Source organism: Rhipicephalus sanguineus, chromosome 7 (assembly GCF_013339695.2).
Source record: "Rhipicephalus sanguineus isolate Rsan-2018 chromosome 7, BIME_Rsan_1.4, whole genome shotgun sequence".
NCBI classification, from domain to species: Eukaryota; Metazoa; Arthropoda; class Arachnida; order Ixodida; family Ixodidae; genus Rhipicephalus; species Rhipicephalus sanguineus.
In genome coordinates this window covers 46,368,570-46,512,748 of record NC_051182.1, presented here as the reverse complement: position 1 = coordinate 46,512,748, position 144,179 = coordinate 46,368,570, and positions in this window count along the sequence as shown.

The window sequence follows — 144,179 nt, the reverse complement described above, 5'->3', positions numbered from 1 at the left end:
CAGGGGCCAGTGTTTAGGTCATGGCAGAAAAACAGATCAAGTGGACCTTCCACGGCGTGCCCGCGGAGGCGTCGGGCGTGCTCTGCGAAGCTACTCCGAACACATCTCCCAGGTCCATGGTCAGGCCCAGTTCAGCGTTCACTTTTGCAAGAGGGAGGAGACCCTTCCCTTTTAATTAACCAAGAGGTCGTGAACGACGCTGCTGGGGCGAAACTGGAATCGCACACTGGGAGTTCAGCTGCGAGAACAGAAGGACGCTACCCTGCCAGTGGTGACAAACGTCCCTAGCCTCCTCACCAATTTCCAGGCCCTGTTTCAGCCGGCGGCGGCCACATTCTCTCCGCAAGAGGACCGGCATCTATGAACCCGAGGAAGGCCAGCCTTGCTTTTCAAGCTTCACCCGCTGCCGTTCGCCCTGAAGGGCGGTGTCAGCCAGGATTGGCAACATTTATAATGTGAGGGCATCATGGTGCCTGTAAAGGCGTTTCAGTGGGCAGCTCCCGTCGTTCCAGCTCTCAAACTAGACGAAAACATATGGATCTGCGGAGATTTCAAGGTTACCATCAAACTGGTCACCAGCTTCGAGAACTACCCGCTGCCCGGGAGTAAAGATCTCTTGTCAGCGTTGCGCGGGGGACGGAAGTTCACCAAGGTCCACCTCCGAGACACTTATCAGCAGCTAGTGCTGCAGGATGCTTCCGGATGTCACGATATCCGCAACATTGGGCTCCTTCAGTGCATGCGCGTACCGTTTGGAGTGGTCTTCACCGCAGCCATCTTGCAGATGGAGATAGACAATCTCTTCAGGGGTGTTGGGCCCACTACTGGTTACTTTGATGTTATCCTGATTACTGGCGCTGACAGCGGACCAAATGCAAAAGCTGTACAACGTCCCAGGACAATTTCAGGACGTCATTCTTCACTCCAGCGCGAAAAGTGCGTTTTTCCTGGTCTGGAACGCGTCGTCTCTCAGGCCGGCTTGGCCTCGACCCCCTACAATGTTCACGCTCTGCTCCACGCACCAATGCCCCAAAAGAACAAAAGTGCTTCAGAACTCCCGCGGCTTCATCAACGTATACAGAAGTTCCCTGCCGGAGCAGTCGGCGCATCTACACCGCTTCGTCTTCTGCTTCCAAATGCTGAGCAGTGTGCCTGGAAGAGGGAGCGGTGCCAGACATTCAAGCGCATTAAGGAGCTAATCACCAAGGCTCCAGTGCTAGTACACTTCCATCCGGCCAAGTCTGTCATCCTTTCCGTAGATGCATCGCTGTACGACGTGTCCTGACACACCACGACAAAGAAGCCAAGCACTGCCAGTGTCGCTAGTTTCACGTCAGCTCTACGTTGTTGAGCAACGTTAGATCTAGCTGGACAAGGAGACCTGGCCCTCATGTTCTGGATTGAACGATTTCACCAGTACCTGTGGGGTCGGAAATTCAAAGCGGCTACGGGTCTCGAACTGCACCGCACGGCGGTGCCCGTGCAGACATCACCTAGAGTGGTACGTGGGGCCTTCGGGCTGGCAAATTACAGCTAGCAGTGGGTCTACGGTCCGCCAAACCGGGAAAGAACATGGGACCAGTTGATGCCGTGAGCCTCATGCCACTACCGGAGCTGCCTGCTGCTGTTTCAAAGCTAGCTGAACTTTTCATGCTGGAGCACGCGTACCCGGAGGCAATCTTCAGAACTGTGGTGTCACAGGTTACCAGCGGGGACCAATTCCTGTGCCATGTCGTCAAGACGGTGTCTCTAGGAGAGAATGTGGTGCAGTGGACCTACAGTCACAAGGCCATAGAGCCCTGCATCAGGACTGCCGTCCATGGTGTTACAGGTTGGTGATCCCACAGTGTCTGCAGTCCAGGATCCTGTAGTGGCTACAAGCGCGTCATCCTGGTATGGAAAAGACAAAAATTGTAGCCCAGTCTAACGTTTCGTAGCATGGCTTGAATGAGGGCACTGCTTGCTTTGTGCAAAGCTGTCAAATCTGCCAGGAGCATCAGAAGTCTCATGTTATGTGGAGATCGCGCCCTGGCCGTTGACTAGAGTTGTTGCTCCCGCCCGCATGAGTATTTTAGGGGCGGTCTCAAGGTTTACTAGTCTTTAGTGGTTGTGGATGCCTCTTCAAAGTGAATGGAGGTCCTCCCTGTCTCCACTCCATTAGGAGGCGCGGTCTTTGCTTCGCTGTGGCATGACCGCCGCCCAGGCATAGCTGGACGTCATCGTTCTCGACAATAATCCCGCTTTTGCCAACACAAAGTACCTGACCTCGCTAACGATGAGCGGGGTCAGCCAGATGGTGGTTCCGCCGTACCACACTGCTCCATGTAAGGCAGCTGAACGGCTGTGCACATTATAAGGAAAACGCTCAAAAGAGTCAGGCTGTGATTTTGCGGATCAAGGTCTCCCGGCAAGTGCTTAGTATGCTACCACGACTCAAGATGTGAGCTTCTGTGACACCTGTGGGCTCCAACTGGGCCCAATGGCCGAGTTACACCTGGGCTTCTTGCACCTTCACCTACACTCAGCAGTGTTCCTGAAACAGTTGAAGCAGAAGCTGGCTGCAGAGCGAGGGCATGGCGTAGACTTTGCCGGAGTCAGGAGCGCCAGTCTTTTCCTGCAAGTTCTGTCGCGGCGCACACTGGCCCGCCGCACAGGCGGTCCGGAGCACGTCGCTGCTGCTCCTCCGCGTGCCGGATGGAACCACACTGCACCAACACACATATTATGTTTAGGCTCGCTTCGGGACCCTGCTTGCACCTTCGGCCGCCACTGCAGCACTCCAGCTTGCGGGGGGGGGGGGCACGGCAACACTAGTCGCTTCAAAGAAAGCAACGTCCACCTCGATGGTGACAGTTGTCGCCGATGAGCCGGTGTCAATTACGGTGCCACTGTCGAGGCCAGACACTGCAAACCCCCCGGACGGAGAAAGACTGGCTCAGGCAGGACCCGGCGTTGCCATATTCGATATTTCGACACTTATGCCCAGACAGAATAGGCGACAGTGGAGGCCGCGGACCGTTACTCCCAAGGATAACCGCCGGTTGGCCAGCATTGCGGCAGAGCTTTAGACATGCCTGAGCTTTAGTGGCGACCGATTGAATACATTGGGCCTGGACGTATTTTTTGTGTTAAAAAACAAACGGTGTTAAGGGCATGAGGATCTATCGTGCGCCCTCGATCTTAATGTGCGCTTAATCACTAGGCTCGGTGCGCAACACTGATCATGAAGCGAAATAAACGCCAACCAGGACAGCTACTCTCGGTGTGTCATCACTCAGCATCACCACACTGCGGGCCATTTCTCTGAGAGAGCGTACCTTGAAGCCCCGTCGTCCGCGATTCCGGGCAGGTCCTGACATTTTGCATCATTTCCCTTATCATGCTTAGAGTAGCAAACTCAACGTAATATACTTAATATCCCTACCTTTGCTGTATTCCCTCTCACTCTTTTCCAAGAGGGCGAGGTAAATAAGCTCTTCGTGAAAACTGCCAGTTTCGCCAAAAGGTCAACGCAATGAAAGTGATAGCAGCAAATTGAAATGTTATAAGAAGTAAGACTAGTAGCTCACTCTCTCACGCAGCTCTACAAAACGCTGGTTAAAGTGAATGCGGCCGCTCCAGGGAGCGAAACGGTTTGCATGCTCACTGTCTTCTCAACGCAAAGAAAGTGGTGAGAGCACACCGGGTATACGAGCCGTCTAATGAGGTCCATCGAGATACCGCGCGCGCCAGCGCTCGTGACCACGTCATTTTGATGAAAGTTCGAAGTTGCAGCTCAAGCTACGGAGCCCGCCCCTCACCCCGTCTACCCCGGCTGTTTCATCTCTCCTTTACTAGCCATCGACACCAGGCCTCGCACGCGGTAGATGTTATGGCATTCGCCCTTCGTGCGACGAGACTGTGGGTTCTTTTCATGTCAACTTCATATACGCTTGTCCGCTGCGCTCGCGCTCTTTTCCCAACTCGTAGAACATACGGCGCACCGGGCGATGTTATAAATTTAAACGTTTTATGACGGTGATGGCAATGGTAACGGCAAAAACTCGCCGAGAGTGGCCATATTGCTGCACCTCCTAATGCCGCCTCATGTCCTCTCTCTGTACTGCCGACACGACGAACCATCACCTACGTTGACATTGACGGCTTAAGTGTTTCGGAACTCGTTGAAACTGGGGCACATATTTCCATGATAAGTGCTCAACTTCGTCGCCGCCTGAAAAGAGCACTTACTCACATTGCTTCTGCTATTATTCGTGTCGCTCACGGAAGAGGTCGTGCCGCCATAGGAATGCGCAGAGCAAGCATAACCATCACTGGTCAGCACACATCTGTTTTGTTTGATGTTCTTGAGCAGTGCCCAAATGACGTCATTCTCGGATTAGATTTCTTGTCTACCCATGCCGCCCTTATCTACTATGCAACCGCCATTCATCAACGTTAACTGCCTCGGCTTGCTGATGTGCCAGCTTCACCGTCACACCGCTTGTGCTCTGAAGACTATGTTCGGCTGTCACCGCAAGCCGCCACGTGCGTAGCGTAGACGACATCACCACCTCTTTTCTATGACGACTACATAGTGACTCGTTTAGTTGGCGCTCTGTTGTCACGAAATGTTGCTGTGCCGCATACCCTCAGGACTGTCGTCGACAACCACGCTTAGTTAGCGCTCTTAAACATCAGTAAATAGACCCAGGCTCATCAGCAATTCATGCATGTCACGTCGTGGCAGGAGACGCTGAAGATTGTTCGGTGTTTATTATTGCCAGCCCAGCAAGTCCCTTCCTCCTTTCTTTCTCTGTATATATTGCTTTCTGTGTTTCTATTTCTCTCTAGCTCTGTTCTTTTCTTTCTCTTCCCTCTCTATTGCTTTGTGTTTCTCTATTTCTCTCTCACATTCTTTTTTCTTTCTGCACTCGTTCTCTCGCCCATCCGAGTTACTGCATCCTACGCCGGACAAATTGGCCCAGCTGGAGAGCACGCATCGGGCGCACATATTCGGGCAGCGAAGGAAAAGGTGAAGGGAGGACGCGGAGAGCGCGCGCCGGCTGATTTATTGTGTTGCATGCGCTAGAAAGGTAGATGTCATTCACGATGATGATACTTTTTGCATACGCGTAACGTGCACCGCCACGGTGTCCTAGTGGTTATGGCGCTCGACTGCTGACCCGAAGGTCGCGGGAGGGAATCGCGGCCGCGGCGGTTGCATTTTCGACGGAGGTGAAAATGTTTGAGGCCTGTGTACTTAATTTAGGGCCACGTTAAAGAACCCCAGGTGGTCAAACTTTCCGCAGCCTTCCACTTTACGACGTCCCTTTTGATATCGTGGTTTTGGGACGTTAAACTTCCGATATTATTATTAATATTAAACGCGTAGCTGCAAGACGAAAAGCATAACAGCTCCGCTAAAAAGCATTTCTTGGTAACCGATCATAATCTGTCGTTATTATTAGTTGTGCTTCACGATTTCTCCCAGTAATACCAGGCGTCCCCATTGCGTTCAGTTTTTGGTACCCTCTTCTTCTCAATTATAAGCAACCTACCATAGCATGTCTTCTCCAAAGTTCGAATGTTTGCCGACGACTGCGTTCTTTATCGATCTATGAATAACAATGACGACCGCATTTCACTGAAGAATCACCTAAAGTACATTAAAGATTGTGTGACCGGTGAATCATGGTCTTAAATCCTAATAAACGTAAATCCATGTCAATTTCCTGCAGCCGCAATCGTCATCTCATTCCTTTCACATTTGACAACACTTCCATTTACACTGTCGACTCATTTCAGCAATTAGGTAATACAAATCACGCATGACCATACCTAGTGCTCTAATACGACTACCATCACATCATCTGCAAACAAAACTTCAAGATTTTTCAAACTTAGCCTTCGAAGTGTCCTAAACATGTCCAATTACTCGCATTTAAAGCATTGGTTAGGCCTAAACTCGAATATGCATCACCCATACTAGGGTGTACTAGAACAGGAGAGTGCTCGGAACGGCTGCAGCACCACTGTACAGAAAGTGAAGCCCAAACAGGTCAATCCACCTGAGGCGCTGCGATCGGTAGTCTGAAATGTGTCGTCAATTAAGAGTGGCACCCGGCTCCGGAAAAGTCGTGCAGGGGTAGCATGCCCGCTTCCCAATCAAAAAGGCCCGGGTTCGCACCGCAGCTGTATTTGGCGGATTTTTGTTCTGTCACCTTTTAGAGCTGTATTGGTTTGCCTTTGTTGCGTGAAAGTAGCTTCTGTTGCTACGTGTTGGTACGAAAATAAATGTAAAATGTGAAATATCGTTTCCAGTTTCGTATTCGCGAAAATCTCGGAGGCCATACTTTACGTTTTTGTTCAATTTCGGGCGGTGGCGCTGGAAATAACTGCGCTAAGAGGCGAGTGTAGTATAGAAAGGACGTGTTTTTTGAGACCTTCGGAATGACAGCGACAGATAAGTGTATTTGCATGATTTGAGCTTGCCTCTGTCTGTAGATATATGAGTGCGTCTGCTGGGACCCATATACTAAGCAACTTGTAGATAAACTAGAAAAAGTGCAGAATAGAGCAGTTCGACTTGTCCTTGGAAATTATGACCGGATGCTTACTATGACAGAGAGCAAAAAAAAAAACAAGAAATTGGCATCTTCTTGAACACCGTCGTCGAAGCCTCACATTAAAATTTCTTCATAGCATTTACCATTCGAGAACAGGGATCATCAGGCAATTGTACTTTCAACCACCCAACTATGTTTCTGAAAGACGAGATTACCACTTAAAAATACGTGATATTCCTTTGAGGGGTGACGCTTTTCGCTCCTCTTTCTTTGTTCGCACTAAAAGAGAGCGGAGCATTCTGCCACCGGAAATCGTCTGTATTTTTTTCAAATGACGATTTTCCCATGCTTCCTGACTATATTTTTGTGTGCTTCATTATATGTACTGTACGCTCCCTTCTGTAATGCCTTATGGCGAAGCAGGTACCTAATAAATAAATAAATAAATAAATAACGTGCTAGCGTCAAGCTTGATTGGGTCTATTACGTTGTACGGTTTTTTTGGGGTAGTACTTTGTTCTGTGGGTTTTTTTTCCTGCCACCACGTAACTGAGGTCTGCGCCTTGACCGACCACGTGCATGCACAGGTGCTTTCGAGTGCAGCGTATTTATTTATTATTGTGGTTCTCTTTGGCTTAGGGCAGTGTATTTTAGTACGCCGTGATTACTTCTTTCGACAGTTTTCTAACACGTCGGCATCGGCGAACTGATCTAGCCATGGTCAAAAAGATCGTAAAGTGTTCCGGGTGCGCGGTAGGTAGGAGGATGGAAGTTTGTGCGGATGAGAAAGCAGAAGAAGGTGACACCAAGCGTTGGCAATGCGAGTTCGCGGAGAAAATGAAAAACATGATGGCGGTCCAGAGTCGGCTCATGGCGGAAATCGCAGAGTTGAAGAATGCGTTGGCGACAGAGCGAGAGCAAACGAAGGCCATGGTAGAAAGGCTCAGGTCAGCTGAGGAGGGCCTATCGAAGGTCGTCAAAGTAAACAAAGAAGACGCAGGTGACGGCGGAAGCATTATGGCAACGACCCCCCGTGGGGGCGAGGCGAAGGGAACATCAGGCATGACAAAGGCAGATACAGTGGCCACAGGGCTCGGATACCGGGAAGTAGTTTTGGGGGAGGGGGGACAAAGCAGCAGCCGTGACTCACGCTGGTCACCTAGTCAGCAGCCAGGTGCAGGTTTCAGAAGTGTCGGATTAGTCCGATGCGCAGAAGCAATCAAGGAGAGGGTGAAATGCGATATTGGGACGTTCCCAGGACATTCGCTGGGGTCAGTCATGAGGCTAGCGAGTTAAAAACTGACACCATCTCCCGCTAAAGGGGACCATGAGGCGATGCGAAGCAGCGTTTTGGCATATCGAGCCCGCGTTTCAGAGGAGGAGGGGAGAGGGGGAGTGGAGAGGGAAAGGTGAAGTGGCTAGGGAAAGTAGAGAAAGGTGGGGGAGGGGAGAAAGAAATGGGAAAGGGGTATTGTAGAGGGGACATGGAGAAGGGAATTGGGGAAGAGGAGATGTGGGGAGAGGGTTTGCGCATGCGTAGTAAGGGTGGTCACGCCGCACACTACCACCACCGGATTGAACTCCGCCATAAGATGCTTCTCATCTAAAACTCGCAGCTAACAGGCGTAACCTCGTGGTAATTGCAGGAGGACTAAATGACGTTTTGAACAAAGAATCGTGAGCACTAGCGACGACCTTGCTGAAAGGGGTCCAGGACATGCGCACCGTGTCCCCCCAAGTGCAAATTGTAGTATTCACAGTACCGGAAGTACCAGTGCGCAATGGCAACTTGCAAAGAGCGGTTGTCGACGCAAACAAAGAGGTATGACGAATTAGTCAACAGATTGGTTTCGAGGTAGTGGATATAAACAGAGAGGTGCTCAGGTGGGGCGGTTTCCAAAGAGACAGAATTCAATTCGGTTAGAGGCTTGGTCATGAGGTGGGCTGACGATTGGCAAGACGTGCAGTAGCTTTCTTGGGGGGCACACGGGCCCTTCGGAGTCCGGGGTAGCTAGTAACAGGGAAAACAACGAGGACGACGTTTTCACAGGTAGTGTTGCGAAAAACCAGAAAAAAAAGGTAAAACAAAAAAGAGAAGGCGCGTGTTGCAAATAGTTACATCAACATGCAGGGTAACAGAAAAAAGGCAAAACGGTTAGAGATTGAGGAGCAGTTAAAGAAAGAGCTGATAGGCGTTTATGCGGCTACGGAAACACACCTTAGAGATTTGGAAGAGCCAGCACATATTGAAAATTATGTTTGGGAAGGGTGTAACACGATCATATCAGAAAGCAGAGGTGGAGGTGTAGGAATGGCAGTTCACTGCGGCGCCAAATGGGTTAGAGTGAAACAGACGTGTTCAGAGCACCTCTGGGTTTTAGGCACAGTAGGTGAAAAGGAAACGTGGCTAGAGGTGGCCTACTTGTGGACGGGGAATAACTGCAGACAAAAGAATCAGGAGATAGTGGAATACATGAGTGCGGATATTAAGGAGTTTGGTAATGGCGCCGAAATCATCATTCTAGCGGACATGAATGTCCACATACACGATCTTGGCTGATATTCAGACACAAATGGCAAGTTATTACTAGATTTCTGCGAGCAACATAGTCTAGAGATAGTTAATACGAGGCCTAAATGTGACGGCCAGATCACATGGAAAGTTGGAAACAAGCAATCAAGTATTGATTGTTGTCTCATGACTAAAGCAATTTATCACAAACTGAGAGAAATGATTAGACGTTGAAGGAATTAAAAGCTTGGGTAGCAATCTTAAACGAATAAGATTACAATTGGGATACGAAACTGAAAATAAGAGCATGAAATCAAAGTCTTGCAGCTCGAATATAAATGACAAACAAATAATAACTATAGCCGCAAGAGTGGAGGAAGAAGTAGACGAAATACCAGGCAAAGACTGGGAGTATAGAGAGCTGTTACATCTAATGACGAAAGAGATAGGGAAAGAGACGAAAACTATTCGCTGGAAAGGAAAGAGGAAGCCAAGAAGTGTGTGGAACAAGGAAATCCGGAAAGCGATCGAGAAGCGACGCGAAGCATCACGGGAGCATAGAAAGGCAGAAAAGGAGAAGCGGCCGCAGGACGAAGTCATGAAAACATGGCAAATTAATTTAGAGAAAAAATCCATTGTACAGAATTGGGTCGAGGCAAAAATTAAAGGTGAAAGTGCACGCTGGGTGACATATTAACGAAAAAAAGGAGGCCGCGCCTAGGATATCTTAGAGCCACATACACACGATATGTAGGAAGTCTGTCGCAATGCAACAATATATTGTAGATGAAGCAGGAAATCAATTGGAAGGGTACGAAGCGCTAGCTTACATCCGTAAGGTAACAGCCGACTCGTTTAAAAAAGAGTTCAGGTGATTTCCCCGGTGAGTAAAAGTGCGGCGGAGAGAGCAACAGAGGAAGAGCTAGTGCTTGAGAATTTCAACTGGAAAAAGGTCCAAGGAAAAATTCCAAAGCGCACTGCCGCGGGTTTAGATGGAATTCCCGTTAGCCTCATTAACGAACTTAGACATAACACTAAAGAAGCATTGTTGACAGCCGTAGAAAAATGCTTAAAGGACAGACAAAAACCGGGCAATATGCGAAAAAGTAGAGTGAACTTAATCTATAACGGCAAGGGAGAAAAGGTTAAGATTCGCTCGTGTAGACCACTAACAATTACATCGGTACTATACAGGTTGGCGATGCAAGCAGTAAAAGTGAAAATAGAAAAATGAGCAGAACATGACGATATTTTGGGAGAACTCTACAACTCATTTCTAGTCGTTAGGCGGTTAGACGGTAAACTGTTTGTTCTCATTAAGTGCATAGAAATATCTAAAATAGAAAATAGGCCCTTGTACACGGCTTTTCTAGACATCAGTGGGGCATAGCACAACGTTAAACAGGAAAGTTTGTGGGATATATTGAAAGGAATGGACATAGACGACGATGTATATAGCTTTTGAGGGAGGTATACCAAGAGAATAGTTTGCAAAGAATGGGAAGCAATGAGTAGCAAAGGGAACGTTGCGATTAGGAAGGGGCTGAGACAGGGATGTCATTTGTCCCCGCTGTTATTCATGCTGTACATGGTGAGTAGGGAAAAACCGCTAGAAGATAGCAACATTGCTTTTAATTTGTCACACAAACATGACTGCGTGATGATTGAGCAGAAGCTTCCACGTTTATTTTATGCAGACGATATCGTCTTATTTGCGGACAGACGACACGATATACAGCGTCTGGCGGGTATATCCGGAAGGGAATGTGAAGCTGTTGGACTAGGATTTAGTGTAACGAAGCGTGGATTGATGGTATTCAATGATCCTTGTGATCAGGCGGTGCCAATACAAGGCCAAGAACTACCGAGCGTAGGCGAATACAAGTACATTGGAGTATGGAAAAATAAGAGTGATAGATACATGGAGGTACAGAAAAAAGCTTCGGGAGCAAAAGGAAAGAAGAATGTTGCAATAATGAAGCACAGAGCGTTGTGGGGGTACAATAGGTACGAGGTGCTTCGAGGTCTGTGGAAAGGTGTAATGATTCCGGGGCTTACTTTTGGGAACTCAGTGGTGTGCATGAGGGCAGAGGTGGAATGGATGTAAATCAAAGGAGTGTGGGACGCCCCGCATTGGGTGCTCATGGGAAGACGACAAATGAGGATGTAAAGGGAGTTATGGGATGGGCAGGTTTTGAGGCGAGGGAAGCTCAGAGCAAAATAGGGCTCGAATAAAGGCTAAGAAATATGAAGGAGATGGGCAGAGAAGGTGTTCCGTTATTTGTATAGGAAGAGCGTGGACACACAGTGGAGAAAAAGAACTAGGAGGCTGAATAGTAAATATACTCCTGGTAGTGTAAGCAAAATGTCAAACAAAGAGCGTTAAGCGAAAAGTAAGAGGCGGAGAGGATTTACCGGACGGCAGCTATGGAGAAAAAACGGGATTTGAGCAACTACCGAAAGGGCAAAAATGAAATAAGGGGAAGGCATTTACGATAATTCACTGGGAAGCGCTTTACTGTTTGAAGCGAGATCGGATTGCCTTAGAACGCGTAGTTACAAACCGAGATTCAGTAAAAATTCAGTAAAGAAACGGTGCACATGCTGCGGGCAAGATAAGCAAACGCCGGATCATGTTCTGGTTGAATATGGAGATATCCACCCAAGTGTACGTTTGGACACGAGCCTACATGAAGCCTTGTGTTTTACGGACAACGATGGAAGGCTGAACACACCCGCGATTGAAATAAGTGAGGGACGGTTAGAGTCTTGCTGGCAGAAAAGTAGAGAGAAAGGGCAAAAACAAATATTGGGAAAAATTAAGGACATTCTGCCGTAAAGGGCAGAGAACTGGGCTGAGAATTTGTTTTTTTTCCTGTAGTAAGATAGATTTTATCGAAGTAGAGGCATTAGGCTAACATAAAAATAAAAGAAGAAGGAGAAAGATTATTTTTTGTCGAGCCTGGTGGCGCACTTGTTACCGCCCCGTTATAAAGGGAACGCTCATCGCATCTATCCATCCATCCATCCATCCTCACTGTGAAATTTCATCTATTTTACTTGACATTTTGCGTTACTTTTTAAAGAAAAACGTAGCAATTGAAGCTGGTGTTCAGAAACGAAGGAACATAAATACAGCTATGAAAGGTGACACTAAAAACCCACCATCTACTGATGCGATTCTAACCCGGGTCTTTTGAGTGGGAAGCGGGCATTCTGCCCCTGCACCACTTCGGCGGAGCCGCGCGCAACTCTTAAACGTCGACGCAATGCAGACTACCGATCGCAGCGCCGCAAGCGGATTGACCCTCTTTGGGCTTCATTTTTCGAAGATCGTTCAGAGCATTCTCCTGTTCTATTACACCCCACCCATACGGAATCCTCATCAGATCTACCTCAGCGACGCTTCAGAATTCGTACGAAGTCGTGCCGTAAGGTATATTCATTCATCATTATAATACGATATTGGCGTTTCGTCATAAAATGTACATTCTAGTTTGGACCCCCTAGCTAATCGTCTTCGGATCACAAGCTTAGCATTATAAATTACATTGTACATCAGTTTCCTTCGCAGCGCACTATTCTACCTGTCCCGCGCATTTCACTGTGCACAACCATCCATTTTACGTTGCTCGCCCTAGTGGGTGCACTGTCGCTTCCTCGTCATCATTTTTCCATCGTACAGCCAAAGATTGGAACAGACTTCGCAGGCACATTGCTTGCATCGCCAATTCACCTGCCTTGGAGGAAGAGGTAACAATATTTTTCTCGCTCGTTTTCTCGCCTATTAAACGTCTTCGCGCTGAAAGTGTGGTGTTTTTGGTATCGTGGAAGACTACTTTACTATTGCGAGAAAAATCGTTCTGCTCTTTAGTGTCCCTTTAAGTGCTACACTTCCGGGGTCTTGAAGTTAATATAGAAAATTTATTGAATGCCCAAAAAATGATGCTGGCTTTTTGGATCAAAGCCACCTGAAGGCCGCCGGCAACGGGAGCCAAACGCATTTCAGGCTTAATAACATTATATACACCGTTGCAGGCATGCATAAAGCGTTGCTTACTTTGAGGAGCCATCTTCCCCTGCCATGGCCCAGACATACGTGAATGTTTGCGCCTCATAATCAAACTCCGTTCTGTTGGCCGAGAGGCAGTCCAATATGGTGTCATTGTCCGAGTCCGATATCGACACCGCATATTTAAATTGAGAAACCACCTGCGTCATTGGGGCACACAAAACAGTTCTTTTCCACAAAACCAGCACACATTAAACACATTTCCGTTACCATCCTCGCATCACCGGTGTGCATGCACCACAAGACGTCGTTACATTAAGACCACCTCGTAAATAAAGAGCGATTGCAGTCATATGCAGTCACCACGCAGCCTAGGAAGTTTCGAGAATGTAAGTTATATTAGAGAAAAACATCCCCATAATAAACCTGAGATATCCTAATAAACTACTTCAGCCGTGGTTTGGTAATAATGTACGAAGGGAAGCTCATTTGCTCTTAGAATAACAGAGAGCTGAGCTAGTTGGTAAGTATTAATTCTTAAAAGACAGGGCGTGCAAACACGGACACAAGGAAGAAGTCAGGACACCACAAGCGTTTGTGGTGTCCTGACTTCTTTCTTGTGTCCGTGTTTGCACGCCCTGTCTTTTTAGAATGAATACTCATTTGTTCTCGTTTGTTTCAATGCCGATCGTGCTTTTCAATCACAGTTAAAATTCTAAATGTCCAAGAGCAATGTTGATATACAACGAAACAGGCTAGCCTTTACTGTCCCTATTCCTTAATGCATGCGGTGAGCGAACGATAAGAGATTAGCCTTTGACGCAGCAGAATGCCTTTTTTGGAACTTTGATTGGTAGTAGACCTTGTGGCAACACACTGCGCACAAAGCGGCGCAGCCTTCGCCTCGTCACTATCTGGCCCGGCGTGACACGGCTTCATGCTACACCACGCCTCCGATAAGGGACAGCGCCACCGCAGCGTCCCCGGAGGCTTACGTCACCGACGGTGGCTTTAAAACCAAGCTGCCAAGCTCGGAAGTAACATTCCTTCGCTACCCGACTGAGCGCAGCGTCGGTATGCTCGCCCCGCTGCTGCTACTCCGTTAATGAACAGTTGTTACGTTTTATGTTGCGATGCGTCCTTCCATCGACACGGCATCCCACATCTGGTGACCCGGAAACCGAACAAACCGCACCGCTATGGCCGACACGGAAGCCCTTGCCGCTCTTCGGCAGCAAGTGGAACAAATTCAACAGCGACTTCAGGAACAGCAGCAGCGCATGGAAAACGGACCGCATTCGCCCGGCGATTGGGCGCAGCCTCTTGTAGACTACGCACCCCAAAGCTCCGTTCTAACGGTCGCTCTCAACGCAGATGCTGCTACCACTGCGGCCGCTACCGACCCGGACGTCTGGCGTGTCTCTGTCAAGCTTCCGCCATTTTGGGTGGACTCGCCCGAGGTATGGTTCGCCCAAGTCGAGGCGCAGTTCTCCCTGGCGCGCATCACACAAGACCGGACCCGCTACGACTACGTCGTCGCCCACCTGGACGGCCGCTACGCCACGAGGTCCGGGATATCCTCGCCAACCCACCAACGGCCAACCTGTACGAATACCTCAAGACCGAACTCATCCGCCGGCTGTCACTCTCGGAAGACCAGAAAGAGCGACAACTTCAGTCCGCAGAACTTGCCGAGCGCAAACGTTCGCAGTTACTCCGCCACATGCGTGCTGTCGTGGGTAACATGGAAGTCCAGGAATCTTTCCTGCAATCACTCTGGCTCCAACGACTTCCACTGCACGTTCAGGCAATTCTGCGGGCTCAGCTGACGCTACCTCTCGACCAACTTGCCGAGGTCGCTGATTGCGTCATCAAGGTCTCCTTGCCGCAGCTGTCGCCCACCATCCAGGCTGTCGCCGCACCGCTGAACACCACCGAGCTTGCACGCCGTATAAACGACATCGACCGGCATCTCACCTTCATTTAAAAACGCCTGGGTGAAGGTCTTCTGATGCACCAGCGTCGCCACTCGCAAAGCCGCGACCGTAACACCACTTCCTCGCGGCAACCCGACAATAACGGCCGCCCGTGTTACTACCACCGACGCTTCAGGGACAGAGCCCGGCAATGTCGACCACCCTGTTCCGCAGGGCATGCGGAAAACGCCAACGGCAGCTCGTAGAGACGGCCGCAAGCTGCCAACCCAGAGGCCGTAGCATCTTCATCACTGACCAAATCACGAAGCAGCGTTTCCTTGTCGACAGCGGTTCCGACATTTGCTGCTACCCGCGATCCCATCTTCAAGGTCCTCGTCCGCCTACGTCTTTCGAGCTCAGTGCGTCAAACCGCTCCACCATCAAGATGTGCGGCTCGCTCCGCCTGCACATCCAGCTCAGAAACTTACGCCATGACCTTCACTGGAACTTTGTCATCGCCGACGTCGCCGAGCCAATCATCGGCTCAGACTTTCTGGCCCACTACAACCACCTTCCGGACTGCCGCAACGACCTCCTCATCGACGCGACAACGGGACATTCCACACCGGGACAGCGAACGACCGCCGAACAGCCAAGCATCGAGGTACTCAGTGTTGACAGCCATTCGCCATACCACGCCATCCTCGCAGAATTTCCCAGATTGAAGCGCCCCAGCGGACTGCCACGCAAAGTGCAGCACACCACCTTGCACTACTTCCGGACCACTTCAGGCCCCCCGGTTTTCTGCCGCGCCCGTCGCCTCGCCCCGGACCGCATGCGCATAGCCAAAGCAGAGTCCGAGACCATGCTCTGCGAAGGAATCGCCCGCCGCTCTGACGGTCCATGGGCCTCGCCACTTCACCTTGTTCCAAAGAAAACCGAAGGCTGGCGGCCCTGTGGGGACTACCGTGCCCTCAACGCACGGACCATCCCGGACAGGTACCCCGTCCACCACATACAGGACTTCGCCCATCGTATTCATGGCTGCCACGTGTTCTCTGTACTACACTTGGTGAAGGCCTACACACAGATACCCGTCAATCCGGATGACGTCCCGAAAACGCAATCATCACTCCCTTTGGCTTGTTCGAGTTTCCCTTCATGAGCTTCGGCCTGAGGAACGCTGGACAAACCTTTCAGCGCTTCATCGACGAAGTCGTCCGCGGCCTCGACTTCTGCTTCGTTTACCTTGACGACATACTGGTATTCTCCCGCGACGCCGAAGAGCACCACAGCCACCTTCGTCTGCTGTTCGAACGCCTCGATGCCCACGGTCTACTCGTCAATACTCAAAAGAGTACGCTAGGCGCTTCCGTCGTCCACTTCCTCGGCCACAAAGTTTCATCTGAGGGAACTCGGCCCTTGCCCAAACGCTTCTCGGACCTGCAAAGTTACCCTCAACCCACCACCGCTAAAGACCTTCGCCGTTTCCTTGGCATGCTGAACTTCTACAGGCGTTTCTTGCCACACGTAGCCGACTACCAGGCTGCACTCCATGACGCTTTGGCTGGGCTACGAGGAAATCAACCTGTTATGTGGACACCGACGTTAACGAAAACTTTCGAAGAATGCAAAGCCGCCCTCTGCACCACCACGCTCCTCACCCATCCCGAGCCAGACGCTCCCTTGGGACTCTTCACGGACGCATCTAGCTTCGCCATCGGCGCCGCCCTTATGCAACGCGTGGACAACACCTGGCATCCCTTGGCGTTCTTCTCCAAGAAACTCGCAGCTCAGAAAACGACCCCTTCAAGCGCAAGTTCCACTGACGAAACCACGACTACCGCCCCGACAAATTTACCAGCCTACTACAGAGAACTTCTGCCGATATACGAAGCAGTGCAACACTTTCGCCATATTCTCGAAGCACAGAACTGCACCATCTATACAGACCACAAGCCCCTTACCTACGCCTTCTTTCAACGTCGCGACAAACTCCCGCCTGTACAGCAGAACCAACTCTCGTTCATTGCACAGTTCACCCCCGACATCCAACATGTCAGCGGGAAAGACAATGTGGTCGCTGACGCGCTTTCATGTGTAGCAGCCATCAGCTCGGTGCAGATAACAGCGGCGTCCTCGCCGAGGCTCAGACTACAGACGCCGAACTGCAGGAACTTCTCAGGGGCAGGTCCTCACTACAGCAGCAACAAGTCCACATGCCAGGGTCGACAAACACAATCTGTTGCGACATGTCGACAGGACGAAGCAGGCCCTATATGCCCCTGTACCATCGTCGTGGTCTTTTCAACCAGCTCCACAACCTCAGCCATCCCGGCATACGCGCCTCTACACGCCTCGTGGCTGACCGCTACGTCTGGCCCTCCATGCAGCGGGATTGTCGCACCTGGGCGCGCTCCTGCATTCAGTGCCAACGCGCTAAAGTCACCAGGCACGTCACGTCACCACTCGGAACATTCCCTCAGTCCTCTGGTCGGTTTGAGCACGTCCACCTCGGCATCATAGGACCCTTTCCCCCGGCTGGCCCCTACCGCTACTGCCTCACCGCTATCGATCGGTACACTCGATGGCCCGAGGCATGGCCCCTCGAGGGAATCACCGCGGAAGACGTCGCCTCTGCCTTCTTCAGGGGCTGGATTGCTCGTTTCGGCGCCCCCCGCCGCGTAACCACCGACCAAGGATGACAGTTCGAGTCGCACATTTTCAGGCTCCTCGGGCTGACCGTCGGTTTCGAACGCTTGAGGACCACCAGTTACCACCCCTGCGCCAACGGAATGATCGAGCGTTTCCACCGACAATTCAAAGCAGCCATTATGTGCCACTCGGACTCAACCTGGCTCGAGGCCATCCCAGCCGTCATCCTCGGTCTTCGCTTCACCTTCAAGCCGGACATCCACGCTACACCAGCAGAGCTCGTCTACGGCGAACCACTCCGTCTCCCAGGTGAATTTCTCGCTGCACAGCCATCCAGCACTACGACGTCCGATCCCACCGACTTCGTCGCCCGGCGCCGACGCACCATCGCCGCCTTACGCCTGTCACCTTCAGCCCACCACTGCAAGCCTACACCTTTCGTCATCGTGCACGCACGCTTTCCTCCGCGACGACACCGTCCGCACGCCTTTCCAGCCACCCTACACCGGACCCTACGTGGTCGTCCATCGCGAAAACAAAAATTTCACTCTGCGCCTCAACGGGAACGACGTCCGCGTCTCGATTGACCGGCTCAAGCCCGCATACATCGCTGCGAACGAACCGGACAGCGCCACTCCATCCACAGGCATACATCCACAGCCGCCGACGTCGCAGCCCGCTCCGGTCACGACACGCTCTGGACGTCTGGTACGCCTCCCAGATTTCTACAGAGCCTGAGGGCTCTGTACTCCGCGGGGGGGGTGATGTGGCAACACACTGCGCACAAACCGGCGCAGCCTCCGCCTCGTCACTATCTAGCCCGGCGTGACACGGCTTCATCCTACACCACGCCTCCGATAAGGGACAGCGCCACCGCAGCGTCACCGGAGGCTTACGTCACCGACGGTGGCTTTAAAACCAAGCTGCCAAGCTCGGAAGTAACATTCCTTCGCTACCCGACTGAGCGCAGCGTCGGTATGCTCGCCCCGCTGCGGCTACTCCGTTAATAAACAGTTGTTACGTTTTATGCAGGGATGCGTCCTTCCATCGACACGGCATCCCACGACCTTCATCGGTGGACATTTGAGGTCATCATAATCATCATCATCAGCCTGTCTACGCCCACTGCAGGGCAAAGGCCTCTCCGATGTTCCGCCAATCAACCCGGTCCTATGCTTTCTGTTGCCACGATATACCTACAAACTTCTTAAACTCATCTACCCACCTACTTTTCTGTCTCCCCCTCACGCGTTTGCCATCTCTTGCAATCCAGTCAGTTACCCTTAATGACCACCGGTTATCCTGCCGACGTGCTACGTGCCCGGCCCATATCATTTCTTCGTCTTGATTTCAACTATGATATCCTTAACCCCCGTTTGTTCCCTGACCCACTCTGCTCTCTTCCTGTCTCTTAAGGTTACACCTATCATTTCCGTTTCCATCGCTCGCTGCGTCGTCCTCAATTTAAGCTGAACCCTCTTTGTAAGTCTCCAGGTTTCTGCTCCGTAGGTAAGTACCGGTAAGATGCAGCTGTTATATACCTTCTTCTTGAGGGATAGTGGTAGACTATCATTCATGATTTGATAATGCTTGCCGAATGAGCCCTATTCCATCCTTATTCTAGTTATTTCACTCTCATGGTTCGGCTCCGCGGTTTTGACCTGCCTAAGTAGACGTACACCTTTATACTTCCAGTGTCTCGCCACCTATCGCAAAGCGCTGTTCTCTGCCATGATTGTTCCGCATTATTTTAGTTTTGTCCCACATTACATTGCATTTGAAGTACGGTACTTCTAATACGTCCGGCGCGTCGTAGTGCAGCTTCAGTGGTCCGCCCGGGGCTCCAAGTTTGGCCAGGGCAGTGTTTCCGATGCAGAGAACAGACATTGCGAACGTGAAGGTGTATGCATGCATGATGAGGCCACACTGAAACGGCTTCCGTTGGTACAATCCCTTTTATGGAGTATCTTTTCTCGAGAGAGCAGTAGAGAAGTGGTAAGCAATTTCATGAAATTCATACAGCTGGATGGCAACATTATTTTTTCCTCTCATTCTCAGAAATAAATAAAGTTTTTCCAAATAAATAAAGTTTTTCCAATCCAATTCTCAGAAACGCACATGTATTTATGTGCTCCTATTTCAGACAAACGCTCCGACATCGCGTACACGTCGACCGAGATAAGACTACACGCCAATAGCCAGCGTGTGAGTGAACTGTTCATATCGCTGGGGAGTTTGCCAAGTTGTCAGATAAAAGATAGCTTATTAGAGTTGATGAATAAAAACGCTCATTTGGGACAAAGGTAGGAAGGTTTTTTTTTACTTGTGAGCGGTTCCGTTTGACAAGTAGCTTTCAGAGCTCATACACGTGTTTCATAGGCGTGGTTGCCAGAAAATTCTCTGAATTGACAAGCGAATAAGAGCATTTATTATATATCTTCTATGGAGGCGAAAATGTTTGAGGCCGTGTACTTAGATTTAGGTGCACGTTAAAGATCCCCAGGTGGTCGAAATTTCCGGAGCCCTCCACTACGGCGTCTCTCATAATCATATCGTGGTTTTGGGACGTTAAATTGCCAGTAAACAACACCGATGTCCGAAAATTGTAATTAAAACAAATATGCGCACTTTTGCTATATAAACATGCTGCCGCAAGAATTTTGCGAGTACGTGCTATAATAACGAAGTTACAGGGGTTAGAACATCCGTTTCAGCTAGTTTCAAATTTTCGCGCGGCCTCACCACCCTTCTCCGCCACATGGAGGAAAAGGCGTAGCCCGTCGTCTTGACTCCGCCCACTTCGGCAACGTGACACGACGTCAACAATTGACGTCATGGGCGAGCTCGATCAGTCGCAATGCATTTCCGCTTGCTGCGGCTCCTGGTTGTTTATTGTTTATATTGTCGCACGTGCTCCGTAACTTGACGGGCAGTTTTCGGCTCTTCACTATTTTTAAACCTTTTTGACAGTTCACAATGAAGCAGGAATGCGTGCTTGCTTTCCGAGACGTCGATGGGGCGCGAGAGAAAAGCCTGGAGAACCCCGCTTGCCGCGCGAGCAAGCGCGGCCCGTCCGAGCTACCGGAGATTCCCCTCTCCCCGCTCGATTTGCAGCCGGCAACTGAACAACGCTTCACCTCATGTCGAAGAAGCGCGTGCAGGTGCTATGCAGTGCTAGGAATATACGCGCTACAACTGCGTGGCCGAAACCGCATCACCGCAGTGCCAATAAACAAGGCGCAGTTTCGTAGCGGTCGGTGGGAACAGGAACTGACGTTAACTTGACAATTGTTTGTTGAGACCTGGTTTAGACCAATTGACGAGCTCAGTGCTACGTCAGCTCGGCGATCGCCGAGTTGACGTCACTGCGCGTACGAGGAGGATTGGTCAGGCGTAGGAAAGAAGCGCGGGAATTGTTTTTCGAAATGAAGGGTCTGCGCGGCGCGCAGCGCTGTAATATTCGGACAACGTGATCGCCGAGGTCTACTGTACGGATTAGCGAGCTTGTTTGGCGGGTGTAAAAAAAAAAGTCGCAGCCTGTTTACGGGCCCTTTAAACCCAAGATATTATTATTATTACGCATCTAGTGCCAAGCGATCGTAAAGAGTGACCAACTTTTTATGTTCCTGACAGGTAGGACGCACACGGTATGTTGGCAGTGCTCGCCTAATGAGATAAACATTCAGTTATGACTTGTAACTGAATAATTTTGTAAACGAGATTCGGACTATTGGTCACGACCAGTAGTCCAGGCCAAAAAGCAATAGCACGGAGTTCTTTACTGGGAGGATTTCCTACACTCGAAGGCGAAAAACCATCCATTGCAGTTATTTGACTGTACAATTTATATCACGCGGACGCCGTAATGATGAAGTAATCGCGCAGCTCTCGCGCCGCGATGCACGAGGTGCGCGGGTGGTCATGTGACTTTTTGTGCGACACGCATGATTTCGTGTCATGATCACGTTCGCATGATACGTATAAGAGTTTCGCCTTAGTAATGCTAAATGATAAGTACCAGTTGGCGGAAGTGCTTATGAAAAATAGGAGGAGAAAATAAGTACGATCGATCTTGAACATAGGGAATGAAAGAGTGTAACTTGAGACTTCGATGAAGTTCAATACCCAAGACAATATACGAAGATTGGCGAATGTAGGGGCAGAGCTTTTTCAATGACGTAACTTTCACGATCCTTGTTGAAAATATAAGTTCACTGCTTCCAAGAATGTTGTTCGTCTCGTAATGCATGTAGAAATTTGGTGTGTGGCAGGAAGACGTGTTGTCCTGTGTGTATTTGTAACAGTTCTTTAAGGTTCATTCATCTCCGCCAAAATATTCAGTCACCCGTGTACGCATGTCACATAGCTCCCTTGTCGCCGAGCGATGATCTTTATCTACACATTTGCAGGCTGACCCATTCTATCTATACTTGAAGCCCGAAGTTGTGGAGGAGGTGGTAGACTAACACTGGAAACCAACACAAGTACCGCAGATTACGGCGAGATAAAAGAGAAATAGGTTCGCTGCGGCATGAATGTAATACAACGTCTGTTTTCCGGCTCTACCTATAGTGTTTAATTATTCCTCGTGCTTGTTTAGAAGAAGGTTTTTCACATTTTGCGAAGCCACTGTTCGTCGTGAGCAGCTACTCTGTACGTTCCACAAGGCACGCAGGCTGACATGCGACTTTTTAGAGCGCCACTTTTACGCGACCGTTCCTGCGTTGAGCCGCTTCGCGGTCGGCGTAACCGATAGAGCGAACGCGGAGTCTCTCGATATCACGATCCACTGGCCTCTCAACTCGCTTTCTTCCTCCGTCACGCGGGCTGGCCCCTCGGTCGTAGCTCATGCGCATGCGGGGCTAACACGTGCACGGCGGCTGGCTTCGCTTGTCATAATGGCGCTGTCAGCGTTTCGCTTGTTTCTCGACGCCTGCAATGCCCAGGATGGAGTTGCGTAGCACTCGAGCGCTGGTAGGTTTGTGGCAATATATAACGACGCTTACATTGCTACAACTGCGGATAGCCAAAACGTCAAACACAGTTGGCGTTGCCCCAACTTGAAGCTGCGCTCAGAATTCGTATTAGGCAGTGTCATAATCTCGGTACATTTTTTTTACGAAACGCTCGCTTTTAGCTAAAGCTCTCGTTTGCATGAAACAAACAATATACTTGCCTTAAAAAGCTAGGCTGCTAGCATAATAATGAATACTATATCAGAAATAAAGCGCTCACTGGAACGGGTAGGCGCAGAAACAGCGCTGACCTCCAACTCAGTTTTCATTACTACGGGGGAAACGTTATATACGCAATGGCCTCCGAGATTCCGCGCCCGCGGGTTTCTCTCCGGCCTTCCCAATCGCACGGAGACAGTGTAATTTCATAGGTGGGCGTGCCCGCTCCTCCGCACCGCGGCGCTTGCCACTGAGGGTCGGAAAGGCTGCCGCGCTGTTGGCACGTCTTGCGTGAGGCAAGGAAGAAATGGTTTTGCGCTTTTATATAACCTACCACTGATTTGGAAATGTCGGGTCAATGAGTGCGAGAGGCAAAGTGTAACTGGGGCCTAATTTTTCTAAAGCGCGCTTTTTTGTGCTGTAGATTTGCGCCTCCTACTCGTATATTAGCGCGCTTAGAGGTGCGATGCCTCTGTAAAAGCTCCGCGTGTGCTGCAAACGCACTGCAAAGTTTGCGGGCTGCTTTGTAGAGGGGTACTGGCGAAGGAGATAAAAAAAGTGAACCATTATTGGGCTGGGCGCGATAACGCTCGGGCCTGGCGCTCGCTCTGCCGCTGAAGATAGATCAATCGCAGCGGGGCCTTCGTAAAATAAACCTGTTTTCTTGTCGCCTCCGTGTTCTTTCTGAGGGCTCCGGCCAACTACTGGCCCTGAGCCCAGAATAGATATGTTCATCATTTTTTAAGATAAATTTAAGGCCGGCGACGACAGTAGCCCGTTTCGAAGCAGTATCGCGAAAAACATGTATCGGTGCTTGCTTCATTTGTGCATTTTCCATTCGTGAGAACATCTGTACAGCTGCGCTCAAATTTCCCTGTGGCCATTCGAATGAATATGCTCTGGTATCGAGAGAATCCACATTCCTACGCGGCCGCTGGACGCAGCCGCCGCGTTGCGCAACAGTTGCGCAACGCACGTTGGAAGGAGCAACGCGCAACTGTTGCTATGGGTCTCAATGCCATCACGAGATTGCTGAGAGAATGCGAGGGTGGAAGCCATAGCTGGCAACGTGCCAGGGCACGGACGGACGGTAACCCCGAGTATAAATCAATTAAGGATTTCGCCTTAATACTACCAGAGACGAATTGATGCAAACTTATAGTGATCTACATCAGGAAAATCGAGCAGTTACAATGCTTTCCTCCGTAAATCCGTCCAAAATAAATGCAGTAACAGAAAAAAATTGGGGGGACGCTTAAGCTTCGCCTTTAAGAGTTGCACGCGATAGGGATATCCTGCCCCTAGTGCGCACTTCGAACACTACGAGTGTTTAACAGAATGCGCGCACTAGGCTTGGCGGTCCCTACGTGGGACTAGCCGGGTGGCGCGGGGTCTTCCCTGCGTTTTCTCTGGACCCCAGTAAAGTTTGCATCATCATCTTCATCATCACTAAGGTGCGTGCCTTACGTAATGGGTAGCATGCTTTAAACCAGGGGCAATTATGCGCGAGAAACTTTTTCGAAGTTGCGTTGCACCCACTACGTGGTCTTAAAGGAATACGCGCAGTAATGTGCCTTCTGTAATGGGTGGCTGTCTTTAAACCGCAAAGTCGTTATGACAATGACATGGTGTGACGCCCGATGGCAATGTACGCTTGTACCACGCAATATTACTGCGATATTGCATCTTGTACTGTGACACCTGTATACAGGACGAGTATTTTTGGGAAGCATGAATGTTACTTTCAGTGCAGCTCCAAGCAGAGGCGTGGCTGTGGGGTAGAACACCTGCTTGCCACGCAGACGGCCTGGGTTCGATTCTCACGCGGGCCCAACATTTTTATTTATTTTATTTGCAGCTTTTTCGATTTTTCGGTCACGGACAAGATGATGATTTTTCGCTCACAACCAACGGTGCCGACGCCGACGGCGGAATTTCTGCGATACGAGCTCTTTAACGCTATCGCGTTAAAATACTTGCCATTCAGAAGATCTGGCCGCTGATCCTTGCTTGCACGCGAAAAAGGACAACGTGCACGCTGGCATGCCATGTGCTCTGCTTTCTGCCGCGTTCTCCGCTGCCACCGGAATCCTAACTAAACGCGCCCTCTCGCAGTAGCCGGGCCCGCCGAATATTTTGTTTTTTTTGCGCGCAATGTCGGAGGCCATGCACACATCGTAGAAAACACGGAAAGTCTGAATCTATCCACCAGGGCCCTTGACAGTTCATTGCAGGCAGCGCACATTTTTTTGCAGCAGTGTCAACCAGACTACACGTGAAAGCATCGAAGCTGAGAATATCGTGCGGGGAGACATTGGCTACGTCAGCGTAGCATCTGTGTCGCTCACAAAAAAATGATAACTGCGTATCTCCTCAAATCACATGTGAGGGCCCTGCGACAACAACGGACATAGGAAGGCTGTTTGCGTTTTCTTCCATGTATATAAGGTCTGTCTCGCAGTAATGAAATGGCAATTGGAGATCGCAGCAGTGGCCGTGCGTGCTCGTTCTTACGCGTATTTCGTTTGTACTGTAGCCATTATTATGTTGAACCTTCGAGTGGGAGGTGTACACGGGACCGCAAATGGGCGTTAGTGCGGGCTGCGTAGGCTGCAAGTGGCAGTCATTGCTACGTGCAAATAATGTAGTGGTCAGGGTACGCTGTGAGGATAGTCATTGGAGAAATTTTACGTTAGAAAAAGAAAGTCACAAGCTGTATTACTGTTATTTGGCTGGTGTATGGGGTTTAACGCCCCAAAGCGCCTCAGGGTGTATTATCCGCGCCAGTGGAGTGCTCCGGATATTTTAGAGCATTTTGAAGTGTACAACGTGCACTGAATCTGCACAGTACACGGCCTCTAGCATTTCGCGTAGTACTTGGGAATACGGCCGCCGCAGCCGAGATCGACGCCGTTCTTTCTCTGGTTACAAACCACGCGTACCTGCTGATATGTCTGCTTATACTCTTGAAAAGCAGATCCAGCTGCTTGGTAACATAGTGCGATGCTTCAGACACTGCTGCTGCGCGCATGCGCCTTTGTTGTATTTTCATAACTCTGCAGGCATAAGAACTGGTTGAAGTGTTGTGCTGGAACGTTTTCTTCCTGCTCCTTTCACACGTCATAGTTTTGATGTTCACGGTACGCCATACACTGAGGAAGACTTCTCTGGAGCGGCCACGGACGTGGCTCTGGACGCTCGCGCCGTCCGCAACTTCTACCTCGCTAACAGTTGCTACTCGGGCTTGTTGGTACGGCATATTTTTGATTACTGTGGTATCTCTGTGTGTCCCTTTGTTGCCATCATGTAGCATTTCTTCGCGCTACCATTGTTATCAAAATATGCTACCTCACGTTAACTACAAACTTTTCTTCATGCTCAAATTATGCTAAAAGTGCCTAGGAGATGCTATGACTATGTTTGGTATCAATAATGCAATGATCTGTACATAACTTCGCGAAAAAAGAGCGGCTGAAACGGCCGGCTGGCCTCAGTAGAAACGAATGTTTGAGAGTATTCTACTTTGATGCAAACCATCCGCCAAGACATTTTAAATGCGAAGCATTTCTTTGCGAACATTTGGTGCTTTGAGCGTTTCTATCTATGTATCTATCTATCTAGCCGCCTACGTCTCGGTGCCCTCGTGATTGACCCCTTAACTTGGTGTACACCAAAATTGGCGTGGGAGGGTAAGAGGATTTGACGCATGTGACTGGTCATGACATAAATAACGTGAAAATCATGTCCCTTACGTCGTGAAACCCTTTCCTCCAGACACGTGTGTTACACACCCGTTTACCTCAGGCCGCGGTGTACGGGTATGTGCCACAGGTGACTGATAGTTTATATCTACGCAGGAATGGCAAGAACCGACATTGGTAAATTAAAAACCAATCTGTGCTCAATACCAATTGAAGAAAAACCGACATCGTCAGCGTTGACCCAACGAAAGGAAAGAATAAGAAATGGGATCCCAGCAGGGATTGAACGCAAGCATTCTGCGTCGCAATCAGGTATTCCACCACAGAGCCACGCCAGGTCTATGAACTGGTTTGCCCGCCACGGTGGTCTAGTGGTTATGGCGCTCGACTGCTGACCCGAAGGTCGCGGGATCGGATCCCGGCCGCGGCGGCTGCATTTTCGATGGAGGCGAAAATGTTTGAGGCCCGTGTACTTAGATTTAGGTGCACGTTAAAGAACCCCAGGTGGTCGAAATTTCCGGAGCCCTCCACTACGGCGTCTCTCATAATCATATGGTGGTTTTGGGACGTTAAACCCCAGATATTATTATTATATTATATGAACTGGTTTGGAAAAACAGCCTATGCAGACGTAATGACGGTGCAATGTCAGTTGTGGTTGTGCTGCTCGCTATCTAATTTTATAAGAAAGCAATGAACACTACATATGTGCTACTACGATGCAGACGTCATATCAGATTAACGTCTGTGGTTCCAGGATTGGCTCCGCTTTTATGACCGCCTAATAAACATTTCATTTGTTAGAGACGTGAGTTGGGCTAGTTGCTGCGTATTACCTACACACATGACTGAATAGAGCAAGAAAACTACAGTCAAGATAGAGACGACAGAGAGGACGGAGCGCAAACTTCAACTGAGCATTTATTCACAGAAAAACACGAAAAACACAAGCTGCGCAGGAGGATGCGCAACACGCAAAATATGACTCAAGCACGCCCCCCAAAGCGTCATTAACTTTAACACTTCCCATGCTTACGCAACCCACACGTGCCACACCTACCCAAACTGTTCCGTGCGCAGATTTCTTTCTAAGAATATGCATTCATCATTGGTGAGAGCCCGTGACGGTGCACTCACACACCGATAACCTGCTTTTCTTATGCAAAAAACCTCGAACATTTCTCTGTCCGCTTGCCCTCAACCACCTGAGCACACACGTGCAGTTAAACCGCGCTGTACACATACATCTTCGGCAATGGCCCGCGAAATGTCCGGCAGCCACGACAGCACTGCCAGCTGCACGGTGTTCCCTCAAACGATCGTTTAAGCAACGACCCGTCTGACCAATGTGGAGCATACCGCATGACAGTGGAAACATGTAAACCACTTCAACGGAGCATTCTACGAACTGCGTGGCATGCTCTTTTACAACCGCGAACACCCTCCGCGGCATTTACCATGCGGCACATCCTGGAGAGATTTTCGGCGCAGTAAAAACTACTGAAACGCCGGACTACAGTGCTGCATTTTTGAGACGGTGCGACGCTTTGTGCATGTACGGCACCGGTACATGACGCACCTGAGTGTACTGCTCACTGAGCCCCGTGCTTGGTCGAGCATGCTTCACCTCGGAAATGAGGTTTTCCGCTACAGTCTCTATCGCGCGGTCAGGGAATTCCGCGCTTCGCTGTCTACTAACCTGGTGCATAACCCTCCAGGCTACCTGGTACTCACAGGTTTTCTGCAGGGTGGCTCGAAGGCAATTCACTGCTATTCCCCTTTTGAGTGTCTTCGAGTGGGCCGAAATATAGTAGGCCATTGGTTTCTTACTTCGGGGGCAATATTCTCACCAGAGTTTACGTTATGTCGTAAATTTTTTATATGTCGATGATTTCCTGATTTTTAGCAAAGGCGTGGCTAATGATGCTAAGGATGGAGCCGTGAATAGTGTTGTGGAAGCTTTTAAAGCAAACTCATGCGGTCTAAGGTTCACACATGAGATGCCAGTAGACGGGTGCTTGCAATTCCTCAATCTCCGCGTTAGATTTATTGAATGTAAACTCTCAGCGGGTAAGAGCAACGTTTCGCACGACGCACAGCTCAGGCCCAATCACGGTGCACCCTGTGGACGTTACGGAAAGTGTTCTGTACAGTAATCTTCACGCATGTGCACTATTCAGCCGGTGCCATATTACCGACTTTCCGTGTGGTAAGCCGGCCCTGATCGCTAGAACACTCTAATTAAAATACGCGGAGTAATCGCTAGGTGCGAGGGTTTCGTGACTGTCAAAGTAATTGTACGGGGAATCGTGTGCAGCCAACAATGCAACACCACTTGCCACCCATCGCGCGCACACCCACAAGGAACTGAAATTGGCATGCTCAGCCAACGAAGCGCTGGACAAACGCACACAGTTGTTGCCTTGTGGATAGCAGACGCTGTTGTCGCACATCGGTTCCATCACTTCCGGTTTTCCAGAAATGACGTCGGTCTCGCAATATTACCAATAATTATTTAAAGCAAGGTGGAGACAGTCGGGGCATTCAATAAAATTCATTTGCAACGAATCCGCGTATAACTTCAGCCTGTAAATTTTCAGTAATGACGGAAAGAAGAAAAGGAACGTACCCAGCGAATTTGATTGAAGTATATTGACCTCGAAAATTCGCCGGAGTTGGTCTATCAACATTCAAGGATTATTTATTGTGGAAAACTGTGCATGCTCTCTCCGTCCGTGGCATAAAAATAAGTGGGCTAGTCCTCGTGAAAGGCATTCCTCATTTGACAATTACATGGTTATAGATGTCCGACAACAGATTTTAATAATGGATCGTATAGTTACCATAAGTTAGTAAGCATGTTAATTGTGCAAAACGACAGCAGGGCAATAAGGTTTTCACAGTGTGCGACAGTAAATCATATCGCAACTCTTTCCTCTAGGTTCTGAAAGAGCGGTAAACGTTGAAAGATCCCCGTTCTGGCCTACCGTATTTACACTCACGCTACCTGCACCTGGGATACTACATTTATTCGTGATCTATCAGCGGCGGTTGGTCGTGGTTAATGTTGTGCTTAATGATAGGTAATGCATGCTGGAGTTGGGTATCTGCTAACATCTGCTAGTGTTTCCACGCGTTGGTTCAATCATGCCATCGAAAATTACACACACTCATAGTTCTCCAGTAGGAACTTTATCAAAAATTTTTCTTCCACACTCATGGAAACTTGGCCGCTGCAGCCGGGAATCGAGCCCTTCGCTTTGTTTTAGGGAGCACAGCGCCACAGCCGGTGAGCTAGGATAATGAGATGAACAGCTTTAAGTCTACGAAACTACAATATTAAGGGGAATGACTTAAGCAACTGCTACAGCACCTATAACTATATTCATCGATCGCGGCATTACTCATGCCCCGCATGTCATAATATAACTGAGTGGTGCCTTCTCAAGTATGAGATCAACACGCCCCCCCCCCCCCAAAAAAAAACTATTCTCGAAGAGCATGCGATCTGGCTACGCCAAGGTAACCTCTCGCTGTTGGGAGATGTACTATACCAAGGTCGAGTTAATTAAATGTTAATCAGTATATAGTTGCTCAACAGTCTGTTCAGAGCGCTTTGGGACGCTAAATTAAGCGTAGTCGCTACCGCAGCCCCGCTTGCATGGTCGGTTCTGCAAAAAATATTCCTCGCAGCCATTTCGATCTATCCAATTGCAGACTTGCTGGGTGGTACTTTTCAGAACAGCTGCATTACCCACGCCCACCGATACTTTCAGGCTGATACTCTACGTGGCCTGATTACTTGCTACTTCTCTGCAAACGCCTACTGAAGCGGACAAAATGTACTTGAATGTTGTAGTGTGATTGTTCCTTTGTAGGTACGTGCTCGTAGCAAAAATCTGTGGAGTAAAGGTAATATGGCAGTAGTGCATTTTCCCGTCGGTCAGCTCCCCGCAAATCATTCAACGGTAATGGCACGTTCGGACTCTGGTGTGCTGGCACTCCTTCACCTTGGTGCAGAGTTTTGGTGGCCGCCATTTGGCGAAACCCCTTGCGTGTACCGGTGAACTCTGGGAACACAAGCTTTAGCGTTGTGTGTGGTGTACTTTTAGATCCGGTGGTGTACGCGACCCAAATAGGCAATTGTCGACGGCGTTTTGGCAAAAGTGTTAGCCAGGTGGTGAACTAGAGTGCCTTTATTGTGTTCTCCGCTGCTTGGCGGGCTTTGACTATTGAGGTGCTGAGATGCACTGGATGCAGCAGCACGTAGTATTACACATAATATGCTGAAACTTCACTTTTCCGTGCATTTAGCCTTCATTATAACACGCAATATAAGAGCAAATCATTACGGGTTTGCGTTGTGCTCGTCGATTCCTTTAAAATGCATTCGTTTTAGTAGAGTGCGACCTAACTGAAATAAAAAATATCGGCCACTTACTAGATTTTGCACATACGCGCATCTGAAAGCTATGTAACGCCACACTTTTCTATTTATCGCCAATATGCACACATCAGCTTAATGATACCAGTCACCTCTAGGATTAAATCAGGTATATTGACAGCTCTAAAACTTAATTACTTTCTCAGCGTGAACATATCTTGTGGCGGATTTAGGATTACCTACTTACGTATGCATGCGTGTTCACAAATTAAGAAACTGTGGGAAAGGATAGCGAGCTCACATTCAGCCAATAATAACATTGCTGGTGTGCCATTCCAACCAGCATGCAACATATGAATGTGTTCTGGTACTCCATGTTTGATACATGTAGAAATTTAAAATAGAAGTTTGGAATGTCGGCAAAGAAGCAGTCTGAATGTTTCCATCAAGAGTCACATCTCTCCCCCTACAACCGGCATCTCCCAAATGTTCCCACTGCATTCTAGTAGTCTCCCTCGCCGTCGTCACACAGGTCTCTTCTTCCCGGCTTAATGACCACGCCACAAATGTCGATGAAATTGTCGATGCACGCCTGCGGCACTGTGTCCTTCAGATAACGCTTCACCCAGAGTAGGCACTCTGGAACGAGAGAATACAAAGGGAGCAAGTAAGCTACGGGACTGCGAAGTATGCAACATAAGGCAACAGGACAGCCAACAAAAACAGTGATGTCAGAACAGCTGTAAAATTGTGGCTATAGTTTTCCTCGAATTATATCTAAGCTACAGCAATAAAAAGGAAAACAGGTAGATATGGAGTTTCAGAACGACTACAATAAGATTGCGACAGTCGTGCGCACGCTTTACACTGGCCTTATGAAGTCAATCTAGTTTAATAACACTTAATGCGACATTTGTTCATGTTTTTTACCTTTTTTTCTTGTGTGGCAGTTATCGCCACCTTTTTCACAAACTATAGATGCTTTATTCGGTTGAAAAGATTTAGATATCTTGCCATTATTTCTAAATAGAGAAGACCGGCGAAGTTTTGGGGGTCTGTACTTTTTGGCACTCAAATGGGACTGCGCTTGCCTGCATATTGAAAATAAGGAGACATAAAATTAAAGTTAAGGATTGCTTTCAACACGTCCTACAGAACTGTGAAAGCGACACCGAGGGGTTCTCGATAAACTGCCGCCGGAATCTCGAGTAAGCACCGGTAGTGTTCCGACGGCGAGGCGTCGCGCGTGTGTTTGACTTGAGCTGCGCGGTCGTTATCGGCGGTATTGGCTGGGCAGTGACGCGCACACTCGCACTTCTGGGCGCAGCGACGTTCCTCGTGCGTACGACAGGGGTCCGGCCCATGGCGAGTCCAAAGAGCAATTCAACACGTCACTGGCACGATCTCTTACGTCATGATAAAACGGACTAACGCGATTGCTGGACGCGACGCATTGGAGAAACACCATGACATCTTATGAAAATGGCTACGCCAATACCAGAGCGCATTCGGGTGCGGACGCACCCACGTGGCTGCCAGCGTGAGCAGTATGTAATGGAGAAGCAAAACCTAAAGTCCTGAGAAAAGTGAATTAGAACTTTGAAAACGCCGCCAACCTTGCGTTTCATGCTACGCTACATGACGGCGGGACGCGACTGTCTGAATGAGGGTGCCTCGAAGTCAGTGCCCTCCGGGAGCAGGCAGGTGATACCGTTTGTGCAGGTGAGCGCCATATGTAACTGTTGACGCGGAAATCGCCTTTTCTGAAAGTGGCGTGCAAGCATAATGATAGACACGTGCGTGAAACTGCAGAAGTGATAAGCTTTAATAGAAACAACGAACTCGGACATTATATTCAAGGCGTCTGCCACAGTGCGCGTCAGCGTGTTCCAACACGACATGACGCTGCTTTCGGACGTGTTGCCACCATGAATCTTGCCTGAATAAGTACTCTTCGATTGTAGCATTTGACAGGCTCGCTGTAAAATTTGTGAGTCCCGCAAATCGCATACAGGAAAGATTACGAGAGGAATTTTGTGGGCATCAAACTAGGTTCCACTGCATGGGTTGTGAGAAACCTTGTTACATAGCAGAATCTTTTGTCTACATGAAGCAATTGTCTAAATGAGGCACAGGCGTGTGTGGCAAGATATAACTAAGTACAAGAAAGTGATGGCGTCAGAGCAATAACCAATCAGCTACAGTGGCGAATGCAAGTTCTCAGTATATGGACCAATGTGTCCATGCGATGCCAGCATTCTATACGAGGCACATATGTGGATGAACGAAACGACTGAAGCTTCATAAACTCACGGTGTCCGTGAAATTCCACGTCCATTATGCAGCAGTTGTTGTTCGCATAATAGATTATGGCGTCTCTCATGGTAGGATCTGCAAGAAAAGGGCGTAAGCGTCACACACGGTGTGTGCGTATGCATTAGTACATCTTGTGGAACGTGTGCAATATGTGCAACCCGTGCCCATAATGTTTCATCATACGGGTATGAAGTAGACATTTACGCATGTTATGATACATGACATTGGGCGATTCTTTTCTCTCATATGGGTTCGCGCTTGTAAGGCTCTTTGCAGAAATTTAAAACCCGGAGATAAACTCAAGAAGCGGAATGCACGTTTCGCATTCTAGTGAGGCAGTCACGAAATATTCAGGGATTGATATCACATTTTATACGATTCCAGAGTGTTCTTCATAAACATTTTACACGGCTGGTCAATGTGCTTCGCTAACTAGTCCTACACGGTTGGATACATAAGCAGCGCCTGTATGTGAATGCATGTGAGCTGAATTTTTCCTAGCGTCCCTATTTACACTTTACACATATCTCACTGCGCCATAACTACTCAAGCCGCCCTATTTTATCGTGCGATAGCGCCAGCCATTGGGCGGCCTCAGATGAGCGTCCCTATATATCCTTAGATCGCCTATATCGAGCGCTACTGTTTATGAAGTAGCTAAGGCAATTATTTATCTATAGAGAATAATTTCGTGGCGCGAAGGCACTACAGAAATAAAAGAAGAAAACTAGAGTAACACGTGCAGTTAGATAAAAACATGGATGATCCCTCTGTCATAGGAACTGGTATAACACGAAAGTGAAACGTGTCTTCACAGACGTAGTTGAGCGTTTGTTGGGCATTCGTTCGCACCACCAGCGAAAGAATGAATGCTACAGAAACCAATTGTAATGTCACCCGAAGAACGGCAAGCAGCTCGAAACTTGCAACGTGCTGCTAATGCAGTTGTTAATGTAGTTGAATGGGCAGTTCCAGGTCATCTAACAGAAAAATGATGTTGACTACGTCATCAATATGTCTGGGAAGAACAAGATTTTTCATATACACGTGCTCAATAAATAGGAAGATGCTGAACCTGTCAAACGCAACAGGTGTCAGTTGTTTCAGAGGTCAGGGAAAGTTTCTCTGACGAAGGAGATGGAGCGAAACAAATGCCATTATTGGGCTCGTATCGCAGGCAGGTCTGCGCGGATACTAAAGGATAAGCGAACCTTACAGCTCAACAAGTTAAGAATGTGCAGGCACTATTTCAGGATTATATGCAGACATTTTTCCAGACATACCTGGAAAAACGGTGCGAATTATTTGGGTAATAGTGGCGACAGAGCGAAACCCGCTTGTACTATAATTGCCTAACTGAACTCTGCTCTGTGAAGAATTCTGTAATGTGTCCATGCGAACACTCAGGCCAACTTATGGTGCACAGATAATTCGTTTCGTCCCGCGCCCTTGTGCTCGAATACGTATGAACAACTTTCTCGAAAAAGGGGGTGATGTGATAACGTGGTGCGCGGATGGAAAACGAAACGAAATATTGAATATATAGTGTGCCGTGCGGTGCCGAAGAGGATGTGATGTGTGCGTGTATTTGGCGTACGTTGCCGACGAGGAAGGCAACGCCAGCTCGTGAGGCGCGGCCTCGAGGGTGCGTGACCCGTGTCTTCGGCAGTGGGCAAGGTTCCTCCTTCGAGGCAGGACTCCCTCGTTGGGCGTCTGGCCCATAGGTACGACCCCGGCCATGTCGCGACACTCCCACCAGATGAATGAAAAGCTCAACCTCCGCTAGACGACAGGTCTAGGAGAGCTGGCGCCAGGTTCCTGAACCCCTCGCCCGCTGGTCCAGGAGGGATGACGTGGGCTGCCGAGACGTACCGCTGGTGCTCAAGGGCACCACTCCCTGCCGCCGGAAACCACGTGTCCTCGGCTCCAGTTCGTCGACGGAGGAACAGAGCCACTGGAGTTCCTGGCGGCGGCTCTGCGGTTTTGACTTCGTCACTGCAGGTGGTAGCGCTACAACATCGTCGTCTTCGCCACTGAAAGGTGCCGACGGGCGTCCACGACGGCCCAGGCGATTACTCCGACGACCTGAACTGTAGGCCGGACGTTCTATTTAGTCATTTAGTTTAGTCCGCCTGTGTTTTGTTAGGAATTTTTCTAATGTTTGTTGTCCATGCGTGAAGGGTGTAATGGAAGTGGGACGTGTGTTTGTGCACTGGTGTGCTGTCTAAATCTTTCTGGAGCGGTCCTGCCCCAATGACATCACAGTAGCAACTGTGGCAGTTCCCGCTCGTCCTATGTATACTTGTGCGTTCTTTTCGTGCCTCCTTCGTGTTTGAGCATCGCGCTGCAAGTGTCGAGCTGTGACAGTGTTTAGTTGGAACTGGCCTTCTGTGTTTTCTTTTCTTGCGTCCTTTGCACTTTAGCAGCACACAGCATGTTCCCACGTGCTTGCCGTTCCTATGAGATTCCAATTTCTTGCTATCGCGTTCATTCCTTTGTCTTTTAGGCGAAACCATGACTTCTGTTCTTTTCCTGCGTCCTTTGTGCTTCAGCAGCGCGCAGCAAGTTTCTAGCTGCTTGCTGTTCTTCCTGTGGCATTCTAATTTCTTGCTGTCGCATTCATTTATTCGCCCTTGAGGCGAAGCTCTGACATTTTTATGTTCTTCTAGTCTTCCAGTTATAGGTGAAACTACGTTTGACGTGTTCCTCTTCTTTTATCATATTTCGCTGTCGCCTGTTTTATGTGACAAAGGCCCCCTTCTACAACAGATTTCTTCTGAAGTAAACCGCTCAAAACACCCGTTGCCTTCAGACGAGCAACGACCTTATGTTTCCCACGATCCTCCAACACCGCCAATGTCTCGAATGCACACAAAGCACACCACTGACACACCATCATCGCCATCGTCCACACGCAGCAATTAATCGCATTACTGTCATCGCTATTTATGTACTTACACATCATGCAAACTTGGACACGGCAACAGTAATTGCCTCGCAACACCCAACAAAATATATGCTAACGAGTCTTAAGATTCACCTATGTGAACCAGTTCATAAGGTCGGCTCCAATGTTTTCTTTGGAATCGCTTGCTCGCACACGTGACACGATCTTACATAACACTTTACCACTCTGGACACCCGACCAAAAGAATTTGTGCGATTCGCGACGCCGTCTGCTACAACAAGGTTACCTGCCATAATGCTATAATGTCCCAAGCTCAACACTGTCTCTCGAAGACATTTGTGTGTCACTAAATGCTCGATCTCTCTTCGAAATTTTAATATGTATTTACTGAAGAGAAGATCATCGACTTAGAATTTACACGACATGCGACTTCGTCTCCTTTTACAACGAAAGCTGTTATGAGATCACAACAAGGGCCGTTTTTGGCGCCGTAGTTATCCGCCGCCGCCGCCGGTGTCCTTAATCACTATCGCGCGAAATAAGAAAAAAATATCCAGTATAGAACGAGGTTCGAACCTGGGCCCTCTGCGTGGTAGCCCAGTATTCTACCTCACAGCCATCCCGGTGCTTGAAACTGTTTTTCAAAAAGACCTTATACAGGCTGCATATCGGGAAGAAACCACATCAACATATGTTGTGTAATGTGGTAGAAGAGTGAAATAACAACCAGGCGTCACAGAATGCGAATTGCGCAACGAGTGGGTTGTTGAATGCTTCCAACTCATTACAATCCAACCGAAAGGGCTCTGGCAAAATTCTTCATCGTCATCAGCGACATCATCAACCAAATGCACACAACGCCTTACAGGTGCTTAGCGGGTGCCACGGTTCTCCGCAGATTGACAAAAACTTGCATAGAGGCTGCTTCCCTACTTCACGAAAATTATCATGATTTATAGCGTAGCGGGTTCCTCTCAAGTGCACTTCTATTGGTTGCGAAAGAAGCCCATGCATAAGGCTCCCATGATCCATTTCGTGAGGGTCTCAATAAAGTTAATTCCCTGTCTCTCTTTCACACGTTAACGTTTGGTATAAGGAGTGATGGGGGAGTTAAGTAACGACTGGGTGTCACACAAAGCGAATTACGTAAGTACTGGGTCGTTTAAAGCTTTAAACCCATTACAAATGGCTCGACCATAATTCTTCATCGTCATCAACTGTCGCATCAACAAAGTGCACATAACGCCTCAGAGATGGTACGTCGCTTCTCCGCAGATGGACGAATAACGTTGTGGTGGGTGCTTTCCAAATTCACAAAAAATATGATTTGTGGTGTAGTGGGTACGTTTCTAGTGAGCTTTGTATTAGTAGCTACAAGAGAATTTATGACGGGCTCTAGAAATGCTGCTCATCCAGCTTTTGCTGTGACTGTGCTGCGCTTTCCGCGCAGGCCTGGCGTTTTAAAGACGATAGTCTTACTTGGGGAACTTAAACGCAAATATTTTGGTCTTTCTGTCTGTCCTTCTGTCTTTCTGTTTGTCGGCACGTCCCTCAATTCAGCCACTCGGCCAAAGTTGAACCACTTGCCCAAGAGCCAGCCATCGTGAACGGCTGACTAGGTTCATACTTGTGTACATTGTTGATCAAAAAACAAACATTACGCATATCTGAGGCGCAACATCACAATGTACGTATTAGGTGGTATGTTCCTTTAATAGAAAATACATAGATACATAATTCTAGACCCTAGTTTCTTAAGCTGCGCAGAAAATGCGACTGCGCCGAAACTTGGCTTCCTCCGTGCCCTCTGCACGAGCTCATTGTTGTGTTTCGGTTTCGGTTCAGTATTGCACTGTACGAATGCCATGGGGCGCCGCTCTGGCATTCCTGCTTTACCCAGGCGACGTGAATATAAAAGAGTGTGTGGAGAGTACTCGTTGAGTGCGGACGTTTCTTCTGCTTCGGCGCTTCGCGCCAAACCACGTGTTCGGGCTGGCTGGCGTCCCCGCCAGTCGCGTTGGTCACCGCCGATCTTCGCCTGCTGCTGCGCCGGGACTACCAGCCCGCAACACAGCATTCACGTTTCCGACGTATTGCCAGATGGCGTTCACATCTCACGCAGCGCCTCTTCTATCGTCTTTAGACGACATTTGCAGCGAAGCACGCAGATACGCGGCCAATTTTTTTTTCACCAGCTGTCCTACCTTCTCAAAGCATCTCAAGGCTGGGATCAGGCTTTTGGTCATTCGCTATCTCTGTCGGCACTATACCTAAAGCCAATGTAGCTGACGCGTGAAGCGGACGCTGCTCTACATTGGCCTTCTCTACGGTCCTAATCTGTACTGCCGCTGAAAAACTAACCGCGCATACCCTTCCTGCGCTGTCTCGCGTATGTACTCATTTGTGTGGCTTCTCAATGATATCTGTTTACAATCAACATCAAGATCATCGATATTTCATGCTCGTGGTATATTGCCCAAGAAAAGATTGTAAAGCAGTTGTGCCACACATTTCTTTCAAAGCTGCCCAGTGTAATGCGGTTGGGAGACAAAAATCGTGGCTTCGGGAAGGCGCCTGACCATGCCGTCCACAAGAGTGGCGGAGGACGCTGTTCCTGTCAGCTGCTCAGCTTTCACGTGGCTTCTCCTAAAAGAACAGTATTAACCCCACTATCTCCTAATACCAAGATATGCCGATCCCCCATTCGTCCAACAACATCCTCTATTACGGTTTTCAATTCAGGTGATCCATCTACTACATTATTCTTTTGTAGCATTCCTTCTCCCTTAGATTGTGAATGAGCAGCTGATGCGTGCAAGGTCAGCAACACACGCCACACTGTCCTGTGCTCGATATTGGTATTCTTTCACCGTATGCCATATGCTTTTGCGACCTTGACCTACGGTCTGCGTCTCCTGGGCTGCGCCACTTGTATGGCAGTCATGTGCACAATGTCCGACCTTGCCACAAAAAAAAAACAGATTATGGGAACTTTAGGCGCACCGCTTTACGTCATTATTAGTGATCGATGTAGCTTCTCGACCGTTTTTCTTCCTCTCTAAGTTTATTTTTAAGTCACTGAGCCATCCAGCTTCTTACAATTGATTTGTGGCATCGGCGACTTTATCTAAGCAATTCAACTTTTTTTTTCTTTTTCAAAAATTACTAGTTTTGGACCACCACAAGCCAGGAACTCCTCTGTGACCATCTGTTCACATACACATTCGGAAGCTTTTACCTGTGTTCGACATATCTAACCATCTGTCGAAATAGGTCACCAAGCGAAAAAAACGTCTTAGCTGTCTCGGAGTCCTCGGGCTCCGCGCTGCGACACTTCTCTGTAAAACCCCCTGCAGTTAACCAGAATTTTTGTAGAAGAGTCTTTTGATTTTGTCGTAGTTCATGGTGTCACTGGCGGGCTTCCTGCCAAACACATTTAGGGCCTCACCAACTAGGCACATGCTTGATGCTTCCGCCCACTCACTGCGCTCGCAGGCTTGACCGAGGGCTGTTCGCTCAAGCCGGTGCAAGTATGCATCCATCCAGGTCGTCTCCACTGTCGTCAAAAGGAGCCATCAACTTTCTGGGACAGACTCGCGTCGATCTCGGAGGTTCTGTCATACTACGCAGTCTCTATCATCTGTGCTCATCTCACTACCTCCCTCCAAAAGCGGCTGTTTCCACAAAAAAAAAACTCCTTCTCGCGTTCAATCCTCCTTACGTCGCGTTCCTCCTTTTCACGTCTCATCGTGCCTGCGCTCGCTAACCTCTTAGCCTCTTTTCTTCACGATCATAAAGAGCCATCGCTTCATCACTCGATAAAGCAAGCTTTAGTGCCAACTCCAAAATATTGGTCAAGTCGATACTCTCTTCCGAACCGAAATCCGTGATTTCCGAAACAAAAAAGACGAAAAAGAATCCTGGCAGGCTCGCCACTTATTTTGTCACGGAACTTCAGAGTACAGTCCGCCAGAAGGTAGGGGCGAGAAGGAATAGCTACACAACCACACTTTATTTACGCACTAAAAGAAAAGACCATTACTTTTTCTTGGAGCAGGCTTCATTAGTGAAACACAGTACTCACATAAAACTTAAAGTTCAAATATATTACGTAGCATCGCTTTTGCATTATGGATAGCAAGTAAATCTGGTGCTGCAAAGTTCTCTTTGTAGTGTGTCCTGACATACCCAGCTTGTGCAGCCACATTATATGTCGCTGCCGTTTTGCATGTCGTCATAATAATCAGGAATCCTCAGCATATTTGAAAGACTGTGAAGCGGTAATTTCATTTCGAAACCTACTTACCATTATCTACGACAAATTTTATTGTTCCAGGTGTAGGAGCAGCCATTGCAGAGAAGGAGACTTCATTCCTGCATTTACGTGGTATAGGCGTGTTACTTGCGGGTTTTCTTCGCTTCGATAAACTCCTCTGACGATAATTTGTTGTAGTAATTTGTAATTTGTACAAGCAGAAATTATTCTTAGAAGGAGGACCTACGATAATCAACACGTGACAAGGCATTAAAAACAGGCTACTGAGCTATAAAAACACGCAGGTAAGAGGTAACAATGTTTCACCCATCCGCTGTGCGGAATCAAGGAGTATCACTGCTCGTAATGTTCACGTACATTGCAAAGTTAATGTTATTGAAATGTTGACGTATACATTGCAAGGAGCCTCACTGAGCGCTCATCAATTGAAATGTGATTCAAGCCCGGGCTGAGGACAATTTAAAGTATGGCATAGAAAAAATAAAGAAAACGGCAAAAGTAGCGCCAATATGTCCAGCATGCGCAATTACCCATGACAGGCAATTACGAAAAGTACATGCTGAACGTCGAAGTACGCGGGTATCCAGTTTCCATGGAGCTGGGCACAGGGGCCAGCGTTTCGGTCACAGCCGGGAAACAGTTCGAATTGGCCTTCAACGACGTGCCCGCGGAGGCAACAGGCGTGATATGCGATGCTACTGCAAACACATCTCCCAGGTCTATGGTCAGGGCCAGCTCAGCGTTCAATTTTGGAACAGGAAGGTGACCCTTCCCGTTTACATAACGAGGAGTCGTCAACGACGCTGCTGGTGTAAAAGTACATTCACAAACTCGGCGTTCAGCTGCCAGAGCAGTTGGAAGCTACTATGCGTAAGGTGAAAAACGTCCCTAGCCTCCTCACCAATTTCCGGACCCTGTTTCATTAGGCGGCAGGCAATTTCTCTCCGCAAGAGGTCCGGAATCTATACCCGAGGAAGGCCGTCCTTGCTTTTCAGGCTTCGCTCGCTGCTGTTCACCCTGAAGGACGGGATCAACCAGGATATGCAACAGTTAGAGCGAAAGGGCATCCTGGTGCTCGTGAAGGCGTTTCAGTGGGCCATTCCCATCCTTCCAGCTCTCAAACTGACGGTAATATCAGGATCTACCGGGATTTGACGGTTAACACCAACTTGACCGCCACCTTCGAGAAGTACCCGCTGCCCCGGAGTAAAGATGTCTAGTCAGCTTTGTGCGGAGACGGAAGTTCACCAAGTTCGACCTCCGAGACTCTTATCAGCAGCTAGAGATCCAGGATGCTTCCCGAGAGCATCTCACGATATCGGCAACATTCGGGCTGTCTCGATACACGCGTGTACCGTTTGTAGACGCCTTAGCCGCAGCCACCTTTCAGAGGGAGATAGACAACCTCTTCAGGGTAATTAGGCAGATGACAGATTACTTTAACGTCATCCTCATTACTGGCGCTGACAGCGGGAGCACCTGCAGAAACTGTACAGCATCCCAGCACAATTTCATGATTCCGTTCTCAACCTCCAGCGGGAAAAGTCCGTTTTGCTGGACAGGAGCGAGTCATCTCCCCGGCTGGCTTGGCCCCGACCGCTTGCAATGTTCATGCGATGGTCATCGCACGGAAGCCTCAAAACAACAAAGAGCTTCAGAGCTACATCAGCCTCACCAACGTCTGCAGAAGTTTTCAGCGCAACAAGGAGGTAATCACCAAGGCTGCAGTGCTAATACGCTTCTATCCGTCCAAGTCTGTCAACCTTACCGTAGATGCGTCGCTGTGCGAGGTGCGAGCAGTCCTGGTAGATCGCGACAATCTGCCAGGACTGCTCGCACGAGTGACCGAGCGGGAGTCGAACCCACCACCTCGATGCGCCGTACATCCAGAGTCCGACACGTTACCGCTAAACAACACCTGGAAGACGAGAGTCGGTCTCTTTTAGATGTGAAGCAGCTTATGAACGAGGCCGGTCCCCCCGGCGTGACCAGTGCCATGCGTGCCACTAGATATATGGCAGAAAGAAGAGAACTAAGTTTTCGCACGAGCAGAGAGCTCGCGCATGGTGTGCAGAAAGGAAAGTTTGCCTAACACATGCATGTGCGATAGAGCGCTCGCTCCACTGCGGCGCGTGCTCTAGTATAAATCATGCAAGGTACCCACTACGCCATAAATCATGCAAGGTACCCACTTCGCCATTAATCATCGTCATTCATGCAAGGTGCCCACTACACCATAAATCATGCAGGGCACCCATTACGCCATAAATCATCGTCCTTCATGCAAGGTACCCACTACGCCATAAATCATGCACGGTACCATTACATACGAAGCAGCTTATGAACGAGGCCTGTCTCCCCGGCGACTCGTCGACGTAGCCAGCGCAACAGCCGATCCGGAGCGGCGGGCTCGCGAAGCGGAAGCGAAACGGCCGCGTTGACATCGCATTCTCAAACTTCAAGATGCAACCTTTGCAGCAAGAGCCATTAACTTTATACTTTACGGAACACAATTCCGTTATACTCAAGAAAAAACGTTCCCCTCAGCTTAAAGTCATATCTGACAAGTAACAACATCAGAGGAACCGTTTCCCGGAGCTTAAAGTTATATATGACGAGTGACAACATCAGGGGAACCTCGAATAGAAGGACCATGAACAGTGATGAAGAAAATAAAACATTTACAGAAATCTAAGTCGAGTCATAGCTGCTTCGCATACTACTCAGGGTTCCCTTTACGTGGAGATGGCGGGATTTTTTTCTTCATGTTATAACTACTTTACATAGCCAGTATTTTCATTTTTTCTCATTTAGACACGCACATTTCAGTCCCTTCGTGTCACGAATTTCAGGGAGTTGCGGGTGATGGATTCAGACAGGACTCTTAACGGCAAAACACATTTAATGAGCACACGCACGGCACTATATAGCATACACAAAGAATATACCAAACAAATACGAAAAGAGACTGTAAAAACTGGAGCTACACACAAAACACACTACAAAGTAAACTGTCCCAAAAAGAAAAAGTCACGTGGCTCTATAGCGCTCTAGCCTTGTGCTGCTCATGCCTCGGGCCAACCTTACTTGATAGCGTTGATGCGTTTCCCGTCAAAGTCCGGGATCGGTCGCGTCGTGACCTAGTCGGTGATCTCGACCTTCTCGACGACCATTGCCGTCCTTGCCGCTGCCAAATCGTCGTCCGTCGTCGTCATCGCATGACGTCGTCGATGACGTGGCGGAGGCCTCCGAGATTAGGCCTAGCGGCGGTCGCTGATGCCCGGTGCTAAGAGCCGACGTGGCCCACCGGGGACTGCCTTCGGCGGCTTGCTTACGAAGGGGGCTTGCGCCAGGAACGTCGGTGATGGCTGCGCGCGGTTGCTGCATCCCGAGCAGCCTCACTCGAACCGGGTCGAGGTCTCCGGCCACCTCTCAGGATGTCCGCGTCACAGGCTGCCGAGTCGCACTCCTGCCGCTCCCGTCGCCAGTGCGCTTGCTGGCGAGACAACCTTCTCCTGGCAAGTCCACGTAGACAATGCCAGCGCGTCGTTCCTTGCGTCCCGATCACAGCTCGGGTCACGCGCCTCCGGCTTCTCCACGCTATGGTGAGCGCGCTCGCGCCGTTTCGAACGTTTCCAAAATTTCGTCGTCGTCTTCTTGCGAAGGGCTCTTACTCATGACACTTCGTGATCGCGGCAACCTGACAGAAGATTGTTTATGTGCTGCCTACGATCAGAACGCCTATCTGGCACATTTTGCCGCCACACATGTTAGCGTAACCACACATGTGTTGCGGCAATTGCACTGACTCGCTAAGCAGTTAGTCATACCTATTTAGAAAACAATGCGCATCTGAACTGCACACTGAACACTTTCGTTTTCGTCACCCGTTTGGACATAGTTTGTATGGTTTTTGTTTACGTTTCGCGTACTATACTGGCGCAGTAGTTCACTGTCGCCGAACCGACCATTAGGCTTACATCTGTACCCCGTGCGCCACGATCGCTGTGAAGAACGTGCATATTCAATTAGGAAGAACCTGGTAATCGTTCAAATGTAGTTTTGATCACACCTGACTCAAGCGTGGCATTATTTTCACCTTCGACTGCACAAATAAGAAGCTGAAAACGCCGAGATTGCCTCACTGTTGCCGGTGTCGTACGGCTCTCAGCGGTAAGAGCCCACATGGAAGGACTGAATGCTACAGTAGGTTCATCTTGATTATCAGAGTAATACTAATATGATATTGTGCTGGAAATGATAAGTTGTTTCGATGCAGTTATATGAACTACATTCACGACACTCGATCACATACTTCAGAGAAAGCGCACGCGCTCGACGGATCATTTCTTTAGCGTATACGTACGTCCGTCGCTTAACTAAAACTAAAGCTAGATATGTGTAGGACACAAAATAGAATAATATTTTGAAAAAGCTCGATAAGTCTTTCTTTTGACTTCTCGCGATCAAATACCAAATTTTATACGAATTCCACTCAGCGCGCCCACCTTTTTCCAACGTGCCGCCAGTGTTCCCAGTGCGCGGGCAGACATTGTACGGCGCGGCCAGTGCCTCCGAGTGTGCTGTGAGACATTCGGCCACAGTGTACAGTATTCTCAGCGTCTTTAAGCGCACTGGGCCGCAATGGCCACGCTGTACAGTCTGTCTCAGTCCCTCCCAGCGCGCTGCAGTACACTGGGACACACTGTACAGCATTTCCCATGCTAACCAGCGCACTGAAAGGCACTGGAAACGCTGTTTTTTCGGATAGGGCACTGGTGTGACCGGTGCATCATGGTTTTTATTCCTAATAAATGCAAAGCCATGTCATTTTCCTGCAGCCGTAATCGTCATCGATTTCCTTTCACATTTGACAACACTCCCATTGACACTGTCGGATCATTCCAGCAACTAGGCATTACAATTTCACATGACCACAGCTATTGCTCTGATGTGACTACCATCACATTATCTGCAAACAAAACTTTAAGATCTTTCGAACGTAACCTTCGAAGTGTCCTAAACATGTACAATTCCTTGCGTTTAAAGCATTGGTTAGGCCTAAACACGAATATGCATCACCAATACGGAATCCTCGTAAGATCTACTTCAGCGACGCTTCAGAATCGTACACAATCGTGCCGTAAGGTATATTCATTCATCATTCTCATACGATATCAGCATTTTTTCATGAAATGCACATTGTGGTTTGGACCCCCTAGCTCATCGTCTTCGTATCCCAAGCTTATCATTATATAATAAATTCTGCATCAGTTCCCTTCACATCGCACTATTCTACCTCCTTCACGCATTTTACTGTGCGTAACTATCTATTTTCTTTGCTAGCCGTAGTGCGCCTTGTGGCTTCCTCGTCACCACTTTCCATCTTAGAGCCCTAACGCGTACCGGTTGACAGGTATGTGTTCTGACGTATGAGTCAGTGAAGTACCGGCGAGTGCGGCCGGATGCTTTCGGTGAGCCTGCGTTTGTTGCTGAAAGCGCGTCGCATCGATGGTCATCGTTCCTTGTGCGGACACCGTACTCAAGAAAAATTAGTTAATTTATGTTAACGGATGTCCAGACTATACTTTACAGTAATTCTTACACGTTGGAATTGCGTGTGCCTAAACCAAGAAGCGCCGGTGGCATGTACACGGACTCGGCCGGTACGCTAGGCCTAACACTCGCTGCGAGCCGCACTGGGTAACAACGATCTCGGCGCAGATGAGTTGCGATGGTTGAAGTTTCTGCATTTTAGCCTCGAAACCTTTTTAACTGTTACCTAACGTATAGCTGAAGTAAGTGGAAGTGCAAGAATTGCCCGAGATGCGTTTCCGGTGTGGCGATATCGAACGACGGCTGTTTTTCTGGCCTCCGTTGGGAGAGGTCGCGAAGCCAGCGCTCATTTACTTCTTGCCAACTGCACGGCGATGTAACGATTTGCTCTGTATGTTCAGACCAACGCCTCCAGACTTGTAAACATTATAATATGAAGTCATTACCGCCACACATCACGGAGGCAAAACTGATATATATATATATATATATATATATATATATATATATATATATATATATATATATATATATATATATATATATATCGCGGCATGCACGAAATGTGTATTCATTGCTGCTATACGTACGTGCTTCGCAAAAATTAACGACGTTATTGGCACTGCATGAATAAAAAAAGCGTGGTAGAAAGCAAAATGATCAGTGTTGGCTGCTTTGGGTTATTAACATATTTTTCTCCCCATTCGACAGGGAAACATTAAAAGTGACCGTGATTTCACATATATATCATATCACGTATACCATGAAAATAGTGCGCATCTCCTGGTCTTAGGATAGCATCTGTCGGTACCATCGAATCAGACATTCGATATTCAACGATACCAAAGCATTCCGCCGCGCACGATACTGAAAGCAGCGCGCGGCACTGGCAGAACAGTGCAGGCTCCAGTATGTGCCAGCGCAAGCCAGTGAGAATTCCAGCGTCTCCAGCGCTTCCCAGTGAGCGCCAGCGTCACAGCGGCAAAGCCAGTGGCTCTACCAGTGTGACCCAGCTTTTTCCCAGTGCTTTCACCGGAGTCCCAGTGAATTCGAGCGTGGACCAGTGTTCCCAGTGCGGTCCAGCGCCAAGAAACGTACTGGTATCACGCAGGGGGTACTGGAACGGCGCTGGTTTTTGCAATAGGGAAGTGCTACACCTTCGGGGTCTTGAAGTTAGTAGAGAAAGTTTATTGAATGCTCAAACAATGTCGCTTGCTTTTTGGATCAAAGCTACCTGAAGGCCGCCGGCAACGATAGCCAAAAGCATTTTAGGCTTAATAACATTATGTACACCATCGCTGGCATGCATAAAGCGTTGCTTACTTGGAGGAGCCATCTTCCCCTGAAATGGTCCAGACATACGTGAATGTTTTCGCCTCATAATCAATCTCCGTTCGGTTGGCCAAGAGGCAGTCGAAGATGGTGTCATTATCCGAGTCCGATATCGACATCGCATATTTGAACTGAGATACAACCTGCGTCGTTGGGGCACACAAAACAGTTCTTATTCGCAAAAGAACCGGAAGTATTGCCACACAACCAGTACACACTGACCATATTTTCGTTAGCATTCCCGCATGACCGGTGTGCATGCACCACTGGACGTCGTCAAATTAAGACCAGCTTGTCAATAAAGAGCGATTGCAAATATTACACACAGCGCAGCCTAGCAAGTTTTGAGAATATGTGCTATTTTGGAGAAAAATAGCCCCCACCGTGAACCTGAGATATCTTAATAACGTACTTCAGCCGTGTTTTGGTAATGATGTACAAAGGGGAGCTTACTTCTTCTCGTTTGTTTCAATACCGACGGTGCTTTTCAATCACATAGTTAAACGTCCTAATGTCCAAGAGCAATGGTTCTATAGAACGAAACAGGTTAGCGTTTACTCTCCCTGTTCATTAATGCATGCGGTGAGCCAGGGGCGTAGCCAAGGGGGGGGTTGGGGGGGTTCAAACCCCCCCGAAATTTTTCAGGTTTTGCTTGCGTATATATACACGCACACATACAAACGCACGTACGAACATACATAAAGTATACATAAAGTATGGTTGAACCCCCCCCCCCGAAAAAAATTTCTGGCTACGCCCCTGCGGTGAGCGAATGATAAGATAGTACCCTCTGACGCAGCAGAATGCCTTTTTCGGAAATCTCGTTGGTAGAAGACCTTCATCGGCGGACATTTGAAATACGGTACCTCTAATACGTCCGGAACGTCATAGTGCAGCTGTAGTGCTCCTCCCGGGGCTCCAAGTTTGGCCAGGGCAGTGTTTCCGACGGAGAGAATGGACAGTGCGAACGTAAAAATGTACGCACGCATGATGAGACCTCACTGAAACCGGCTTCCTGCGGTACGGTCCCTTTTATGGAGTATCTTTTGTCGAGACAGCAGTGGAGAAGTGGGAAGTAATTTCATGAAATTCATACAGCTGGACGGCAACATTACTTTTTCCTCTAATTCTCACAAAAGCACATATCATTATGTGCTCCTATTTTAGACAAACGCTCCGACATCTCTTACACCTCGACCGAGCTGAGGCTGCACGCTCATAGGGAGCGCCTGAGTGAACTGTTCGAATCGCTGGGGAGCTGTCAAGTTGTCAGATAAAAGGCAGCTTATTAGTGTTGATGGATAGCAAAAAAACATTGGGAACAAAATTAGAAAGGTATTTTCACCTGAGAGTGGTTCCGTGTGACAAGTTGCTTTTAGAGCTAATACACATGTGTTTTCTTGGCGTTGTTGGCAGGAAATCTTCTGAATTGACAAGTGAATAAGCGCATTCTTAAATCTTCTTCAGCGTGTTCGGCAGTTAATAAAAGTAGTTCCACAATTTATAAAATGTGAAATGTTTCTTTTGCGACAGCCGCTGGATTTCATTTGATAAAAAAAATTATGAAGAGTTTTACATAGCTGATATCTGTAAAACATGTGAAGTCGCGCCCAATGTGGGTTGCAGCGTGCTGCCCGTGGTCAAAGTGGCGCGAACACTGCAAGGTTGCGCCAACATAGACAACAATCAGTGAAGTGAGCATAATTTCGACTATTGGATCAAATCGCCGGGTGCGGCATGCAGAAGCTGAAACAAAAGAAATGGGTGCTAGAACACTCGAGCCGGTATAAACTATCTTACGCAGGAGGATGACACGATCAGATGTGCGCCGACGTTCGAGAGACTGCAGCGATAAAACATGCTCGTGGCAAATGGGCGAGAAATGCCGGTCATAGCGCCGGAAAATAAACCTTATTGCATTTTTTCAACAGATTCTAACGTAGCGATGTCACGTTTGTGGTAAGGTGACCAAACAACCGATGCATATTGGAGTATGGGCCTGACCAAGGTATTGTAAGCTGTCAATTTGCATTTTTTTTTCGCCAGTTACTAATGTACTTCGGAGATATCGATGTTTTCGAAGAGCGTTGTTGCGGATTATTTGGACATGCGTGTGCCATTTTGAATTTGTTGTCAGAGTTCCACCACGGTATTTAAACTCCGTAACACGTGTTAGATTGACACCGGCAGTATATGGGAAATGTAGAGGCTGTTCAGAGCTTCAAAAAGTGGTGGCTACAGTCTTTTTGAAGTTATAGAGATTTGCTAGGTTTCTCTCTAGTTACAAAACAATAAAAAACATCATTCAGGCATGCTGATCTTGAGCATTAGAGACGGTGTTATAGAGATTGCAATCGTCTGCATATATTCTAAGTTTAGTTCGAGTGTCGCCGATCATTTTTGCTACGTCATTAATATAAATAATAAACAAAAGCGGCCCCAGCCTTGGGGCACCCTTGTTGTGATCTGTACCTCAGAGGACCTCACGCGGTTAAACGTAACAAATTGTGAGCGCGACCGTAAGTAATCTGCTACCCATTCGACCAGCTTGCTATCACCAAAACACGTGCGAAGTTTAGCCAAAAGTTTAGCATGTTAAGCCATGTCAGAGGCCCTAGAATAGTTAATAAATATTTTATCAATCTGTCCTCGGTCGTTAAGAAAAAAAGCAACGTCGTGCGTAAATTCAAGCAACTGTGTAACAGTAGAATGGCCAGCACGAAAGCCGTGCTGTGATATGGAAACAATATTGTGTCCATTTCTTTATTCTACAATGTATTTGTGAACGATATGCTTAAACGTTTAGAGCTGTTAGAAAGTAAAGATATTGGCCCATCATTTCGTATTATTTGCTTGTTTGCGGGCTCGAATACGGGCAATACATCAGCTAATTTTCCCAGTTGTGGAACTGTTGCGGATATTATTGATTTTTTTTAAATATTACAGTGAGATAGTTTGCACACCATTCTGAACACCGCTTTAGAAACATATCTGGAATACCGTCTGGGCCGGAGCTTTTTGTAACATCAAGATTTATTGTAAGATTATGTACACCCGAAAAGTTAGTACAAGATTAGGGAGAGGAGGTAGATTGCTGCACGCGAAAAATGGGAGGTTGATGCCGTTTGACGACATTCGTTCAAAGACATTCGCTACAGATTCAGGATTAGAGCAGGATTGGTCATCGAGCATATACGAACAATTTATAGCAGATGCAGGACTAATAGATCTCCAGAACCTGGAGAGATCTTTTTTTTCATAAATGTAGTCAAGGTATTGCTAAAGTAAAAGCTCTTACCCGCTATCGTTTCAGCTCCTAATTTAGTTTTCAGTGCGTTAAATAGGGAAACATGATCCTTACACTCTGAATGATGACTCATCCGTAAGCGTTTTAGGCGAAGAGTAAGCTGAGTGATTTCTATAATATACCGTGGGTGTCTTAATTCCGTTTATTATATTTCCGGAGCACGTACTTTGATAGGCATTGACGAACAATATCACAAAACCTAAGGATCAATGCATCTACGTTGCAAGATTCGCTACAAGATTGAAATTCATGAAAAGATGACGCTGAAGTGTCAAGTACAGAAGTATTACCAGCTTCAGAAGAGTTCAAAACAGATGTGATCTCAGGTCTTTGTGCAGTACACGCTACTTTCAAGGCGACTTCAACAGCGTTATGGTAGGGTAAACATTCAATAACTTCACCTTTCACTCGGGCGATAAGCGTTGCTGGCTCACGAATATAAGGTCCAATATTTAGTCCTCGCGCGTTACAGAATCCACAAGTTTAGTTAACCCAAAAGAAACAGCCAGTTCGATCAGGGAAGCGGAAAGTACCCTGTCACGCCCAGTTGGGGTAAGTTAGTTCCAGTTAACGCACGGGAGATTGAAATCTCCAGCTAACAATAATTCAGAATTGTACAATTTGTTACTGACAAGGTAATCATTAGTAGCAGGAAAACCATCGTTGGAGTAGGAGGGCTATAGAGAACACGAACATCTATTACGATACCTCTAATGCATATATACCTCTAAGTTTCTATGCCCGGAAGATCCGCTAAACAAGAAAATCCAAACTTGTTTTAATTAAAACTGACGCACCTCCTCCACCGCCAGCACGCCTGTCGCTCCGAAGAAGTGCATAAAGCAGGTAAAATTTCGCTGTTATTAAGAGAATCATTGAGCCAAGTCTCAGTAAGGTAAACAATTTATGGGTTTGGCATTGGACTAAGCAGTTGAGAGCTTCAATTTTGTTTAGTATGCATCTGGCATTTACATTGAGGACAAGTATATTCTGATCGCAACCTCAATCAGCATTCGCCGAAACGGGATGGGTTGAAGCAGAGTTCATACCAGACGCTTGCGGAGAAGCCGATTTCACGGTGGTTTACACCGCTGAAATTGAGTGCGCAGAAACTTTGACGATGACATTCTTATCAGTGTCCAGCATGTAACGAACACCGTCATACGTGAGCATGTCGTGTTTAAGTTTCACTTTACCGGCATTCTCGCGCATATCTTCCGAATTCTGCACCAATGGTCTACGTGCCAGAGGAACCCGTGCAGGGTAGTCCTCATTTATATAAATATGGTTCCTTTAAATTTTCGGGCGTTGTTCAATATATCAACCTTTGACCTGAAATCCATTCATTTAGTGATTAACGGCCGAGGTTTACCCCCGCTTACTGCTCCAAGCCTGTAGCAACGCTCTATCTCGTGGCATTTTACACCGAGTTTAACTGATACGAGATCCAATACAGATTCAAGAAGATCGTTAGTCGTCTAAGAAGGCGTCTCAGGCAGACGATGAATTATCAAATTCTTTTTACGGAGTCTGTTTTCTAACTCATAGTTCTGAAGGTCAAGCTTGGCAACTAGTTTTTGAAGCGCACCAACGGTCTGCTCCAGTTAAATTACAAATGGCACAATGTTTGGCTTAGACGCTGCCATTGCCTCAACATTTGTTAAACGACTACGAAATGATGCAACGGTTTTAGATAGGCTAGCTATTTCCTGGCTAATGCGGGCCTGCCCAGTCAGCAGTTGCGACAGCATTTCGTCTGCGTTTGGACCATGATTGGCCTCTGTGTCACAACAAAGTAACAATGCCATTCTGAGACGATGCACTATTTGTACCACAACGACTGTACAGTTCAGAGGGTCCCCTAGCAGCAAACAAACAGCGGTCATCCCTTCTATAGCATTTGTAATTGTATGTTGCCTGCAAGATGAAACAGACGTGCTTGAAACGGGCTTTCGCCATGCCTCCACGGGACCCACTGAAGTAATGGTCCCATGGTGTTGCTCTTATATCTTTGGGCATCCTCGCTGCCAGCGCCACCGCTGTGCCATGCCATGTGCAGTACAGATGATTGATCGCCGGCACGCCAATGAACGGAAAGTGCATCACCCGATCAGCCGCGGCGCATCCTTGCACCGGTGAAGACCGAGCATTGCAATCAGTCTGAGCGATTCTGAATCGTGGTAGAAGCCTGCGCGGTGTGTCGCCTGTAGGATCAAGCAGCTAAATATTGGGGCAGCTGGCGATAAAGGCAATCTGCAAGATGAAACAGACGTGCTTGAAACGGGTGTTCGGCATGCTGCCACCGGAGCTCCCGAACATTTCCGAACAGGGAATGTCACTGGAGTCCACGTTTCGACAACTGGATTTGTGTACTCGCCTTGACGAACACAACTACCCTTGCGGAAACATTGCCTCCAGCGCTATTCCCTCTTAAGCGAGTAAGCATAGAAAGATAAATTTTAACAACGTGAGGTTTGATCTAGTTGGCACTCCATATTCAATTATTTAAGCGCAGAAGTTCTTACACAATACACGTGTTTTAGGGGCGAAGCTCCTTAGGGTGTGGGTCGTTTCCTCCTCTGTAGTAGTAGTATGTAGCCACCTCGCCCGATCGGCAATGGGCGAGCGCCGATCGGCAACGGCGCGAGGACCATGCCCTACGAGAGTTTAATCACACTAAAAGATGTAATCTGCGGGCGATATACCCTAGTGAGCTTTCCACTTTTCGTCTTAATATACGTGATAAAGAAATTATTTTTACGAAAAACGCAAAGCACACCTTGAGCAAGATGTTTGGTTTTGGGACGCTAAGCCAGAGCACTTGCACGATTGCGTTCCGTTGGCTTTCGTTGGGCAAGCTACCAACCTCGCGTCGTGGAACGCGAAGAGGAACGCTACGCGCGTCGTGTCTTTCTTCTAGCCTTGCCGTTAATTCTCACAGGGCGAGCGGGGAACGCGGTCGCTCTTGGCGCGCTTTCTCTTTCGCTCGGGAGTGGACACTTTCCTTGCATTTCACCGATCACAAAGCAGAAATGAAGGGACCACGTCATCCAACAGTACAATAAAAGTTTGATATTTAAAATATACGCGGTGTTTCAGATTCTTTATAAGATGTACTGGGCAAATTTCACGGAAGAGCTTCACGGTTTACCGATGATTCCCTCCGGAGCTTCGCCCCACTAATCGTCATTCACTTCGTGGATATGCTATGATTTTTAGGGGCGAAACTCCTTAAGGCGGCACCCGTTCGTCCCTCGTAGTCGTAGTAGTGCGTAACCAGTCGTAACGCGACTGGTTACGCACTACTTGGCCTCCAAGGTGGTGCCGGTGGGAGATTTTTCCTGTCCGTTGTTGAACAATAAAAAATTCGCAGCGTGCGCGTTAACTAAAAGCCGACTTCTTCTGTCTCTCATTCCCATTAGCAGCCATTGTTTACCCCCAAGGTAGTGCCTGGTGAGATTTCTCCTGTGCGTGATTAAACAATAAAAATTTTGTTCAAAACGCCGTTGATTGATGAAATAAACCAACGAAAGACGCCAGATGTTTTCTAAAAGCAAAACGAAAAAACGCCACATGTTTCTAAAGCAAAACGAAAAGACGCCAGCTGCTTAACGAAAGACGCCAGATGTTTTCTAAAGCGATGGTTTTCTAAACAATGAAAATTCACAGCGTACATTTAAAATGAAAGTGAGTTGCAAGTCGTCATAACTCATCGAACCTTTAGTATAAACGCGCCCGATCTCACGTCGGTGATGATGTACTGGGCAGAATTCACGGAAGATTCACGGTTTACCGATGAACCTCCGCAGCTTCGCCCACTCATCATCATTCACTCCGTGGATATGCTGTGATTTTTTTTACACAAGAGACGTCCGTGTTTGCTTTCGTCTCTTGTGCCAAAATTTTTTCGCTTAGTATTATTGAATGTAAAAGAAAACGCCTGATGCTGCGCATCTAGTGCCAAGCGGTCGTAAAGAGTGGCCAACGTTTTTAGGTTCCTGACAGGTATGATCCACACGGTATGTTGGCAGTACTCGCCTAATGAGATAGACGTTCAGTTAGGAATTTTAAGCTGAACAATTTTGTAAACGACATTCGGTATATTGGTAACGAGTGGACTATTGGTCAGGACCAATAATAGTCCAGGGCAAAAAGCGTTACAACGGAATTGTTTACGGGGAACACTTTCTACACTCGAAGGTGTAGCTCTTACGCGCCCGCTCTTACGCAGCTCTTACGCGCCCTTTCCTGTGTTGAGCTGCGTCGCCGTCGGCGCAACCGATAGAGCGAATGCGGAGTCTCGGGATATGACAGTCCACTGGCGTCTAACCTCGCTTTCGTCCTCCGTCACGCGCGCCGGCCGCTCGGTCGGAGCTCATGCGCATGCGGGGCTAATGCGTGCACTGCGGCTGGCCTCGCTTGTCATAACGGAGCTGTCTCCCTTTCGCTTGCTTCGGGATACCTACAATGCCCAGAGTGGAGTGCGTAGCACTCGAGCGCCGGCAGTTTCTGTGGCAATATGTAACGAATGTTACATTGCGACAACTACGGATCGCCGAAACTTGAAACACAGTTGGCGTAGTCCCAACAACAAACGCGGTCGAAACTCGTGCGCACGCAGAGCTGGCGCGTGCGCTGCGACGTGCTTCATTTGTGGTAACGGGGCTATAGGCACCGTACAGTCGAGTTTTCCAGTGCGACTGCAGCGCCAGATCGCAAAGCCTAGCGGATAAAAAAGCAATAATGAGACGGGGTCCGTCAAAATTGAACGCGATGCGCGCGTCTCCCTCCCTGCGCGGGTGCGCGGATTGTGGCCGGGCTACACGGGGGACGCGTGAGCGCGTCTACTTTCTGCGTGCCCCTAACGTCGAATGTCAGCGGACTTGAAACGGGCCAGTGCGAGGAACGCAGCTCCCTCTGGCCAGTGTACGGTGCCTATAGGCTTTTCGCTTGGTTGGCGACACCTGCAATGCACAGAGTGGCGTGCTAGCACCCGAGCGCTGGCAGTTTCTGTGGCAATATGTAACGAAGGTTGCATAAAACTTCAAACAGAGTTGCGCCACGGCGCCCGCCACTGAGGGGCGGAAACGCTGCCGTGCTGTTGGCGCAGCTTCCGTGAGACGAGGAAACAATGGTTTGCCGCTTTTAGATTGCCTCCCACTGATTTTGAAATGTCAGGTAAATGTGTACGAGTGGCAAATTGCATGCTGGGGCCTATTTTTTCTCAAGTGCGCTTTTCTGTTGCACATATGCGCCTCGTACATTAGAGCACTCAGTAGTGCGATGCCACTGCAAGACTGATCCGCATTTGCTGGAAACGCACTACGAAGTTTGCGGGCTGCATTCAGTGGGGGTTCTGGCAAAGGAGATCGAAAAAGTGAACGATTATTGGGCTGGCGCGATAACGCTCGGGCTCGCACTCGCCCTGCCGCTGAAGACAAATCAGTCGCAGCCGGGCCTTCGTCAAGTAATCCTCACTAAACGCGCCCTCTTGCGGTAGCGGGACGCGCAAGGCGCTGTGCATTTTTATCTTTTTTTTTGCTAGAGAACGCATCGATTGGGAAGGCCGGAGAGAAACCCGCCGGCGCGCAATCTCGAAGGTCATGTATACATCGAAGAAAACACCGAAAGCCTCAATCTATCCGCCAGGGATCTTGACGGTTGATTGTAGGCAGGGTAGATGCGTAGTAATGATAGGAGAGTGCACATTTTTGTGCAGAAGTGTTTACCAGACTACACGTGAAATCATCGAAGCCTAGGGTATTGTTCGGTGAGGCACTGGCTACGTCAGCGTAGCATCTGTCTCGCTCACAGAAAGCCATAACAGCGTATCTCAACCAATCACGTGTGAGCGCCCTGCGACAACAAAAAAGTAAGGCTGTTTGAGTTTTCTTCAGTGTATATAGGGTATGTCTCGTAGAAATAGAATGTCAATTTGAGGTCTGCGTTGTGCCCGTGCCTGCTCGTTCTTATGCGTATTTCATTCGTAGTGTAGCCATAATTATGCTGAACGTTCGTGTGGAAAATGCACACGGGACCGAAAGTGGGCTTTAGTGCGCTCTGCGTAGGCTGCAAGTGGCAGCCGCTGCTAAATGCAAATAATGCAGTCGTCAGAGGTAGAGGCACGTTGTAAGGAGAGTCGTTGCAGCAGCTTAACGTTAAAAAAAGAAACGCACAAACTATATTACATTCATTTGGCTGGTGTATGGGCTTTAACGCCCAAAGCACCTCAGGGTATATTAGACGCTGCAGCGGAGTGCTCCGGGAATTTTAAAGCACCTTGAATTGTGCGACGTACGCTGACTCAGCACACCACACAGCCTCTAGCATTTCACATAGTACATGGGAATGCGGCCGCCGCGGCAGGATCGACGCCCTTCTTCTTCTGGCTATAAACCGCGCATACTGCTGATATTTCTGCTTATACTCTGAAAAAAAAAAAACAGATCCAGATGTTTGGTACAATAGTGCGATGCTTCAGACAGTGCTTCTACACGCATGCGCATTTGTGGTATTTTCTTGGCTCTGTAGTTTTAATAACTGGTTAATGTTTATTGATCGAAAATTCTCTTCCTCCTCCTTTGACCCATCTTTGTTTGTCTGGACTTGTCTGGACGATCGCGCCGTCCGCAGCTGCTACCTCGCTAATGGTTGAAACTCGGGCTTGTAGGTATGGCATATTTTTGAGAACTGTGGCATCTATGTGTCTCCCTTTGTTGCCTTCTTGTGGCCTTTCTTCGCGCTGTCATTGATATCAAAATATGCTACCTCACGTTAGCTCAAATCATGCTACGACGGCCTAGCAGCCCCTACGACTATGTTTGGTGTCAATAATGCATCTACTTCTACATAATGTTGCGAAAAAACTGGTGGCTGAAACGGCGGGCTGGCCGCCGTAGAAACGAGTATTTGACAGTATACTACTTTGGTGTAAACCATCCACCAAGACATTTTAGATGCGAAAACGTCTTATGCTCGGGGCAGTGTCCGTTCTGCGGCGTCCGCACTCATACTGCGCATGCGCCAACTCTCCCCCTCTCCTCGCGTGAGCACGAGGAGGTGGGAGAAGGTGGCGTGAGCCCTGCCTCCGCTTCGCTTCTCCTCTCCCATTTCTCTCTCTCCGCCACAGCTGTGCGCTCGTATATAATGCGGCGCGCGCTAGCTCCCGTTGCACTCTCCTTCGCAACTGTGCTATGGACGCTCGCGAAGCTGAACGTAAACAGCAACGCCCGCAAGCGAATCTCGAAGCTGCGAGGCTGCGAAAGCGCGCGTTCGCTGTGCTTCCGTCATTCTCTCTCTGTGCAACTGTGTGCGAAGCGCCATGAACAACGTCAACGTCGGCGCTAGTTGCTGCGGCAGCGCCGCCGCCGCAGAGCAGAGGAAAGCTCGGGAAGCCGAACGTAAGCGTCAGCGTCGGCAAGCGGTAATTCAATCCCCTCAACAACCACCGTCTCATAAGTCACATAAGAGAACCGGAAACTCGATGCGCACCCCCCGCGATGCTTTCGCACCTCACCATGGTTGCCCTTAGGGGGAGATCATCGCCTCCTTAACTTCGTGTAGACCAAAACTCGGACTGTCAGGTCATGACACGAATAACATGAAAATCCTGCGGCGTACGTCGTTAAACCTATTCCTCCAGACACGTGTGGCACATAACCGTTTAGTACGGTCTGCGGTGTACGGGTATGTGCCACAGGTGATTGACAGTTTATATCTACCCAAGAACGGCGAGAACAGACATTGGTATCTTAAATGTGAGAGCGCTAAGAAAAACTGACATCGTTAGCGTTGACCCGACGAATGGAAAGAATGAAAAATAGGATCCCATCAGGAATCGAACCCAAGCATTCTGCGTGGCAATCAGGTATTCTACCACAGAGCCACACCAGGTCTATAAACTAATCTGAAAAAAAAAACAGCTTATGCAGGCGTAATGTCAGTGCATTGTCAATTGTGGTTCTGGTGCCGGCTATCTAATTTTACAAGAAAGCAATAAACACTACATAATACTCCTACGATACAGGCATCATTTATGATTACCATCTGTGGTTCTAGTGTTGGCTCCGCTTTTATAGCAGTCTAATATACGTTACATTTGTATTTCTATCATTCAGCAAACCATATTGAAGCATTTTTCGACCCAGGAGAAATACATTAGCAAAAGTTACGCATGATATTAACATCATCGCACCATAAAGTGCACTTAGTCCGCCACAACGATTCAGTGTCCTCTTCATTTCTTACGAGGCTGGTCGATGACCTCATGCTGACCGAGGATGATGCCAGATTTATTGCCAGCCGCTTTGTAGACTAGGCTACGTAGGCCACATACGCCCATGTAGTTAGTCTACGAAGACGAGAAGCGCCATCCACTGATGTTGGTCTACGTAGCATTATCCAGGCTTACTAGCCTCGACCGCCTATAGCTCACCAACGCGAAAGCTGACTTCAGGTTCCAACATGTCGCCGGCTCTATCGAGAGACCATTTATCAAGAAAATTACCGAAGCACCCACGATTTTCAACAGTTGCACTATACCTGACACTTCGCTACACATCGACCTTTCGTCAGCGCGATCACGACCGGATCCGATTAGAAGTCATGACGAGCTCCTGGTACTCACTGATCACGGTGATGATGATCTTGTTCAAGAACTGTCAAGAACTTCTTTCTCGCATGCACACGGGTTCGTGAAACGTGCGTGTGTTCTCAATCATAAGGGACAAGTATAAGCACTACATATCAGCTTACCGCTTCTGGTGTTGCTAACACCCTAGTTGCCGTTGGTAGCGTTACCCAACTGTCAACAACTGGTTACATAGCACATATGCGGCTCTTCAACATATATGTGTGCGTATAAAATTTATACAAATCTGTAGCGTCATTTTGTAGCGTTTCGCTCAGCAAAAAAAAAACGCCGCAGTCACCTTGCCGCCGCATGCTACGCATAACATCGACTCCCACGGTACGTGGGATCTGCCGAATTTTTTCAGCTTTCAACATCAGCTATTGATTTAAACATATAAATCCTAAGACCGTAAGCATTTCTGTGCCGATTCAACTAGAAACATGTCTGTCTTTAAGCCCATCTCTCTGACAGTCAATGCGAATGGATATAAAGAAACCTGTGTATGTAAAACAATATGAAGTTTTTTGGCGGAACAAGGTTTGCAGCTCTTGAACCCATGCTCAGAAGCAGGGTGTCTAAAATTCTGGGCTACATGCCTACATTTGCAGAATGAAAATGCATTTTAACCATACACAGTGAAACCTCGGTGATACGAATCTCACGGGACCACCAAAAATATTCGTATCATCGGAAATTCGTATCACCAGAAAGCATGAAAAATTAGCCTGCGACGAAAGAAAGCTGGCGTTCATTTTCATTTATTGTTGTTCAGGGACGCAGCAAAGTCAGGAAGAACCCTGAATAATTGTCAGTTAAGTTTTTAGATGTTGGCAATCATACCGGCACTCGTATATATAGGGCCCGTACGCGCGTATTTTAATAATGAACCAGGTGCGTTGTGACCAACGACAGCAGTAGCCCCTTCCAACTTTTAGTATGCTTTTTTTTGCATGACACCGGAGTACTGCAGCGAAAGTACCGAAAGAAGCGCTTTGACACCATGGATCAAGGCCACAAAATTACAGGACCACGGTCCTGTGTTATGATTTTGTAATCGCGGAGGTGTTGCGGATGTTTTTGGGAGACTTACGGCCGTGCCCGCACAAGTGCGCTCTCAACGGTAGCGCATGTTGACGTTGTGAGGCATGACTACTTCGCCAAGGCCGTCCTCTCCTTCTTTCGGTCCTCGCCCACTTTTTATAGGATGTCTGATGCACGAGGCAGGCACGTGTAAACACAGTACAACGACAGCAGCCCACGTCGACCCCTTCGAAAAAAAAAATGTGGCGCTAGTGTCCTCCGTAATCTAAATGCGAAGGCACACGGAGGCACATAAGAGCCTCAGAGATTCGCGCACAATCTTGGAGGCCGCGACGCGTCTCTGAAGGTTTATTCAGACCGTAAGAAAAGAGATTTGGCAGTGCGGCACGCATGCCCACGCTTGCGTTCCCGCGCTCGCATGTGCTTGGTGCGTCTTCCGCGACAGCGCAGACAGCACCTCTTCGTACTGGGCGGTAGCGTACGTTCGTATCAAACGTCACTGGGTGAAAATCGGTTCGCAACAGCCGTAATCCATTGCACCGCAGGCGAATGGGCATTGGCCGGGATCAACGAAAAATTCGTATCACCCCGAAATTCGTATGAGCTCGTGATCGTATCACCGAGGATTCACTGTAAATGCAATGCAATGCAGCAGTGGTATTAACAAATGGAAAAGTACACTTTCTAGGATATCTATTTGTATATATTCTTTGGCGGTGATAAAAAGCATAAAATCCGCGTCAAGAACAGCCCCTAAGGCCGACATGAATTAGTTTACATGCAAGGGAAATTGCGAATAAAAATTTTAACGCCAAGTACAGCCTTCGATAACCGCGGAATGCGCCGTTCCTTGGGCCGTTCGAAAGACTGAGCGACTGGCAGAAGCAACTTGTAAAACACAGTGCCTATGACGCCAGGCAACAATGCTCCAGGGGAAGTGGCGCCACAGGGCAAATAATACAATCTCCGTATAGAACATAACCGGAAGACGATTTATTGAGAAGATGAAGGCAAGGGGTACCAGGGAAGGTAGGTCGGATTCTTATCCGGGATTATGTTGGCTTTGGCCAACTATTAATAATAGTTGGCTGGCCAGGCCACAATTAGTCTGGCAGGACAAGATCTTGTGGTATAAATCTGCTCTCTCTCGAGAGAATTTACATTAAACAGGAAAGGGTTCTGGCTCGACAGCATGTAGCTTTGCCATGTTATTAAACAACGTAGCTTCCAGCCTCCAATAATGGCTTTCTTCTGATTTGTCTCATTGGAAGAGAAAGCGCACCACTACCCCCAACACAGTATCATACGAATACGGAAGAACAGATGAGTAGATATACCGAACGCTTAGGTATCGTTCAGAAAACTTCCAGAGGAGTTTCTTGCGACATGTATTTTATTCAAATACGGAATTATTGATTATCACTGGTGCAGGAGCGGAGTTTTGAGATATGTAGGTGCTATTAAACCAACAAGTGTTTCGAGCATAAGTCAGACATAACGCAATTGTTCCCACGAAGCAAAGTTCCTGGGGCGTCAGCGCTGGCAGGCGTTCGGAGCGTAGCGACATCGAGAGGACTGTGCAAGCTTTGGCACCCCCTTCCTCGTGGTGCTTCACCCCGGGGAGGGAGGTGGTATTTTGACCTCCTGCCACGCTTCGCCTTGCGTGGCTTAATCATGTCCGAGGAATAGCGAATTCGATGAGTTTAGCAGACGCCGCGTGACTGGACCTCTCGAAGACTCATCGACAGAGGCATCGCACCCCTTCGGCCCGGCTTCACTTAGACGGCACCCCTGGGCTGACTTATCCAGCGGAAATCGGTATCCACTTTTCCTGTTTCTTCCTACCTGTATCTTCATTTTTCTGTTCCACTTTTAAGCTCCGCCGTCCTCTCCTCTCTTGTATGTAATTTCATATTTCCTTGGTCCAAGCGTTAACCTTTTGTGTTGTGTCACCCTTGGGTACACAATGTTGGGTCATAGCAATCGGTATCAACCAACCCTTTCGCAACTCATCGCCCCTTTAAGAGGGCGCACCATGTAACGGCATTTTTTTCCATCGCTGATATCCAATAACCCTCTGCGCCACTCAGGCTACTCAGGCTACTCTCCCGCGGGGGCGTCTGCGCAAGCAGTCGTTTGGTGAGCGGCGTCACCAAAAACCCTAGCCAACGTGGGTGTTTGGACACCTCCCCCCCCCCCCCGCCGCGCCGTGAGTGGCTTAGCCATGTCCGGGGTAAAGCGCATCCTCGGAGTTGAGCCGACGCCGGACGAACGGACTTGTAAGGCCCCCTCTTCCGGGGGGCCTTAAAGGGACTGTCTACCGCTCGGAAAAAAGTTTCCGATTGTGGTGAAAATCACAAGATCGTTCTTCACATCGGCGGCAACGAGCATGCTTTTGCCCCATAAAAAAGAATTATATTTTTAATTTGATGCTGAAAATCGCGAAAGAATGACCGCTAGCGTCACCCAACAGCGATGTGGTCAATCTACTGGTAGGACAAGGAATCCTCGCAGGTAGACTCATTTTGCTCAAAAACAAACATGTGTAACTTGAAGTTGTATTTTACGCACTTGAGGCAGCGTTCGGTTGCGTCAGAGAGTAATTTCTTGCTTTTTTTTTCTCACGCATCCAAAAAAGCGCCTGGTGGCGCTGATTGCGGCGCCGTCTTCGATTTCGTTTGCTTCAACTCATGCGCTATGCTATGCGGCCCTCCGCGCTGATCGTGCTGTGCCGCTGTATTGTTGTTAGGATGCCTCACATGTGGTGCGCTGTGAAGGCGCACAATTATCGTCTCTTTTTGATGAATCAATTTGGCTTGGATTGCGGCGGCAGTGCTAAATAAACGCATAGACTGCGATTACAGCAAAACAAGTGTTCTGTAATCGTATAATAAGGCTTCATTTAACCGCTAGCGCGCTAAAAACGACTGTTACAATCATTTCATTAGTGTTCAGCGAAAATAAAGTAATCCTAGAGAAATCACATGTGCTTTCGGTTTTAATTTTTACCGGCACTGCAATCGTCATCGCGTCCACCAACCAGTGTTGTGGGCATGTTTCACGCCAATGGAAGAATACCGAAAGGAGATCGAAAAATTCTCCTTTAAACACTTCAGACGCTACGCGTTCTATTGGAGTACAAAACAGAAAAGCGATAAAGGATGGTAGACAGTCCCTGTAAAATTGAAGGAATTTAAGTCAGGTATCGCACATGCAATCAAAACGCCAAAAATTAATCTTAGCGTTCCGTATTTTAATGCTCAAGGCAGTCAATTTCATCTATGGTAAATATGCAGGTGAGGAGCTGTCCTAGGACGTTCAAAGTGACGAAGAAATATTATAATTTTACGTCAACCAGATATAAGTGAAGAGCTTTAGGGGCGAAGGACCTCAGGGTCTTGGTGTGCATCGTGTATCGTCGTCTGCTGTCGGGACGGTCCAATTGCTTGTGCCCAAGAGAGGGCGCCACCGCCACAGAGCTCGTCCTGTTGCGAGAGAGAGCGAACGGCGTGCGCTCTTTGCAAACGCTCTTTCTGCGATGAACAGTGAAGAACCAGCTCGCAAGGAACGAGAGCGCAACCTCGCCCGCGAGAGACAACGCCGACACAGGCAGCGTCTGCTAGCGAATTTCTTGACTGAAAAAACCAACTGCTCGCGCTGCCCAACCGTCAACCGTTCACCAGCCACCGTCTATATATAGGCACTGGACCTTGACCTGCAGTGTAATGCCGGTGGGAGATTTCTCTTGAGCGTACATAAACAATAAAGATTCGCAGCGTGCAAGTTAACTAAAAGCGAACTGCGGGTCTCTGTGTCTAACGTTCGTTCTGTCTCTCATTGCCCATCAGCAGTGATTTTGTTGTGGGAAACACCGGCGCACGCTGCATGCTTCACCCTCCACAGGTTTCACATTAGTGAAGGTGCAGCACGCTTCCCTACGTGCTTCGCCCCTCCCCATAATTTTATTATGTAATAACTTCCTCACGGGACACCCAGAAAAAAACCTTCTGTGTGAACTGAACCGCAAAGAAAACAGTGTCACATGATAACGTACAAATTTCTTCATGCAGTGACTCAATCCTCACTATGCCGATATGGATATCAAACGAAAGGAGATCGCAAGTGCTTTCGATGGCACGTGTGTCGGGCAGTTGAGATCGCGTAAGAAATATTCACGTGACATCGTGTATCTTGCAAGCAGATGTGTGATCCCCAACCATATCGACATGGATATCAAACGAAAGGGCTTCGAAGCAGCACTCCGATAGTACGTGCGTTGCGCACGTCACACATCGACGAAAAGAGACACGTGACAAAATGCAACTTTCTCCACGGCAATCGGTCATTCCCAACTATGCCGACATGAATATCAAACGAAAGCAGATCGCAACTACTTTGCGATGGCATGTGTTTAGCGTACTTGAGATCACGTGTAAAATAGCCACGTGACATAGTGTATCTTACGCAAGCGGGTGGGTGATCACCAATCATGTCGACATGAATATCAAACGAAAGGACTTCAAAGCAGCTCTGCGGTATTTCGTTCGTCGCACGCGTCCCATATCGACAAAAAGCGAGAGACGTCACCATGTGTAACTTTCTCTACTGCAATGATCCATTGCCAACTATGGTGACATGGATATCAAACTAAAGAAGTTCACAAATGCTTAGCGATGGCGCGTGTTTCACAAACTTGAGATCGCCTCAAAAAGAATCACGTGACATTTTGTATCTAACGTGAGCCGATGGAAGATCCCCAACCACATCGACATGAATATCAAGCGAACGGTATACGAAGCAGCTCTTCGATAGTACTTGCGTCACGCGTCACACATCGGGGAAAAGAAAAGTGAGTGAGTGAGTGAGTGAGTGAGTGAGTGAGTGAGTGAGTGAGTGAGTGAGTGAGTGAGTGAGTGAGTGAGTGAGTGAGTGAGTTAGTGAGTGAGTGAGTGAGTGAGTGAGTTAGTGAGTGAGCGAGCGAGCGAGTGAGTGAGTGAGTGAGTGAGCGAGCGAGCGAGCGAGTGAGTGAGTGAGTGAGCGAACGTTTATTGGGTACAGCAAAACGCGATTAATTGCGCACCCGGCTAATACCACGACGACACCGACAGGTCTAGCCTGCCGGTCCGATCACGGTCGCGCTGGACGGCCAGGATTTGATCCCATAGGCTGCTCTTGGTAAGAGCGCCTCCCAAGTTTCTTCGGTGAACTTCGGGGCCTACGACCCGCACTCCCAGAGCATGTGAGACAAAGTAGCAGCCTCACCGCAGGCTGCGCAAGAACTATTCGGGTAAGTGTCTGGACACATGCTATTAGGGGACGTCGAATTTGGGTAGGAGTTAGTTTGCAGGAGCCTGAGCATGACCACCTACGACCTGCTTAGCTTGGAATGAGGCGCGGGAAGACCCTTCGACTATCCTAGCGTAGAAGATTACTAAGTCACGTGACAAATAGCAACTTCATCCACGGCTATGTGACATTCCCAACTGTGCCGACATGGATATCAAACGAAAGGAGATCGCAAGTGATTTGCGATAACATGTGTGTCGCGCACCTCAGAGCACGTGAGAAAGAGTCACATGACATCGTGTGTCTTACGCCAGCCGATGGGTGATCCCCAACCATATTGCCACGCGGGCTTCTTTTGTTGGTTTTGTGTAACTAGTCCCTGGCACGCGCAGCCGCTGCCTTGCGCTAGACGCGCCACAATGACTGGGAAACTTCCAGATTATGTTCGAATCTTCTTATAGGCTTGTGCGCGAAAACGCGAACAGCTGTGATTATTCTGGATCTAACGGGGGTACCAGCGATAAAGTTCGAACGTATAAATTTTGATGCGCCTTGCTGGTTATCAGTTTTATCGACTGTCGACGCTCTGTTCACCGCTATCAGTGTACTGTGTGTATTGCTGTGTTTATAGTTGCCGTTTCCCGGCCACAAGTTCGGCCTAATAAAGAGTTACAGTTTGGACACGCCGACTGGTGCCTTAGTCGACGTCACGGGCCCGTAACATTCTCGACATGGATATCGAACGAAAGGACTTCGAAGTAGCTCTGCGAGAGTACGAGCGTCTCGCACGTCACGCGTCACACTTTCATAGGGTCGTTACTTTGAACAACTAATGAAACCAGCACATAGTAACTGATGAAAGCACAGGGGACAATTTTGTTTTACAATATCGACCTAGCTTGAAAGGAATTAAAGTGGGAAAAAAATCACCCTTTCCGTCGGTGGGATCTAGACCCGCCACCTTGGAAATACGGGTACGATCACTTACCAATTGAGCTTCGACGAAGGGTGCTCGCTCGTCCAATTTGCAATATATTTCCGTGCGCATATTTCCTACGAGTGTTAGCCAGCGCCATAGAATACGCGAGAAACAATTGAGCACTTCCTCTGATGTGCCCGGTCGCCATGCAGGCAGTCAGACCCTTTGCAAAATTCCCCATCATGACATTTTTAACTGCTATATGTTGGTTTCGAGCGGCGACTCCTATAATGACGGCACATAGTTTTTTTTTTGTACATGCCGCGCTGAGCTGTAGCGACATGTAAAGCGCAGCCTTGGGGTGCTATGCAGGATGGCCCGAGCTTCTCAGGCACACGAGTTTGCCCCGAGCTTGCATTACGGCGATCATGACAGGAAGACAGTGCGGAGCACGCGATAGCAGCGTTGATAAAAACGGCTACAAGAACGAGAAAGGCGTCACGAACACATGCGCGGCATTTGCGGCGGTTCTCAAAGGAACACCGCGTGCGAACGCGTCAGCGCCGCCACTCAGTCAACATTTTGACAGTGCAGCGACGTCAGCGTGATTGTCGCGCTATCTTTTTGCCAACTGATCATCGCGCCTCACACGGGTGTGTTCGTGGGCGTTTGTCCTCTTTCGGAAGATTCTTTCGTTCCACCTGCAGCATGAAAATTTCCACTCTCGAAGGCAAGAAGGGCGTACGCGCAGCACTCTGGTGCAGCTCGTTTCGCTTCTCTGGATATTACAGATAAATAAACGGAAAGGTTACTGCTATACTTACATTACACGTATGAAGATTTTTCTGTAGTAGCGAATCGGTAGGAACAATGCCTCCACAAACAAGTTAAATAGTAAACAAGGAAATAGTTCTCGCCGAAAACCCCACCAGGGGCGCTTGCTTCATAGCTGACCCCCCGTATTCTAGAACGTCCCTTCACTCAACGGTCCACCTTGACTTAGAATGTAGAAGGGAGCGCCGTTTCTAGGCGGAACAAATCACTGCATATCAGCGATTATCCGCAGCGATTCTTGAAAGCGCGGTGTCATTTACGGTCGAAAAGCGGCGCTGTGCTCGACTTGTTCAAGTGAAGGACGAAATTCGAGTCGAGGAGCGTTTGTGAATACGCAGGTGAGTGATACGTCGTGAGAGCGGTGCAAGTGAATGCGAGACATCGCAGCCACGTGATATAACCTTTAGTCCTTCGTGCGTGTGTGCATACTCTGTGCGATTAGGCTCATAGATGAATCGTGCCGCTCGCTGGCGTTGCGTCGTGAGCGCTATTCCTCGGCAAGCGGAAACGCGGTGGGCGGAACCGCTCTTCGCCGCGGGCGTCTGTCAATCATATTGATTGACGCGCGAACTCGGGCACAAACTCGTTGATTCTGAAAAGGCCCCAGTTCAACTCGTAACTGTCACAGTGCCGGTGTGCTTGTCAAGTGTTTTATGCGGTGGACGCTACTCAGCAGCTTCTTTCCATATAAAATAATTTGGTCAGCTTGCACTGCTTGTGCAAGGCTGGAGCCATCGGAGGAGCTTGTGATCACCTAGCTTCTTCCGGTTTTTTACGTGGCTCGTCGACTCACTATGCTTGGTCTGCTTCGGAGTAATGACCGTGTCCGTTCGGTTTTAATATTGATGCTATTGATTAGGAAGGTCTTAACTAACATGATATTGAATGTCCTTCCTTAATTGGTAATGTTTTAATTACCACGACATTAATTACCCAGGTTTAATCCGCAAGGTCCTGAATGGCACAGAGGTAATTAGCATAATACTCATTAGCACAACCCTAATTAACGCGACTTCAGTGAGTAAGGTCTTCATTATCTTGGTTTTAAGTACACGCACCTAATTAGCGTCGTGTTAATTAGCACTAGCTGTGGATGTTTTAATTACAGCGGCATTAATGACTCAGGTTTATTTCGCAAGGTCCTAAATAATACAGAGGTAATTAGCATAATTTAATGAGCACGATCCTAATTAGCATGCTCTTAATTAGCGTCGTGTTGGTTAACATTAATTTATAGTGTCTTAATAACCACGACAATAATTACTCAGATTTAATTCGCAGGGTCCTGAATAGTACATACGTAATTAGCATAATCCTAATTAGCACGGACCTAATTAACACGATCTCGGTGAGTAAGGTCTTGATTGTCTTGGTTTTAATCACATGCTTCTAATTAGCGTCGTGTTAGCATGATCTTAATTACTTTGTTCCTAGCTTTACACGACTTCATTAGCATGGTGTTAGTAAGACGTGGCTTAGTTAACTCGGCCTTCGCATGATTTGGCCTAATCAGCTTCGTCATAGAACGTCCTGACTTAGCTAGGTATACCGCCCAGCCAATTAGCTAATCAGCCGTGCGCATATGCTCTGGGAGCGAGCAGACGATGAAGAGAACGACGAGGGCGCGCGCCGGCCGAGCAACGCGCTAGAATGTACAGGCCGACCATGGTGATTATACACGTGGCCTCGGCGATTAGCTCTAGCCGCCGTGTTACAAGGCGCTCGGTCGGAACTAATCTCAGAGGACATGGTGCTGATTATCCTAAAGGATACTTAGTGCATGCATTAAACGCTTGAAAATGAATTCAAACGGCCCGCGCAGACATAAAAAATATAGTTAGTAGAGCTTTCTGCCACTTTTCTTGCATGTGTGCACTTCTGCACTTACTGGAACGACAAACAAATAAGAGAAGTTTGACGACACCACCCAAACATCTCGACCGCCCTTGACGTGACGCCGCGTTCCATCGTAACCAATGGAACGGAGCGCGCGCTGAGGGATAGATTTCACCTTCTCGTACTATTAGCTCCTTCAGAAGGGGGGTGTCGCCAGAGCTCGTAAAGATCCCGAGTTTCACCCAACTCGGGCCATCCTGCATAGCACCCTTGCTCGGTTAAAAAGCTCGTGTCTGTCAGTGCTGCTTACCTAAAATGTTTCATAGATTAACGAGTGTATTTTTGAGCCCTTTACAGTAACGAGCAATGTAATCCGAAGTGTTTACATTCTGTTACAGCAGTACCAATATACGAAAATTAGTAGTTCTAATCAGCGTACGGCGAAAAGGCTCTTTCGATCCAGACATTAAAAAAATATCAAATAGTCTTGCCCATAATAGACGCACCGCTCACAGAAATCCGCGTGTTAGCACTTTCAGAAACATGGAGCGATGAGCGCAATGTGATCACGGGATTCCAATGTGTCGTCCACAGGAAGCGTCTTCATTACAGGTGCGGTGGCGTGGGCACATATAAGAAAACGGCAATGCGCTACTTCAACGTAGACCGCATCCCACTTTACCGGCGGTCAAGCTGCGGAAGCGACGAGGTGTGCATTGCGCATATCATTCACAACAACAGACATTGCGCTCCCCGCCATCTACGTAGAACTGTCAAGAACCACTTCCACACATGCACACGGGTTCGTGAAACGTGCGTGCGTTCTTCTTCTTAACGGACAAGTATAATCACTATATATCGACTTACCACCTCTGGTGTTGCTAATACCTATGTTGCGGTTGGCATCATTACGCAAATGTAAAGAACTGCTTATGTAACACATGCGTGACTCCTCAACATATACATCTGCGTATACCGCTTGCTCCCATCTTTAGCGTGATTTTGTAACGTTCCGCTCAATGTAAAAAATTCGGCCAATCACATTCCCGCCGCACGCTTCTCATTTCATCGATTCCCACGATACGTGGGATCTGCCAAGCTTTTCTATTTTATTATGTGTCTATGTTAAATCTGAGCATGTGCCGTGTGTCTCTGGAAGGAGATTTATTTATTTTACAGAGTGTTTGTCAGGCCCCGTAATTGGGCTTTTGTCTTTTCTGTAATGGTCGAGTGAACCTCGCTGCTGACTTTGGCTAGTGCCCATGGCCTCGTGCAAGGCGCCGGGTATACGACCCAAAGAGCGATACTTACGTCGCGCCGACTTCGTCTCGAGAGACGAAGGCATTCACCCCACCGGGCTGGAGGTCGAAGGGACCTGCGTGGCCTCTGCTTTCTTTTGGCTGGTGCCGTAGCTGGTGCCGCATATGGAGCCCAGCAGCCTAGCCTTGGGTACTCCTACCATAGGGAACAAAGAAGGTCGTCTCAGCACGCTACGCGTAGCTTGAGCAGCCACCTGATGGCGTTGTGGTGCTACCGCCCGTTGCTACACTTCGGCAAACGATATTTGCCCCGCAAAGTCGGGAGAGAGGAGCTGCTTTGCTTCACGGAAACTTATGTTTTAGATGCGAAGCATCTTATGGCGGAGTTCAATCCGGTGGTGGTGGTGTGCGGCGTGACCACCCGTACTACGCAAGCGCAAACGCCCTCAACACACCCCCTCTCCACTCCCCCCTCTCCCCCTCAGCGCTCCGCCTCTGAAACGCGGGCTCGACATGCCTAAACGCTGCTTTTGTTTGACTTTGATGGTTATGATTTGTATTTTTTTCCACGCAGTGGTGGACCCTGAAAATGCGGGGTGGTCACTATAGCAGTTTGCGCAGTGTATCTCGGCATTACACTTATCATCCACGGAGTGTCTCATGGCAAGGTTGCCGGGTGAAAAACCCAAACATAGCCAGAAAATTGCAAAAACCGAGCCAGAAATTAGCCAGCTAAAGCCAAAGAAAGCAAAAGTACCCAAAAGTATCCCAAAATATTGACATGGATATCAAATTAACGGGCTTCGAGCGTGTTGAATGCTTGGGCAACAACTTAAACACTTTAATTTAAATGAATCAATGCATAAGCCTTTCTGCGAAAAGGTAATAAGTAGACCACAAACCATTCAAAATTAATATTCCAGAAATTAAAGCAAGAATTGTTGACTTTACGAATAATTTCGTGCAGGAGGACGAAGTTTATTGTGGTGTTGCAAAAACAAGACTTCCTTCACGCGTCTTGCATGTTTTCTTGAACGGATAAGATAACGACAATAAACAGTTGACAGTTGACCAAGCTGCGATTTCATGTAATTACTTCATCATATGACGTTACCTTATGTGACTTCATGATGAAGTCGCAAATTTTGGGGAGCAGTGACGTGATAAGGTGACGTCATCAATTGATGACGATATTTTGTGACGCCGCCAACGCGGGACGCCAACCCCGTCGCCGAATAAAAAATTTCGCGTTTGATGAGGCATGTAAGTCTTTCCTTTTAATAATTTCTTGCGTTATTACGAAGTCCGAGCATATTCTGGAGTCGCACTGCGTAACTAATACTAAGAAATGACAAGCGGTTCGTTGGTTATCCGATTTCGGATGTCGATGAGCGCAAAGCGCCGTAGATGTGGAGCGCTTTCGATTGTCCTGTTCTGTTCGAAATATACGGTTTATAGTCGAGTTGCAACTGTTTTCGCTGAATCCCACCCACGTGTTCTAAGGCCTTTTTAGATGCGAAGAAGCTTATGGCAGGGGCTTTGTCCGCTCCTTCCTCCCTCTTTGACGCGGCGTCCACACCCCACTGCGCATGCGCGTCCCCTCCCCCTCTCTCTCCTTTAGGAATTTTCTCCTCTACGGAAGCGCGCGCGCGTCCCCTCCACTCACTATCCACTCCGTCGCTCCCCCTCTCTCTCCTCTAGGAAACCTCTACTCTATGGAGCGGCGCCCGCGACAGGTGGTGCTAGAGCTACATACTCCGCTGGGGGTGCCACGGTATTTCCGCGGCATAAAATGAAGCAGCGCACGCGCCACATTCCTGCGCAACGCGGCGATGACCGCCCGCGTCAACGCCGCCACCAGTGTCACAGTTAGCGCCAGCAAAAGCGCCAGTGTCAACGTCAGCGCTGACACTGGCGCCGGCACTGGCTCCTCACTGCTTCGCATCCACTGATGGTTCCCTTTAGCGGAAGATGGTGCAATTTTTTTGTGCACGAGGCCTGCTTGACAGCGATGTTATAAACACGAATTTTTTATATTTATTTTAACATCACGATCACTGACCTCTTCAAGTAGAGACTGAGTCATTCCTTTAACTAACGTTAATTCTCTGCGTAATGATCATCTCCGTGATCAGTGAGCACCAGCATCTGGACAGGACTTGTTATCGGGTTCGTTCGTGATCGCGGCAACGAACGGTCTAAGTGTAGTGAAATCCGAGGTATAGTGCACCTGGTGGAAACCGCGCATGGCTTTTACGAAGAAGTGATCTATGATGCCTTCTGTCCTGGACGAGGCAGCGAGATCTTGTGATGCCCTGTCCACATCCAAGCCGTCTAAGAAACAGGCGTTGTTGGGTTTTCATAAATCAATGCTGAAGTCACCAGGTAATGGTGAGGGACATGGTTGTGTCGGCAGAGTTATTGTAGGAAGCATTGAACCAAGTTTCTGCGTAATCCGCGTGGTGAACGTTGCGGACCACATGGACGAGTGGATGGTAGCCCAGCGTCTTCGAGGGGTGCTCTGTCTTCAGCTCCCTAACTTTCCCTGCGTGGGCCGCTGTGGTGTAATGGTTACGGTGCTCGGCTGCTGACCCGAAGGTCGCGGATTCGATCCCGGCTCTGGCGGTCGTATTTCGATGCAGGCGAAATGCTATAGGCACGCCTACTGTGCGATGTCAGTGAAAGTTAAGGAATACCAGATGGCCAAAATTTCCGGAGCCCTTCACTGTGGTGTCTCTCATAATCATATCGGGGTTTTTGGACGTAAAACCCGAGCAATTACTATTGTTATCACTTTCCTTCCGTGTCAATGTGTAAGTTTGCGGTTACCGCGTTCATTGAGACTTTGTTATCACCTGTGGCACATACCCGCATAACATGAACTCTGGTATTCGGGTATGTGCCACAGGTGACTGAGGGAAAGTATTTCATGACGTACGCGACAGGTATTTTGCGTTATTCATGGCATCACCAGTGAATCGTGTGCGTCATACACTCATCATATGCTATGCAGATTTTGGTATATTACAACCTATGGAGACGACCGGGAGAGCGTCCACACGTAGGCAATCTAGATATAGATAGATAGATAGATAGATAGATAGATAGATAGATAGATAGATAGATAGATAGATAGATAGATAGATAGATAGATAGATAGATAGATAGATAGATAGATAGATAGATAGATAGATAGATAGATAGATAGATAGATAGATACGTCTATTGCCTGAGGTTCGCTAAAATATGCTTCGCATTTAAAGAATATAGCGTGCATATCTGCAGGGGGGCTCACACACTCGAAGGCGGTGGACAAGGGGCCCTGGATAGTGTTCGATGGATTTCTTGCTTAGGTCGCGCAGAAAATACAACAGAATGACCCCAAAAGGCAGGTCACCTTCACCTTTGAGGACGCACCGGCGCACCATCGCGCTGAAAACGCTACCCTCGTAAGCGTGACACGCTACCTGAAGAAACTGCCGCCACCATACAGCCCCTTCTTTAATGCCATATAAGAGATGTTTCCAAAGTTTATGTCCAACTTTCCTGAGCGAGCGCCACAAAGAACTGCTGCGGACTCCGACGGGCATGCCGAAGAAAGAGCATCGAGGGACTATTATCATCGAAGCCGCTTTACGCTCCATGCAGCAAGTGCAACACGCGGACTGCGAGTCATGTGAGGAGGACACTTTTAACGCGATAGCGTTAGAGAGCTCGCAAATATTCGCAGATATTTCGCCGTCGGTGTCCGCGTCGCTTGGGAGTGAAAAATCGTCCGTGACCGAAAAATCGAGAAAGATGCAAATAAAATAAACAATAAAAATATTCGGTCACATTGAGGATCGAGCCCGGGCCGTTTACGTAGCAAGCAGGTGTGCTACCTCAAAGCCAGAATGTTACTTGCAACTACTTCGTAAAAAAAACACTACATAAATTCCATGTAGTGGAAGGAGTCTCCTTGACGCATTTTATTGGGCAGGTGTCACGACGCAAATGAGCCCATTCGGCGACTTGTAGGCGCATTGGCGAGGCCATTAAACTACAATTTTTGCGCGACGCAGTGCTTCGAAAAAAGCCGGGATAGTGCAGCAATCGCCGCTAAAAACGCACACGAACTTTCAAACAGTTCCAAACATAGGCAACTATGTCCATCTAGCGGATAATATATCAAGCCAACGCCTTTCTAGAGGAGGCGTTGATCAAGCACACATCAAACATTAGATGATGTGCTGCCATCTGTGAGGCATTCTGAGAAATATATCTCGACTGTGGCACAGGGAACTGCTTTAGATCGAAAAGCTGTACCATTACTATAAATACATCGCGCGCGCGCGCGCGCGTGTGTGTGTGTATGTGTGCGTTCGTGTGCGTCTGTGTGTGCAACAATACACAATAATAAGTATGCACTTAGTAGTTGAAGTGCGCACTAGGGGCCGGATTTCGCTATCGCGTTCAACTCTTAAAGGCGAAGCTTAAGGGCCCCCATTTTTTTATGCCGCGATGAGCTGTACCAACATTTGAAAGGCAGCCTTGCTGGATGTAAAACCTCGTGTCAGTCAGTGGCTTCATAGATCAATGAGTGTGTTTGCTTGAGAACGTTTACAGTAAACAACAATGCATTCCGCGGTGTAAATCCTGTTACAGCAATATCAATATATGAAAAGTTGTAGTTCTAGTGAGCGTACGTTAAAAGGGCTCATTCGAACCAGACTGAATAAAATATAGCACATTGTCTTGCTCATTATGGTTTTGTCCGCCCGAAAGCAACATGTAGGCGTCACAGATGTCATGACGGGGAATTTTGCAAAGGGTCCGAGTGTCTGCATGGGGACCGGGCACATCACAGGAAGTGCACAATTGTTTGTAGCGTAATCTGTCTAAAAACCCTAGGGAATGAGCACACGTAAATACATTGCGAAGTGTGCGAGCGAGCGCGCTCCGTCGAAGCTCAATTGGAAAAGCATCGGACCCCTATTTCCAAGGTTGCGGGTCCACATCCCACTAACGGAAAGAGTGATTCTTCTTCCACTTTAATTCTGTTCAATTTAGGTCAAAATCGCTACGCTACGACAAAAAAAAATTAGCAAAGCACTTGCGCTCTTCTTTCGTTTGGTATCATTCGCGCCCACGGTGCAATAACTACTTTAGGTGAGCGAACCACAAGACTATCCGTTGCGCGACAATGCTCTGCTTCGCAAGAAGCCAGAGAGATGGCGCTACCAACTTGGACCCGGTAGGCTGCCTTGACCACCGCGCGCATCGAGGCACTCTACGACCCGTGCAAGCGGACGCAACCGTCACCGTGTGCAAAGCGGCCGGAGCCTGCGCCTACTGTTGAAGCTCTTCCAGTTAACCAGTGTGCATATACCGAATATAACGAATGCAACGGTGCCTGAAGTATTTAGTAGAAGAAATAGCACCCTCTTATCACGTTGTTAGCTGGCGGCGTGAAAAGCGCGTGCTTCTCTTTGCAAGATTTGTAGCCACTTTTGCAAAAGGGCAAAAAGCCCTTGCCCATTCTTCCGCAGCACAAAAACACTTGACAACTATGAAGTTTTCAAAAACAAGCTCAAAAAACAACGGCAGCAACAAGAAGAAGTGCGTGCACTGCACGCATAACGTAGAGCGTGGACAGAGAAGGCCCAACCACATATGCGCGAAAATGCACTGCACAGCGACGAGTGGCGCTAACGGGCCGTAAGCGCGACGTGTTGGTGGTCGATGCCGCACGATAACACGGCTTTTCAGATTTGGAAACCGTCGCCCACGTGCCGGAGGCGCCTGCGGAATTTTCCAGCAGCTCGCTATCGTCCTCAGTCCGGCGCGCAATCTGTCGGCACGCTTAAAACGAGAACATTGACCGTCTCTCCCCAACAAGCGCTCCCTTCGCGTCATTCGCTCACCTAAGTATTTCTTGCACCATGATCGCGCCATAGTTTTGAATGACTCATTGCACTGGAGAAAGTTGCACATTGTCACGCCACTTGCTCTTCGCCGATGTGTGACGTGCGCGAAGCACGTATTATCCCAGAGATGTTTCGAAGCCCGTTCATTTGATATTCATGTCGATATACTTGGGAATGACCCATCGGTTGGCGTAAGATACATCTAGTCCCATGATTCTTTTTCAAGCGGTCTGAAGGGCGGGACACACGTGCCATGGCAAAGCACTTGCGATCTCATTTCGTTTGATATTCACGTTAACACATTTGGGAATGACTCATTGCAGTGGGAAAAGTTGGACATTGTCACGGGACTCGCTTTTCGCCGATGTGTGAAGTGCGCGACGCAAGTACTATCGGGATTTCACGTAGAAAACAGCGCTACGAGACGGGACAAAGAAAGGGCACAAACCCGTCTCGTAGCGCTGTTTTCTACGTGAAGTCATGCACCAACCAGCCCAAATCCGTACCCTACTACTATCGGGAGCTACCTCTAAGCCAGTTCTCTTGATATCCATGTCGCTATGGCGGGGGATGACCAATCGGCTGGTGTAAGATACACAAAGTCACGACTTTTTTTCACATGATCAGAAGTGCGCGACACACGCATCATCGCACAGCACTTGCGATCTGCTTTCGTTGGGTATCCATGTCGGCGTAGTTGTGATTGACTCACTGCATGGAGGAAGTGGCACATTGTCACGTAATCCCGGTAATCTAAACAAGGACAGCATTTTCGTACTCAATATATACAGTACGCCTTCGGATCTCAGGCAGAGATTCGCAGCGATCAATGCCAGAGCGGGTAGTAAAGCAAGGAATTCCCCTCTAATCATAGCTGGGGACTTCAATGCGCAGCATCGAGCCTGGGGATATCCGCAGAATACCCACAAAGGCATCGACCTATGGCGAAGTGCAGCCAATCATAACCTCACTTTAATCGCTGATCCGGCTTTCCCAACTAGAATTGGCAATTCGTGCTCTAGAGACTCTGTGCCGGATCTTACATTTGTCAAAAATGTCGATTCGATGACCTGGTCAAACTTATTGACAGATCTTGGCAGCGATCACCATATCTTAGCCACTAGCATGTTTGTGGAGACGAAAAGACTAAGAAGCTTTACCGTCACAGACTGGGACCTGTTTCAAACACTACGAGAAAAGCGTGGGCAGTCCCAACACTCACCTCCTGATTTGGACCGATGGTCTGAACAATTAAAAGAGGACGTCAAGGCAGCCACGAAGTCAATCCAGACCGACCTCGAAGACGACAGGATGGACAGCCGGTTGGCGCATCTTCTGGAGGCTAAAAAGTCACTCCTCGACCGATGGAAAGGGCAGACTCAATCAGAAGCTTCGAAAAAAGATTGCAGAACTGAACGGGACCATTGAAGAGCATTGTCAGGTACTAGCTAAGCAGCAATGGGACGAACTCTGTAACTCTGTGGATGGTCAGATGAGAGACGGAGGAAAATGAAACTTGCTCAAGCACCTCCTAGATGACACGAATTCTAAGTCTAATCAGAGGCACGCGATAGAAAAGGTCCTTCATGAAGCGAAGCGGTCGGAACCCATGGGCGTCATTGCGGATAAGTTGGCAAACAGATATCTTCCGGTTGGTCGCGTGCGTCCGACGGACTATCCTACGTACAACGGCGAGCCGAATCCAACACTTGACGAACCATTCAGCACCAGCGAAGTCAGGACAGTATTACATAGCCTAAATGGTAGGTCTGCCTCTGGTCCGGACGGAATTTCCAACAGGGCTCTCAGGAACCTGAATGACGACTCCATCGAGTATCTTACTGAAGAGGTAAATCGGGTCTGGAAGCAGGGCTTGGTTCCAGAGACCTGGAAGTCCGCATCGGTGATACTCATTCCGAAGCCGGAAAAACCACCAGGCCTCGCAAACCTTCGACCCATCTCCCTCACGTCATGCGTGGGGAAGGTTGCAGAGCACGTCATTCACAAACGCCTTTCGGACCATGTAGAGAAGAGCAATTTATTTCCATACAGCATGGTTGGCTTCCGTCCGGCTTTGTCGACGCAGGATGCGATGAAGCTCATCAAGTGTCAAATAATCGACAATCCAACCAGAGACGTCCGGGCTATTCTGGGTTTAGATTTGGAAAAAGCTTTTGACAACGTGTCTCACGCACACATTCTGAATGCCATATCGGACCTCAATTTGGGCGCATCCTTTCACGGTTACATCAGCTCCTTTCTCAAGGGGCGGAAAGCGACACTTAAATTTGGAGACCTAACAACAGAGGCTTTCGAGCTTGGCCCTAGAGGAACACCGCAGGGAGCGGTCGTTTCACCACTATTGTTTAACATAGCAATGAGAGGTCTCTCGGAAAAGCTCCCTGCTATAGACGGTGTTAGTCATACAATATATGCAGATGACATAACTATATGGTGCACCAAGGGATGTGAAGGAGATGTTGAGGCGAGTCTCCAATCGGCAGTCAATGAGGTTGAATCATACCTGGAAAACACGGTACAAAAATGTTCCCCCAGTAAGTCCGAATTACTCCTTTATAGACCAATCAGACGAGGTCCCAAGCCCAGGGGATGGAAGCCACTCGCAGATGTCGATATCAAGCTAACCACACGTGATGGAAACCTCATTCGTAGAGTCGAGTCCATACGCATGTTGGGCATGGTTATCGAATCCAATGGATCCAATAGGCTTACGTTAGATAGGATGACAAAGAAAACGGAAATGGTCATCATACTCATTACTAGGGTGACTAATAGAAGAGGAGGCCTGAAAGAAGACAATTTACTCCGGATTTTCCATGCCTTCCTCATGAGCCACATCATCTACGTAGCGGCCATGCACACCTGGCACAAGTTCGAAAAAAAGAAGCTTAACACCCTCATTCGGAAAAGCATCAAAAGGGTGCTAGGCATTCCTATGACGGCTAGCACAGAACGCCTTTCTCAATTGGGCGTGCACAATACGCTGGATGAAATAATCGAAGCACAAAAATCAGCCCAGCTTGCTCGACTATCCTGCTCTTTGGCAGGGAGAAGAATCTTAGCCATTCTGGGCCTCAATCCAGTGCTGGCAGAGGAGGGAAGCCATCCAGTCATCGAGGAGCAAAGAGAAAATATTCTTGTCGCCCTCGCAATATGCATCCGCAGCACAATGAGGGAAGGCGTAGAGCAAGAGCGATTGCGATCCTGAAGAAGATCAAGGATGATCCTCAATCGGTCTGCTTCGTAGATGCGGCACAATATGGTAGCTCATCTCACTATGCCGTGGTCGCAATAGATAACAGAGGTGAAATAATCTCGTCGGCCTCCCTGACTGGGACCACTTCTTCTAAAGCGGAGCAGGTTGCTATTGCTTTGGCAATCTTGGATGATAAGAGGACGCAAATCTACTCGGATTCTAGATCGGCAGTCAGGGCGTTTGCCTCGGGCTCCATAGCGAAACAGGCACATGACGTTCTTAAGAACCGGACCATAACTATGCACACAGTCATTTGGTTCCCGGCACACCTAGGTCAAACTTTGGACTCGCTCACCAACCTCAACGACATCGCCCACTTCCAAGCGCGCGTAAAAACTCTCCGCGCGGGAGGACAAGCCTTGTCACAGAGCAGGGTTCAAGAGTTCCGAGACACTTTATTCACATTTATTGAATTCACGAAGCATTTTTATCTGGAAAGAAGAGTATTTCCTCCACCTCACAAAAATCTCACGAGACCACAGGCGATGACCCTTAGGATGCTACAAACTAATTCTTATCCGAATCTTGCTTTCATGCGCTGTCTTTTCCCAAGTGACTTCAGCTCGCAATGCCCTGGCTGCGGTGGAACGTGCGATTTAGAGCACATGCTTTGGCGGTGCCCCTCGTTACGTGGGAATAAGGACCTCACAGAGCAGAAATGGAGCTCGGCGCTCAAGAGCTCGGAATATCAGCATCAACTTTGGGCTGTCCAGAGAGCCTGCGATGCGGCGGTTAGGCTAGGTCTAACTGGCCCCACGTGGGAGCGGCCCGCGGTGTCACCCTAAGGGGTGGCAGTTCTCCGGATCTTTAAATAAAGTTCTTCGTACCGTACCGTACCCTACGTCATAGAGAAGGCGTTTTTGGGTGTCCCATGACAGAGTTATTACATAATAAAAGCACTTCAGTTATGTCTGTTGACGTGAAATTATATTTCTTCATCATTTCGAACGAGGGTTGCCAGATTTGGCTACATTGCGCCAATTTCCCTACTTTATGAAGCTGATGGCGGCAGAAAAAACCGCTTGGGCTACTTTTTGGCTATTTTCTTCTTTCCTCAACTTGAGGCAAATTATCAGTATCTGGCGACGTTCCTGCCGCTGGTGTTCGAGTATATGGTGTCTAAACATGGTGACCAAACCATGCTTGTAGCTCCCAAAATTGAATTGAACACTTGCATTACGCCGAGAATGAACGTTCATTAAAGGAATAGATCAATATCTACTTGAAGAGGGTCAGTGATCGTGATGTTCAAATAAATATAAAAAACTACGTGTTTATAACATCGGTGTCAAGCAGGCCTCGTGCCCGAAAAATTTGCATCATCTTCCCCTAAAGGGAACCATGAGTGCATGCGAAGTAGCAAGGAGCCAGTGTCAGCGCCAGTGTCACCGCTGACGTTGACGCTGGCACTTTTGCTGGTACTAACTCTGACACTGGCGGCGGCGTTGACGCTGGCGGTCATCGCGGCGCTGCGCAAGAATGTGGCGCGTGCGCTGCTTCATTTTATACCGCGAAACTACAGTGGCACCCCCAGCGGAGTACGCAGCACTCGCACCACCTGTCGCGCGTACCGCTCCGTAGAGTAGAGGTTTCCTAGAAGAGAGAGAGGGGGAGCGTAGGAGAGGAGAGTGAGTGGAGGGGACGCGCGCGCGCTTCCGTAGAGGAGAAGATTCCTAAAGCAGAGAGAGGGGGAGGGGACGCGCATGCGCTGTCGGTGGTGGACGCCGCGCGAAGGAGGGAGTGAGGGACGGACAAAGCCCCTGTCATGAGCTTCTTCGCATCTAAAAAGGCCTTAGAACACGTGGGTGGGACTCAGCGAAAGCAGTTGCATGGGGCTCAGTTTTGCTGGCCCCCTATTGCTCAACCCGACTATAAACCGTATATTTCGAACAGAACAGGACAATCGAAAGCGCTCCACATCTACGGCGCTCTGCGCTCATCGACATCAAAAATCGGATATCCGACGAACCGCTTGTCATTTCCTAGTATTAGTTATGCACTGTGGCTCTAGAATGTTCACTGCTTGGACTTCGTCATCACGCAAGAAATTAAGAGGAAAAATTTACATGCCTCATCAAACGCGAAATTTTACAGTCGGTGACGCCGTTGGCGTCCCGCGTTGGCGGCGTCGCAAAAAATCATCATCAATTGATGACGTCACCTTATGACGTCACTGCTCCCATTTGCGACCTCATGATGAAGTCACATAAAGTAACGTCATATGATGAATTAATTACATGAAATCGCAGCTTGGCCAAAGGTGGGCCGATCACGAAGGCAGTGCAGGTAGCCACGTTAAGTGCAGAAAGCTTTCGGAGGTGCGCAAGAGAGCATCAACTCATACACTGAGAAGAAAAGATGTCTTTCGCCGTCGCGTCGTCATAGACGAATGCATAAGGGGACGCTGTCAGTTTTTAATAATAATAATATCTGGGGTTTAACGTCTCAAAACCATGATACAATTATGAGAGATGCCGTAGTGGAGGGCTCCGGAAATTTCGACCACCTGTGGGTCTTTAACGTGCACTTAAATCTAAGCACACGGGCCTCAACCATTTTCGCCTCCATCGAAAATGCAGGCGCCGTGTGAGTTTTTGCGGAAGTGACTACAGCTTATGCTTCAATCCCAACAACTGCGATTTTAAGCACACTCACGCCGTATACATTATCTTATTGCCGTTACCTTATCCATTAAGAAAACATGCAAGACGCGTGAAGGGAGTCTCGTTTTTGCAACACCGCAAACAACTTCGTCGTCCTGCAAGAAAATATTCCTAAAATTAACAATTCATGCTTTAATTTCTGGAATATTGATTTTGAATGATTTTGGTCTACTTATTACCTTTTCGCAGAAGTTGTTTCCCAACGCGTTCAACACCTTCGAATCCGTTAATTTGATATCCATGTCAACATGTTGGGATACTTTCGGGTACTTTTGCTTTCTTTGGCTTTAGCTGGCTACTTTCTGGCTCGGGTTTTGCCATTTTCTGGCTATTTTTGGGTTTTTGACCCGGCAACCTTCGCACGAGACACTCCGTGGATGATAAGTGTAATGCCGAGATACACTGCGAAAACTGCTATAGTGACCACCCCGCATTTTCAGGGTCCACCGCTGCGTGGAAAAAAGAAATACAAATCATTACCATCAAAGTCAAACAAAAGCAGCGTTTCGGCATGTCGAGCCCGCGTTTCAGACGTGGAAAGGAAAGGGGGAGAGGAGGAGGGGGAGTGGAGAGGAGGTGTGTTGAGAGCGTTTGCGCTTGCGCAGTAAGGGTGGTCACGCCGCACACCACCACCGCCGGATTGAAGTCCGCCATAAGGTGCTTCGCATCTAAAACTAGTTTCCGTGAAGCAAGGCAGCTCGTCTCTTCCGACTTTATGCAAGTAGTGCAACGGGCGGCAGCACCACAACGGCATCAGGTGGCTGCCGAAGCTACGCGTAGCGTGCTGAGATGACCTCCTTTGGTCCCCATGGTGGGAGTCAGAAACGGTCAAAGTGTCTGAGGTTCGCTAAGAAAGGTTTCACACTTAATATAAGGGTATTACTAGAACAACCTAGACGATATACAATAACGTATTAGTAAACTGCGCCCAAAAGTGCTGTGTCCAGAAAACACACCTAGATTTCACACATACCAACTTCCTGCTATTTACTTGAAATACCGCGTGGATGCTGCTACGTCATCTGTTGGTGTAGCGATTCTACTTGACAGAAGTGTCGCCTGGCAGCCCCTTCTGCGGCGAACAGCACTACAGGCAATGGCTGTTCGTGATATTCGTCTAAGTAAACGGCTTACAACTTTCTCCTGTTATATACCTCCCCCCCCCGCCGAGATCATCGGCATAAACAGTAACCTCAAGCTTTACTGGAGGAGCTACCTAAACCGTATCTGCTCTTGGGAGATCTGAAAGCACACAGCCACCTCTGGGACGATTCTCACAGCGATGCGCGCGGTCGTCTCGTTGTACAGTTCTTTTTTCCTCCGGTGCCTGTCTCTTGAATAAGAACTGACCTTTATAGTGCTACGTACCAGTGGCATCGCGGTCAACAAGACGAAGAAAAGGACGACAACAAGATAAACTGGCGCGAGCTGTTCCTATCGGCAGCGCTGCTCGCTTAACCAGTTGAAAATACGTATGTTCCTATTCGTTCGAGTCTGTGTATTTCCCGTAACATATTTGATGGAGCGGTGCGATCCCCGTTCTCGCCACGGAACTCCGCAGCGGTCGTTCGGTCGCGGTTTTCAACATGGCCTCTCCGGACTCGACTATCCACTCCGGTCGTCGCGCCTCCTTCCCTGCCTTCCAACCTACCGGCGGCAACAACTTTCGTGACGCTTCCCGTCTTGAAAGACCCTGGCGTGTTCTCGGGCCTCGAGGGTTCCGACATCGACCAATGGCTGCTCCTCTACTAACGCTTCAGCGCCAGTTACAGGTGGCACCCCGCATTCGTGCTCGCGCATGTCATCTTTCACCTGGACGGAACCCCTCGTGTCTGGTTTGACACCCATGAGCATGACATTACAAGCGGGGACAGCTTCGAAGAAAAGATCCGTGAGCTTTTTGGAAACCCTTTTGGTCGTGGACAATCCGCAAAGAATGAATTATCAGCTCGCGCGCAAACTTCCACTGAGTCCTACATCAGTTATATTCAGAGTGTCCTAGCACTCTTCCGCAGTGTCGACAAAAACATGTCCGAGCCAGAAAAAGTTGCACACATCTTGAAGGGTATCGCCGACTATGCCTTTAACTTGCTGGTGTTTAGCAACGTTACGTCTGTTGATGCGATAATTCAAGAATGTCGCCGCCTGGAACAAGCTAAAAGCAAACGCGTCTCACGTCAGTTCCAGCATCTTCCGATTACCGCAGTGACGTCATCTTGCCTCGACACATTCGCCCTCCAGACGCCAGCGATAACTTAACTCGACTCGTCCGGCTTGAACTTGAAGCGGGCGCTCCTGCTACAGTGGAACCAATGCCCCCTGACCCGTCTCCTTCAATCCCCTTGCCCCTAGTTCAAGCAGTCGTGCGACGGGAAATCGCCACCATGGGTATTTGCTCTATTTCGACGCCTCCCCGTACCGACTTCAAGCAACAATTCACGACTGCACGCCCATTCCCGTCTGGCTCTCGGTCAACGTTCTGCAATCCGTCCGCATGGCGAACACATGATGACAAGCCCATATACTTCTCTTCTCCCCGTATTGGGCACATTTCTCGCCATTGCAGAAGTCGCTGGGGTCCTACTACACAAACTTTCCAGCGTTCTTTCAATGGCCGTCCCGCTTATCGTCATGCGACCAGCCCAGACCACTTTGCCCCTCAGGAACCTGTGAGTGATCCCCGCTACTCCCGCTCACCATCGCCCCAACGTCGCCAGTCTCGTTCTCCCCAGCCCCGCCGACCACCTTCCACGACGCTCCTCGACGGAAAACTAAATGTTGCAGCCTCTGGAGGTGGCGCTGCATCAATTGAACTGACCAAAAATCATCTGTTGATCACACAGACGAAACGGAACCTTATCGATGTACAAGTGGACGGTGTGCATGTGACTGTTGTTGTCGACACTGGGGCTCCACTTTCCGTTATGGCCAGTCATTTTCGCCGAAACCTCAAGAACGTTCACAACCTGCGACCACTACGTTCATTCGTGTTGCCGACGGCAGAACAGCATCTGTCGTTGGAATGTGCTCCGCTCATGTAAGCATCGCTGATCTTCACACTGTTGTTCTCTTCGCCGTCCTTGAAAAATACCCCCATGACGTAATTCTCCGCCTGGACATTCTGTCCGCGCATTCTGCCCTGATTGACTGTTCGGCCAGTACGCTCCGCCTCCACTTGCCCATTAAGACCATGCTCCACCACGGCCAAGTCGCCTCTGCACTGCCAGATATCGCCTTTCCACCCCAAACACTGACCTACGTCGAGCTCGTATCAACACCACCAGTTCCTGACGGCGACTATGCACTGACCCCATCAACGATGTCCTCATCAGCCGCGGCATTACATTACCACACACCGTTCTGTCTCGTAGAGAACTTCACGTGCCTTCCAGTTGTCAGTTTTAGTTTGACACCTAAGTGCTCCCGCAATTTATCTCTTAGGCATTGCTTTCCACATGAGAAGAAAACGCAGTCTGTGTTTTCAAGGTGGCCGCTCCTTCCGGCCCCCGACAGCGCAATTAGGTCGATGATTGCTTCTAATTTAACACTGCAGCACGCTGACGAGCTCTGCCGGGTTCTACTCTCCAATATCGACGTTTTCGATCTCAGCGGCTGTCCATTGGGGCAAGCTTCAGGTGTTACCCACCGCATAAACACTGGTGAAGCGCCTCCTATCCATAGGCGTCCATATCGCGTGTCGGCGACTGAGCGTCAAGTTATGCAGAGTGAGGTCGACAAAATGCTGGCCAAGCACATCATTGAGCCATCCTGCAGTCCTTCGGCGACCCCTGTCGTACTAGTCCGCAAGAAAGACGGCACATGGCGTTTCTGTGTCGATTATTGACACCTAAACAGAATTGCAAAAAAAAGACGTGTACCCTCTGCCACGAATATATGACATGAATAGATTACCTACGTTCCGGGTTCTGGCAGATTCAGGTGGATGTTATGGATCGTGAAAAGGCGGCATTTATCACCCCCGTTGGCCTATATCATAGCAGGGTCATGCCGTTCGGCCTTTGTAACGCTCCAGCCACCTTTGATCGAATGATAGACTCTGCTCAGAGGATTTAAATGGTCCACCTGTTTGTGCTACTTGGACGATGTCATTGCTTTTTTATTTACATTTCAAACTCATATAGATCGCTTGTCAGCCGCTTTAGATATCTTCCGTCGCGTTGGCCTGCAACTGCACTCGTCCAAATGTCACTTTGGCCGTCACCAAATTACAGTACTTCGCCATTTAGTGGACGCTAACGGTGTACAACCAGACCCGGCAAAAATCAGCGCAGTCAGAACATTTCTGTACAACGATCTGCAAAAGACGTTCGCAGCTTTCTCGCACTATGCTCTTCCGACGCTTCGTGAAAATTTTGCGGACATAGCGAGACCTCTTACGCAGCTTTTCAAACAAGACGTCCCGTTTTCATGGAGCTCAGAGGAGGCATCTGTGTTCTCAAATCTCATCGCGCTCCTCACTACTCCTCGGATTTTGGCCCACTTTGACCCTGCTGCCCCTACGGAGATCCGTACGGGTGCAAGTGGCCATGGCATCGGTGCACTGCTAGCTCAACGCAAACGTAGCCATGACTGTGTTATTGCATACGCCAGCCGCCTGCTATACGCCCTTGAACGCAACTATTCCATCACAAAGCGCGAGTACTTGGCTCTCGCTTGGGCGGTCACGAAATTCAGGCCGTACCTCTATGGACGTCCATTTTCTGTAGTTACCGACAGCACGCGCTCTGCTGGCTGAACTCCCTCAAAGATCTCTCAGGGCTCCTTGGTCGCTGGGCTTTGCGTCTGCAGAAATTTTTTGACTCTGCTTGTCTCGGCCTTGTCGACAATCCTGATGACAGCGATGCGAACACGGTGCCCTGCATCTTCTGCGTGTCCACCTTTATTCACATTGAGGAAGAACAGACACGGGATCCGCTGTTGCTTGATCTTCCCCAAACGACGCCTCCGTCCGTCACTTTGTATTTCAAGAGGGCGTCCTATATATCGCCGCAATTTTCGATCTGACGGGCCTGACCTTCTTGTCGTGCGTAAGCATTTACGGCGCAGTGTCCTCGCTGAACTCTACGATGCGCCCACAGCTGGACACTTACCTCGCACGTACGAGAGCGTACGGCGCCGTTTCTTCTGGCCAGGCCTTGGTCGCTCGGTACGCCGATATGTCGCTGCGTGTGAGTTATGTCACCGTCGCAAAACACCGTCGCTGCTACGTGCGGGCCATCTTCAATCAGTTGGCATACCCACGGAACCGTTTCGCCGCGTTGGTTTAGACCTGCTTAGTCTTTTTCTCGCATCAACACCGGGAAACAAGTGGGTAACAGTGGCTACTCCTTACGCTACACGCTACTGTATTACGCGAGCTACTATATTACGTCTGCTACCGACGTTGCTGACTTCCTGTTACGGGACGTTATACTGGTTCACGGTGCCCCGAGACAGTTCCTCACAGACCGTGGCCGTACGTTTCTCTCTCAAATCATCGCCTACATTCTGCGTTCCTGTTCCACGCATCACAAAGTGACCACTGCTTGCCACCCTCAAACCGACGGCCTCACGGAACGCTTCAATCGTACTCTTACGAATACGCTCGCTATGTATGTCTCACCTGACCACCGAGTCTGGGATATTGCTCTACTATACGCAACTTTCGCCTATAACTCATCGCGTCATGACACAGCAGGCTTTTCACCTTTCTACCTGTTGAACGGAAGAGAGCCTATTTTACCAATGGGCACCATCATTTCAGCCAATACCTCGTCCACCAGTGAGTATGCTCGTGACGCTATCGCGCGAGCCGATCATGCCCGTCAGCTCACTCGCGCTCACCTGACGGCGTCGCAAAGTAACCAACCACGTCGATACGATGCCTCACATCGAGACGCACATTTCGTTCCCGGTACCCTTGTGCTCATTGGAACCTAATTCTAGGCCGAGCTGGGCGAGCAGGTCGCGCAAGCGAAGTAAGCCACTCGCGTCCCAAACAACAACCAAACTTTTATTTCCTTTGAAGTGCACGAAGAAAAGTCACGTGGTTCCTCGCGCTTGCGCTGTGGGCCTTCGCGCACACACAGAAGCACACATTCGCGCACACTCAGAAGCGCTGTTTCACGGCGCTAGAATACCCCCCCTAGTAATTGGGTCAACACCACGTTGTGGTTTATAAGTTCATTCGCACCGGAGGTCTTGTGCGTAGTCCACTCCACGTGAACCTTTCGACGAATGGTTGGGCTGGTTCAGTCCGGTCTGCTGGTAGCCTTTCTGGCTGTGGAACTCGAGGTGGTGCACGCACTTCACTGTTGTTATCGACGTGCGCTGGTTTTACGCAGTCAAGCGAGACCACGTCATGACGGCCACCTCTGTCGATCGTGATGTGCTTTTCTCCTCGTTTCACCACCTTGACGGGCCCATCATAAGGGGGCTGGAGTGGACGCTGTAAAGCGTCGTGTTTCACAAGTACGTGAGAACAGGAGCAGAGATCACTGGGAACGTGGACAGGCCATGGTGCTGGCAGACGCGGAGGGACAGGGCGCAGCTTGCTCATTATGTGCAGTCGCAGGGCGTACTCGCTATTGGCCCTGGGCGCTTACGTTTTCACTGTCGGCGACAAACTCCCCCGGAAGGCGTAGTGCTGTGCCGTATACGGGTTCAGCCGAGCAGCAGCCAATGTATGCTTTCAGAGCCGACCTAATTCCCAATAAAATCAGAGGTAGAGCCTCGACCCAACCGTGACTTGAAGTTGCCGCCAGGCTAGCCTTCACTTGGCGATGGAACCTTTTCACCATACCGTTGCTGATGGGATGGTAGGCCGTTGTTCTGATGTGCCGGATTCCTAGGACCCGCGTGATGTTCCCGAATAGGGCAGACTTTCCTGAATAGGGTAGAATAGGGCGCGAGCCGTTGTCACAGTTGATGGGACTCTGAATCTCGCTATCCAGTGGCAGATGAAAGTGTCTGCAACCGTGTCGGCAGTGACATCTGAGATGGGGACGGCCTCTGGCCATCGCGTGAAGCGGTCGACGCAAGTTAGCAAGTAATTTTGCCCTTGGCAATAAGGCAATGGTCCCAAAATGTCCAAATGCACATGGGAAAATCGAGTGTTCGGCTCGGGGAAAGATCCTAAGGGGGTCACAGTATGGCGCTGTACTTTAGAGCGCTGACAGGAGAGGCACTCCCGATTTCAACGTCGAACATCCCAATATATTCCGGGCCACACGAACCTAGCTGTGCAGAGTCGCTGAGTGCCTCGGATTTACGGATGCGAGAGGCCGTGCAACGATTCATAAATGTCGCGGCGAAGATCTGGGAGCACGAACGGTCTGGCCCTACCGGTGGACGTCACAAGATGCAGATCCTGTCGGCCCATCTATACCCATTGCAGCTTCAAGGCACTGGTTGTAGAGTTCAGTAGGTACCGCAACTCCGGATCACTGCGTTGGGCCGTCCTTAGTGTGTTGATGTCAACGCCACTTGGTAGGGTGACGGCGTTCACTGGGCTGCGCGAAAAAGCATCTGCCGCTGCGTTGCTTTTCCCGCTGACATGGCGTATAGCCGTCGTGAATTCTGCGAAGTAACACATCTGACGGAGCTCTCGTGCCACGTGTGCACCCGTATCTGAGTTGATCGCGCGCAATGCGTCAGCGGCTTGTGATCTGTGAGCACGAAAAGTTCCCGACCTTCTACATAGTGGCGGAAATGTCGTATAGCAGCGTATATGGCCAGGAGCTCCCTACCAAAGGTGCTGTATCGGCGTTCGTCTGGGCTCAATTTTCTGGAGAAGAAGGAAATTTGTTGCCACTTTCCGCTTGACTTCTGCTGTAGTACGGCTCCAATAGCTGCGTCTGCGGCGTCCACCATTATTCATTGCGGTACCCCGGGTTGCGGGTATGCGAGCAGGGGGCATTCGCGAGAGACTCCTTAATATGCCGAAACGCATGTACCGCTTGGTCGTTCCCCTGAATGTCGCTTGGCTTAGTTCCTGGAGTACGTAGTAGGCTGTCCAGCGGGTGAAGGATGTGGGCGCACTTCGGAACGAACCTACGGTAGAAGTTTACGAGTCCTAGGATTTCTGGGAGCTGGCGGATGGTTTTTGGCTGTGGAAACTGCCGTACTGCTTCGACCTTGCCAGGATGTGGTTGCACTCCCGCGCTTGAAATGCTGTGGTCCGAAAATGGTAGCGCTGGTACCCCGAACATGCACTTGTCCGTGTTGATAACGATGCCATGTTCTTCCAGTCGCTGCAGCACGCAGCGTAGGTGACTTCGGGCGTGCGGCTAACAATCAGCAGGTCATCCAGGTAAACCTTGCAAAAGTCGAGGTCTCGGACAACGCCATCCATGAACTGTTGAAACGTTTGTCCAGCATCCCGTAAGCCAAAAGGCATCCGTAGAAATTCAAACGTTCCGAATGGCGTTGTTATTGCTGTCTTGGGAACATCCTCTGGTGCTACAGGTATCTGATGGCATGCTCTCACCAGATCTATTCTTCAGAAGATGTTGGCGCCCTGCAGGCCGGAGCTCAGGTCGTGGACATGCGGCACTGGGTAACGGTCCGGCACAGTCACGCGGTTTAGTGCCCTGTAATCCCCGCAAGGACGCCAATCACCACCTGTTGATTTGGGGACCATGTAAAGAGGCGACGCATACGGGCTGGATGAAGGGCGTATAATGCCGAGTTCAATCACATGCAAAAACACCTGCCGGGCTAGCTGTAGCTTCTCAGGCGAAAGTCGCCGTGGCCGCGCATAGACCGGTGGTCCTGTGGTTTCTATGTGATGCTGAACATCGTGTTATACTTCGGCGAATGCCTGTTGCTGTTGCGTCAGCTCTGGGAACTCTTCTACTATGGCGGTGAAGCGTCGATTCTTCTGATGGACGGAGTAGGGTCGGGCTGAGCGGAGGACGCAAACACGGCTTGCATTGAACCGCTGCACGACATAGAGGGTCCTCAAGCCGTTTGTTTCGAGCATAAACCATTACACCGAAGTGTTGGAGAAAGTCAGCACCCAATATGGCGAACTTGACATCAGTGGCTATGAAAACCCATTTGAACGTTCTGCTGAACCCGATGTTCTGCGTGAGTGTACGGTGTCCGTATATTCGTATCACCGTGTTATTGACGTCTTGGAGTGGAGATGCAGTAGGGTTCTTCCTTTCGGTCTGTGACGCTGGTATCACGCTCACCTCGGCGCCTGTTTCGACTAAGAAACGAGCCCCGATGTTGCGCTCGGTAACAAAAAATAGCGAGGGACGAGTTAAAGGCAACGTGGAAGCACTGGTCGCCCTCATTGCTTGCCGCGGTCGTTTCCCGAGCGCGCGCAGGGTTAAAACACAGTTACGCGCAGCATTTCCAAACCGTCGATGATACCAGCGTGTATTTTGTCGCTGATGTTGTGATGGCGACGTGTTTGGCTCGCTTGCATAGTGTGCTGTCCTGCTTGTACGTAAAGCTGATAATGTGTCAGAGAGTCAAGAAACATCTGCACGCATTTGCTGCAGTTCATCCTGAGCCTGTTGTTCTCGCACGGTAGCCAGTGATGTGGGCGTCGTGGCCACCATGAGCCGATCAGCGAGTTCGGCGACTGCAGGTAGGTCTTTCTGCTCTGAGGCATCGAGAGCCAAGCGCTGTAGTCGCTGTTATTCGGGGGGCGTGACACAGCGGATCAGAGTTTCTTTTAGCCTTACGTTGCTTTTTCAGCAGGTGGGTCGAGTAAGAGATCCCGTATTTCACTGGCTATGGGTGGCGGGAGGCTGCTTACGACATAGTGGTATTTGGTCAAGTCTGATGTGATGCGTCGCGCTGCGAATTGGGCTTCGACTTGAATACAAAAGAGTGCGGGGTCCGCGGTCTGAAAGGGTGGCAGCTTACCGTTAACTGAGGAGACTGTTGTGGACGTCGAAGTCATAGTCGCGGAGTCTGTAGTCGACGTCGAAGGCATGGCGACGTTGATGCTCAACCCCGGTGGTTGCACCACGATTCCGGGTCACCAATGTTGGAACGTACTACTAGGTCGAGCAGGGCGAGCAGGTCGCGCAAGAGAAGTAAGCCACTCGCTTCCCAAACAACAACTAAACTTTTATTTCCTTTGAAGTGCACGAAGAAAAGTCACGTGCTTCCTCGCGCTTGCGCTGTTGGCCGGCGCACACACGCAGAAGCACACAATCGCGCACACACAGAAGCGCCGTTTCACCACGCTACCAAGACGCTACATGCACTCTATCTCAAAAACCTTTGTCTCGATACACAGAACCTTGCCATGTACTGCATCAAGTAACACCTGTCACCTATGAGATTGGCCCCATCTGTCCCTCGTCATCTGTTGTCCGGTCCAGTGATGTTCACATCTCACTGCTCAAGCCCTACAACACAGCTTCTGAAAACGAGCTTTAAACCTCCGGGATGGTGCTTCCGCCGCCGGGGGTCATGAGGGTCATGATACGTACGAGTGGCATCGTGGTCAACAAGACGAAGAAAAGGATGACAACAAGATAGACTGGAGCGAGTTGTTCCTATCGGCAGCGCTGCTCGCCTAACCACTTCTAAATACATATCTTCCTATTTCTTCGAGTCTGTGTATTTCCCGTTACAATAGTCTCGCTAACAAAACTTGTTCTGCGATCGATCGTAGCATAGTTTCCCCGACTGTCTTTCCTGAACTTAGTTGAAAAGTCATTTACAATTCTTACATCAGCGATGGCTTCCCGATACTACTGACATCAACAACTGAGAACATAATTTCACCCCAAGCCTCTCGGTGGAAGGCAGTGAGAGCCAATTTGGAAAAATTCCGTACTCTTACTGTAATTTCCTCGTCTCAGATGCCTTCATTAAGTGTAGATGCTAATGTTGAGAATTTTACAGCCTGGCTGATTGATTGTGCTTCGAAATGTATTCCTCAATTTACCGGCGTGGCTAGAAAACGCCTAGTTCTGTAGTGGAACGAGGATTATCGGAACGCTCAAAGAAGCAGAACATATCGTCGGAGCCGCAGCCACATTATCTCGCTGCAAATAATCTCATTATTTCAAGCAAGTATACTCTCAAGGTAGAAGAATGCGCCGGCAGGCCAGACAAAAGAGCTGGCAGAAGTTTACATTAAGTATTAACTCGTACACAGTTGAAGCTAAGGTTTGGAACAGGGTGAAAAGAGTAAAAGGGCCAGCAAACACATTCACTTGTCTTGGTGAACACACATTTCGAACATGTCCCCAGCTCTTTAGACTGCACGGATATGTTCCAAAAGTACAAAAGTGTAACAGAACGACAAAAGCTAGAAATAAGGTGTGGAAAAAATTAGGCTAACAGTGAACCATGCTGTTTAGCAGATCTACTGGCAGCACCAAACGGCTGCAATAATTCTGCTACGTGTTCTGATGGCGTAATATACGACATGCTGAGACACCTACCTCCTGAAACAGAAAAGACTCTCGTTTGCCTCTAAAACGCTTGTTTGCCTTTCTTTGCCTCTATGGTCCTCTGGCAAGATTCCCTATGCTTGGAAACAGGCCATAGTGGTCCCTATCCTGAAGCAGACAAGTACCCTTCTTTTTTCAGCACAGACCTATAGCCCTAACAATTTGTCAATGCAGAGTATCAACACGCGACTGCTACACTTTCTTGATGCAAACAAATTAGTTGACCCATACCAGTGCGGATTTCGAGAGGCTTGATCCACAACTGATCATCTAATACATAATAAGTCTGACATTCGCGAAGCATTTTTCCATAAGCAGTTTTTCTCTCGCTATTCCTTGACATGGAAATAGCTTACGACACAACATGGCGGTTTGGAACACTGAGAGACCTCTCACACACATAGGTACTAGAGGTAAGTCGTTAGCCATAATCGAAAGTTACTTGTCCAATCGGACATTCCGTGTGCGAGTTTGCAATGTTTTGTCACAGCGACTTCTGCAGGAAACTGGAGTGCCACAGGGTGATGTCCTTAGTTTTACGCTCTTTATTATGAAAATAAGTTCCATTCGCCGGTGGATCTCACGAAACATGTTCTATTGTACGCATGTGAAAGATGTGTAGATTGGTTTTAAGTCTTCTAGCCTTGCAATCTGTGAGCGGCAGGTCCAGCTCAGTCTGAACAAGGTGCCCACAAGGGCAGATGAGAACGGCTCAGGCCAGGCCCGAAGCCAGGAATTTTTTCGGGGGGGGGGCACTTGCTGAAAACCTTGACATTTTGAGAAAAACACCTATTTTTATTATTTATTTTTGGTAGAAATACATACGTCACCAAAATTTCAGGGGGGCCCGGGCCCCGAGGGCCCCCCCCCCCTGGCTACGGGCCTGATTCAGGCTAAAACTGCAAAAAAGCATATATTCATTTTATAGAAAGAAATGCCTTTGTCAAAATCCCGAAATTTATTTGCATGGTCAGCGGCTGCATGTAGGAGCGGAGCATAAATTATTAGGCCTGATTCTGGACTCGAAGCACACTTCTGTATCTGACATCAGGTATATAAGAAACAAGTGCATCTAAACAATGACCATTCTAAAGGTGCTGTCACGTACATGGGGCAGTGAAAGGAAGTGCCTGATGAGTCTGCATAAAAGCCTCATTCGCACGCGTCTATGTTACGCGGCCATAGTTTAGCAGTCTGCCACACTAAGCGCTTTGAAGATGCTTGATCATGTGCACCATCTATGCATTCGCCTTTCCACGGGTGCTTTTCGAACGAGCCGCGTAGAAAGCCTCTGCGTTGAATGAACGAGTGGCCGGTTCACCTGCAGAAATCCTACATATCATTCGCATATTTCATCAGAGGAAATGCCAACAACAAGCACCCCGCACATTCGATTGTCAATGATTTGTCCAGCTCTGCCCTGTTTCACAACCGCCCTTCTCAATTCGCGTGATTGGTCTAGCCCAGGAAATGGATGTGCCACTTCAACACTGTTTGGTGGCTCCCGCTGCATATCTCCTGCCGTGGCAGTTGCAGGTTCTAGACAGCGATGTGTCTTTCTTGCAAGTCGTGAAGCACGCACCCATTGCCGATATCTATATGTGCTACCTCGAACTGAAATACATGTACGCGTACCGTGAATTTCACACAGATGTATCTGTCTTATGCTGGCGTATCTCATGCAGCGGTCGACCCATCGTTTTAATATGCCGGTACTCTGTACTCAGCAAAGGCATATATTTACTAGAGATGTCTATGCAATATTTGCAGCCGGTAAACATAATAAAGAATCAAAACTGCAAAGTGCGTATATATATACATATACCGACGGATTCACTAAGCGCAGCGAAGAAAACGCAGAAATCCTGCCCTTGTATCGCTCTACTCACTCTTATGCACGGTGTACACATTTAAAGAGCATGTCGCACTGCGCTAGGGGCCAAGGGCACCGCGAGATCGAAGGAAACCTGTTGGCGGACCAGACCCAAGAAAACGCTGCCGATATATCCGCAGCTGTCCCTGCACTAGATCTAAAACCTTTCCTAAAATAAAGCCCAGGGCTTATCGGTAGCGCTCATAAGATAAGCAAACACAAAATACACTACGTGTGATCAAGTGGCACCTTGTGAATTGGCCCCCAGTATCGAAGTCCCGCTGCACAGAAGTACACTTACAAGGCTAAAAACAGGACACACACAGCACACATTGATACCTTCTGTCTGGTGATCAGCCCATGTGGGAAAAATGTGATGAACCACTTGCTCTGATTCACGTTTGGATTCAATGCGATGAATTCGACGCTATTAGCTGAAAACTCTTTCGCTTATCCTATCGAGAGCGAATACGACAGCATCCATAGGTGTTCGTAGGAACAGAACTGCCTTTTAAATGCGAAGCATTTCTTGGCGAACCTCAGGCATTTTGGCCGTTTCTATCTACGTATCTATCTATCTATCTATCTATCTATCTATCTATCTATCTATCTATCTATCTATCTATCTATCTATCTATCTATCTATCTATCTATCTATCTATCTATCTAGCCGCCTACATCTGGGCGCTCCCCTGCTCCTCTCCATAATTTGTATTATACCAAAATTGGCATAGCAGGGGATCAGTGTATGACGAACAAGCTTCACTGGGCGTGACATCAATAACGCAAAATACCTGTCGCGTATTTTATGAAACCCTTTCTCTCAGCCACGTGTGGCACATACCGGCATTCCAGAGTTCATGTTATGCGGGTATGTGCCACAGGTGATACAGAGTCTCAACTAACACAGTAACCGCGAACACACTCATTTACACGCAAGGAAAGTGATAATAATAATAATTGTTCGGGTTTTATGTCCCAAAACTACAACATAATTATGTGAGACGCCGTAGCGAAGGCTCCGAATTTTCACCATCTGGTATCGTTTAACTAGCACCGAGATCGCACAATACACGGGCATGTAGTATTTTGCCTCCACTGAAATTCGACCGTCATGGCCGGGATCGAATCCGCGACCTTCGGATCAGCAGCCGAGCACCGTAACCGCTACACCACCGCGGCGGACGCAAGGAAAGTGAGGAAGCTGAAGACAGAACACCCCTGGAAGACGCTCAACTACCATCCACTCATCCATGTGGTCCTCAACGTGGACCACGTGGATTACGCAAAAATCAGGCTCAATGCTTCCTAAAGTAAATCTGCCGAAAAAACCAGACCTCTAATCCTTACCGGTGACTTCAACATTGATTTATGAAGACCCAACAACGCCTGGTCCTTATACTGCGTGAAATACGACTTGGATGTGGACAGCACATCAAAAGACCTCGCTGCCACGTCCAGGACAGCAGTCATCATAGATCATTTCATCGTTAGAGGCACCCAGGATTTCCACCAGCTGTAATATACCTCGCACTTCACTACACTTAGACCCGTCGTCGCCGCGATCACGAATGAATCCAATTAACAATCCGGTCCAGCGGCTGGTGCTCACTGATCACGGTGATGATGACCTTGTTAAAGAACTGTCAAGAACCCCTTCTACATATACACACGGGTTCGTGAAACGTGCCCGCTTTCTCCGCCATAACGGACAAATTTAAGCTTAACAGCTGTAGCGCAACTCTAACCACTACAACGGTGACTGCAACGTACGTGCAGTGCGCCTGCGCGTGCCACTCGGCTGTGTATACATCTAAGGACGCTTTCCTGAATGAAGCTTAGCTGCGCGTAACGCCTGTCGTGTGCATCTGTGTTCCCTCTTTGTCCTGTTCGGATTCGCGCTATCCAGTATTGAAGAATATGAGCACTACATATCAGCTTACCGCGTCTGGTGTTAGTAACACCCATGTTTCTGTTGGCATCGTTACGCAACGGTAAACAACTGCTTATATAAGACATATGCGACTCTTCAACGAGCGTAGCGATGTGGGCTTGTTGGTGCATAATGGAAAGGCAGTTTCTTAGCGCTGGTGTAGACGAGGACACATAGGAAGAGACACCAGACACATGCAAAGTTTGATCGTGCCTTGTCTCTACGTTTAGCGTCACGTAGAATCTGCTTGCAAACCTTCAAATATGTACATGATTTTATTGTGTTCGTTGGCTGCCCTGTGGAGCTTTTCCAGCATTAACGCGATGACATCGTATTTATTAGGCGTAAATGTTTTCAACCCCTTGTTTTGACGGTCGAAACACCTGTTGACGGATCCCTAAGGTTGCTAGATGTATCTTTTTTGTTCAAAGATCAGCACACCTGTTGGTGCTACACACCCAGGGCTCATAGGGCGCTTTTACCATTTCATTCCTGCCATTCCAAACTGATAAAGCGTGGTATCAGCAAGTTATGTTTTAATAATGCACTCGATAAGTCATTTTGCCATCTGATGCAAAGCAGCTTCATTGAGCGAGTGTCGCGACTTTTGACATCCGGTTATCCCACTGATTTGTTAGTATCGGTAGCTGAAGGTGCACTGCGGCACCTAAAAGGTCGTCGTGCCAAAAGTAGCACCAACGTAAGTCCTGCTGTTGAAAAACACAATGTAGCTGTATTCCGTATATCCACCAGATATCGCACAACTTAAAGGAAATAGCGGCTCGGGACAATATACAGGTTGTTTTCACAGCGCCTGAGAAACTCTTAGGTTTGTGTGAAAAAACTAAACCAACGAAGACTAATGACAAGTGCGGTAAGAACCACAAGAGAAAGTTTGTTGAGTGCAATTCAGGTGTTTAACGCATTCCGTTAACCTGCCAGCGTTTTTATATCGGACAAACAGTAAGTTGCGTGAACGATCGTCTTCTAAAGCAGCACTATAAATGCAATAAGACGCCCGCAGATGGTTTTCTGGCAATACATTGCCAAGAATGCGCGTCTGTGCCATTGTTTCACAAAACTGTAATTGTTAGAAAGAGCAACTGCGAAGTCACCCGATTGATAGTAGAGAGTGACCAGATTGACTATTACGGTAGCTCTTGTATCTGCAAGATTTCTCTAACGCTGTCTGAGAAAGAAATTAGTTTCCTGCGCAAACCGTAAGCATTTATCTATTGTGCGATTCCGCTGCAGTGTTTTTTTGTTCATTCGTCCGGTTTTGTCTAGCTCCTCTATCTCACGAAGCTCGCATGGTTTTGTGACGAGTAAGTGAAGGCACTTTTGTTGGAAGCGATCAAGGAATATACTGTATTTTTGTTAGTAGCGCCCATGTGTCTAGTGTCTCTTCCTATGTGTCCTCGTCTACACTCTTCAACATATTAATGTGCGTATACCACTTCTACATTTCTCTAGCGTCATTTTGTAACGTTTCGCTCAATGTGAAAAATTACGCCACATGCTTCACATAACATCAATTTCTACGGCACGTGTGATCAGCCGAATTTTTAATTATCGGTCATTGTTTGCGTTTTTAAAAGATGCCCACAGTTTTCCCGTCATATACACAGGCAGTCCGTACCATCACCTCTGAAATGAGATTGCTGCTGCGGTGGCTACTCTAGAAAGCACGTGCGTCACAGCCCTTGGACTCGAGGGCGTTCACGAGGCATTCGGGTTGATGCCATATTCCCATAACTTTATTACCGTGACCACTTGCATTTATTCTCACTATGCACATTTCACGCCCCTCTCATTATTTATTACTTATATAGTTTACTCTCTTTTAGTGCTCAGATTTTTCGGCCCTTATACAGAGACCTAACATTGCTCGATTGCCCACCCATGTCCTGGCGCTCTTCGGCCTCGGTTGCGCTATCCTTCATGCGGAAATCCCCTGGACGTTAAGTAAAACACACGGGACACTACACGTGAAGACAATGATCCAAGACAAGCGCGCCACTGGATTTCGGACAGCCGTGTTCGAACGCCAGCTCTAGGGCGTATATGTGTATATATATATATATATATATATATATATATATATATATATATATATATATATATGCAGATACACATGCAGCTTTGTTTCAAGATGCCTTTGACCCTGCTATTTGTATTTTACATTGATTTCATTTCGCGTTGCGTCGCGCAAAGTGTATGGATGCTCTTCCCAGCCACGCCCAGCCTGTAGCATTGCTAGTCGTCGGAACAGAGGTCTCTTCTGTGCGGAGCTACTACTACGCCGCATGTGTCGACGAAATGGTCCAGGCACACCGGTGGCACATTATGCATCAGATACCTCTGCACCCAGAGAACGCATTCTGTAAAAAATTACACAGAGAGTTTGTAAAATGACAAGGACAGCTTGTAACAATCACAAAGACAGTTTGTAAAAATGGAAACTGCGAAGACGTGGTTGCTGAACACTTGACAGTGACAATGTTCGCGTAACTTTCGACGCATGTACTGGGATGGCATTTTCGCTGACATCTTGCCTCTACCACTCAACTTCAGCGAAGTGAAGTCACTGATGCAAATCAAGGTGACCGATTGTGCATTAGAGCAGACGGTTTGAGTCCCTCATGCGTAATGAATTTACGACGTTTTTAGCCTTACATTTTGCCCAGAAGTTATCTGCCTACGTCATACTTTCGGCTGCGACAAGAAAAGTGGGCTGGCAAATTGAAGGATCACGATACTTAGAGTGGCTTTGATGGTTTTATATACTCTATTTGACGGGTACATCTCAATAACATCCTGCCTCAGGAATCCTGCAACAAGTTTGACGATTTTGTAAAACAACAGTGAGGTGCAAGCCTGGGTCCTTCGCATTTTATCAAACTAGTGTTTTTAGCCTCCTGCGTGTAGTGTGCAGCTATTTATAACGTTTTAAATATGTGCCTCGCTGCAGGCAAGTCGCCGCGACGTCGGTAAAAGATTATCAACCACATCTGTCTGCACTACACGTGCGAGCGTCTCCGCAGTCACGCGAGCAATCTAGCTCTCTGTGCCCGTGGTGACGCCGGTAATCTTTCAAGATTCACTTCGATGCAGTATTGTATCCGATCGCTAGAACGCTTTGCGATAGACCCCGTTTTAAAGGAACAACATGTAAGGTGAAGAAACCACACACATATTACTTGCCACTGCTCCTGGGAACTTCTGGCGGACAGCGTGTACTGTAAGCTTGTGTACAACGTGGTTCTTTTTCTTTTTACAGCGTAGAGAGCGTTTGCCTCGAAGTTTTTTTTTCCAATATCATGAATTGCCTTTTCTGCGTCCTGGACTGTCAATGTAATTATCGCTGATACCCGTGTCACACAGTGCGCTGATGTTCGCGATTAAGCCCGGTCGGGATCCCATTTCACAGCTGGGATTGGCTTCCTTCTGTAACATTCGTAAAGGAGGCCATTGCGACGAAGAAATGCGAGCCTGATTAGGCGTGATCGTGATCAATAGTACCCGTGTGAGAAGCAGGGCTGCGCCATCGTGCAAACCAAAGGGCGAGCGGAATGCCTGCTGTGTACTGCCAAACTGAGCATCGCCTCTCGATGTCCAATCGACGCAAGGATGTACGCATTATGGCCATCACTTGCGCCGAAATCCAACCGCGAAACATTGCTATTTTGGCTTCTGGTAATAGCTATCATAAATGTTTTAGTTTGCCCTATACTGCTTAGTGCTGTGCATTACCGAGAACGAAGCGCATCGTTACATCATGCATACGGGCATTGAAATAACCAAATGTACCCAACTTCGTTGTTGGCGTAAGTTATTGGTAGGCTCCACGCCAAAATATTGCAGCCATCAATGACATCGGTGGTGGCAAGCGGTGGCAAGGGCCGACGAGTGGTGACAAGGTGTGACAAGTGCCAGTGGTGTGTGGGGATTGTTGCGGCCTTCCTCAGGGTAGAACGCCATTTCGCGCACAGTTTGGAGCGCATTCTCACTCGATCGGCGCGACGTTTCTGAGCACCGTCTTCATTACAGAAAGACTGAAGAAACAAAGCAGAAAACTTGCGCCTTCGAAAACAGGTTCCTTGGGTGGCTCTCGCTGTAGGTCTATGGCCAGCAAGCCGCAATATATATATTAAAGGCTAAGTGGGGCAACCATAGAGGTTCTTACAATATTACCTTGAGGGGAATCTGACGCTAGTGTCTACGCGGGCTCCTTGAGCGGCACTTCAACCGCCATGGGAATGATGGGAAGTACAGGCATCGGATTTGCTTCGGATGGATGAGGCTCTTGAGATTCGCAACGCTTGTTTGCCGAGTGTGAAACACAGTTACATGATGTTATTTCCAATTAAAACTTGCTTCATTCTTTTGTACGTAAAAGTTATTGCAAAAAGCTTGCGGGACCGTGAGATGGAACTGAAAGCTGAACAAACTCAACCACCAGGCTATGCATTGCTGTGCAATTGCGTTCCAGATTTAGCATCATAATATAATGAAGTAGAACACTTAAAACAAACGCGCTTGTCTTTCCCTCGAAAGTACGCATTATCTATTTATGGAAATAACAGTACTGTATTAGATGAGAAAAACTTAACGTAGCGTCTGCTGCCGGGTGCGTCTGTCCAAGTGGTCTGCCCGCAACGCATCTCTCGCTTTCTTGTGAAGTGAAGTCAGAGGAGCGTGACGGTGCGTCTACTTAGCTTCGCCGTCGTTTTGCTGTCGATTCGAAAGAGTTTTGACAAGTAGCGCTTATCAAAAAACGTGAACTCTATGAAATTTCCTGCACTGGCTTAGGGTGCTGCATCTATGCGCAGCGGTGAGTGCACGACGCTTTGCTAAAACTACCAAATACAACTTGTAAAGCTGCAACATCGCAGCAAACCAAGAAACCTAGCGGTCTTCAGCCTCTTTGAACAACAAAGGCACTACTTGAGTGCTTTGCAACGCACCCCACTGCCCACGCCTCGCAAAGAACGAAACTGAAACTGCAGAAAAAGATCCGTAGACAGTTCGCTAGCTAACGAAATCCAATCCGAAGCCTGTACTTCCCATCATTCCCATGATGGTTGAACGATCGGAGCGCATTTGCTCTCTAGGTTATTGTATGAAACTCTATGAGGGCAACCATGGTGCTTTGACGGAACGGAAGCCGCCGACCCGGCGTCATATCACGACCCAGTGCTTTCAGGAGTCGAATCACAGGCCGTATCGACCGCTCCGCGAAGTTGTTGACGAAAAAAATGCAAGGCTCGAGATCAGTGGTCAGCAACCTGCGACCCGCAGAACGAAGTCCGATCTCCGCCCCCCTCTCTTCGTCGCGTCCTATCTGAAGCCCGACATGGCAGTTTAGATCGCAAATGGGGTTCCCGATTTGCCTTGCGTCCCCCGCCGTGTCGGCTGCATGCAACTCGGCCCGCCGCCTGAAAAGTTTGCCGACCCCTGCTCTAGAGGATCTCAACTCTTCAGCGCCTGCAACTCCATCCATAAAAGGTGTCTTGCGTAAACGTATGTGTAGATCATTTATTCTAGTTGTACACTACTCCCTTACACAATTTCGAAAACCCGTTTCAGGAACACTTCATTAAACAACTCTTCATCCAGCATTGGTAGTTACTTGAATGTGAAATAAAATTCTGGTAAAAATGATACGATTTCACAAATACGAGTAAAAAATGCGGCAGATCGCCCTTCTGGAAATCGGCTTCTACGAAGCAGTCGGCAAATAACTGTCTATGCTTCAATTTTTTAGCTTTGAGCGAAGTGTTACGAGATGGATCAACGCGTTTTTTTAAGTTGTGTGCACATAGGGGGCTTACCAAGAACGTCGACTACATTGGCGTTTAAGGGGGGCTTATGGTCTGACCCAACGTCAGCACTAGCATTTGTGCACAGACGGCAGTATTCGCGAAACAGTGCACTTCACACTGCGATGATGTCAGTGTCATACGTAACTGTCGTTACCGTATGCCTTTAGCGTCGAGGAAGGCATGAATATAGCTTGCTGAATTGCAGGAATACAATTGCAATGTTTATTACACTGCTATAAAGGTGGGGCCAACACTGGAACCACAAATGACGTTATCCAGGCATGACGCCTGTACCATAGGAGTACATGTGTAATGTTTATCAAATTATATAGCCAGCACTGCTACTACAGTTGATGTCGCACCAACATCACGCCTGCATAGGGTCTTTTTTCCAGAGCCGTTTCCAAACCTGGTGTGGCTCTGTGGTAGAATAACTGACTGCCGCGCACAATCCTTGGCTTCAATTTCTGCTGGGATCCTGACTTTTATTCTTTGAATTTGTTGGGTCAGCGCTCTTGATGTCTGTTTTCCTAAACGCTCTCGCATTTAATTTACCATTGTCTGTTCTCGCCGTTCCTGGGTAGATATAAACTGCCAATCACCTGTCGTGCATACCCGCATACCGTGGCCCGTGATATAAGGGTATGTTTCACACGTGTGTGGAAGAAAGTGTTTGACGACGTACGCAACAGATTTTCACGTTATTCATGTCCTGACCAGACCGTCACGTTTGTAGAACGATCTTACCCTCCCATACCAATTTTGGTCTACGCCAATTTAAGCAGGCCAGCAGGACCCAGGCATAAGCGGCTAGGTAGATACATAGATACGTAGATAGAAACGCTCAAACTGCCTTTGGTTCACTAAGAAATGCTTCGCAATTAAAAAAAAAGCTGATGCATAAATCACACGCTATATACGTCTGCGACTGTCAAGTTTGCTACTGAACACTATTTCGCCAAATTGGTTTCCATTCGCTCTTTCCGCGTAAATTTGATGCCTTCTGAAATGGGCTTTCCGGCAACTAACACACCTGGCAGAGTTCATGTTCGTTTGAATGTTAGCGCAAGGAGAAGTGTAGTGTAGATCCAACTGTCGCGAAAGGAATGTTCGTCCTTTAATCTCACTACGCCACTGCAGTGCTCTGGAACATTTTCATGCCCGTCGGTTTTCCCCTCGGAAGAACGCTGTGAGAGGTAGCGCAATCTCGATTTATCGCAAAGTGCAAAAATTAAGCTCTCGATTGCACAAACATTATTTTAACGCGCGTGATCAAGCTTTCGCTGCTGCTGCTGTACATCAACTGCAAATTGCCTGTATACCTTTGAACTTCTGCATTCGCTCCGTTTTTATAAGCGGCAGCTTTTCAATCCCCGCACACCTAATGATTGCATGCGCGTTCTAGTGTATCACGAGATACAAAATAATCAGGTATACTAATTTAGGTTCTCCATTGGCACTGCAATTTCTCTTTGTTAAGATTTATAATTGAGAATGAAGTCGCGAAAAAGATTTCATGTGATCGCTTAAACACTAGCACGACTGAACTTCTTGCACTGTATTCGTTCTTCTTCAAATGAAAAATCATTGCAGGCACGCTACAGATATTGATGCGTAGGTCTGCACTTTGTGGCACTGTTGTCTCTGTTACTTAAGGAAGGAAGAGAATGGAGACGAAAAAAATAGTAGCAGACGGAAAGACAGGAATGTTATTTAGTAATGAGGCCAGCTGGCTACCCTGTGCTGGGTAAAAGGGGTACGGGAAATAAAATACAACAGAAAAGAGATGTCACCAAAAAGGAAAGAAAAAGAAAGGAAGAACGAAAATATAAAGGAGAGGAGAACGTGACACTGCTTCCAAGTTTTGTTGCTTAAAATACGTACTTCAGCTATCACAGAGCGTTCACAAATACGTACTTCAGTATCACAGAGCGTTCACCACAGTTAAGAATCTCGAAAATGCGACAGTTGACTACTTTAATAAATATAACCCTGATTAGCGAAAGGGGAAAGTTCTTTATCAGGCAAGTGTGCTGAGGTCGGCTTCAGTGGTGTGTCTTTAGCCTGCTATTCCAGGCTAAGGAAGGGTTTGTAGCAACGACAGAAATTACAAACAATAGATGTGCCCATACATAGAATGCGCAGCAGCTATTTGAATCGTCGTCGTCATCGTTACCATGCGTACGCTCAGATAATCCATTACAACAGGCAAGCAAATCAATTGCCATAGAACAATTTTCGATTAACCTACATTGTTGATCTAATTACTTGCATGATTAAGTGGACGCACTCATATAAGGCTCAATGGTTTATCACAATTTGCTCCCACAAAGAAGACGGCCCAATCTATTTGGTACAGCACCCACGTGTTAGACAACATTGAAACCAATGTTGGCGGCGAGGAGTTACGGAGTCGCCCTCTATCGGGCGCGCCTCGATTGCGTGCTAGGTAGGATAACGCCGGCGCGCTCCCCATAGGTTTTGCTGTTGGCGCTCTACAAAAACACCTCGCGGAAGCCCTCCAGGGCATTTCGGTAAGCACTTTCGAAAGGAACTGTGTTCTTTACTGTCAAAACAATCATTTTCGACGAACTGAAACCACAAGATAATCTACAGTCGCTGTCTCTTTGCGGAAAACCGAGCACCCGCTTCACGCGCTCACCGCGTTAGAGACCCCTGAACCGGCTTCTTGCGTGAAAGGTAGCCACTCGCTGAGCGCAAACTATGTGAAATATCTCGTTAGATTAGACTGCTGTATAACCAAACGGAGCATAACAGAAAGAAACCTCAAGCCAGTGATCGCACGTGTTCTCGACGACTGACGGTGCCTCTGCATGTATGAGCGCCTGCATTTATGTTTCGCTTTTGCGACGAGCGCGTTTTGGCATCGCGCTCTGAACTTTAGGCCGCAAAATATGAGAATCTGTGAGTACACAAACTACTGTTGCCCGGACGGTATCAGAGCAGTTCAAAAACAATTTCGTTCAACTACGGCTACGGTGCGCGTGGCAACTTTGTGATGTGCCGTCCCGACGATTCAGTGTTCTTTTTTTAGTCTAAATTCGTGTGCGTTTCAATGTCATTTGACAAGTTGTCTCGCACTGCGTATTGATCGGTCTTCTCAGCGAGCAAATGCCGCTGCTTCTGTTTCTTTATTCAGTGCATTCATTTCGTATCGTGCCCACACAAAACGTGAGCAAATGCGACTGCATTTTTAATGCTCCTTAATTATCGTTCCCTTTGCATATCAGTGAACTTGCCGCTCTCTGCCATCAACATATTCATAGACCAAAGCTTCACCACTTCGAGATTGCTGGTGGAAGGAGAAGCAGTCTACGAGACCGAGCATGTATAGTAGCATGCAACGCCAAGGAAAAGAAAGAAAACACAATAACGTTCGCCGGGCTTGTGCTGCAAACGTCGGCTGTGAACTAGGACCCACATGAGCTTCAAGTAGCATTGAATAAAATAGAAGTTACTGCAGCAACCAGCAGCCGCACAGCAGGATAGTAATTATTTGGCGAGTACCCCAGCAATTTTGTCAGCAGTGTCGTGTCTCATGCCAACAGGGTGGCATATCTTTTCCACGAAAATAAATGAGGCCCCAAGAAGGTACATGGGGTCGGAGAGGCCCAACGTGGGTTTAAGAGTGGCACAAATAAACTTGGACTTTTTAGCACATAGTGTTTGCGTCAGCGGAATGCAAGCTTGACTGAAAAAAATGTTATTGCCAACATAAATGCAGCACTCAGGAGAAGAATTTGACTCTTTCGTTATGTACGTCCACCAGCAAACGTCGCGTAGCTTATGAAGGCGAAAGCCTTAGATGCCTCTCCAAACGGGAAGATTGACCGTCGGCGGCGTCAAGACGAGTGACGCAAAAAATAATCGTCACGTGATGACGTCATCATATGACGTCACAGATCTCCTAAATTTGTAACTTCATTATGACACCACCATGACGTGATATAGCGTGATGTCACATGATGACGTATTCACACGACATGGTCCCTTTGCATCGCCTCCGTGATCGGTAGGTCGATCACGGACGCAATGCAAAACTAGTGTAGCTTATGAAGGCGAAAGCCCTAGATGCCTCATCAAACGGGAAGATTGCCCGTCGGCGTCCCGCGTCGGCGGCGTCAACACGAGTGATGCAAAAAATAATCGTCACGTGATGGCGTGACCTTAAGACGTCACAAGTCACCAAAACATGTAGCGTCATTATGACGTCACATAACGTGGCGTCACATGATGACGTATTCACACGTCATGGTCGCTTTGCATCGCCTCCGTGATCGGTCACGGAGGCCGTGCAACACCGCGTTAGGTGCAGAACGCTTTTGGATGGGGGCGCGGGAGAATCAATAGATCGACTGACAAGAAAAAGAAGATGGCTTTCGCCTTCTAGTCATCTTTGGCGAATGCATAAGGGATCCTGTGAGTTTTTTTAATTCGACGTATCTAAACAATCAGTTGCGCATCTGCAGCCGATTTTGTGGACGCTGAGCACGGGGCCGACGATCAAGAGGTCGCATTGGGGTGTTCTGAGATAGTATCGCACGTGTTAAAAGGTAGCGCCTTTACCATCCTGTGGCAGATAAGCATCATTTGCCGGCGGGAAGCGCGCGTGAGCCATCGTCTCAGTGCGCGCTGTCTGCTACTCACCGAACACCGCAGGCCCTGACGCAGTAACAAAAGTCTTCGTCGCGGAAGTGCTTGTTGCACACAAGACTCGTAGCGGATGGCTACTTGCCGGTTCTTAGCTTTACAAATCATGCTTCACGCAGTTTCTTGTGCCGCGGTTACCGGCGCAGGCTGACACTGGGCTCCGTTGCGTAAGCCCGGCACTGCGGCACCGAGTGGTAGAGCCCCGTGTTCGTCGCCTTCGGAGGCAGCCACTCTATTGCAATTGTTTCAATTGAGCAGAAAACGCGAGATAACTTCCGTATTTCAACAGACCGCAGCGCATGTGGGGCTTGAAACTCGTTTTGAAAGCACGCGGCAGCGCTCCACAAGCAGCCGACGCGGCTTCTGAGACCATGTGATCCTGCCAAGCACGTCACGCCGACGGTGGCGCCAGCGTTTCCAGTGGTGGGCCTCGAGGTCAATACCCCGCAAAAAAGAAAGAGAAGCGCGATATCGGTACAAGTTCGAATGCTCATATGAAAGTTTTGCCGTCTTCGAACAACGCACATAGGACTATTTAGTTTGGGGAATAGCTCAGACTAAGATAAATTAGGCTTGTGCGAATAGTATATTTTAGGTTCGAAGCAAATCTTGATTTGGTTGAATAATTGCGAATTGAATTCGAATAGCATATAGGTATATTTTAAAGAAAAAAGTGCGTGTTCATTCGCTTCTTCTCAAATCCCCTGTCTGCGCCATCGCAGACAATTTGAAGTTAAAACCCATAATTGTGAAACTTCACATTACGTGAGAGAAGCTGCACTTCCCTTTTCTAACAGCCAGAAGAGGTACAAAAATCACAGCATATCCACGGAGTGAATGATGATGAGCGGGTGAAGCTGCGGAGGTTCATCGGTAAACCGTGAATCTTCCGTGAATTCTGCCCAGTACATCATCACCGACGTGAGATCGGGCGCGTTTATACTAAAGGTTCGATGAGTTATGACGACTTGCAGCTCACTTTAATTTTACACGTACGCTGTGAATTTTCATTGTTTAGAAAACCATTCCTTTAGAAAACATCTGGCGTCTTTCGTTAAGCAGCTGGCGTCTTTTCGTTTTGCTTTAGAAACATCTGGCGTTCTTTCGTTCTGCTTTTACAAAACATCTAGCGTCTTTCGTTGGTTTATTTCATCAATCAACGGCGTTTTGAACAAAATTTTTATTGTTTAATCACGCACAGGAGAAATCTCACCAGGCACTACCTTGGAGGTAAACAATGGCTGCTAATGGGAATGAGAGACAGAAGAAGTCGGCTTTTAGCTAACACTTACACTTCTACTTCTACTAACGTTTCCTACTGGGACATGCCAATGGCTGCTAATGGGGAATGAGAGACAGAAGAATTCGGCTTTTAGTTAACGCGCACGCTGCGAATTTTTTTTATTGTTCAACAACGCACAGGAGAAATCTCCCACCGGCACCACCTTGCAGGTCAAAGCGTAAGACTGGTTACATACTACGCTACGAGGGACGAACGGGTGCCGCCTTAAGGAGCTTCGCCCCTAAAATGATCACATTTTTCATGACCCAACAAACCTGCCCGCTATAGTTTAACATTGACAGTTGGCGTGTGCGCAAATGTCATTTTTTCTTGGTTCCAAATCAAGTGGAAGCAACTTTGAATACCAATAGGATTTGACTTGGGGTAGAATTTCAATTTCAATTCTACGTTTTTTTTTCTTGATCAATCAAGAGGGCGGCGAGGACTAAATGCTTGCGAGCCTGACGAGGGTCCTCGCCATGCAAATGATAATCTGCAAAATGCCTTTCGTTTTAAAATTTACTATACTCAGAGCATATAATCCGGTATAACACGCTTTTCAGCTTAAAAAAATGATCAATCGATGTGAGGGTAATATGCTCCCTTAACCTTGAAGTGACACTTCCCGGCAGGGCGGATTTCCCCTGGAAAGATGTATTCATGGTATAGCAATATTGCACTGCAGTGAAGCCATCTTTACAAGAGGTTTCATGCGATTTATATATGTCCATTTGTTCATTTCGAATACTTCGAAATTTTGGATAATTTAAATTCGTGTCGAAGCAAATTTGAATACCGTAATAATTAGAGAAAACTAGAAAAGCGCAAACGACGAAGAGGAAACACCTACGCATTGTGTTTCGTCTTCGTCGTTCGCGCTTTTCAAGTTTTCTGTAATGATGGACCAACTCCCCCAAACCAAGGTACTGTTGCTGTAATAATTTTTGGAATATTCGAAGTGCTCGAATATTCGCACAAGCATAAGTAAACGCATCCTTTAAAAAGTTTGCAGATTCCACGCACTGTGGAAATTGGTTTCATAAGAAGCAGTCAGGGAGTAGCTATGTGAGCTGCGTTTTTGGCTTTGAGCGAAGCGTTACGAGGTGGATGGACGCGTGCTGTGTTCACATCATAAGCCTCCAGGCAGGTCGGCTACACTGTCGTTTAAAGGACAACGTATGGTCTGACGTAACGTGAGCAGTCACATTAGAGCACATACGCCAGTTTTATCGAAACGAAGTCTGCGCTACGTTGCGATGATGTGAATATCAGTCATTAGCCATTCCTCCGGCGTCACGCAACGCTTGAATATAGCTTACTGAGTCAAAGCACTGCATATGTAATGTTTATTAGACTGTTACAAAAGCGGAACCAACACTGGAACCACAAATGACGTTAACCGAACATGACGCCTGTACCATAGGAGTATGTGTGCATTGTTCATCGTTATAAAACTAGATAGCCAGAAGTGCAACAATAATTGACGTTGGAACGAAATGTCATTTACATAGCATATTTTTCCATAGCAGTTTCGAGAACTGACGCGGCTCTTGGTCTCACTGCCTGGCAGAATGTCTGGGCTCGATTCCTGCTGGAATCCTGATTTTTATTCATTGCATTCATCCGGTAAACGCAGCTGATGGCGGATTTTGCTAAAGCTCTCGTATGTAAATTAGTAATGCCTCTTCTCGCCGTCCCTGGGTAGATGTAAGCTGTGAATCACCTGTGACGCATAACCGCATACCGTGGCTCGTGGTATACGCGTATGTACCGCGCGTGTCTGGTGGCAAAGATATCATGACGCACGCGACAGGATTTTCGCGTTATTCATGTCATGACCAGGCGGTCATGTTCATCATACCCTGATGCCAATTTTGGTTTAATCCAAGTTAAAGAGGCGGCCACGAAAGCACCCAGACGTAAGCGGCTAGATCGTTAGATGAAAAATCCGTAAACAGGGGGTGGGTGCTCGAGCCAATGCATTGTTCATCGCTATAAAACTGTTAGAAAAGCGTAACAAACACTGGAACCACAAATGACGTTAACCGAACATGACGCCTGTACCAGTAGAGATAGATAGATAGATAGATAGATAGATAGATAGATAGATAGATAGATAGATAGATAGATAGATAGATAGATAGATAGATAGATAGATAGATAGACAGACAGACAGACAGACAGACAGACAGATAGACAGATAGATAGATAGATAGATAGATAGATAGATAGATAGATAGATAGATAGATAGATAGATAGATAGATAGATAGACAGACAGATAGATAGATAGATAGATAGATAGATAGATAGATAGATAGATAGATAGATAGATAGATAGATAGATAGATAGATAGATAGATAGATAGATAGATAGATAGATAGATAGATAGATAGATAGATAGATAGATAGATAGATAGATAGATAGATAGATAGATAAAAACGCTGAAAGTGGCTTTGGTTCGCTAAGAAATATATCGCATTTAAAAGTAGCCAAACAAGAGAACGTCTGTGTAAGACAGCGCATGGCTTTGATAACTGTTAGCTCGTGCCGCGTCCTCATTTGATACTGTAACTCTATTAACCCTTTCAGATGCCACTTATGAAGAAGCGCCTGTAAATACGTCAAATCAATACAACGTTATTTAAAAGCACTCGATGTTCTATTGAAACAAAGATAATGTCATAGTACGCTAATTTATTTATTTATTTACTTACAGAATACTGCGGTCGAAAGAGGAAGCAGGGGGCATAATGAAAAATAGTTCACAACGTAACTTCAGCAGAAAAAAAGTTCAAGCAATAAAAATATGTTAAGGCAGTAGAACACATGATAACAATTGAACAAAGTAAAATGGTAGCAAGAAAATGCGAAACGGATCTAGAAAGTGCAAATCAAATTCAACGTGAGGCAGTCTCAGATCTTGAGTTGTACGGTTAAAAACCGGAAGATACATAGTTATAAAAATCAGGATTTTCATTATCACAGAATGCTTCAAAAGGTAATGCGTTCCACTCATTGATGATCCGAGGAAAGAACAAGTTCATGAAGAGATTAGTACGTGCGAAGTAAGGTTCAAGAGTGTAAGTATGTGCATGTCGAGTTTGTCTTGAAATTCGATTTCTTATATAAGTTTCTGCACTAATGTTAACTTTACGAAAATAACGTGCATGTAGAAATTTCAGCCGCGCAACTGCTCTTCAATACTGTAAAGCAGGAATGTTCATAATGGCCATGATCGTTGTTGGGGAGTCATTTCTGCGGTAGGCATTAAAGATAAAGCGAACCGCCTTTCGCTGCACCAGCTCAAGCTTCTTAATATCTTTTTCTAGAAGTGGGTCCCAAACAACACTAACATAATCTAACTTTGGTCTTATAAAAGCATTGTAGGTCAACAGTTTTATTTCTGAGGGCGCTGTTTTTAATTTGTCTAAAAAAACCGAGATTTCTGGAATCTGATGAGCATGTTTTATTATTGTGACTTGACCACGTTAGGCGGCTTGTAATTGTAACACCTAAATATTTATATTCGTCAACCTCAGTCAAAGGACAGTTGTTAAGAGAGTACATATAATTGAAACGGCGTTTCTTATTTGTTATATGCATGACAACTTATTTATCACGATTTAATTTCATTTACCAATCTTCACACCACATAGAAATGGCACACAGGTCGGACTGCAGACATTTCTGGTCATTCGGAGCAGTAATTGTTTTCAAAAGTATGCAGTCATCTGCAAAAAGCTTTATGTGTACTTGTGATGTGTCTATTGATTTAACAATGTCATTTATATACACTAAGAAGAGAATAGGTCCCAAAACACTGCCTTGAGGAACTCCGGATGTGACTGGAAGAATACCAGACATGCAGTCATCTACTTTAACATACTGCTTGCGACTGTGAAGGTAAGAACGAATCCAGTCAATAAAGTTGCCAGGTCGGCCTAGAATATGTAATTTAGAGATGAGTTTGCTGTGTGTGACAAGATCGAAGACCTTACTGAAATCTAAAAAAATAGCATCGATTTGATTCCCCGTATCAAGCAACGATGTGAACTCATGAATTGTAGTGACTAGTTGCGTTGTGGTCGATATTTTTTTTTTCTAAATCCGTGCTGTAATGGCGACAGCAGGCTCTTTGCTTCAAGAAATGCGGTGATGTAATGTGTGACTATGTAATGTAATATCTTACATGACGTAGACGTTAAGGAAATAGGCTTGTAGTTTGCAATGTTTAGACGATCTCCTTTCTTAAATACCGGTACTACACGTGACGTGCGCCAGTCATCAGGAATGAAGGAATTTTCGAAGGAGAGACGAAAAACGTTTGTTAAAATGTGCGCAACGGCTTCGGCATACCTACGCAAGAATGTGTTAGGGATATTATCTGGACCAGCTTAACATTTAGTTTTCAGACTAAGCAGCAAAGAAAATATAACCTCATAAGTTATGAACTCCGAAGACATTACTGGTAGAAGGTGTTCATGTGGTGATTCATGCTGGGGAGGAGAAAATACGGAGCAGAAGTATCTCTTAAACTGATCAGTGACAATCGAGGCATCATTCACGATGGAACCATCAACGGTTATCTCACTGGGCGTAGCATCCGTTTGTTCTAAATATCGCGAGAATTTTTCAGGGCTTTTTGTCAAAAATTCAGGCAATGAATGACTAAAACACCTAATTTTTGCTTCGGGGAGTTCGGAAGCAAGCCTGATGTTTATTTGCGATATCGGATTAACGGGTTTTTATGCTTTTTGGCTCGTTTTAGCCTACGGTGTAAATGAATGATTTCTCTTGTCATGAACGGGTTATTTTTGTTAGTGTGAACATATTTGGAAGGCACAAAATTTTCAATGCAATAATGAATAGTGTCTTTCAGAGCATCCCAGGGGGCCGTGACGCAGCCCGACATGTTATCACAATTCCCACAAACAGTCAAGTATTGCAGGGTCATCGGCTTTAGCGAAATCCTTTATTAATTTTTTCCTTTGTTTATTGTGCGACATTGTATCACCAAGCGGAAAGGAAAGGTACAACGCCTTATGGTCCGAGATACCATCAACCACATCCACAGAGTATGTAGAAGATCATTACTAATAAAAATAACTCTATTACTGAGCGGGCACTTCCTGTTCTCTGGTGTACTCGGTAACAGTTTGTTTTAGATCACACATGATCATAATATACACAAGAGGGTTTTTGTCCACATCGCAACAGGAAACAGGGTCACGCCAATCAATGCAACGAATATTAAAATCACCGGCGAGTATCATCCTCTTGTTCGAAAATGCAGCCATATGATCGCACAGTTTGGAAATGTATTCAGTGGAAGCCGATGGAGGCCTATACACAGCACACACAATAAAGTAATGGTCCCAGCAGTTTACTCTGAGAGATGTTTTAGGAATTATTCTCAAGTAAATTGTAAATAACTATTTATTTATTCACAAGTCATTATTGCCTTGTTTTTGTATAAATAGAACTAAGTGTCAGTCTAGAAAGATAGCGCGAATTCGTTTTCGGTTGTGTAAACTTTGAGCAAAGAAAGATTATACTTCAGACGCGGCTCACGGGAAGCGGCACGTCGAACGATTCGTTGAAGGTGATAGTGTCTTCAGCAAAGTAATCGTATACAACAGTAAAAATGATTGTTCAGGTATAGCGTCCCAAAAGCGCGATTTGAATATGAGAGATGCAGTAGTGAGGGGCTCCGGAAATTTCGACCACCTGAGGTTCTTTAACATGCACCTAAATCTAACTACATGGGCCTCTAGCATTCTCGCCTTCATCGAAAAGGCGGCCGCCGCGGCCGGCATTGTTTCAAATGAAGTTAAATGAAGAGAAATTTGTTATGCAGGTGGTTCAATTCATCCAAAGGTATCTATATCTGGCTCTTTCTTAGCCAGAGCCAGTAATCGATACAACTAACAAAAACAAGTGGTGTACACAATTCTGTAGATAGCGTGTCAAAGGATAAATGTGACATTTTAGAAGCGAGAAACCTCTGTAGTGTGCGGAGCGTTTGCATAAAAGAATGATACAGGAGAGACCAGCGAAAGCAGCCGCTTGCAATGCCGAACCTTGGGAACCATTCAAATCACTAATCTGATAAACATGGCTCGTGCGAGGTTGGCGTTAGCCTATGATTGCTCTACAATGAGGCTTCCATAATTGACAAGTGTTCATCAATCCATTGACCGTTCTCGATCAGTTCACGTCCTCTTTCACGCGTACTGTATAACACGTTGATTTCCAGGATGGGAATGTGACTTACGATGTCCATGATATTCAAGGTCCATCACGAGGCATCGGTGGTTAAAGAAGTAGAATATACCTTCTTTCACCTCTGGATCTGAAACAGAGGATCTTGCACTTAGACTTTGCACGCCATGCCCCATTCTGACACGCCTGCAAATTATCTGCACGTCATAGAGGGTACTAGATTCGTCACTGTTAAAGCTGGACAAAACTTCATTCTCTAAATCAAGTGCAGCTTTATTACTGATGCCTTTAAACTGAAGTTTCGTCACCGGACATACTAGAGCTGGATTTAAAAAGTGATCCAGCGCAGTTACCGTGATTTTATTTATGCCAGCCAGTTCGATTACTTTTCTGGACGTCGTCAGAAATCGTGTCTGAGCAGGCTGCTCTTTCATTGTCATAAATGATAATATGGTCGCTTTATAACCGTATGTTTCAATACTGTGCCTAAGTGTGAATTTCAATGACCCCTTTTTTCTTGCCGTTAGCATACTCATGCCGTTTAAGAAGCGCCGTAGCGTATCTTCATATACTGTGTGAGGCGACCTTTGGTAATGCAAGTTCTAGATATGCGATATTGCTAGGTGACGATGAGGAGGAATTCCGTGCCTGATCGAGACCATCTATTTTAGTCATCATATGCGGTGAAGCTTTTCCCTGTACAGCGGTCACAGCTAAAGAGCAAATGTCACATTTCGTGTGACATTCATTTTTGCACTTGTGTAACCATCGCGTTCGCTCCGTTTGCCGCGCCATTTCCTCACAACGCTCATGAATTGGGCGTTGTGTGCCTATTAGTGTGTCAGGTGTGCCTGTGAATAGTGGCAACGCCAAGTGTATCCGACGGTCTGGGTGAGTGGCTTGAGGTATTAAATTTAAGATTTGTCAAAACATCCTTCTAACGAGCAAAATTTACGCGCTACACAGAAGTAGAACCCTTAGTAAGAGCATTCACGGCCGCACTATTCTGTTGTTTTGTTTTTCCCACGAATGCCCGCTATTGGTCCCTCCTTAGCTTGCCTAGCCGTAGTCGATGATGCAGCATCTGAAAACTTGCTACATACTTAGGCATTGTGTGTTATCTATAAGAGCGAAAACCGATGTTTTGAGAAAAGGAGAAAAATAATAGAATGCTGCTTTAAATCATTAGGCTTTGGCCTGTGTATAAAAGTTATCGGTAGGAACTCCAACGTGTTGCCCTCATTTATGCGTCTCGTGAAATTTGCACTAGTGTAACAGGATAGCTAGGTGGGCTAGTTGGTGTCGCATTCTCATATAAAACCTTTAGCGTGAATTGACGAAAAGGACCAAGAAGGGGTGTGTGTTTCCCTTTTGGTTTGTGATTAACTAATTCGTCCGTTTTCGTCAATTTGCGCTCAACGTTTTATATGATATTGCACTACAGTACCTCACCAAAATAGTCAAGCCATTTTAATTACCTTTGTGCACCACTCAATCACAACCATTATACGAAGTCTGGCTATTTACCGGCACATGTGACTCTAGCAAGTGAGTGTGCTAGAAATTCCACGTCATGACAATAATAGAAAAAGTGCAATAATATCTCGTGCTTAAGTTCGCATAGCATATATCCGCCGTAGGTGTGTAGTTAGCGAGCAGATATGCGTGCTGGCTTCTTGCGCGCTGTATTTCGTGCTCGTTAGTGTTCGACCTCTTTTTTTCCCTCGAACCTCAGGGAAGTCGTTGAAACGATAGGCAATGAGAAGCGCCTGTCCGCCACTGTCAGCGCTTTTATTAGCATTAGCATTGAAGCATAAAGTGTTCCCAGTCGTCGAGTGACATCTGTGCATGTATGACGCCTTACGTCGTTATTTATTAGGAAGATTCCTTTTACCAGAACGTACACAGCCGATAAAACTACGAACCTTCCTTCGTATACGTGTACGCGCTCAATATGAATTGAAGAACTTTTTCAATGCGTGTTAGAGCTTTTAAAACCTCTTCATAAAACACGTTCCTAAACTTGAGCAAGCTATGGCTGATTTTCCAGGCAGTGTGCTTACTTTTGCATTTCGAACTGTTCAAATGTCTCTCACTACTTACCGTCTCCAACAATCACGTCTACTTTCCCACGCTCGCGTGCAGGGGTCGAAACGAACACAACCTCTTGCCTGCATGACAGTAAAAAAATAATATTTTACTCGGAATACACCTATTTACATATTTCTTGTGAATCGGAACTTTCCTTGTGAACGTTCTGAATTCTTTGGAATTGTTCATAGTGCTTTTAACAGCGCAGCTATTTAAGCCAACCGTTAGTCCATGAAGAGGGAATATAAAACTATCATCATCATGAAGCGGCACAAGCGCCCTTCGTCCTCCTGTTTATGGTATGCTTCGCTCCTAGAACACGTGCGCCGACTTGTCGGGCGTAGGATGCAATCACTTTGATAGGCGAGCGAGCACAGAGAGAGAGAAAAAAATAGATAGAAAGAAAGAGAAACACATAAATCCAGAGAAAAGAAGGGAAGAAAGACAGAAAAATATACAAACGCAGATAAATATACTGAAAGACAAACACAAAGAAAAAATATACAACATTTTAGAGAACGACAGCAACAAAGAAACAAAAAAAAATAAAGAGACACAAGGCAGGCTGCCGAGCTCCGCACTTTCTTCAGGCTTGGCATCACTAGGGGGAAGTTGACTTAATTTTGTACACTCCGCTACAGCAATGCGAAAACATAAATTGGAGCCGATGAATTATAATTCAAGCGACGGCTCCTTTCTGAAAATTTTGATATTGAGCACAAACCGCCTTCCATAATTCTGAGCGATTCCTACTTTGGCACATCGCCATATCCTCCAGTAGTCCAGACAAACGTCACTTGTTTCGTCTCGTAGTCTATCTCGGGTCTCTTGGCAATCAGGCAGTCGAAGATGGTGTCGTTGTCCGAGTCCGATATCGCCACAGCTGATGGAAAGGCAGCCATCACCTGCGTCATCAATTCAATTACGTTCAAAATGCATCGACATTCTTATTTGTACGACGTGAGCGTCACCGTTTCTTTGCACATCCATATGACTGGCTCGTCATAGGCTTCGTTCCCTTTGCACCATAAAACCCAGTATAACCAACAAGTCATCTGAAAATTCTGTTTTCACATCCTATTAAACTTCTATACACATATTTAGACAGCATCGGTCAGCTCGACGCACTTGAGTTGCACCTTGAAACCACGCGATGAGAGACGCTGTCGCACGTGCCCACCGAAAAGAAAAAAAACTGTCTGTCTTTTTTTTTAGTTTTTATTCTATCTTAACATTTTACGTCATTTTTTCTCTCTCTCTCTGTTTATTCCCGTCTTTCAGTCCCCAATCCCCTTCCCGGCGTAGAGTAGCAAGCGAGCAATTTGCATACGGCTGCTAAATTACCTCCTTTACAATGAAGAGTTCTCTACCACTCATGCTATTACCTTTTCCCTTCATAAATGTTACGAGTACAAAGACAAATCATACAGACGGCATCGGACACAAGTTCACTCGAGAGTTAGGAACTAACAAGACAGAATTGGGAAAGGCAGTGCGTATACTGATTGCGTGACAGTATAACGGACAAAACTGCTTACTCGGTTGCAAGTCCCACCGAGTTATTACTGACTTGCACCTACGGTACTCAATCCGTCTGCAGTAAAGTCATTGTGCAAAGCTTCCGAGGTTTCAAGAGGAGCTAACGCTCCCGTGCTAGCATCCATCGCGAAATGCGGTGCTCGAACCTTCTCCACAAAATATGCTGGCATCCCCTCTTCGTTCACCAACCTATACTTCCTCCCAAGAAATTCCTCAGCTGTTCTAGCGATCTTACGAACTTGGAACTCCGTTGTTCCCAAAACAGCTCAAGAGTGAACTATCCAAAGCCATAGGAGGGCAGCGAATTGGGCGAGTTGGAAAATGCTCATGATGGTTAGCGCAAACGGAACGCGGACGAAAAGAGGACTAAACGATGACACAAGCGCTGTTTAACAACTGAATGTTTATTGCAAAAATCACAAATATGTATGTCTAAGAAAATCACAAATATATATGTCTATCACTTTGATTGATGAGGAAGTTTCTTTCCTGGAAAGGGCGTAGTTTTGTTAGTGTACACATGTTTTTATCTGTCAATTATCTTTGGCACATGTGCGGATTTGATGTTTTTAGATGCGAAGCAGCTCTTTGACTAGCCTGTGTAACGCTGTCCCTCCGTCCGCACAAACGCGAGGCAACGCGCTTCCCTCAGCGCAGGTGTTGGAGCGGTGCCAAGTAGGTTACGCCGCAGCTGGGCGTTGACGTCACGCTCCACTCGCACGCTTCCCTCGCAGGTGCGCGCGTACGCCACTCTCTCCCTCACCCGCCGGAGCGCCCGCAGCTGCCGGCTCCAACGCCCGCTCGCCTTCCATGACTGCGTTTCAAACCTTTACACCAATAAACGCTACACCGAGTTTCGCTTCAAACGAATCTTCCAGCGCTCACCGCAGCACCCGCGTTAGCGCCGTTCAACCCGTGACGCCACCCGTGCGCAACGCTGCTGCTTCGCATCCCATCATGGTTCCCTTCGGGGAGATGGTCCAATTTTTTTCTCTTTCTTAGTTATACATATTTGTGGTTTTCCCAATAAACATTCAGTTGTTACATCGCGCTTGTGTCGTCGTTTTTCTCTCTTTTCGTCCGTGTTCCGTTTGCGCCAACCATCATATCCAAAGCCACACACTGGGTGATCTACAGAGTTCAGTGCGTTATAATTTATTGCGCTTGTGTAAATCAGTTCATATCATGCGCATTTTCTAATTGTATTAAATTATGTCTACACACACCACTACAACATTTATTGCGGAGTATTTACATTCAAACCAAAACTACTTCTATCTATCTATCTATCTATCTATCTATCTATCTATCTATCTATCTATCTATCTATCTATCTATCTATCTATCTATCTATCTATCTATCTATCTATCTATCTAACCGGTTCCTTAATAGAGTTCTCATTGTGTTGGTCACTTGAAATGCTCCAAAAAGCTCCATGGTATGACATCAGTGGATTACCAGCGTGAAATATAGGTAATCACAGGAACACCATGATATACATGTCATGGGAGTCCTGAAATACAAGGCAAGGCGTCATCGTGATGCCACTATGGTCGTTTCATTACCTTTCTAAAAACACAACTTGGATCAGATGGAGTGCGCTTGTGATACCCCTCAATGATAGGACACGATATAGACTTTCATGATATAAATGTAATCACTATCACGGAAGGAATAGCACTAGTGACGTGGTGTATAAAGCCATGGTGGTTGTTTGTTTTATTAACTTGGTATGTTAGGGAGGAGAACAAGAGAGCATGTTAGGGAGGAGAACAAAAAATAGCTTCATACTTCGTTCAGGCTTGGCACCACAAGTGCGAAGTTGCCTTAATTTTTGTACCGTAAAAATAGTTTTATATTAATCGGTACCTTGGTTGTTTCAACCGTAAGTTCCTTATCAACCAGACAAAATTCAGGTCAATGTTCACCTTTGAATAGTATTTCATATGACATAACATGAGCCACCATGGCGTGACATATATTATATGACATCTGACATAAATAGTCTTTTAAATCGTAGGCTGTTTTACCAACTTTCGGCTAGTTTTGTGCAACCGTGCGTGGTGCTGGTAATGTACTCCCCACCACTGGCTCATATTAGCCAAAGGCTCATTCATGCCGGCGACAAGCAACGGTCGCGCGATCATTTATGACTGGCGACCAAAAAACGAATCAAGGCCCAAATATGCTGGTGCGACCTAACCGTCACTACCGAGAATTCACATCATCATTATCATCATCAAAATCAGCCTCACACGCCTACTGTAGGGCAAAGGTCTCTCCCATGGTCCGGGTCCTCTGCTTGCTGCTGCCACGTTATACCTGGAAACCTAATCTCACCTTACTTTCTATCCCCCCTTCGCGCGTTTACGTTCTCTTGGAATCCAGTAGGTTACTCTTAATGACCAGCGGTTATCTTGCCTACGCGCTACCCAACCTGCCCATGCCCGTTTCTTCTTGATATCAACTGAGATGTCCTTAACACCGTCTGTTCCCTGACCCACTCTACTCTCTTCTTGTCTCTTAAGCTTACATCTATCATTTTCCTTTCCATTGCTCGCTGCGTGGTCCTTAGTTTAAGTTGTACCCTCTTTGTAAGCCTCCAGGTTTCTGCTCAGTAGTAATTACCTGTACAGAAACCTAGAACCCGAATTCGCGAGTGTCATTAATTTTTGAAATTATTTAAAATGCTTTTTACTTATATTGAGCATTGACGACAATAAGAAGCTTCAAAGAAAGCTGCGAATTGGAAAGATAGTCGTCAATGGGGAACTTCAAAAATTGTTTTCTTGCTTAAAAAGAAACTATAATAATAAAATTTGCGATGTAAGAGCAACTGTTTATTTCCCTGTAATTGAGGCGTAAATCTGATCTTTCACTGGAGCCCCACGTGGTCGAAATTTCCTCTCAGCGTAGAGCGTAATGACGTGTGTCTCAAATTTGTGATTTGTTTTTTGAAGCATTTACAAACTTTAGTGCTCTGGCAGTATTTTTACCGCAAAATATACTTTACATAGAATAAGTATTGGTCACTTAGATCTTCACTCATAGCGCAATATTGTAAGGTAAAATACAAAACATACCACATTGTGACGAAATTACTGGATGCATATACCACAGAAACATTTCAGTAACTTTATTGTGCATCGAACAACTTACACAAACTATTTAAACGAGTAACGATGCTATCAGAATAAATTTTCTCGCAAACCACTCAGACGACTACTGCGAAATTCAAAATGCTCCCACGTGATAAAAAGTTATCTGCGAAATATTCTATCGATTCAATATTTTTAATGCAATTAAACAGAACGTTTTTTTTTTTTCGAATACATTTGAGAGGGTAATCAAAATGACTGGAAAAATTCGTGTGGAATGAGCCATAAGCGAGCTCTGCACGTTTCAGAAGTACTAACAGTCAGCTTGACGGTTCTGACACCTCCTACACACGCTACGCTATATCACCGCGTTGTCGGCTTTTCCGGCCACAAAGACTCCTAAGAACGTTTTCTATCCGAATGGCTTAAACACAAGAGGACATTTACATCTTAACGCATATTACATAACATCCTTTCAATGCACAGCTATGACAATATGATTGTTTTTTCATAACATTCTCTGCAGGGCGAACCACGCCATGACAAGTTTTGAAGTGCCACCTTTCTCCCTTTCACTGCAGAGAAGAATTCAGAGCTTTAAAAAATACGGTACAAAATGCAGAAGTTATAAACGTTCCGTACATCCAGTTATAGGAATGCCACGACGAGGCATTCGTCTGAGCTACACTTGCTATCGAACGCAGCTGCGTAACGCACGATAGTGCGACGCACAATCTCTAGCATATGATCTGGACATCTGCGGAAAGTTACAAAGCGTCAGTTGTGAAAATATTAAAACTCCTCCATGGCAGTATAATTGAAAACAATGCAATCTAGGAGATAAGGCTATATAATGAGAAAAAAAATAACATACCAATAGCTGAAGCATTATGATTTACTTTATTACAGTCTCATTCCAGTAGGCCAGGAAAATTTTAGAAACATGTGATTATGATTTTAATTAGCGGCCCCTACAGTTGCGCTACATTCAACCGGACTGACGTACTTTGACACTTTTGCATTTCTTCATAGCAAGTGTAACTGAGGAGGCGCGCTGCTAGGCGGCACAGTGTTGTTTGGAATCAAGGACCGGTGTTGATTAATCAATCAATCCTCACATCGAATGTTCGTCCAAATTAGGTGATTCTTGCTAGACAGAGTTGCGGCAATCAGTTGTCATGAGCGACGAAGGCGAGCTTGAACTGCTGTGGCGTTGAAGGTTGTGTGGTAAATAATCTGTGACTTTCGCTATTGTCAATGCACTGATAGGAATACTGGAGTCTCCGGCCACTTCAGCTCGACATACGTGTTTGTAGTGTACGCGCTGTGGATATGTCTACGCGACCCTGCGTGGAAGGCGAGTACTGTCGAGCAACGCAACCGTGTGGTTCCAGGAGTGAGTGACACATCAATGGAGCACTCGTTCACACCAATAAGAAACCATGTGATTAAGTCGCGCCCAATGAAAAAACTTGGAGGACGCTTGACGTCGCCTTCAAGAGTAGAACGCTATAGCGTACTCGAGCCCCGCGCGCATCGCCTTCTCAAGAGCTAGCCTAGCTTCGGTTCTCAGTGCATGCCTGAACCATGTGCGCGGAACCTAACGAATGTGCGCGTAACACTGGCCGTTTCAAGCTATCCTAGAATTAACAGCATTATAGCTGTTAGTGCCCACTACGACATATTTTTTTCCTTTGGCGAATCAGCCAAATGCCCACCACGCGTCCGTAAGGCACCACGCGAACCTCCGCAGCTTCTCACTTTGGTGATGCTTTTGCAGCTGATGATTAAATATGCCTGATCGCTTTGTAATGAGTGGGCTTTAAAAACGCCCATTTGTTGCGCAGTTAACACATTTTCATGCCTGACGCGATTCCACGCTTCTACCACTCAATATTACATGCGTTGAAGAGACTCCTTCCACAACATGACATTCCGAAACAGTTTCAAGAGATAGCGTCTTTCTGTGGTAGAACACCTGCTTGCCACGCAGACAGCCTGGGTTCGATTCTCACTCGAACCGAAGTTTCTTATTAGGGGCGAAGCACTTTAGGGTCTCGGCGTGTCGGCGGGCATCGTCGGCTGCTGTCGCGTAGTGCAAAGTAGTGTCATGTTCATTTGCTTACGTGCATTGTCGTGTCCTATCCATTTGCTTGACCGCAAGAGAGCGCACCACTGCCTCGGCGCTCGCCGTGTGGCGAGAGAGCGAACCGCGCGCGTTGACTATGAAAACGCCCTTTCTGCGATGAACGCTGAACTACCAGCTTGGAAGGAACGATAACGCGCCCTCGCCTGTGAGAGACAACGCCGACGCAGGCAGCCTCTGCCTGCGAGCTTCTTGACTGCAAAGAAAACGATTGCTCGTGCTACACAGCCGTTCACCACAACCCCGTAAATATAGGCACTTGACCTTGACCTAAAATTTAGTGCCGGTGGGAGATATTCCTTGTGCGTAGTGGACCAATAAAGATTCGCAACGTGCATGTTAACTAAAAGCGGACTGCGGGTCTCTGTGTCTAATCTTCATTTTGTCTCATTGCCCAATAGCAGTGATTTTGCTGTGGGAAACAGTGGCACACACTGCATGCTTCGCCACTCCACAGGTTTCACGTTAGTGGAGCTGAAACACCCTTCCCTACATGTCTCGCGGCTCCCAAGTTTTTTATTTATTTCATTTGCATATTTATTGATTTTTCGCTCACGGATAAGATGATGAGTTTTAGCTCACAACCATCGACAGTGACACCGACGCCGACACCGGAATTTCAGAAACACATGCTCTTTAACGCCTATCACGTTAAAATTTGAGAACGCCAATATACGCTCACTGGGCCATTCCGCTCCACCAATGCATACAAGCAGCAGAAGTCTGTCTGACGCAATTCGTGTATTATCGACGAGGGAACTAATGGAATTATAAGGGGTCACCTTGCACGAACTTGTACAAAACAGGCACAGATTGAATGCGACGGCCAGTCACAAGGCTTCCAGCGCTGCAACAGCGATGTTCAGAACAGGCAGCCGTGACGATGATTCAAAAGTGCGGATTTCATAACAATTCCTTTAATGAAACGGCATCGCGCAGCTACAAAAACGGCCAGAAAGGCGCTCTATTTGGGATTTTCGAACATATGCGTAGCACATATAGCCGACCACGAGCTCCGGTGTTGACGGCCTCGTAAGCCTCTGTGACTTAGATGTAACGCGATTTTTTATTGCACAGGAAACTACGTGGAGATGGTCTAGCGCGCGGAGGCTGTGCCCAAGGCCTGGCTATTCAGGCACATACACCTCTGCGTTGGCCGTCTTGCTTGTAATCTTTAATTGCGGTCACATTTACCGAACTGAAGTTTTCAAACTTAAACATAATAGTCTTATTCGGCGTTCAAATATCAGTAACATTATTGTGGTTTTGATTTCCTGGTTGTTTTTTCCTTTTTTACGCCTGGCACGCAAATAATTTACGTTTGCACGAACAACACGAACAACGAACAACGGCTTCCAGTTCGCCTTTATAGCGTCATGTTACGGCCACGAGATAGGCAGCCAGCCTAAAATGAAGGAAGCTGCTTATAGAGCAACAAAGAACGGTTTCACTTGCATATCTGGGAAAAGGCCGCGGTGCATGCGGTGAGGACAGCAGCTTGTTCAGCGGCGCCAATGTGCGATGTCTTCGTCTCGCCGAGACCGCATTTGTTTTAGTCTTGCACGGTGTAATTTATGCACAGGCGTATGCAAGCGGCGAAGTTGTGAACGACGCACGTCGTGGTCATATTAATAAACCATATTCGGACAACAAATATTACGTGGAGTCGTGCCTTCAAAAGCTTATTTACGGTAACGAACGATGGTATCATTCGATAGCATCGGAACCATCGTCGAATTGTTCAAGGCCGATCTCGCTAAGTTACCTTCTTTGGGTCAAACTTCGACGTTAGAGTATAGTAAGAGTCGTTACAGCTCTGCAATAGCTACTGATGCAACATACACGGATATAAAATTGCTGCTACCTTAATTGATTCGAAACTTGTCATTTGCGTTTCCGCAAATGCTTACATGATTTTCGGTTGTCGCCCACTTTGGCAGCGTTGGCAGCGCCGTCAGGAGTATCACTAAAGAGCCACGCGTCGACTGATTGTACACGATGAATGGGAAGATCAGAAAACTACATCCGACAACACGTCTCTGCTCCTTCAATATTGGTAAACCGTTTATCCGGTCACACCAACTTCGCATGTTCATCAAACGACCGTTAAAAATCGCGTCACAATACCTGGCACGAGGGTAACGCACGTGTATGCATTCAAAAGGAAATTGGTTTAACAAACTTATTTCGTTTTTTGCAGGAAAGCTGCAGTGCACCTCGTTCCGAGACGGACACACTCAAGCTCGCCCATTCCTACGAAATTGATCATTATAATCGTCAGAAGCATCAGAAACAGCAGCCTGACTGCACCCACTGCAGGGCAAATGCATCTCCCTTGCTGTCTGTCCCAAATGCCTCTACTAAACAACCCGGTCCTGTGCTTGCTGCGTCCACGTTATCCATCCAAACTTCGTAATCTCATCTGTCCACCTAACTTTTTGCCTCCCCCTCATGCGCTTGCCTTCTCCTGGAATCTAGTGTTTCTCTTCATGGCCAGCAGTTATTTTGCCTACGCGCTACATGTACTGGCTATACCCTTTTCTTCTTGATTTCGATCGTCGAAATCGCATCGCTTTGAAATCCATTTTCGCTACCTTGACTTCATGACTTGCTCACGTCTCGAAAACTGTACCTCGAAACTATCCGGTACATCGTAGTGCAGCTTCCTTGACCCTGCCGGAGCATCCAGCTTGGCTTGGATTATGGTAGAACTGCAGAGCACGACCAGTACAAGCGCAGTGGACGCCCGTTGCATCTTGTGACTGTTCTCACACAAATGCTGGATGTTGTGCGCAGTTATAATGCACCGTTTCCGTTTCGTGCTGAGCGCAATCATTTTTTTAATGAACCAGTGAGAGGGATAGTTTTTTCCATATCTCCTAAATACATTGCTCCGTGTAACCCATTAATTTAGACAGCCAAGACATACTCCAATCATACGCGGGCATCTGGTGCATAGTTGCAGCTTCAAGCCTAGCACGAAAACAGCTCAGCCCCCCCACTGCGCTCCCAATTTGTGCGCCTCGGTAGGAAATGAAGAATACGAAATAGCGGCCTGTTAGTTGACATTTCTTTCTTGTTCAGACACCTTGTTATGGTAATCTTTTTTTATATAAAGAAAAGGCTGACACAGAAATTGCCACTAGCCGCTGCAGCAAATCTTTTGGTCAACCCTTTGTAGGTTTGCCTACATTTTTGACACGATCATACAAAAAGCAGCTGTGGTACATTCCTATAGGGTACAAAGAAATAGCATAAAACAAATTTCACCAAAATCAAGCCAGTAGTTTAATGAAAAAAAGTGAGACATATATGTCCCACTAACTCATAAGAGTGCTTTCAAAAAGTGGGAAAACACTGTCCCATTGTCTCATGACGGCACCATCTCGAGATTGCATCAACAGGTATTGGGGATGAAACGGCCGAAGCAAGTGGCACAGAGTATCGATTTTCAAGGTGTGCTGAGGAAAGCTGCTGGAATCTCATTCAAGCACTAGAATACGACCTGCGCCTGCGCCTCTCGTGAGCCTCTTGTGAGCCGTCATAGTGCTGCGGCCTGTTCCTGCAAAGCTTACTTCACGGCATACACAAACCATTTTTTTGTCCATTGGCTTGTCCAGCTTTGGCTGTCAAAATTGTCGATTAAAGCTGTTGTTCCTGAATATATGCCCCTACTTTTCAGGATGAATATATCAAGAAAACTATTTCCACGCGCGAGTATCCGCATTTACGCTGAGGAGGAGGAGGAAGAAACTTTATTCAGAAAAAAAATAAAATAAAAATGAGCGTGGCAATATGGCAGGGGATTGTTTCGATGTATTTAGGGGTCAAGTTATTTCGCAAATTTACAAAAGCACGTGATGATTGGAAGCTAAAATCACCTGTGAACAACCAGAAAAAGAGGAAATTATCCGGCATTTTGATTGGTACCTTCTTTCTATCTGAAGAAGAAAAATGAGAAACTATCATAAAAAACTGAGCAAAATTCACTCTCACTCTAACACTACTTTCGCCCTTCGAGAGTGTCGTAAAGGATTCTCGCTCAAGAATACGAATACTTAGGTAACATATGAGTGTCTTAGCATTGCGCTAATTGCAACGGGTGATGTGGGAGAAAATTTTTCCTGCCGACGGGAAAGTGGGACGGATGTGTCCCGCTGTCGCACAAGGGGTGATATGAGCACTTCATCCAAATAACATATGCACTTAGGCAGGGCTTGTCTCAGAACGCTAAGGTTTCATATTCGGTGCAAGTCACAAGATCTAATTGCCGCTACAATTTTGTTTTTGGCAGCGGAGCTGTAAATGGCAACCTGCTTCACTTCGCGGCGTCCGCACACGTCCGTCCTCGAACTGAACACCGAACGTAGATACCTTGAACTCATGAGATTTCTCATACAAAAAGGAACCTGCGCACATCCTAAAAAAAGTATGTGCGAGCATTACAGTCTAATTCGCAATATTTTTTCCTGCACTATCCAAAATTACAATCACTTTATTTCATTATTGAAAAAGCGGGAAACACAAATGCTACTTCACGGTTGAAGAACTCTAACCCAGATGTGCTTATAGCCGAAGAAACTGCTGGTTTGTGCTTCTATGTTCTTGTAGATCACTCCGTTCACCCATCCTGGCTTATAGCTCTGCCCGCACAGCAGCAACAAAATGCTACTCCGCAAGTGGCCTTCAAGCGCTTCGACAGTTGCGCCACGTTGTGATGCACCGTGTGAGGCTGTGACAGTGCACACCTTCGTTCTGGCGTAGACGAAAAGTACAAACATTGCACCGTACGCAAACCGGACTGCGTCTGTGCTGTGCAACCTATGTATAGAACCTTAAGTATTACAGAAGTTGTAATTATAATTATCAATTGCACGTCATCGCCTAACCCTGAACATCAAAATTCTACGCACAAATCGGCACCAATCAAGGCTAATAAGCACGAACACTAGAGAACGATCCGCTTCAAAATAATTCAAGCCTATTAAGGGGAGTAAGCGGGTTTATTACTTCTTTCATTTCCGTCAAGCCATTAGTGTGGATGAAAAGGTGTCATTGTTTGTGAGGAGAGTTGTTGCATCTTGAAAGCAAATTGCCATCTCATATTTCGAGCAGGAACTCGGGAAGATGGCGTGTTACCGTGAAAAATGCACAGCATCTGGCCCAAAAGTCCCAAGTGACTAACTGTGATCTCAAGAAGCCTACGGCGACTTTTACTAAGGGTATAAGACGATATTCAAAGCAATAGCTAAGGATGGCTGTGATATTTTGCCCCACACTAGCGGTGGATTCACCGATGGCAGCCATGTGGCAACAAATCTAATATCTGAATGTCAAGACAGTGGCTGCACCCTGACTCTCTTCGTTTATATTTTTGACACTTTTCATAAGATAGAATCAGACAATAAGAATCAACTTCTCGTCGTGATTACTTGACACTCGCCCGCGCGTTTCGATTGGCTGCCGTGTTGAAGACGCCCCAATATATGCCATGCCTACATCACGTGACTGGCCTACGGAGCCAATGGGTGGAGGCCTTGGCGTCATGGGCACCGCGGCTCACCGTCGGCCTCTCCTCTCGTCACTCTACCAGTCTCGCATGTTTCTTTGTGTTGTGTGTTCGTGTTCCGTGTTTGCGTGACAGTGACGAGACTGCGAGAGTGACAGTGCGTTGTGCTTTTGTAGTGTGCAGTTGGGGAAACGCACACATCTTCGGTTATGGTCGGGCCATATTAGGCAGTTTTATAAGAGGGTATGCAAAGGTTTCTGTTAATATTTCTCGCCACTGCGCATGCGTCATACGCTATCCTCTTGGGTACATGCGTTAAGATAGAAAGTAGCGTATCGTACCCAGCGAACGCAAACCCTGCGTACGCTATTTTAAACCTTCGTAGTGGCAGCGATACTTTGAATGGGCTGTATTGACGGGGCTGCGGACATGGCTGACGCACGTCTTTGGTGAGTTTGCGGCTTCGATGCTTGTGTAGGCACTGATTAACGGAATGATAGCATGTGTTCCTTGTTTCATACGTTTTGTATCTGCTCCAGTAATTTAAGTGATGCAATTGTCTTTGTCATCAAGGGCGCTTGTTGGCTGAGTGCAGGGTGGGTCCGCGCTGATTCATGTGTAAGATCGCAATCTTTCGCTTTCGTGTAAGTCCTAATTGAGAGTTTTCTTGCTGGATACCTAAGTGGCTGCGTACGCGCATGCGCGAAGCCCCAGGGACTTGCGTCCCTGGGTCGCCGGGGCTTTGTGTCTGCACCGCCGAAAACATCGCTGGTACCGCTGAACTACTGGAGATCCGCTGTCCCTTGAAGGTCACGTTACCTATGACGCCAACCACGTTGCTCTCTTTGAGAGCTAAGCCAAGGCTGGCCAGATCAATCCGCCCAAGCGCAAAGGAGCCAGAACATCATGGCTCGACTGGCTTGACCGATAGAAAAGATGTCGCCTCCGACGAAGCAACATAATGCAAGGCTATACGAAAATGAACGGTAGACGGGAAAAGATGCCGACCACAACGCCACAAATTATCTAAGTGTATGTCGTCACCAGACTACGACAAGCTTTCTTGACTGTTTTGCACCGGCTTCAGTTGCAACTTCAATTCGTACAAAATTTTTGTTGCCTCGGGTTCATAACTTAACTTTGTCATGATAACTTTGACATGTTTGGTGGGCTCGAAGCCACGATGGGGGAAACAGCGAAAGGCTTACGGATCTGTCTTTCCGCTATGCAGTTCGCCGTCATCGCGGCCGTTGCGTCGGTGTTGGCCTTCCCAACAACTTTACGCCCTCGGGAGGAATTTGTGAAGCCGTGCCTGCCATGGATCCGCGCCTGTTGGAAAAAACTTAGGTGAACCTGTCCGAGCGCATGGAACGCCCCCTGGAATATTACTGATGTGCAACCGCGACGACGACATCATGAACTGGAAACGATATTACCAAGCATCCAGCAGTATCTCTTTAGTTGGCACGGAGGAACGGTGGAGGAAACAAAGAAAGGCTTACGCATCTGTCTTTTCGCTCTTGGTTGCCTTTCCAAATTACTTTCTAGCAGCTTCCCATCAGATAATCTTGTCCTTGTTGTGCTTCCGTGCCCTAAAGCAGTTCGCGAGTGTGCATTGTATCTTCGACTCCTCCTGCGCCTGGGAGGGGACATAGAATTAAATTCCGGTCCTATGACTAAAAGTCAGGAAGAGAAGCTTATTTCAGTTTTTGACGGCGTGTAACTTACTGCAGCTAACAATGTGAGCCTTCTCGAATCCATCAACCAGGTTTTGCTCCTTCATGCCACCTTAAAAAATATTTGGAATCTTTGACGCAAAGACTAGGCGAGCTCGAAAACAAACTTCAGTCAATTTTAACACAGAACTCTTCCGCGAATGCGGAAAATATTTCCAAGACGCAAGTAATAATTGATGAATTACAGTCAAAGGTGACAGGGAGCAATTCCAGGTTTGGCCTCACGCATGAGAAGTAGCTTTCGGGAATTCAAGAGAAATTAGGAAAACCGCTCACGCCGGCCTAACTTACTTTTTTTACGGTGTTGCCCGTACTGACAGTTCCGAATCGTGGGAGGCCTCTGAAAGAATCGTAAACGAGCTTTGTTCAAGCCGTTTTGGCATGTCTGTTTCGTCTATTTCTAGGGCTCACCGCCTGGGCCAGTTTTCACGGGATAAGAAGCTTTCACTGGATAAAATTGAAAAACACAACACTAAGCGTAGCACAAGACTACTCTTAGGCCGTGCACGACAAAAGACGCAAACTACTGCAATGTTCAAAGAGCTTAAGAAAGGACGGTGACCGTATTCGTCTCGTCTTCAATAGGTTGCTCGTTAATGATGACGTTTACATGTGGGGCGCGGAATCAAACAGTGCTAAACAACTGTCAAGTCGCAACACCACTTGACGCATCTCAAATGTTCATCCCCCTGTCTTTTCATGTCACCAACCAGTACCTTTATATCAGCCATCTGAAGCAAACGAATCATCAACCAATCCGCTTGATCACGACCACGGCTTTCATCTTCTTTACACTCACGCCAAAACTACCCTCAGAAAACAGAACAAAAAACGTTCATCCCAAACCTCGGGAGTTAAGGCATCGACTACCAAGGCATCACACGAAATAACTTTTGCAAACGTGAATGCGCGTAGTATCATGAACAAATTAGATGCTTAAAAATAATTGCTTATTGGCCTAAAATCCGATTTCTTGGCCGTTAATGAAACATGGCTAACAAGTGATATCGAAGATACTGTGCTAACACCCACAAACTACGCGATTATACGCAAGGATAGACCAACGCGAGGCGGCGGCGTAGCTGTCTTTATAAGTAATAGAATCCCTTTCACATTACTTCCAGACGTAGATGGTGTAGAGGTAGTATTTTGCAAACTAAATTCACAACCCATCTTATCGTTCTTGGGTGTGCATACTGCGCCCCTTCATCGAACCTTGAGTGTATGGATGCACGTATATGTGGTGTCACAGATCTACTGCCATGGTTATTCTATTGAGGGACTTTAATCTGCCTGACTTCAACTGGGAATCAATGCAGTACCACAGCGACTGCTCAGAAATCATTTACAATATAATGCTTCCATTAAACCTTTCACAAATAGTGACGCAGTCTACACGTGTACAGGGACACAAGTCGAGTGTGCTCCACTGAATCTTTCTCAGTGATAACTTTCTGATACATGAAGCAAATATACAAATACTAGATGGCATATCACACCATAAAATAGCTTATTGTAGAATACCTATAAATGACAGTAAAATGCCGGCATACACAAAGGAAACATTTCCAAACTTTAGTAAAGCTGAATACGTAGCAATACATGACTTTCTGTTCGACGAATTCCCATCGTTTCAGGAATTATCCTCTGACTCCACTGCGATTATAGAAAAGTTGTGGCATAAATTCAAAGAAATTGTCCTTTATTGTTTGCAACATCAGGTTCCATTGAAAAAAAGTAGACTTGAAAAAAGATGCCTACTTTCGAAGGCTCATAGAATTTCACGGCGCTCTCATATGAAATGCGATATCGACCGATGTGAAAGAGACCAAAAATTTTTCATTGGGCATGAAGCATTCATTTCATGCGAACGTTCTAAGTAGTACGATTGTATAAGTCATTTAGCGCTATTAATATTATTATGATTATTATTATTTTAGTGCTATTATTATTTTGTGCTATAAGCAGGTATGTTCTGCGCTATTATTCCTTGTACAATTCAGTCATGTGTTTTTTTTTGTTCTTTTTTTAAACATTTGTATCCAGTTTGATGTCCTTTGTCGCTGTGTAACCGCTTGCGCAACTATGTAGGTATGTCACACAATTGGTCCCGCTACTAGCCATTTAGGCTATGGGACCAAACAAGTGTTTGCGAAGTTCTTTTGTTACATGGATGTGAAAGTTACAATAAAAGAATCCCAAGATCCGTAAAATGGCCCTAAAACGCCTGAGGAAAATGCCTATTCCGCAAACGCATTAAATAGCTATCTCCAATGAATTTTTACAATTGATGACGGAAAACAGCCTCACGTAGAAATTAGAGACGAGCAATCTATTAAGCGATAATTCGCACCAGAAGCGGTAGTCTTTAACTTACTGTTCAAGTTGGAAGGTAAAAAAAGTGCCGGACCGCACAACATACATTACGCATTTTTAAAAAGATATTCCGAGTGGATATCAAAATACCTGTGCCTGCTTCTTAACCGATCCTTGTCGTTGCGTACCCTACCAAATGATTGGAAAATAGCAAACGTTATTCCTATACATAGGTACGGAAATAAAAACTAACCTTCAAACTATCGACCCATCTCATTAACATGTACGGTTGGTAAACTGCTCAAACATATAATTTTAAAGCACATAACGGAACACCTTGAGGAACATAAAATACTATCCCCTTTTCAACACGCCTTCCGCCTGGGCATGTCTACAGTAACACAACTCATTGAAATGGTCCATCACGCCTCATTAGGCATCGATTATCAAAAACAAATTGTTCTTATTCTGCTGCATTTCTCGAAAGCATTTGATCCGGTGTCGCATAGCAAATTCACTTTGAAACTTCAACTTACATTGGGCAAGGACAAAATTCTTGACTGGATTACTAACTTCCCCACAGACGGGTTGCAGTTTGTGGAAATAAACCATGTCCAATCTTCAATTGTACCAGTGACCTCTGGTGTATTGCAAGGCAGCGTTTTGGCACTGGTATTATTCTTACTTTTTGTTAACGATCTGCCTTCATCTGTTAATGTTGGATGCAGGTTATTTGCAGATGACGGCATCCCGTGGAAAGAAATCATCTCACACGATGACCATATCGCCTTAAATATAGCATTTGAAACGGTTTCATCTTGGTGCAGTGATTGGCAAATGAACATCAACGAAACAAAGTCCGTGCCTTTATCCATAACAAGAAAAAAGCATTCATCCGAATTCAATTACGTCACGGATTCAGCTACCCTTCTTAAAGTCACCAAACATAAGTATCTGGCGGTCATTCTGTCACATGACCTACGGTGGGACGCTCATATTCAATACATTAAATCATCTGCGCTGAAAAGACTGTTATGTATAAAAAGGCGATTACAGTAAGCACCACCACACACAATGTTACTGCCTATAATACGCTTGTACGACCAATCCTGGAGTACGAAAACACTGCCTGGTTCTCGTACACAAAAAAAAAAAACTAACCAGCAAGTTCGAAGGTATTCAAGGAAAAGCGCTTAGTGTCATTTTTAACAAATTTAACCGAACAGATTCGCCTGCGGAATTGCTTAAGAAGGTTGGACCTACTAAACATAAAACGTCACAGTTTTACCGCAAGGGCGAAGCAATGAATGCGATAGCAAAAATTGTAGTGTTACACGAAGTGAGGCTGGCAGCTAACTTTTTGTATCCGATCTCGCGTAACTACAAAACGATGGTGCAAGAAAATACTGCCGCTCCAGGGAGCGATGCTCTTCGCATAGTCAGTTCGCGTTGAGAGCGCAGCACGTAGAAAGGTATACGAGCCGCCCACCCCGCTGTGATGGCTTTCGAGATAGAGCGCGCGCCAGCGATCGCGCCCTCAGATTCAAAGTTCAAAGTTGCTCCTCGCGCGACACCCCCTCCCCTCCGCCCCCCCTCGCGTCTTTGCGTCTTTTTAGGCTCGTTAAAAACAGGCGGGGCGTTTCCTGTCTGCTTGGACGGCAGGCCTCTCGAGCGGGGTGATGTTCTCGTATGCATCCTGGCCGCCTCGTTTGAACTCTGCCTCGGCCGCGTTCGTCGCCGCCACTCACGCGCTTTTACCCGCGGCAGAACGTACAATTTGCGGGGGATCTTATCAATTTGGACTTCATACCGGAAGGACATGATGGCGACGGCAAAAACCCGTCGAAACTGTCCATATAATAGTTATCGCAATAAAAACCGGTCGGTATTGGCTCACTGAAAGCTAATGTACCAACCGTTACACAGTCGCCTAAGATAGACAGGTCCCGCTACATCAAGCTATCCGCAGCTAGAACTACCTGCCACAAATACTCTCATACCCTTGCCCCTTACAGATTTCACACATATGTTTTCAAATTCTCGTTATTTCCGCTTGCGATCAGAGAATGGAATAACCTGCCCCCCTCCATCACCAGTAGAACATCCTTGGGACTTGACAGCCTCGCAAACCTAATATGGTGTTATGTGATCTTTTTTGTTCTTATTTAAGTGGCTATGTGTTTGTAATTTGAAGGATGTGCTTCTGTGTCTTCTTTTTTTGTTAATTTCTTATTCTTTTTCTGCTCTTTTATTGACTGTACTAAATTACTGTATTAGATTGCCCACCTGTTATAATCCGTATGGGATTGACAGTATCTATAAATAAATAAAACTAAAGTAATGTGGAACAATCTTGGCAGAGAACAGGGCTTTGCGATAGGTGGCGAGACACTGGAAGTTGTAAAGGAGTACATCTACTTAGGACAGGTAGTAAGCGCTGAGGCGAAGCATGAGAGTGAAATAAATAGAGGAATAAGGATGGGATGGGGCTCATTCGGCAAGCATTATCGAATGATGAATGGTAGTCTACCACTATCCCTCAAGAGGAAGGTACATAACAGGTGCATCTTACCGGTACTTACATACGGAGCAGAAACCTGGAGACTTACAAAGAGGGTTCAACTTAAACTGAGGACGACGCAGCGAGCGATGGAAAGGAAAATGATAGGTGTAACCTTAAGAGACAGGAAGAGAGCAGAGTGGGTCAGGGAACAAACGGGGGTTAATAATATCATAGTTCAAATCAAGAAGAAGAAATGGATATGGGCCGGCCACGTAGCACGTCGGCAGGATAACCGCTGGTCATTAAGGGTAACTGACTGGATTCCAAGAGATGGGAAACGCGTGATGGGGGAGACAGAAAATTAGGTGGGTAGATGAGATGAGGTGGGTAGATGAGTTTGTAAGTATAACGTGGCAGCAGAAAGCAGAGGACCGGGTTGATTGGCGGAACATGGGAGAGGCCTTTGCCCTGCAGTTTAGGGATGGTAAAATCGATGAACGATTAATCGATTAAAGGTCCACGATTAATCGATTAATCGTCATTGATTTCCGCCGCTCGATTAATCGAGTTAATCGATTAAAACTATTCGATTAATCGATTGCAGCACCCCCCCCCAATCCCGCCCCCCAACCCCGCCCCTTGGCCGGAGCACATGACGCAGATGCCGTGCACATCGTCTCTCTTTCACTGATTTCACTACAGCGCATATTCCTGCGCTAGCAGAACGAGCCCGGAGATGGCGGTGGCCATACCTCATAGAGAAAGATATGATGTCGCCCTGATCTTCGTCGCGTACGGCGTCCCACTCCAAGCAATCCCCAATACTTCAAGCCCGGGCAGGAGGCGGCTCCACCCCATCGAGGCAGAAAGGAACTTACCCGCCTCTCTTCGGCTCACAGTCTACTGCTGCTCGCACCACGCTCACTTCTACGAAACTGCGTTGCACCAGTTGCATTGGAGGACGATCCGATGAACCAAATGCCTTCTCAGTTCAAGACATACCATAGTAACCCTGTAGTCAATCGCCGCACCAATCCGAATTCACTTGAGACTTGGCACAGCATGCGAACTTGCCTAGATCATGTGTTTGAGGTTGCAATGAAGTATTTGCCAATTCCTGCTACGTGAGTAGCATTCGAGCGCCTTTTTTCGCATGCTGGATGTGTGGCGACCCAAAGGAGGTGTCGGTTGTCGCCCGAGCATCATCACATCACATCACTTTATTTCCTTAAAGACCCCTCAAGGGGGTATTACATAAGGGGTGGGTTTACAGTACAGCCAGGTGAATCTCGGGCAACTGACATTTCTTCGCTCAGTAGAAAAATACATGTGGTTCGGAGCAGCAACCCCATGAAACAAAACAAAAGGGGACTGTTGAGAAAGTTCGCAGCACGGCGATTCGCCAACTTTCAACACAGAAGTTTATTCTTTTCTGTTAATTTCACACGTGCGAGCGCATCGTCTTGTTGCTTATTTTGTTCGCGTTCGTTTTTCGCGCGCTGTTTCATCGTGTTGCCACATAAACGCATCTCTCCTTACACTTGATAAACGAGTTGTTTTCGTCGCCTGTAGTGTCAATTGCAACTTTTTGTATTTTATTCAACCCTCAGATTTTACTCGTTTTTTGTGTAACTGCGGCAATGTACAACAGGGTGGCTACTTGGGCTGGTTGGTACTGCATTCTAAAAGGAAAAATACGTTCTTTGTGCGCAAAACGTTGCAGAACAGAAGACAAATAGGACAGAGCGCACTGTGCGGTCTGCCCTATCTGTCTTCTTTTCTGAAACATTTTGCGCACAAAGGGCGTATATTTCCTTTTAAAATGCGGCACTGTAATATGCGCTGCTTATTTCCTGACTGGGTCTTAGTACCATTCTGTTTTACTCTTTAGCAAATAAAATATTGTTTACCAATGAAAGACAGAGAGAAAATATATTACAAGGCAGAGAGGGTGGCCTGAGCTAGTACGCCCCTGCCTTCCCCTCTGCACCGGGGAAAACGCAAGGGGGGAAAAAGAGTGATGAAGTACGATGATGGGGAGAGGATTAGGTAATCCGTATATACATATTAAGACACGTTTGCTAGCGTAAAGAAGACAAGGACGCTAGTAACCATCTTTTATTACGCTGTATACCAACTAGCCCAACTGTCCGTCTTATAGGGTTTATACCATTTTCATAATTATTCAGCTAGCTTTCCTGCGATGCAGTTAGCCCAATTAATGGCAGCTAGTCACTCCTTCAAACAGAGTGTTCAAGCGCGGTTTGCTTGCGCTGGGACGCGGAAAGTGTAGACTCGGCTCTCTTGACACGAACACGCATAATAGACAAACGCCAGCACGTGCAACTATGACCTCGTCTCCACTTGAAGCACGAAAGTTGCTGCCATTAGTTGAGAGAAAATGTAGCGCAGGAATGCGCACTCGCGAATTGTGAAATGGGGCTTATAGACCCTTTATGTAATCCGCAACTTTACGCGTCGGTTTACCGAACGTCTAGCGTCCAGTGCATTACTATTGAAGAAGTGACCTTGTAGCACTTAGTAATACTGTATGGTCCCATATTTAGGGAGTAATACAGCTTTCAGCTAGAGGCCCCCTTCTTCTGCGTGACAAGAAAGGACCGTCGCGAAATTTATGTTGTAATGTCTGAAACATGAGATAGCGCTCACAGTTCAGGCTGTACGCACGATTGAAAAGATGCGAGTGGCGCCGTGTTAAAGCAACGATCAGATGAAACCTGTGGAGCATATTGGCGCGGCAGCTGTTTATTCTAGCCAGGAGGCAGAAACTCATGTCACTCTATTTGCCGCAGTTACCTGTACCGATGGTCTGTTTGAGACCAATGTGTTTCTGTGTAATCTCTGCATGGGTGACCTCAAGGAAAAGATCACATCAGTCCGCAATTATAGTGTTAAGTAGGGCTTCCACAATATCTAACCGACAAACCGAGAAAAGATGCCGTGCTTACGAGAGCGAGCGTCTTATTTAATTTTCCTTCCTCCTCGTCTCTCCTTTACTTTTCTCGGGATTTCCTTACCCTCCGCCACACTGCATGTTTCAGTTGCGACTTTCCAACCAGTGTGGGCCACGAACGCGCCTCCGGTTTCGATGAGCTCGAGTAGACAGGCTTCGAAAAAATACCACCTGCTGGCAAATAGTCCAAGGATGATGGCCACAGATGCTTGAATCCGCGACATCAACCAAAGACGACGGGCCCCTTGTGTCCAGTGTGCGAAAGTGGGAATGTTCGTACACTGTACACAAGGGGCCCGTCGTCGACACTTACGAAAGTGGGAATTTTCGATCGTCAGCGCGTCTGATAAAAAGAGTTGGGTCCATATCGAACACGAACGATGCCTCTCAAACAAAAAGATATCGGTTTTAAAACACCCATAAAAAATGTCGATTAATCGATTAAAACATTCCACCGGAAGCAATTATTCGATTAAAGGCTAAATCGATTAACGATTAATCGATTAAAAAATTTTAATCGACCATCCCTACTGTAGTTGGCGTAGACAGGCTGATGTTGATGATAAATAAATAAACACACAAACCTATTCATACGCGGCACGACGGTGTGGCGCTGCGGCTGCGCGGGACCGACGCGCGGCTTGCGTTTAGGTGCGCGCAACTATAACGCATGTCTGCTTGTGTACGTTACTCCACGCACACCCAAGCTCTTGGAGCCCCAAACTCTTGCGTGCCCAGCAATAAAACTCAATAGTAACATTTGCGGCTATACTGAAGGGGCAACGTGCGTACCTTCATGGAACCGATAAAAAAGGTTAATTGGTATGGTGAACATAAACACACTAAGTTTGTTGCCTTCAGTTGATCTAAAGACTGTTTCAGGCGCGGATATATTTCGGCGCTTCCAGGACGTGCAGCTGTGGTCGTCATAAGCGAACAAACCTCACTGGGAAGTAACTAAAACTCTCACGGTCTCTTGCGCGTTCACCTAAGACCACTCGAATGCGAGGGTCATCTTCTTATTCCTCTGCCAATTATAATATCATGCCAATTTATTGCCTTCTTGCCCATGATGCCTTCTTAAATCATGCCAATTTATTCTGTCTTCCTTTCTCACCAGGTGCCTAGGGCGGACAAACCCATCTCGGGGAAAACACTATCCAGCAACACACTGCCAAGGTGGTCATGTCCTATTAAAATCCCCGAACGTTCACCGTCTCCATTACGCAGATTATTCTGCAATGGTAAGTTCACAATAATTTTTTAAGTTCATGTGTTTTGTAACTTTTATCCACATGTTTGTTCCTATATAATGTTGCTACATATTGCTACCGAGTCGTCATTACTACCATAATATTGCTACCGAGTCGTCATTCACGTAACAATATTACTGTAACGTGAAACGCTAATGAAGGAAAAAATGTATTTTGTTTGCCGTTAAGTAAGTAATAGTTATTTGAAGAAGATTGTGTGCATTATGTTTTATGATTATAAAAATTATGTGTTTGCATCCAGAGACTAAGACTGCACCACATACTGCAGATTTCATGCCAAAACCACAATTTGATGTTGAGGGTTGCAATTGATTGCAGACTGATAGTTAACTCCTTGGGGCTCGTTAAAGTGTTTCGAACCGTTAGTGCATCGGTAAAGTTTTGCATTGTGTTCCTACTGCGATGTCGCCATAGTAGCTGGTATAGCCTTTCAGCTCTGTGAGAAAGCCAAGGGGTCGCCAACCATGGTCATGCTGCAAGTTTATTACGAAGTTGTATGTTGTAAACACGACTTTTCGCAAGTTGTGTTTTACATGTTCATGAGAAGCGCACTCCTTCGTGTCATGTCTGTGTTTATTTGTTATTTTGTTGTGAGTCTTTTATTCTTTCTGTGTAGATTCCTTATTCTAGAGTGTTTTTTGTTAACTCTTAGCGCAATCCTCTATCCGAACACAATATTACATGCTGTTTTTCAGATACCATAATTCATGACTGCTAACAGTGAACAGGAGAGGCGCCGTAGCAAGTCACGAGTGTGATACCTGCAGACATCACTACTTCTTTCCATTTTATTCATAATGCACACGAAATAATAATGGAAACCGTGATGCCAATATGTGCAGCCGCATTTACAGCATATGACACACTCAACATCTAAGTCACATATTTTGTTTGTCCATAGTCACACAATCCATGAAAACGAGGCCTAGCCCAACGGGCTAATTGAAAATTCCAGACCAACGTTTCTCACAAACTTTTTTACGCTGCACCAAACGCTCGGAGTTATTTTCGTGGGTTTATAAAAGACTGTGAAATTCAACTCTATTCTTTGCAGTCCCTTGGCACAACGGCTTGTGTCATTGGACTTAATTAAAATGAATCCTTCACAATGTCCAAAAGGAGTCGCGCGGCACTACTGCGTGTGTCTGATGACTCACTTAAAATGGCACTTGACAGTACAATGTATGACACTTGACTCATTTAGGAAAGTTATTTGGAAGAGCCAGCTATCTCAAGATTGGTAATGTGATCCTATGGCTAAGAGTCAATGCATTCATCCTACGAGAGTCAAAGCACGCGCCTGTAGCGCACTGACTCCCCACTAAAAATAGTTAGTGTCTCTTCAAAAGAGTGATATATGTCGCACGTCAGTACTTCACTAAAAGAGTAACACGTAGTCTCTTTTTTTAGAGTGTAGCCAGCAGTTACAAAATACCAGACATCATTAGGCAGTGCGGGTATATCATACGTCAGTGGCGCCTTCATTCACGCCTTGAAGTCTCCAACGTCCTCCTAATGGACTTTAAATTTAACACTATTAGGTATTTCATAGTCCGCCTTGAATGTTGGAATGTTGTAGTTTTATATGATCGCTATTTCGCTTCACTAGTGTGTTTTTCCTATTTTAGAACTCAAAAATGTTCCCTTGTGGCTAAACCCATGATCTCCTTCAGGACTGCGGTTAAAATCCACAAAATTCCCACATTATTACTTCTATGCGGAATAACAGAAATCATGAAAATGGTAAGTGCCTATGACGTTTCGATATATTGATCCCATGCGGAATCAAACGAACAATGTAAATGTCGAACCACTTTATAATGACATCTGTAGGCAGAGTCAATTGAGGTCCACTCGTTTATAAACACATCACTTTGAGCATAAGTGAAAAGTAAACAGTGCTTCCATTAACAGTGAGATTTAAAAACCAGACTAATATTACAGCCGGATGCATAATAGTTTTCAAAACATTTCGTTGATTAATGCATAATAAAAACTCGCAGCGTTCTTTATGCATTCGCCTAAGACGACTCGAAGACGAAAACCTTCGTCTTCTTTTTCTTCTCACTCGATGTATTGATCCTCCCCCGCCGTGACATTGCCCTGCCTCCAAGATCAGAGGCATTGCAAGCTTTCTCCACATCCCCTGCTTTTGCACTGACTCTGTGATCGGTCCACCCTTGACCAAGCGACAATGCCACGCGATATAGGCATCATGCGACTTCAAATTGCGTGACATCGCCCTGACGTCATAATGACAACATGGCGACATCACGAATTGTCGCAATATTGGACGTCATGGGGTGACGTCATCACGTGATGATGTTTTCTTCCGTCCTTCGCGTTGACGCCTGCACCGCGGGACGGTGGTCGACCCCGACAATAAATTTTCGTGTTTGATCAGGCATCTAATGCTTCACTGGTTGCAGCCAGCCGGTTGTAGGGATCTTGTTCTTCTGCTTTCGTAGCTTCCTCCACTTAATAATCACTTAGACTTGCTGTTCTTCCGACTTTTCAGCTTTCCACGACGATGCGGCTACCTTGCTCTTCTTTTCTATAAGGAAGAAGTTCTAACAGTGAGTAGCGCGCAAAGGAGGCTATGCAGAAAGAGCGATAAGCTAACAATAAGCTAACAGTCCTTGCACTGACGTTGGCCGTTATATATATATATATATATATATATATATGGGTCATTCCATGCCAAGTGTCCCAGACGTGGCGCTCGCACATCGCAGATTTGGCTGATAAAATTTGTGCCTTTTTCCTGTGCCACATAGAGTATTGCCACGCCCACTTCTTGTTTTATTTTGATGTTTTTTGGGTTGGACCAGCAAGAACGGTTATCAACGCTCGAGGCTGTCCGCGAGGCAGTGTTCGAGAAGCTTCTCGATTGTAGTAGGTCGTTTTGTTAAGATTTCGCGCCGCACGCGAATGTTCCAGCTTTATCCAGAGATAACGCAGCCACCAGCGATATTGCTAGAAAGTTCGATAGCGCCTGTATAAAAGCAGACGCGCTTGACCGCTTGTCAGTTGATCGACGGACGACGCCCTGTTCGCCGCTATCATTGTACAACGTGTATTGCTGTAGTGCTAGTTCTCATTTTCTGGCCACCAGTTCGGCCAAATAAACAGTTTCATCCTGCAAACGCCGACTGCTGTCTTCGTCGACGTCACGACCACGTGACATCTGGTGGAGGTGCTGTTCCTTCATGATCCGGACACCCCCGTCAAGCCGTGAGCCGAGCCCGCACCGTCAAGAAGACACCGACCAACGGGCCAGCCGCAGGCAGCAAGGTCTCCCACCGGAGTACGGGCCTCTACCCGACAAGACCAGGAAGACCCCGACCATGCCCACCACATCAGCGACGGCGACAGCACCCATGGTGCCTGCACCTGTGCTGCTACATCAGCCAAAGGAGCCACCGACTTTCCGCGGATCGTCGTTTGAAGACCCGGAGAGCTGGCTGGAGACGTACGAGCGAGTCGCCACCTTCAATCACTGG